The sequence below is a fragment of the Chrysemys picta genome, chromosome 16 (assembly GCF_011386835.1).
Source record: "Chrysemys picta bellii isolate R12L10 chromosome 16, ASM1138683v2, whole genome shotgun sequence".
NCBI lineage: Eukaryota > Metazoa > Chordata > Testudines > Emydidae > Chrysemys > Chrysemys picta.
The window spans coordinates 14,914,490-15,020,342 of record NC_088806.1 but is presented as its reverse complement, the minus strand read 5'-3'; the positions used below and the strand labels follow the sequence as shown (position 1 = coordinate 15,020,342).

Genomic DNA, 105,853 nt, shown 5'->3' with positions numbered 1-105,853 from the left:
GGAACTCAGACAGGCCAGTGCTGCAGAACTGACATGCCCAGCAGTGGCAGAAGATCTTCCCGATGCAGAAGGCTACTTTCCTGGAGATCTGTGCAGCGCTCACGCCAGAGCGGCAGTGACAGAACACCGACATGAGAGTCCCCCTCAGTATAGGGATGCCATATTTCCAGTTCCCAAATAGAGGACACTGCTGGGGAATGGAGAGTTGGAGGAGTGGGGTACCGTTTCTACTGTACAGTTTCTTTCTATTTTGAATGTCTAACATTTATAAATAACAAGCGTAATGGCCTCAAAAATAAATGTACATCAAATTTCAATGTACATGCAGTCAGTCCTTTCCTACTGCGCTCCTTCCTCTTGTGCCCATGCATATTTCTCTGTAGAGCGTGTCTTTCTCAGCAACGGCTGATGGCTCATCAAATAGCCATGAAAGCTTTTGCAAGATGTGTGCCTGAAGTTGTATTGTACAAGAAGGATCCCTTTCAGCAACTCAACAGTCACGTTGTTCCTTTCCTTTGTCCACAGACTTTGCAACAGCGAAAAAACTCACTGTACATTTGCATCGTGAGAGGAAACAGCAAAGAACTGTGCAATCTTTAACAGTGCTGAGTAACATTCAATGTTTTTGGACTTCGAAATATTTGGTCCATTTTTGGGGTGCCAGCAAATTATTGAACTCTCCATCCCTTTTGCAACCTCCCATCGATTTCCTGAGATTGCTGAACTGATCAAAGCACTTAACATCATCAGTTTCCACCCTCTTCTCTGTCGGGTATTTGACACAAGATTCCACGTCATTCCAGTTTGGTGTCTCATTCAGGGCAATCCGCATGGAACAAGAGAAGTCTTCCAGAGATGCCATCCACACCTCCCAATATTCTATGTCTGTGCTGAACAGACATCCGACTTTAGACGTTACACTCTTCATCAGGTCCCTCCTTGCGTTTTTGTGCCAGTTGTCCCTTAACTGTCAGCAACATGAAGTTCTGGGTTTTGCGTTCAAGAAGGACGGTGTGCACTGAGTTCAAGCTTTTCATCGCTTGCACGATGGAGTTGTTTTCCCTTTCTTTTGCCTGAATATGTGACTGGAATTCACTCGTGAGTGAGTGCATGCGCCACAGGTAAATCTCCCTGAATTCATCTTTGAAAAATTTCCTAATCACAGTACGTGGTTTGTCCTGTGACAGGAAGAAAGACTTCAAGGCCGGAAACATCTGAAGCAGCCTTGTAATACCTGGAAATAAGGACAGCCATTGTGTCTTGCTGTGATAAAGCAACTTTCTGTATTCAATGTCAACAAACTCACAGTATTCCTTCAGAAGCTCAGCTTGGACAGCGTTGAGGTGAAAATAATTTTAAAGTTTTAAAATAATGCTCTCAATGTCAACATCAAGTGTGTCTGACCTATGATGGGCACAACTGTTCAAAATGTGTGCTGGGCAACCCATTCTGATTAAAGTCCCCTTCTGCAACGGCTTCTTTAAATTTGCACACAGCAAACATGTTCTTGCTTTCTTCATCTCGCTGGAGCACTCACAAATGCAACACACACCTCACACAAACCTTTCTTTCTCAGTTTCCTTGAAGTATTGTGCAATTGTACCTGCAGTCTCATTAGGTGTGCTTTGACTGCAACCCACCGTTCTTCTGAATTATTACTGGAAATATTTTCACAGCACCCTCTGTAGCAACTCCACAGTAAGGTATGTTGTGGTCCTCAAGCACTTTCAGAGCAGTGTCAACAGAATGCGGTGCAAGCACGGAATTAACAATTGCTTCTGTCTTGGTTCGAGCAGTTGAATATTTTCCGGCTATCTCAGAATCAGCGAATGTCTTTTTCAGCAGACAGATGAGCAATCCATGGACTTGAAACTATTATGATGCGCGACAGTGTGAAACACTAGAACACGTTCTACTGCAGTAACAGCATCCTCCGATTTGCTGCCCGGGTTTAACAAAATAAGCAGTGAATTTTGCTGATGAGCTCTTTGAATGAACTTCTTGTATTTCTCAGAATCCACAAGCGCCTGTAAATCAAGAGCCCCTTTATTTGCAACAGAGATATACGTACCAGCTCTGCATATCACGCACTCTGCTACCCATTCCACTCAACCGCTATGAAAACATGGACATTTTGTCTTCACAGGGCCGGCTCTAGGCACCAGCGCTCCAAGCATGTGCTTGGGGCGGCACTTTCCAAGGGGTGGGACTCCGGCTCCTTTTTTTTTTTTTTTTGCTTGGGGCGCAAAACGCCTGGAGCCGGCCCTGAGCGGAGGTGAGCTGCGGCGGTGGGGGGTGCGGGGAGGGCCTCAGGAAGTAACCCTGGGGGGGGGAGCAGAGGAACCTCCCCCCACTGCCGCAGCTCACCTCCGCTCTGCCTGCTCCCCTGAGCGCGCTGCCGCCGCTCCGCTTCTCCCCCCTCCCTCCCAGGCTTGCTGCGCGAATCAGCTGTTTTGCGGCAAGCCTGGGAGGGAGGAGGGAGAAGCGGAGCGGCGGCGTGCTCAGGGGAGCAGGCAGAGCGGAGGTGAGCTGCAGTGGTGGGGGGTGCGGGGAGGGTCGCAGGAAGTAACCATGGGGGGGAGGGACAGAGGAACCGCTCCCCCGCCCAGCTCACCTCTGCCTCCTCCCCCGAGCATGCCGCCACTCCGCTTCTCCCCCCTCTGAACACAAGTCTGGGAGGGAGGAGTAGAAGGGGAAATGTGGCACACCCAGGGTAGGAGGCATGGCTGGGGATTTGGGGAAGGGGTTGCAATGGGGCGGGGAAGGGGCGGAGTTGGGGCGGGGCCGGGGGGCGCAGGAAAATTTTTTTGCTTGGGGCGGCAAAAAACTTGGAGCCGGCCCTGTGTCTTCAGTTCTTTACATTTCGTTTTGGCATTATGTTCAGTGGTGGGTCACTTCATCCAACTCAAAGTACAACAAATCAAGTTCAACAAAATAAATCAAGCTCAAGAGGAATTAGATGTGTAACACACACAGAAATGACTCATAGACTTTAAGGTCAGAAGGGACCATTATGATCTTCTAGTCTGACCTCCTGCACAATGCAGACCACAGAATCTCACCCACCCACTCCTGTAATAAACCCCTGACCCTATGTCTGAGCTACTGAAGTCCTCAACTTGTGGTTTAAAGAGCTCTAAGAATCATTAAAATACAACATAAAGCCAGCAGCTCCCCCCAAACCAACCCGCCAGGCAATGAGCCCCAAGCACATCATGCCCCCAAAACCAGCCTCACCCTCAGACCTTCCCCACAAGCCTGGCTGACCACCTGGGCCCTGCAGCAGGCCGTGTGTAGCCCTGCCCAGGCTCCTTCTCTATGGAACCTGCGTGGGGAGGACATGAGTTCTTCCCTCCAGTGGGATGGCAGAGGGGCAGGCTGGGCAGTGTTTTCTGAGGAGCCATTGCAAGGACTTCACACCACGGCTGGGCTGCACACTAAGCACTTGTTCCACTCCACGTTTCCTGCCTGGCCGACGCCAGCCAGAGCAGCATAAATCGTCACACGCACTTTTTGGAAATGTCTCCCAGTGGCTGGCCGGTTCGGTGAATGGCAAAGATCCGCCAGTCCCGCCCCAGACAGCTGCTTACCCCCAGGCATGTTCCCATACACGGCCGCCAGGTCCCCAGCACTTGGTTTGAATGACACAGGCAGAGAGTGAAGCCCAAAGCTCGGCGCCAGCCTATACCCTGGGAACAGGAACAGCAGATGCTCCGGCCGCCCAGCTCTGAAGGCAGCGCGGAAGTAAGGGTGTGGGAGCGGGGGATGTTGCAAGGGGTTCCTGTCTTCTGGTCATGGTTCACTAGGGCGGCTGTCACGCCTAGTAGTGATAATCCAAGGTGGCAACAGTCCTGCCTAATGTCTGTCACCTGGACAGGAGCAGGGGAACCTGGGCCCTCCCTACGTCACTGGGTTCTGACCCAGGGCCCTGTGAAGCTGACTCGGCTGCTCACCTGACTTCATGTGGTTTTCAACTTCCCATCAGCTTTCCTGGGTCGCTTCCTGCTCCAATCCGGCTCCCATCTGGCCGCTGCAGGACTCTGGGGAATGTTGCCTTCAGGCTTCTGTCTCCTGTCTCTTCCGCTGGGTGCTGCAGCTCCCTTCACTCACCTGCTTGATACTGGCTCCATTCCAGTCCTTCTGGGGAGCTCCCAGGGTGCATGATCTGATGCTGGCTGAGTGGCTTTTAAACCTGTCCTCCAGTCTGAGCATGCCCAGCAAGTGTGTGGGGCCTCTTTAGCCCATAAGTGTTCCTTAACCCTACGGTTGGGGGTTGTTTCAGGGGGCTCCTGCCTAGTAAGGGGTTCATACACCCCGTCACAAGGTGGTAATGCCATACCATGCCACCCTTACTTCTGCGCTGCTGGTGGCGGTGGTGCTGCCTTCAGAACTGGGCGCCCGGCCAGGAGCTGCTGCTCTCCAGCCGCCCAGCTCAAAATCACAGACATGTTCAGATTTCAAAAATCCATCTGGACGGAGATTGGAGGGTCATAAAAGAGGTCATGTGTGGGAAAACCTGGACATGTGGGAGCCCTACTTCAGCATGGAGAAGCATGTGGCCATGGCCATCTGGACGCTCGTCACCCCCAACTGCTGCCCATGAGTAGCTAAAAGGTTTGGTGTGGGTAGATCAAGTATCATGGAGGTGTGTTCTGCTATGGAGCGGGTGTTGCAGTGCCAGGCCATAAAGATGGGTAGTACCCAGGAGGTTACTAACGGACTTGTACATTGGGGTTCCTGAATTGTATAGGGGCCATTGATGGGCCCCATGTACCTGACCTTTGCCCCTCGAAACAGGCCTTGGCATTCATCAACAGGAAGGGGTGTTTCCCCCTAGTGCCGCAAGGGCTGGCTGATCCGTGCTGCAGGTTCACCAACACTGATGTGGGTTGGGCTCCATCCTACCATGATCTTTAGAAACTCAGCCCTGTTTTATGCAAGGAAAAGTGGAACTTTTACTTCCCAGGCCACTATGGACATTAATGGTGAAGTGATTCCTCCTGTCAGAAGGGGGCCCCAGTTTCCCCTCTGCTTCTCTGCCTTATCAAACCATTTACTAGTCACTTGGACAGGAGAAAAGAGCTGTCTGGCTGTCCCCCATGTGGCTGCAGACAGAAGGGAAGGTGGAGGTTTCTCATGGCAAGGCTGGAGGGTTCTGAGCAGTCTCTGTCTCCTTGGATAGTTGTGTGCAGTGCTTTGCACAACAGCTGTGAGACCAAGAGAGCCAGTCTCCCCCAAGGGCTGGGAGCCGGAGAGCTGGGCTTGCAGGGAGGCTGCCTCGCGGCTGGTCAGGGGAGCAGGGTCGGGGAAGCGTTGTGCTGTACTCAGGCCAGGGTGGGGTGCGGAGAACCAAGGAAATGAACAGAATAGATCTGCTTTGTACAGCGATGCTATTGGGAATGGCCAGTGCTCAGGGGAGCTGAGTCTCAGTGCCGTTTCCCAGCAGAGCGGTAAATACTGCTGATTGCCCCGAGAATGCAGGGCACAGTGAAAGCCGATGGAACTGGCCAGGCCTGCCCGGAGTCTGAGCCACTCATTGTTGGGTGGGGGGCAGGTGCTAGAGGGCAGAGGCAAACACGTCGTTATTATCCCAGTCCCAGGCTCCAGGCCAGCAGTGGTAAGCATTGTTTTGTTCTCCGTTTTGGAATTCCTTCCCCTTCTGCTCTCCCAGGCTGCGGTGCCTTGGAGATGGTCAGAGGTTTTGTCTTATTTCTCCCTTACACAGGCCCCCTGTACCAGTACTGGGCAGCTGGGCTTGGGAGGGAGGGGGCCACCCAGGGGCAGTTAGTAATTGCATGTGCACCTCTGCAGGCCAGGGGGTGTCACAGAAGCCCCGTTTTCCCCCAAGGGGTCGGCACCAGCTCCAGCCCCTGACCGAGCTCACACGCTAAGGGTAGAAGTGGAGCTGTGGAGGCGGGAAGGGACTCGTGGCCTCAGTACAATCCCATCCAAGGCCAGAGCTATGTACGGAGGCAGCTAGACCCCACCCCAGCACTCCCACCCCCATGGCACCACTGCTATTTCCCATTTGGACAGACATACCCACGCTAACTCGATCAGCGCTAGCCCGGGTGTGTCTGCGTGAGCTGGCAATGGCAGCTCCCGCTCCAGTACAGCTGGACCCTCAGGAGGTCACTCTCTAGCGCCAGCCAAGGCAGAGCTGCAGGCCCGGCATCGGAGCAGAGCTCCGCAGGGGAAGTCCGGGAGCCATTTGTCCATTATCTGCAAGGATGCGACTGTTGCCAGGGCAGACACTGCTAGCTGCCATCCCAGGGTCACGGTGGCTAACTGGTGAATTATTCACTGTTAAATCCCACAGGATTTTCCTACTGGGGACCCCTGCACAGAGCTGACAACCAGCTTCGACAATAGCAAGTAAACCCTGCGAGGCCCATGGAAAGCGCAGCCATGCACCGAACCTCGCCAGCCCCTCGCATCGCTCCCATCCCCTCTGGCTCCCCATGGATCCACCTCTCTCTGGGGCAGGGACCACGTCCCCTCCTGTCCTGTCTGTAAAGCACCTTGCACTGGTATAGCAGAGCCCTCTCTCAGAGGCTTCTCTGGGGATTTTCTGTAGGTGCATCTGAATTTAAGCATTGCCAGTGGAGGAGAACCCACCACGACTTTTGGTTAATCCCAGCCGCTGAGGAGCAGACCTCTCAGCCGTAGCTCCATTCCCAGCCATGCAGTAACTTTCCCAGTGCTTTGCCCTGCGTAGCTTTCAGTGATTCAGGATACGAGCTTCCTACCGCTCCCCGGACCAGCAGATCTCCCCTTCCTGGAGCCTGCAGCCACTTTTGCAGCATCCTGTTCTCCTTGTGACTCTCCCGTGCAGGGAGAAGAGAGGTGCCCAGGTTACAGCTGCTGCCAGCCAGCGCATGGAGCGTCAGGGTGCGGCTCTCAGATCTGCTCTGCCTTTGGTCACCTCCTTCTCCGCTGCTGCATCCCTGGACAGGCCAAGCTGAGCAAACAGACCTCCCCTGCCAGCTCCCAGCCCCCTGATACCAACAAATGCTTCCCAGCCAGCCATAATGTGTGGGGCTCTTCTTGCGCTGTGAGATGGGCCAGCCCTAGGGCAAGAGCTGGTCACAGCCTCGACCCTGAGACACAAGCCCAGGCCTGCTGCTTTTGAATCCCCAAAGAATGACGTGTGAAAAAGTTCTTCTGCACAACCAGCCAGAGCAGGCCGTTTCTCCACAGGCCCTACCTGGCAGCGTGCTGGTCCTGGGCGTCTGAGGGGGGCCTGCCGGAATGCTCCTGCCACTTGTGCCCTCGGTGTGACCCCCACCCTGTTGCAGCCCTTCCTGTTGTTGGGGTGTGCGACAGCGCCCCCTGCTGTTAACACTGGAGAGTGTAAACATTTTATTCAGTAACAAAAGTCCCCCACACACGTTGCTGCTGTAAGGTCAGCGTGGTGCTGCGCTGGGTGCATGCAGCACGGCTGCAGTGCTGGGACATAGGAGGGCTCTCTCTGCACGAGCTAGGGGCGAATACTGTCCTGCCGTTGCACCATGGGGCTTGTCCCCTGTTTGTTCTGACTCCTCCCCCTTCCCCTGGCATTCCGGGAGGCGTGGGCTGTGGGGGGCTGGCTGGGCCCACTCGGCCACACTAGGTGCTTGTTCCAGCCAACACCGGCATTCTCAGAAATGCCCACTTAAAAAACATCAGTTTCAGCCATTCTGTAGGAAACACGAAACAGGCATTTGGAGAGAGGGCAGTGCCAACACCCCCGGGACAAGCCCCACACCTGCCACATCCACCCGCGCTGTGCCTGGCCCAGGGGCCCCAGGACGGGAGAGAGGAGACGCCCATTGCCCTCCTTTTCCATCAGGCCCCTGCATGGTGGGAACCCCATCCAGAGGACTCTAGGGGCAGTGGGGAAGCCCCGCTCCTTGGGGGGGGGGGCGGGCTGCCAGCACTGCTTTCTGCTTTTCCACTCCTCTGGGGATATTCCCTGCCCAACAGCCCAACACTGGGCCTCGTCCTGCACTGCTGGGATCGACAGGGGCTGGGGCCAGTCCATGACCTTTCAGCTCCACATGGCTGCTTACCAGAGTGCATGCGCTTCTTCCAGACCCACATGGCCCTGCCCCACATGGCATGCTCTCCTGACCCGCCCCCTCGGCTATCACAGCTAGCCCTGTCTAAGGAGGCCCTGTCGACTTTGCTCTGGTCCAGGGAGCTATCGATAGGAGTCTCAGAGAGGTTCCGATAAGAACCTCCATCGGGGTCTAATAACCCAGTGCTTCCCAAATGTCCCAACCCACCCAGGGTCCAAATTCATGGGGAGGAGCCCAAAATCATAGGCCAGCATCCTTCTCTTCTGTCGCCACCTCCTTGCCCATCGAGAGGGCACCAATCCCCCGCACCAGCACCCACTGCCTGGCACCACAGCCCTAATTCCCTCTTGTCCATGTCCGCTCTAAGGTGATGATCCCGGTCGTTTCCACCTCTCTCTCCAGGAGAGCTTTTCCAGGGCCTTGATCTTTGCCCTCACCCTCCTCTAAACCCCATCTAAAGAAAACGACAGCTTGGTAGCAAAACTGCTCATCCGAGACCAACTAGACAAAAGCAAAGGCTGGCAGACATGCGTCCTGTGCATTTCCTTTAGGCTTTTTAATTGCTGGGTCTCCCTTTACAATATATTGTACGCTTTCTACATCAAGTACAGCTGGGAACAGAAACTAGGAAACACAGAAAGGGGCCTGTTTCCCCGCTATAGCGAAGTTGGTCTCATAATGAGGAAAGTGCAAGGAGGAGCGACACGTACATTGCCATGGAGAGCGGAGCTGACGACATGGGGAGAGGCAGGCAGGTCCATCCCTCAGTCCAATGTGGCAGGCCACAATCCAGCTGAAAGAGACGTGTGATTGTACAGCACCCTCTCCAGCAGGAATCCCCTCTGCTCCTCCCGTGGCCCAAAGGAGGACTAGCGTGACTTTTACTTCTCCTCTATGATGGGAGAAGTCGGCCTCAGACTTTTACTGCAAACCCAGTTTTTTCTGTCTGATTTACCCTAGGAATCTGCATCTGCCTTCAGCATTTCCGCAGTGACTGTGTGCTCAGTATCTGAGTGCTGGTTAGGATCTGGAGAGGGCCATTCCAGGAGCTGCACCCGTCCAGCGGAGTGGAGCCTCAAACAGTCCAATTGCCCTAACGATTCTAACCGCATACTGAGCCCAAAGCGATTCCACTTTGCAGCCATCTCTATGACTGGGAAAGGGCCAGAAAGGGCCCACCAACCAGCAAACAAGCGTTTGCGCCACAGCTCACCTATGGCTGGATCCAACCACCCCCTGCATGCTCAACACCAGTGACGGGAGTGACAGGGTGTGCACCAGGCCCTGGCTAGTACAGACGCCAGGCGCTGTTCCTGAAGAAGGGCCATGGCTCTCCTTCTGGCAGGGTTCGTGCCTCTTTCTCTTCAGTGTGTCTATAAACAGCTTCCCCAAATTCTGGATCAGCTCATCCTTCAAGCACCAGCCCTGGGGGTCATGAGCTGGCCAGTCCTGTGGGGCAGGCAAGGAAGCACAGAGACTTGGTTCATGCCACACCCAGTTACAGCAAAGACCACGTTCTCTGTGTGCTGTAAGGTGCATTCCGTCCCAAGGCGCGCTCTACAGTGGCACAGGCTCTCAGATGAGCGATCCCCATTGCTTGCTCACGTGGCACTGGGGCTATTGTTTGGCTTCGGCATGACAAAGCTGGCGGAGGACTGTTCTGCCTGGAGCCAGCCTTACGGTACGTCTACACTACCCGCCGGATCGGCGGGTAGCGATCGATCTATCGGGGATCGATTTATTGAGTGTAGTGTAGACGCGATAAATCGATCCCCGATCGCTCTCCCGTCGACTGCTGGCGGAAGCGGAGTCGACGGGGGAGCGGCGGCCGTCGATCCCGTGCCGCGAGGACGCGAAGTAAGTGATTCTAAGTCGATCTAAGATATGTCAACTCAGCTACGCTATTCTCAAAACTGAAGTTGCGTATCTTAGATTGATCCCCCGCCCCTCTACCCGAGTATAGACTTAGAATTAACCATCAGAGCTGGGCGAAATCTTTCGGCCGAGGCTTTTTTTCACTAAAAACACAGATTTGGGTTGGTGGAAACATTTCACAAATCTGGGTTGAATTTGCCTAATAAACAAAACAAAAAAAACCCCCCGAAAACCCAAAATAAAAATTCTGGAAAAAAACCACAACTTTCTGTTGTGATATGTGACTATGTTTGAAAAAGATTAAAAACCTTAGCACCGAAGCGCTTTGTTTCAGGCTGAGCAAAATGTTTCATTCAACCAGAAATTCGATTTTTTTCAACTAGTTCAGTCCACTGAAAAAAATTTCATTTCGAGCCAACCTGAAACAAATCCCCCCCCCGCCCCAAATGTTTCACTCTGCCCAGCAAACTGGAAGCCCAGTTTTGTGCACAGCTCCAGCCACGTCAGGCCTGGCCTGGCTCCCTGGTGTCTCAGAGGCTGCTACTGGGAGGAGAGGGGTGCTGGAGCTCTGGCACAGGGTTCCTTTAACTGAAGCATTAATGAGTTATTGGCGTTAAACGCCGGGTACCAGCAAATGGGCCCCAGGGGTTTCGTGGCCTGGTGACCGTCCCCCACCAATGCTGCTGCTTGTGCTCACTTCCCTCCTGCAGTGTCGGGTCTCTGCTCCCCTCACAGTTTCCAGCCTAGCCAGGCCCTGGGTTTCTAAAGTAAAAAATGAAGGGTCTCCTGGATGCCCTCTTCTGTCAGAAAGGAATGCAGCGGGCACAAGGCTTGGTGGCCCGCTGCGGGCCCCGCTGCTACAGCACATACATACAGGCAGCTCGGTGCTGCTGGCTGCATAGCTGGGTTTGTGGGGCTCAAGGGAGAGGGGGCAGAGCCACTGGGAGGCCTGGGGGGTGGCAGAGCCATCACATGACCCCAGCCCAGGGGTTGGGACTAAATGGGATTTTTGGGGGGGTTCTGCTGTTACTTGGTCTCGGCCCAGCTCCCACAGATGTCCGCACTCCTCTGCCCCCTGGGTATCACTTGCTCCCTTGGCAACAGCCTGCCAAGGTGATGGGGCCCCAGGGGCTCAGACACTGACCACGGGCCCCTTAGATCTGCCCTAAGGCCTGTGGGGTGGAGTCGACCTGGCGGTGTTCAGGCTCTGCTGCCCTGTGCTTTGGGCTGGGGTATGGCACACAGGATGGACTTTGCCCCCTCCTTCCCCTCACACTCTTTAATTGCAGGGGGGGCTCAATGTCCCCCCCCCCCCCCGGGGTTGCCACCTGACCAGGTTTTCCCTGGATCACCCCTCTTTGGAGGGAGTTGTCCCAGGAAATCTGCCCGGGGCTCAGCACTCCTGGCTAATTGTCCAGTTCTGTGGGCTCAGGATCCGCCCGGATGTCCTAGGCTCAGAGGTGACAGCTCCTCCTGCAGGGTCTGTCTTCACTGCAGTTAGCCTGACTCTCCCCGAGCTCCACCCCATTCCCTCCCTGAGTGTGGTGGTGCTTTGAGCCCAGGGCAGCTAGCCTGGCTGGGAGGTGGGCTGGAGTCTGGCACCGTTCTCCCTAGGGCTGGTGACCTGCCCGCGTTGCAGAGAGGATGCAGGTTAAATCACTCCAGTGCTGATAGTCCTCCAGTGCAGATGGCAGATGAATGGAGCAAAGCAGCCAGGCTGGAGGGTAGTAGGTTTAGTTTATTAGTCAACAGTGTCTGCTCTTACAAGGAGGCAGTACAAGCTCGTGGGTGTGAAGAGGACGTGGGGCCCTGACCCCTCCTGGCTAGATGGCAGCTTCTCTCCTCACACATTGCTGGGGGTTGGGCCGCACTTCTCCTAGCTACCGTCCCCAGAGATGTCAAACATGAATATGCACCAGTGTCACGTCTGAACGTCCGTGTAAAGAACAGGCAATTTTACAGAAAATAAAGACATGGCAGAGCTGGCGGGGAAAGGGAAGACAGCAGTCGGGCTAACTAGACACCTGTCAGGCAAATCCCAAGGCCCAGCGTGCTAGAAGCAAGCAGACTGTGAGGAAACATGCAGCTCTATGTCAGAGACGGGACATAAAGCTATTTCACAGCAAGAGAACATACCCCAAGCTGTGCTAGTGACCTGGAGTTCCAGTCCGGGACCTCGAAAGGCCCCCATCCGCCCGCCCCCCGCCTGGGGGCTGCCCTATAGGAAGTCAGTGGAGCTGACCCTGCAGGCAGCAGGGTGTCACACGCCAGCCTGCACCTGTAGCTTCACCAAGGGGCAGTGCCGTGGAGGGCAGCTCCTTCTGGGATGGCAAAGCTGACTGGCTCTGCTGGCCCAAGCAAAGAGGGGATGAGGCTGGGGGCCTGGTGGGGCCAGGACTCACATCTGCGCTCGCTGAAGCAGTGACTTCATGCAGCTGTTTTGGGCCCTCTGCGCTGTCTGGTGGGGCAAAGGGCTGGAAAGCTGCAGGAGTCCCCTTGGCATAGGTGCGGGGAGGGGTCCCAACTGGAACAGCCAGCTCCTACGCCGGCCCTTGTGCAGCCCTGGTCATACTGCACTCGCTATTCTCAGCTAGTGTGTGCCCCCTTGGGGCCACAGCCAGCCAGCAAATTTAGATCTGAGGCTGCTTTAAAGTACGCTGCGGCTGGGGTCCCCTGTAATGATCAGGGACCCACAGTGAGCTTCTTTGTGGCTGTCAGCTCCACCCAGTGGCCTTTCGTTCTGCCTGCTGTAGGCTGCTGCCACATGGAAGGACGGAGCATGCTTAATTCTGGGACGGCTCTTGTCAGCGGCCTGTGCGTGTGCACACGCAGCCTGCTGGAGGGGCACACTCACACACCAGAGGAGTCTCTGGAGTCCTGCTCATTTGGGGCATGTTTAAATCCAGCTTGCTGTGACTCGGATGCAGAAAAGCAGATAAGGGGGAGCGCAGACGTCACTGACCGGCTTCTTGGACGGGGGTCGTGTCCTTTTCTGGATTAAGCCCCTGTGCAAAGGCCTGGTCTGGAATGTGATCTACCCTAACGTCCACATCCTGTGTTTGCCTTGAGGGGAAAGTGGCACAGCCCAACCCCTGGCATTCGGTGACCGGGTGGCTCCATTGAAAACAGCCATCAAGCCAAACTCCGGCACAAGCATGGACTAGCTTCAGCAACATGCTGACTCTACCGGGCCTTCCAGCCCCGCAGCAAGCTCTGTAAATGAGCAACGACTCACCAAGCAGCGTCCTGACAGTCCTAGGCCTCCGTTCCCTTCCCACAGCTCTGAAACCAGCACCGCAATGCTTTGTGAATGTCTGCGAGCCCCGGCCAATGATTAGCACATGCAGACAACCCCCTCCACACACACACAGAGACATGGCCACACGTGTGTGCCCACAGACACGCTCCACGCCGACATCAGCCCACAGGGGCGTGTGTGCAAGCTCACGTGCAAATGTACTTGCCCACAGGCTCACATAATGTCACACCGAGAGGCACATTCAGGCAGACAGTCACACTCGGAAGCAGGCCTGCTCACACACGCCTACTCATGCTAAGCTGCACACACACACGCACAGGTTCTCACGCACACGCATACACAGGTAGAGCTGCGTAGGGACAGATCTCAAGTGTGAGGGAATTAGTTTGACACCCCAGAAAGCCAAACCTTAGTGAGCTGCCTGGGATTGCTCTAGAGTGTTAAATAGCAAATTAGTGTCTTTAAACTCGCTGAAGCTTAAACATTGAGGTTACAGTAAATTTTAAACTGGGCTCATCCAGCCAGCGGAGCAACGCGATTCCCCTTTATCTACAGGCAGTACCTGGGCCCCATTCACCACCCGGAACACGCGGCCATACACACGCCTGAAACCAACGCACTGCCACCTGCTAGAGACACATTCCTAGGCAGCGGGAGCTTCCTGTTCACATGAGCTGGAGGCCCTCAGGCTTTGATTTCGACAGAGTTGGCCTCCTCCTGCTCCCGGATGATATGAACGCCAGCAGTCCGCAGCATGCGTGTAGCGCTCCGGGAGCGCACCGGAGAGCCTGGGGACCTGGGTGGGGATTTGTGTGTTCTGGAGGAGGCTGGAGATCGGGCTGGGGAGCGGTGATATCTGCGAGCCGATCGAACAGGGGGACCTGGGGATCTGCCAGGAGGAGAGCTGGAGTAGCTGGGCGGTCCTTGCTCGGCTGCGGTTCTGGCATCCGGAGGGGAATCCTCGTCCGCCTCCGGAGAATCCTTCAGGAATACAAGAAGAAGCAACAGGCAGCGTTCAGGATGAGCTGGGCAAAGGCAGTAGTGACATTGCACTTAGGGCAGGCCTTAAAAGCCAGCAAGAGGCAGATCCTGCAGGAGTGCCATAGCTGGGTTCTCCATCCAGCGCTTTTCCATTCCCAAAGACACACAGTGTTAATGCTTGTGTGAGCCCCAAGTCACAGCACTAGGAGTCATGGGCAGCCTTTGACAGCATGGCTTACTATAGCTTTCAATCTGCTCCATCCTCCTCTGAGCACAGACAGGCCTCAGGCCGCTGCAGAGTGGGGACAGATCATGCCAGAGGGCATTTGTAAACAGCATCAATCGTGTTTGCTCCCAGGGCAGGACCCCCGGACTTTTGACGGGGTTTCCCAGGAGATGCATGCCCTAAAGCGCTGCTCAGATGGCGCTTTCTGATCTCCCGAGCTGCGGATTATCGCACACACCGGCTCCCCTCCCTGGAGACGGTTCAGCCAGCAGAGGATCAGAATGACACGTTTTGCTGCCCACGCCTGCAGTGCTTCCCTGTGCTCATGGAGGCTTCTCCACAGCACCCTGCTCTCTGCACGTCTACCAGCCGGTGTCGCCCTTGAGTCACAAGATGCTTGAATGAGACAAGCCAGGATGAGCCGGCAGAGAAGGATGGGGGGCATTGTTGAACCTGAACTTGTCTCCCTTGCTTGTTCTTTTTAATAACAGCGCAGGGGAGAAATGAAGAAGCCACAGTCCATGGTTAAGGATGTGAGTCAGCTGCCATTAAAAGGCTGATTTTTATATCCCTCCCAGGTTGCATTCTGAAAAAAGCCCCTTGCTGTTTGAAATTCCTTGTGTATTCAGTTCAGCCAGGGGAGAATGATTTGGAAAAGTTTGGGCTTACCAAGCTAGGTTCGGGACTTAGCAAACTGGGGGGGTGGGTAGGGTGGGGAGTGGGGGAGGGAGAGGGGAGTTCAACTTCTGAAGAATCTTGTCATTTCTCTTTTCTGTTCTGTCTCTGTTAGGCCGGGGGCTGGCTACCCGCTATGTGTTTGATAATTGGTTCTATGAGATGCTTTCGTGCGGGATCACTGTCGCGCTGAGTGAAGCAGGAAGGCCTGTGAGATGCCCATCCTGCCACACCAGTGCTCTGCTGCTGGACATACTTAATACCAGGGCCGGCTCTAGGTTTTTTGCCGTCCCAAGCAAAAAAATTTTTGGCTGCCCCCCCACTCCAGCCCTGGGCTCTCCCCCCACCCGCACCTCCTGCCGTCCCAACCCTGGGCTCTCCACCCCACCCCACACGCACCACCGTCACCCCAACTCTGGGCTCTCCCTCCCACCCCACCCTACCTGCACCGCCTGCCGCCCCAGTGCTGGGCTTCCCCCCACCAGCGCTGACTCCGCCTGCTCCCCCCTCACCTCCAGCCGGTCCAGCGCTGGCAGAGTCGGGGTAAGCACCAGGGCTCCCGGGCTGTGCCTCAGCCCAGGGTCCCTCCAGCCAGGGACCACCCCGGCAGGGAGCTGAGAAGCCGGGGCAGGGCAGAGGGAGCGGAGCCCCGGAGAGCAGGACGCGGGCCCCGCACGGCAGCGCCCCGCCCTCTATGGCCCCGCTCCTGCTACTGCTCCTGGCCGCCCTGCCGCAGTCCCTGGGTGGCTCGGGCTGCTTTGCCCAGCCCCGGCTCTGTGTGCCCCGAGGGGTGGCCCCCAGCCCGAGTGTCCCGCGCTCAGAGCCTGCCTGGCCATAAGGTGCGGGCGCTGCTCCCCGACGTGAACCGCTGTGGCCCCAGGGTGCCCCCGGTGCAGGACGTGCTGCTGCTGCCAGGGCCGGCTCTAAGCTTTTGCTGCCCAAGCGCCAAAAAAAAAAAAAAAAAGAGGCTGTCTGGAATACCGCCCCTGAAAATGTGCCGCCCCAAGCACCTGCTCGGTTTGCTGGTGCCTGGAGCCGGCCCTGCTTAATACACTCCCAGGGTGCTGAAAGAGTTCCCAGCCCTGGGACTACTGGAGCAGAAGAGTGCAGCCGACACTGTCAAAGGAGCCCACATTCTGGGCCCATGGGAAAAACTCAGCCTGTTTCTTGCAATCGTCAGCTGTGCAGAGGCCTGGCTACAGGGAGGGGTTCTACTGGAGCTGGGTGGGAGTGAAAGCTGGGGGCATGCTATTTTTGTACACTTGGTGGGCCGAGCTCTTCCATACCCAGTCTGATATCCTGGGTTGAATGTTCCCCTGCAGCCAGCTACTTGGGACCTGCCAAACTCACCGGGGCCACAAATCCCATTGCTACCTGCAAATGCGCCCTTGCCTGCGCGGATCCAGCTTCTTCTCATGCATGGCCAGTTTGTTAGAGCCAGATGAATCTCAGAAGTTTGCTTTGGAGGAGCTCGACTGGCCATTTCCAGGGTGGGTCCCTCTGGGGTTCACGGCCCACAAGTTTTGCTTTGAGTTTCGGGTTCAAACAAACTTCAAACCTCAGAGGAATTCAATCAGAACGTCTGGGTCTCCCCCTATTTCACCTGAAACCACAAGTCCTGCGCAATTTCCATGCACGGCTCTAAACTGATCCAAATTTGTCCAAGACAAACAGCTTCCCCCAAGCAGTGCAGGAGACTCAGCCAAGCGAGTCTATGACTCGCACTGGTAACAAAAGTTGCTAGGGTCTCACTGGAAGTGTTTCACACAGCTCCAGGATTGCGAGCCCATTTACAGGATCTGTGCCTGTGCCTCCATGTGAACGTGTCCCCTTTGGCCTTGCCTAGAACAATGCTGTCTCACCCTCTTATGTGGAAAGAAATTGCCCTGCGCCATCCCAGGGGAAAGCTGTGAAATTACTGGCCTACAGACCCTATGGGTTACAAAGCACAACACTTACTTTGTCCTTTAAGATGTAGAGAGCGACTGGATTCCTGCGTTCATGTTCTCCGCTGCGGGGGACAATCTCAACTGTACAGAAACAGCAACAAACTTCGGTGACATTTCTGATTAATAACTGGAGAAGGACTCTACACACAGCGTGTGTGTGTGTCTGTGTGTATGTATGTGTGTGTGTATGTATGTGTGTCCATCTGTCCATCCCAGGCCAGACCCGGTGTGTGTGTGTTAGAATCTTCCTGGTTTTGCTTAGATTCCAGGAGCAGGACAAAGACTCAAAGTGCAAGTTCACCCAATCTTCCAGTCTCCATTAAGTCAGACTTACTGAGCTAGAAATCCTGCCTGTTGTTTGTGTGACTGGATTACACTAGCAGTGCAGGCACAGGCCACCAAGCACAGAATCACACACAAGCGGGGTAAAAACATGCCCACGCGGGATTGTGCTGCACAAAAAATAGATCAGGAGTGGGCAGAGCTGGCAGGTCCCTCCCGAGCAGGGCCGGCTCCAGGCACCAGCCTGGCAAGCAGGTGCTTGGGGCGGCCGCTCTGGAGAGGGGCAGCACATCCAGGTATTCGGCGGCAATTCGGTGGACGGTCCCTCACTCCGCTGGGAGCGAAGGACCTCCCGCCGAATTGCTGCCGCAGATCGCGATCGCGGCTTTTTTTTTTTTTTTTTTTTTTTGGCTGCTTGGGGTGGCCAAAACCCTGGAGCCGGCCCTGCTCCCGAGTGTAATATTTAGACAAACTCTGTGGGCAGCCCCCCCAAAGGCTGCATCATAGCAGGAACCTGAGATCACAGCCATCAGCTACTAAAGTTTAGGGAGCAAGAGTTGGCGGCTCTAGGGGTGGCTTACGGCACATAGGACCCCTCCTCTCCTGGGCTCCGTATGAGAGATTGGCTCAGATACAGGAAAGGGAAACAGGACTTTTTTGCTCAGATTCATGGTCTGTGAAAAATCAAACAGGAGCCAGGGGGTTATGGAGGAGAGGCCCATCAATGGCTATTAGCCAGGAGGGGCAGGGATGGTGTCCCTAACCTCTGTTTGCCAGAAGCTGGGAATGGGCGACAGGGGATGGATCATTTGATGAGGTTCATTCCCTCTGGGGCACCTGGCATTGGCGACTGTCGGTAGACAGGATACTGGGCTTGATGGACCTTTGGTCTGATCCAATATGGCCGTTCTTATGTTCTTAAACAAGCCCCTTTATACCCTCCCCCACCCCAAACAGGCCGAGTGACACAACACTTGCTTTAGGATCCCATCTGGCCTCTGGTTTCATGCGTGCATACAGAGCCCCACTGAAGGAACAGGGTCTTAAGCAGAAGCCAGAATAAATGAAGGGACTCAGGAGCTAGAAAGCAGAGAAATCTAAAAACAGTTTTTTTGCACGAGCACGGGCGCTCTAAAGCCTTCCGTGCATCAGTCACAGACACAGATTTCCCTCCTCCGTGCGAAGCAGGGCTTCCATTGAACAGATGCCACAGAGGAGTGGTTACATGCCTGAACCGCCCCATGCCGGGAGCTCAGGATTACTAGCTGAAAGAATGCCCAACATCACAAGGGAAATTGTGTATGCACATGTGGGCAGGAGCCACCAGCGCTGTATTTGTTACCGCTTGTCTCTTCCTGCGGGTTTGTCTCAAGCGTGGGCTCGGTTAGGCCTGTAGCCCGTTAATCCTGGCTCTGGGATGGTGCACTGCACCCTGAGCACGGGCAGGGACATTTCACCCACACATTGATTATTCAGGATAACGACGTGATTAAACATCTTCAGACTCAATTTCTGGCTAATGCATCCCTGGGAAATAATTGCTCAGGACAGAGCCCGGTGCTCTTTGTTATACAGGAAGCCAGGACAAAATCTAGCCCGTTGTTATTTATTGTACATGACTTTGACCCAGCTAGCGTTTACGAGTGGCTCTTGTGCTACCCAGCCTGCGGAGTCCCACGGTGACAACTGCGCCTAATGGCAAGGGTTTGCAGGTCATAAGAGTCATTGCATAAGAAGAGGGTCACTAAGGAGCCCTGACAACAAGCTGTTACCAGCTGTTTTCCGAGCTTCCCCGTGTGTGTAAACAGGAAAACTCCTCTTTGACTGTTTTCTTTGCCTGCAGAGGTGCTGTGTTAAGTGGTTGCAAATAGCCACAGAAGTTGGCCGGATTGGCCAACAAGCCCCGTGAGGCTCCAGCCACCTGTGCCCTGCAGAAAGTTCAGAGTAGACAGAATCTCCGGACAATTGTTTACCTTCGTGCTTTAAATGCTCTTCATTCTGATCCATGTATTCGAAGGAGCTTTGCTTGTCCAGCTTCTGTTTGTCTCTGTGAAATGGACAAGGTGGTTTGTAAAGAACAAGCCGGAAGACTTGTGCTCAGACGCCCTTTGCTAACGATGTTCTCGTCCCAGGGGAAGGCCCTTTGTGTGCTGTTTGTCCTGCAATGCTCACTGCTTTTCTGCACCAAGGCAGCACTGAGGCACCGCTGCTGGGGAGGTTTCCCCAGCTTTATATACAGCCCGAGGCCGTTCCTGAGGAATGTGTTCAGTGGCAAAAGGGAACAAAAATCCCAGGACTGCAAAACGAAAGGAGGGTGGTGGCAGCTGAGTCTTGGAGATGCTGCGGCTGGACCCTGCCTGCTCCAGGACCTGTCATCTCAGCTACTGCAATACTGGCCAGCAAATTTCTGGGACAGCAGGATGGCTTGAAACGCACAGAGGCTGACGTGGGGCAATGTGGGGAAACAGCCAGGGAGTGAATGAGCGTGAGAGAGATTGAGGGGATTCGGGAATTGGATTGGGATGAGATCCCAGATCTGGGGGGACAGAAGGGAACAGCATTGCAGCAGTGACTCAAGGGAAAAGGCAGGTGAGGAGTAGGGGTTAAGTATACATGAGAATGGCGCCGCATGACTCAGGTCAGAATCCACTGCCTGGAGCAAACAAGGAACTGACTTGTAGCCTGGGTTCTATGGCAGCACTAGTGGGGGAGGGGGGGGGGGGAGGGCTGGGTCAGGCTCCTCCACTGGGAATAGCTTGTCTTTTATCAGGGGTTTATGTCTGGGAATAGCTCAGGGCGGGTGAGAAGCAGTTAGCCCCGTCTGCCCTATTGTCGAGGTGGATATAAGCTGGTATTTAGCCTTCTCCAACTTTAAACATGTCTGGCTTTTAAAACACCAACCCACCACTTTGTAAGAAACGATTTGAAAATGAACTACAGCGGGGGTGGTGGTGAGGGGGAGCGCCAGCTGGCTGTGTAGCAGCGTTACACTCATGCACATTATTTCCAGAAACGTGAGGAACTCATCAGAACTGCAGGACACAAGCAAGCCAGGCTGTTTGTAGTCCTGGGGGAATCAGTGATGGGCCAAGAGAAACCGACAGGAGCCAGATTTTAATATTTCAATGACATCTCTGGGGACAGGGAATCCTCCCACTCTCCCTAAGTGCTGATGTTGCCTCACGCGACAGAATGGATTTGTTCTGAAGCCCGACCCTTTGCATGGAAGCTGTCCCCTCCCTTGTATCATGTACAATCATAGACTATCAGGGTTACAAGGGACCTCAGGAGGTCATCGAGTCCAACCCCCTGCTCAAAGCAGGACCAATCCCCAGACAGATTTTTACCCCAGTTCCCTAAATGGCCCCTCAAGGATTAAACTCACAACCCTGGGTTTAGCAGGCCAATGCTCAAATCACTGAGCTATCCCTCCCCCCGCTACTCTCCCTCTATGGAGTGGACTCCGTCTGCCAGAGAGATTTTGCTCCCCATGAACCCTGCAGTGCAAATAGGCAGAGACACTCCCATTCCCAGCCCGAGTGTAACGCAGGGAGGGTGCTAGTGCTAAGTCAAGGCCTTTCTTCATGGGCTTTTGGGAAGGGGGTGGACAGAGCAGGACCCAGGGCTGGACTCTTGGTCCTTATGAGGCAGTGCAGCGAGGGCAGAGATCGCCTGTCACCTGGCATGGGGACCCTCCACGGGACTAGAGCCAGCAGAGCTCACTCCCACGCCTCCCTCACCACAGCCCCAAGTGACGGGAGAGGGATGGGGGAGGAGAGGGCTCGGGGCACCTCGGCAATCTCCACTGGGCTTGAGGTCCCTTCGGTAGGGCAGACCCCAGGCTGTTCTGTTCTGCAGCCAGGGCAGATAATCATGTGCCATGCCCAGCGCTGTGACAGCCCCTCCTGTCTGGGGTGCGTGGGGTTATTGGGGTTATTCATTAATTCCAGGGGGGGAGGGAGACAGTTCATTGTGGGTTTGATTGATTGCGGAGTTTGTCGAGTTTAAGTGCCCAGGGCTCTGGGGAGCCCCTTCTTGGAGAGAATAAAGACACCAAGGACATGTTACTGGGGTTCTGTTCCCTGCGGCAGACAAAAGGCCCCCGGGCCTGACTCTCACCTGGGCTCCACAGACAGCCCAGCAAACCACATGGAGCCATTTTCTGGGAGATGGTCCCCAGAGAGCTCCCAGCTTCTCAGCCAGCCCCACCCCACTAGGGTGACCAGATGTCCCGATTTTATAGGGACAGTCCTGATTTTGGGGTCTTTTTCTTATATAGGCACCTATTACCCCCCACCACCTGTCCCGATTTTTCACACTTGCTGTCTGGTCACCCTACGCCCCACTCCCCCCATTGGGGCTGGCATGGGTGAGAATATGCAGCGTGAGAGGACAGATTGAAAAGAGAACAGGCCACAAGGAAACAAATACAAATAAATACTGGTGTGTCGAAGTGAGACAGGCCTGACAGAGCGGGGGGAGCAGCCAGAGGGCACTGTGTCCCTTTGCGATCCCCGGGATGGGGATGGGAGTCGGGACCCTGGTGCAGGGGAGCAGCCAGGGGGCGCTGTGTCCCTGTGCGATCCCCGGGATGGGGCTGGGAGCTGGGACCCTGGTGCAGGGATCCATCGGGGGAGCTGTGTCCCTCTGCAATCCCCGGGATGGGGCCGGGACCCTGGTGCAGGGATCCATCGGGGGAGCTGTGTCCCTCTGCAATCCCCGGGATGGGGCTGGGAGCTTGGTGTGGGGGATCAGAGTAACAGCTATTTTATTCAAGTTATATGAAAATGCTCACTTTTTGGAGGGTTTCCAGCAGGCACAGACCGTCACCAAGGTGACGAGGAGGAAAATGCCCCCAGTGGAGAGGATTATGTAGAGGGAGCTCCTTCCTAGGAGAGAGAAGGGAGAGGAATTACCGCTCACACCCACAGCGGCTGCCGTGTCACTGCCTCAGCCCTTACAAAGCCCATTCTGCTCTCTGCAGATAATACAAGGAGCAACCCAGCGTCAGTCTGCCCTCAGCAATGCTCAGCTCGGGGTCACACTGACACCCTGCCAGGGATCCCACTGATGGAGGAGAACCCAAACAGCTCAGGAGATGAGCACAATCCTCTGTTTCTTTCAGTTCCAACACACACAGCTGGGGAGAGCTGGAGGAGATCTGGACCAGCCTCTCTGGGCCCCTAGCATAAGGCAAATGAAGCAGAAAGAGACAATTTGCCCCTCTTCCAAACCTCCAGCCTGACCCCCAGGACCCAGTTAAGTGCCCTGCTTTATCACTTCCCAGGTGTTTGTCAAACACCATACCCGGCAGGGATGCTGCAGAGGCAGTGAATGTCAGCGACTAGCAGAGAATGTTTGCTGGCCCTGGGTCTTGGACACACTGGAACTTCAGTGCCTGGGTTGGGTGGGGTCTGTGTCAGTGAGACTCAGACCTCAGGGGTTCAGGAGCCAAATTAGTGTCAACATTACCCAAAAGAGCCACAGTTGACAGTGAATTCATTGGTCATTTACTATAGTACTATTCGTATTAAACAGTATGACGGGAAAATTTAGTTTATATTGTGACGGGGCAAGGCCACATGGCTATAGTAAAGTAGTGGGAGGCAGATATATTAGCCACAGGCTAAACAAATCCCTGTTACCAGGATAAACAAATGGCAGCTTCTCCAGGTCAGTTAAGACACCTGCAGCCAATTAAGAACTTTCCAGAAGGCAGGGAGGACAGCTAGGTTGATTGGGACACCTGAAACCAATCAGGGGCTGGCTGAAACTAGTTAAAAACCTTCCACTTAGTCAGGTGGGGTTGTGTGTCAGGAGCTGCAGGAGGAAGCCGCGCTGTTGGAGAGAATGAGCAGTATAAACCATATCAGGCACAAGGAAGGAGGCCATGAGGTAAGGGTGAAGTGGATATTGAGGAATTTGGGGGCTACTGTGGGGAAGTGCCCTAGGGAATTATATGCGTCCTGTTTCTAAAAACTCAGCTATCATAGCTGATACTATTAGGGTCCCTGGGCTGGAGCCTGGAGTACAGGGTGGGCCCGGGCTCTCCCCTTTGCCCCCTGCGATTAATCACTGAGACTGGGAGACAACAGAGACTGTGCAAGGGAGGGTTGCTTCTCCTCACCTCCCTTGCTGGCTTATGATGAAAATGGCTCAGTAGGCTGTGACCCTTGCCTCTAGAGAGAGAAGGGCTATGTGGAGGGTCACAGTGAGCCTCTGAGGCTAGCGAAATCCATCAGGAAACGCAGGACCCACGGAGATAGGGACAGAGCTTTGTCACTATATATATATAAAAAATAAAAATATATATAAAAAATAGGGCTGTCAAGTGATTAAAAAAATTAATCGCAATTAATCGTGTGATTAATCAAGCTATTAAACAATAATAGAATACCATTTATTTTAATATTTTTGGATGTTTTCTACATTTTCAAATATATTGATTTCAATTACAATACAGAATACAAAGTGTACAGTGCTTACTTCATATTCATTTTTATTACAAATATTTGCACTGTAAAAAGAAAATAAATAGTATTTTTCAATTCACCTAATACAAGTACTGTAGTGCAATCTCTTTATCATGAAAGTTGAACTTACAAATGTAGAATTATGTACAAAAAATAACTGCACTCAAAAATAAAACAATGTAAAGCATTAGAGCCTACAAATCCACTCAGTCCTACTTCTTGTTCAGCCAATCGCTCAGACAAACAAGTTTGTTTACATTTGCAGGAGATAATGCTTAGAGTTGCCAGGAGTCCAGTTTTCAATCGGAACGCCCAGCTGAAAAGGGACCCTGGCGACTCTGGTCAGCACAGCTGACTAAGCCGCTAAAAGCCCTGGCTCTTCCTCCACAGCCTTCCTCCGGGGCGCTGACACCGGGGCCCAACCAGGGACTGCACCTGGGGTCTCTGCATAGAAGATCCCCGTGTAAGCAGGATCCATCATCCCCTAGTTCTCTCAGTTCTCCACTCTTCGGGCAATAGTTTCACAGTCCTTGCCCAGCCCCTTGTATCAGGGGAGGACCGCATGTACCCACATTCTCCACCACCGTTGTAACGATTCACCGGTGCAGCAAATCCTGCTGGTTTCCTGGGAATTAGCTCTTTTTCCAGCTCCGGAGCGCCCTTTGCAGGCCAGTGTCCCGCTTGCCACTGGCCCCCGTGTCCCTCCCACACCCCGGTGCCCTTTACCCAGGGGTTCTGCCCACTGCAGCAACCCCCAATCTGGGTTTCCCCACTCGGGGAACTCCCAACCCCTTATCCCAGCTCACCTCAGTATCAGGCTACTGCCAGTCACCGTCTAGCCCCTGTTCACTGGGGCAGACTGCAGTGTACAAGCTACTCATCACAGGCAAGGGGGGTTTGGACCTGCTGCCTTGGCCTACCCCTGGGCTGCCCTTTGCAGCCCCAGTACCCTTCTGGGCCTTTAACAAGGCCTGCAGCCTGGGGGGTTTCCAGGTCGGAGCTCCTCTGGCCTTCCCTCTGCTCTGCTCTAGGTACCCTGTGAGCTCCTATGCAGCCAGGCCCTTCCCTCTCTAGAGGCGAAGAGAGACTGACTGCTCCTGGCCCACTGCCCTCTTATAAGGGCCAGCTGGGCCCTGATTGGGGCGTGGCCCCAGCTGAGGCTGCTTCCCCAGTCAGTTTTGGAGCTGCTTGCCCCAGCCACAGCCCTCTCCCGGGCTGTTGTTAACCCCTCTGGGCAGGAGCGGGGTGACTACCCCGGTACAATGCCCCTTCATGCTTTGGCCACCATGCCAGAGGACATGCTTCCATGCTGATGACGCTCATTAAAAAATAATGTGTTAACTAAATTTATAAGAGGGCAGTGGCCCAGGAGCAGTCAGTCTCTCTCCGCCTCTAGAGAGGGAAGGGCCTGGCTGCATAGGAGCTCACAGGGTACCTAGAGTGGAGCATGGCTGGGGGAAGGCCAGAGGAGCTGGGGAGCTCCGGCCTGGAAACCCCCCAGGCTGCAGGCCTTGTTAAAGGCCCAGAAGGGTACTGGGGCTGCAAAGGGCAGCCCAGGGGTAGGCCAAGGCAGCAGGTCCAAACCCCCCTTTCCTGTGATGAGTGGCTTGTACACTGCAGTCTGCTCCAGTGAACAGGGGCTAGATGGTTACTGGCAGTAGCCTGATACTGAGGTGAGGTGGGGGTTGGGGGTTCCCCTGAGTGGGGAAACCCAGATTGGGGGTTGCTGCAGTGGGCAGAACCCCTGGGTAAAGGGCACCGGGGTCCTGGAGGGACACGGGGGGCAGCGGCAAGTGGGACACCGGCCTGCAGAGGGCGCTGGAAAAAGAGCTAATTCCCAGGAAACCAGCAGGAGGCGCCACAGAGGTGAGTCTCTCTCTGCTACAGGCATATGAATGTTTAGTATATCTGGCACAAAAATATCTTGCAATGCCAGCTAAAAAAGTGCCATGTGAATGCCTGTTCTCACATTGTAAATAAGAAGTGGGCAGCATTATCTCCTGTAAATGTAAACAAACTTGTTTATCTTAGTGACTGGCTGAACAAGGAGTAGGACTGAGTGGACTTGTTGGCTCTGAAGTTTTACATTGTTTTGTTTTTGAGTGCAGTTATATAACAAAAAATCTACATTTGTAAGTTGCACTTTCACGATAAAGAGATTGCACTACAGTACTTGTATGAGGAGAATTGAAAAATACGGTTATCTTTTTTACAGTGAAATATTTGTAATAAAAAATTATAATATAAAGTGAGCACTGTGCACTTTGTATTCTGTGTTGTAATTGAAATGTATTTGAAAATGTAGAAAAACATCCAAAATATTTAATAAATGTCAATTGGTATTCTATTGTTTAACAGTGCGATTAAAACTGCGATTAATCGTGATTAATTTTTTTAAGTTAATCATGTGAGTTAACTGCAATCAATCAACAGCCCTAGAAATAATATATGTATATATTATTCTCACAGCAAAATGACTGACCAAGTATTATTATTTTATCAACTACAATTGGCTAATCACATAGTAAAAGCATCCTGACTGGTTAATAGTTTGGACTGGTTAATAATTAAATCACACAGTGTTTTAATAACGTGTGCTGCAAAGAGCCGCAGGAGACATGGTAAAGAGCCCCTACCGGCTTCCGAGCCACAGTCTGAGTATCACTGGCCCATGTGCTCTAGCCCCAACGCCTTTGACTCAGAAATAGGCTCTGTGCAGAATTGCCCATGCTGCACTGTCGCTCCTGCTCCTGGCAGAGCTAATCTGCTGGGTGGCAGAATATGGCCCATGTTCATGCTGTTTCCAGTGGTGCTGGGTGCTCCTGGTTTGGTGGGTGCCCAGCTGAGCTCTGGGCCAGATGGTGGCCCCAGGACATGGTGATTTTGTTTTGCTCTGTAGAAGCCGTGTTGCTAACAGATTACAAGGCCTTCTGGCCAATGCTCTGTGCATATGGACACTCACTATAACACATGGCTACAGTCTGGGACCGGTGTCCAACTGAAGCCCCTGGGTTCACCCAGCACCTCAAGCCAGGCCTCTCCCTCCACCCCCACCAACCAGCTTGTGCCTCGCTCTCAGGAAGGGAGTGCAGAACAACTGGCCTTGCAGTGTGACCAGGGCCCCTTGCTGAGAACCACCTGCCTCCAGCCCCCTCTGGGTTACAGCAGGGGCTGAGAGTTTGAGCTGCTTATTGTGCAGGAACATCACTGAATGGCTCAGACTCAGCACTGAGGAGAGGGAGGTAAGATCAGTGGAGCAGCTCCCAGCCATCTGAATTCAGGCCAGGCTGCGTGGAGGCAGTTCCTACTCAGGGTGGCTCATCTGTTCCATGGCTGCTCTGAGAGCTCCAGCCAGTTGATGGGTTCCCTCTTTTTCTGCTTCTGTGACGAAACATCCCATCCTGTACTCAGCCCCACGTGAGCTCACCTCCAGGCCATGGGGCAGGGACTGAAAGGTGAGGGATATGCAGACTTCGCTCTGAGCAATGCATGCTGGGAGTTAGCTTTTGCAGAGTTATAAACTGTTGTGAAAACAGCTTGCTCATAAAAATGTTCCCAGAGTTAGTTACCGTGTTTGCAATGTTCCAGGTTCTCGGAGGGCAGAGTAGGACAGTAACCCTAGCCATCATGTTGAGACAGGCTGAGAGGACAAGACTACAGAGCTCAGCTGGGCAAACTTTTTAAAAAAAAAATAGTTTATTCACTGAAAAACGCAGTTTTCGTAAACCCAAATCTGATGTGAATTCACTGACTCATTCTGGCCAAAAATCTTTTTTGGGGGGGCTAGAGCAGGGGAGGGCAAACTATGGCCCACGGGCTGGATCCAGCCCATCAGGGCTTTCAATCCAGCCAATGGGATTGCCAGCCCCATAGCCCCGCTGCGCTAAGGCAGGCTCCCTGTCTGCCCTGGCCCCATGCCACTCCTAGAAGCGGCAGGCACCATGGCCCTGTGGCCCCTGGAGGAAGGGAGCAGAGGGCTCCGTGCACTGTCCTCGCCTGTAGGTGCAGCTCCCATTGGCCGGGAACAGGGAACCGCAGCCAATGGGAGCTTTGGGGGTAGTACCCGCAGGTGAGGGCAGCATGCGGCAGAGCTGCCTGCCCCACCCTACTCTCAGGAGCCACTGCCGGAAACGCTGGCCACTTCCGGGAGTGGCGCGGGGCCAGGGCAGGCAGGGAGCCTGCCTTAGCCCAACTGTGCGCCGCTGCCACCCTAGAGCCGCTCGAGGTAAGTGGCACCGGGCCAGAGCCCATATCCCAAACCCCTTCTGCACTCCGCACCCTAACCCCCGCCCTGATCCCCCTGCTGCACCCTGTACCCCTCCTGCACCCCAACCCCTTGCCCTGAGCCCCTTCCTGCACACCACACCCCTACCCACACCCCACTCTCCCTCCTGCACCCCAACCCCCTGCCCCAGCCCCACATTCATGGCCCTGCATACAATTTTCCCACCCAGATGTGGCCCTCGGGCCAAAAAGTTTGCCCACTCCTGGGCTAGAGTCACAAGGGGACTTTGGGGCTGTTCACAACGTAGTAGTGGAGGAGACTCCCACTTGACAACTTTTAGCCCCATGGCTAGTGCACTCATCTAGCATGTGGGAAACCCAGGTCCAAGTCCCCCCTTTACCTGCTGTGGAGCAGGGAGCTGAATGTGGGTCCAGCCCTCCCAGGAGAGCACTCTAACGGCTGGCCTCTGGGGCTCTCACATGGGCCTGTTGAAGCTGTTCCACTTTGTATAAATAACTAAACAGCCAATCGAGCATCTCACCTCCCAGGTGAGTGCCCTAAACACCAGACCATAAAGTCATTTATTCTCTCACTCTTTCTAGCCCAGTGACTAGTTCAAATGAAAAGTTTCTTTGGCTCCAAAGCAGACTTTGCCAATTCATCAAAAACTTCAGAAGTTTTTGGATTTGGTTCGGGTTGAACCACTTTTTAAAAAAAAAAAATTTTTTGGAACTGCCAGTGAACCGAAAAATCAATTATTTGCCCAGCTCTGCTACAGAGGATCTGCTCATCTGCCTATCTCAGTGATCACTTACTGGGTGTCCACTTGGAGGCACCAAAGGCCTGATTTCCATTAGTACCTACAGCAAATATCGATTTCAGCTGAGGATGGACTGCTCAGCTCCTCTGCACGTGTTATAAAATTTGGGCATCAAGTTTCGGCACAAGTGTTACCACGAATGTAACAGAGGATGAACTTCCCTCCTAGCCCCTTCTCTCCCCCCCCGCCCACAAGGGGGGACTTTCAACTGTTGCCAACTCTCACAATTTTATCTTGATAATTGATGATCATTTATTGTGATCATTGGTGCACGTCTTTGCAATAACCACAGTCTTGTAGCAGATAAGCCTGATACCAATTGGAATGAAAAACAATATCCGCGAAGGAGTAATTCAATTTGGTGTTGCTGATTTGCAGCTAATTCTTCATTGAGCAAAGGCTAGGGGAGAAAACCCTGAACTAAATCCACTGCAGAGAAAGTGGCAGGTGGTTGGCACTGCAATTCAACTTTGCCCGCTGGCGTTTCCTGCAGCTGTGCTGGTTTCCAAACATCTTGGTCTTCCAAGCCCCTGGGCGCAGTCAGTGCTGCCAAGAGGAGGACTTTGATCCTAAGGCACACCTCTGTCTGCCGAGGCATCCACACTGAATGTTCAGGTAGAATGGTCACCCTCTTCAGACTTGCTTGTTGGAATGTGAGGACCCTGTGCTCTGCTATGCTAAATGATCTAGAGGAGGCCAATGACCCTAGGAAGTCTGCCATCGCTGTAGACCATCTCTTAAACCAGACTAACTGACAGGCTCTCTGCACCAGAGGCATTACACTTTCTTCTGGCACAGAAAAAGCAAACACCACCACCATAAACATGGGGTGGGTTTTGCAGAAAGAAACTCAGTAATATCCATGGTTGAATGTCCCATTGCAACATCAGAATGAATTGTACCACTCAGAATATCTACCACAGGAGGCTTTGCCAACATCATTAGTATATCTGCTCCAACACTCTCCAGCTCTGAAGAGGACTTGTTCTATCAGCAACTCGACAGTACCATCAGCAAGCTACCACCGGGCAAGCAACTCTATCTAATGGGAGACTTCAACACCAGAGTCAGCTCAGGTCACAAGATGTGGCTGCTATGCACTGGCCACCATGGAGTGGGAAAAATGAACAACAATGGGCAAAGGCTGGAGCTCTGCACCCCCAAGGACTGAGCATGACCAACACCTACTTCCAAGGCAGTCTCTTGCTGGACAGTCTTGTGGAGACACCCCAGATATGGATGCTGGCACTGACTGAATTTAATTGTCACCTGCAGAAAACCTCTACAGGATGTTCTCCATACTCGCAGTTTTCACAGTGTGTGGCAAAATATGGCTTTCACTACAGAAATTCCATCATACCCAACAAAACTGTTGCCCGTGTATTAACATCAACAACACAAAAGATCAAGGAAGATGTCTCCAATTCACTACAAATCTCCTGGAAGCTATGTCATCAGTTGCACTTCTCCTGAATGCTGATGCAGTATGAATACACGCCGAACGAATATACATATAGCTGCAACCTTCGCTTTTGGGAAAAAGACTGTACAAGATAAAGACTGCTTTGCAGCATATTCTGAAGAAATGCTTCAGTTACACTGCTCTAAAGCCAAAATGCTTCTGAAATAAATGTAGTCAAACTTTACTAATTCTGGGTCACTGAGAATGAAAATGATGCTTGAAATTGTTGATTGGCTCTAGTTTTCAAGATATGCTATTGGGTCAGTATATACGACCCTTGACTTGGGAATGGCGGAGGATAAGTGAGTTATAAAGGGAAGGGATCTCAATTTAAACCAGAAATGACTAAAATACATCTTTGACTGGATCTATGAATAAATCTATGACTGGGTTTGGACAGTACTTGCTTTTTAGGCAAAACAATGAACGATGCAATCTGAAGCTGGTATTGCTTCATACATGATATGAATTGCATCATGTTATTCCTAGAAGTCATGGATGATGCAATCATAACGAAGCTTACATCACTCTGCTGAACAAATTGCCCTATATCAGCTCTAGAAATCATACAGTGTCGTGCTCTCTTATTTGTCAGTGTTTGATTTTGCAAAGGGATACATTTCTGTTTAGCCAAAGTGAGCAGAGATGCCTCGTACTTGTGTGAACAGTGCAGATAACTTCTGCTATGTTTGTGGTGAAGTGACTTTTGCATCACAAAAGTGCAGTATAACCACTATGGTTAGGAAAGCCTATCACCTTTATTTTGGCTGCAAAATTGGAGATCGGGACAAGAGGTGGGCCCCACACATATGCTGCAGCACTTGTGCAACAAATCTTCACCAGTGGTTGACCAGGGAAAGGAAAGCTATGCCTCTTGCAGTGCCAATGATTTGGAGAGAGCCAACAGATCATACCAGCAATTGTTACTTCTGCATGGTGCCTCCAGTTGGGAAAGGTGTGTCAAAGAAGAAAGAGTGGACTGTGCATTATCCAAACATTCCATCAGCTATACACCCAGTACCCCACGGAGAAGGACTGCCGGTTCCTGATGCACCAGAATCATTCTCACTTGAGTCAGACAAGGAAGAGGATGAAACTTCTGGTCCTGAACCATCAATGTCACAGGACCCACATTTTCTCCCATCCTCCTCCTCTGAACCACACCTCATAACACAAGGTGAACTGAATGACCTTGTCAGGGATTTGGAACTACCCAAGAGTAAGGCAGAGCTGTTGGGCTCCAGACTACAGCAGTGGAATCTCCTGGCAGGTGATGTTAGGGTTTCCATGTTCCGTGACGGTAAAAAGGATCTTGTCACATTCTTCTTCATGGAAGGTGATCTTGTAACCTGCAACAACATCGATGGTGTGATGGCAGCCCTCAACATCGTTCACGATCCAGATGAGCGGAGACTGTTCATTGATTCATCGAAGACGAGTCTTAAAGCTGTTTTACTGCATAATGGCAATGTTTTGCCATCAATTCCAGTTGGTCATGCAGTCCATATGAAGAAAACCTATGACAACATGAAACAACTTTTGAGGTGCATAAACTATGACCAACATCAGTGACAGCTTTGTGGCGATTTGAAGGTTGTTGCTCTCTTGCTTGGTCTGCAGACTGGATACACAAAGTACTGCTGTTTTCTCTGCGAATGGGATAGTCATGCAAGAGATTCCCACTACATCAAGAAAGATTGGCCACTCCGACAGTCATTGGAGCCTGGGAGGAAAAGTGTTCAGCATCCACCACTTGTTGAATTAAGGAAGGTTTTGTTACCACCCTTACACATCAAGCTGGGTCTGATGAAGAACTTTGTCAAGGCCATTGACAAAACACAAGCAGCTTTCAAGTACCTCCGTGGAAAATTTCCAAGGTTAAGTGAAGCTAAGATAAAGGAAGGTGTCTTTGTTGGTCCTCAGATTCGTGAACTTCTTCGAGATGATGCATTTGACCATGCACTGCGTGGCAAGGAAAAGACGGCATGGAAAGCCTTCCAGTTAGTGGCAATAAATTTTCTCGGAAACAACAAGGCAGACAACTACAGGTTGTTGGTGGAAAACCTCCTCAAGGCATACAAAAGCCTTGGTTGCAACATGTCACTAAAGATAAATTTTTTGCACTCTCATCTAGATTTTTTTCCACTGAACTGCGGAGCAGTGAGTGACTAGCACGGTGAGCGATTTCACCAGGACATTGCAATAATGGAGAAACGCTATCAGGGCAAATGGAGCCCATCAATGCTTGCAGACTATTGCTGGACAGTGACAAGAGATGCTCCATTTAATGAATACAAGAGACAAGCCAAGAAGCGTCATGTAGACGCTGAATAGGACTAAACTATGTACATAATAGTTTTTTGCCTTTTGTTTCAAAATAAATTTTATTTATATAACCCTTTTGCTGATTTTTAAAGTGTTACATAAACAGGACAGGTGAAATATTATCATGTAAAGCAACCCTAAACACATGAAAAGACCTAGGTTTACAATTTATGATTAAAACTCTATCTACACAATATACATAGACATAAAATGTAAAAACTTAAATATCTTAGAAACAGTAGCCAATCAGTTGTTTTAACTGTCATATTTGAATTCAGCACATCAAAATACATAATAAATAGCACATTTTATCTCTGAAGCAGACGACTTCTCAAAAATTGTAGACCAGTGTTATTGAATCAAAGCGCACAGCATATCTGCACCACAACATGAACTCCTCTCCTGAGACATGGGCTAACTGCAGAGTGGCCAAAGCACAATGCAATGAACAGCAAGGCAATGTGCTAAATCATACTGGCTCGATCTGTGTGAGAAGACACCTCTTAGATCTCCAATCTCAATGGATGCTTGTATGTATGATGCAATCAAGAAAGCATAGGTCCGTCAGCCAAAAAAGACTGCCTCGTTCAAATCTCTTAATGGAGACATCATCATTGACGGAAGCAAACAGATGCAGTGATGGGTTGAACGCTATCACGAAATCGATTCATGTGAAACCACAGTTTCTGAAGCAGCACTAAATGCAATCCTCAAGCTTCAGACCATCCAACAACTTGATACAGAACCATTTAAAATGAGCTAGTACATGTAATCAGCTTCCTAGCAGCAGGAAAGGCTGCAGAAAGAGATGGAATTCCAGCTGAAGTACTGAAACAAGGGCAGGTTGTGTTGAAACATCCACACAATGTCTTACTTGGCTACTGGAGGCAAGGAGGGGCACCACAAGACACAAAGGATGCCAACATCATAACACTGTATAAAACCAAAGGAGATTGCAGTGATTGCCACCACTACCGAGGAATTTCTCTCCTCACTGTTGCTGGCAAGGCATTTGCATAGGTCATTCTCAAAACGTAAGTTCTGGCTGAACATACATATCCACAGTAGGTGCAGCTTCCATGCTGGTAGATCTACTATCAACATGGTCTTCACACTAAGGCAGCTGCAAGAAAAGCGTCAGGAACAAGGAAAACCTCTCTAAGTTGCCTTCCTAGATCTTACCTGGTTAGCAGAATAGGCCTTTTTCAACTGCTAGAGAACTGGTTGCCCCCCTGTCCTTCTCAGTCAGATTCAATTCTTCCATGAAGGCTATAGTCTAGTATTATGGTGATCAATCTGACAGATCGGAACCATGCTGCGGTTTCACACAGGTATGTGTTTTGGCACAACACTCTTCGGTCTATTCTGTCTGCTACTTCGTCATGCTTTCTCCTCTCCATACAAGCTCAAATGGAAAAAACTCTTCAATATTGCACATCTAAGAGCAAACAACAAAGTCCAACACCTGCTGATAAGAGAATTTCTTTTTGCCAACAATGCAGGACTCATCACACACAGTGAAGCGGTGCTGCTGCAACTCCAACAGCTTTTCGCTAGCTTGTCATACATCTGTCTAAAGAAGACAATGAATATGGCACAAGGTGTGTTGATTGCACCAGAAGTTTCAATAGCTAACACTACGCTAAAAGTTGTGCACAAGTTCTGCTATCTAGGATCAACTGTGTCAGATAACTTATCTCAAGATGAAGAGTTTAAATCTCACATCAGAAAGGCAGGTCCTATATTTGGCCAACTGACTAAGTGTGTGTGTGTTAACAGGAAACTAACACTGAACACCAAGGTATGAGTTTACCAGATGTGTGTTTCGAGCATGCTGCTGTATGGTGGCAAGACCTGGACCTCCTACAATGGGCATAAAGAAGACTAAACACCTTCCACATCTATTGTCCATACTGTGCTCTAAATATCAAATGTGAAAGCAGAGTTCCTGACACCAAAGTAAAGCAAAATTGCCAAGTCTAATCACTAATCTCAAATACAGACATCTCTGTTGCCTTGGTCTTCTACATCAGATGGAGGATGGACCCATTCCAAAGCATCTCCTGTATGGAGAACTTGTGGATGCTGCAAGGCTACTGGGCCGACCTAGCTTGATGTTCAAGGACATTTGCAAGAGGGACTTGAAAACTTTCAAGATCTACACTGCAAGCTGGGAAGATACAGCTAACAGGCCGCCCTGCAGCACTAAGCTATGCCAGGGAGACAAATAGCCTGAAGAGAGGTGTTTGAGAAAGGAAAGTGAAGAGAGCAAAGAGGAAAGCATAGCAGGTCTCAAGGAGAACGGTTGTCACTGTTTTGATGTTCTTCTTAAAACCCTAGCTCCTGGAGTCATGTGATGACATGAAAATCTCAGCTCTCATTTTTAAATGAGTACATTTCTGGCTCACTCAAGCTTACTTTCTAGCTTACAGAAGGCCAAGGAAAAGAACCCAATACATATTTTTTTTTAAATCTCATGATTGTTTGAGCCCAGCTCATGATTTTTGAATGTTTGAGGTTGGCAATGCTGCATTTTTAACATCATGAGTGGAAGAGATTCCTCACCTGGTAGGTGAGATGCCAGATGAGCAGCACAGGGGTCGGTGCAAGGTTATTGTTGTTGTGTATTTGGTTGTCACGGTAACAGAACCTTGTGTTGCTATGGCAACCGAGTTAGATTATTAGGGGATAGCCCAGCCAGCTTTGGCTGGCTGTTGGTTAGCTCTGAGTGTGGAAATAAATGGCTGCTACAAGGTTTACAGCTCTCTGTGTCTCCAGTGATTTCTTCCTAAAACTATTGCCCCCAAGGATATAACAACGTGGTGACGAGGATGGGATGTCTGTGCTGCCCCAGCAACAGAAGGAAGTAGAAGTTAAGGTACAAAAAAACCCCAAACAAACCTTGTTTGCTGCTGGAAGGGGGTGAGAACTGGCTTGTTTGTACTGACTGTGCAAACTGGAACTAAAATCATGGCTACACTTACAGGGACTCTGGAACCTTTTGAGGAGACTATAGTGCAATGGCGTGTATATACTGAGTGTTTTGTGCTTTTTGTTATTGCAAACAGGGCCGGCTTTAGGCCGATTCAGCCGAATTGGGCCCTGCGCTAAGAAGGCCCCAAGCCACAGCTCTCCACCCTGCCCCCAGCTCACTTTCCCCTCCTCCCCTCCCCTGCACGCTCCGCCCCCTGCTCCTCCCCCGCCCCTGCTTCCCGCGAATCAGAGGTTCGCGGGAAGTCTGAAAAGAAGCAGGGGCGGGCAGGCAGCACCTGGTAAGCTGAGTCAGGGGTGTGGGAGGGGGACGTGAGAAGCGCTCCGGGGAGGCGCGGCCCAGTCCGGCCCCAGCCGAGCACCTCCGGCCCCAGCAGCTCCGGCCCTGGGGCGCCGGCCCCGGTTCTGGCCAAGCGCGCCGGCCCGGCTCCCGCGGCTCGGCTCAGGTCCGGTCCAGGCCCCGCAGCTCGGCTCCAGCCTGGCTCCCTCAGCTTGGGCCCGGCCTGGCTCGGGCCCGGCCCCCGCGGCTCGGCTCGGGCCCGGCCCCCCGGTTCGGCCCCCAGCCCGGCTCGGGTCCAGCCCATGTCCGGCCCCCCAGCCTGGCTCGGGTCCGGCCTGGCTCGGGTTCGGCTCGGGCCCAGCCCCCCGGCTCAGCTCCAGCCCTGCCCCGGCTGAGCGGCTCCGGGCCAGACCCAAGCCCCACGACCCCGGCTGGAGCTCCGGCCGGAGTGCAGCCTGATTCCTGGGGGCGGGGCTTGCGGCAAGCCACGCCCCCAGGAATCGGGCCCCGCTCTTGCTAAAGCCGGCCCTGATTGCAAATGACATTACAGAAGAGAAGAAGGTGCCAATATTCTTAAGTGTTGTAGGGGCTAAGACCTACTCCCTGCTACGCAGCTTACTACACCCTGTTAAACCAGAGACTAAATCTTACAGTGACATTGTGGAAATCCTGGGGTCCCATTTTTCTCCAAAACCACTGGTAATTGCTGAACGATCTAGGTTCCACAAAAGAGACCAGAAAGATGACGAAACAGATGTACAATTTGTAGCAACTTTGAGGAAGCTTGCAGAACACTGTGAATTTAAGGAGATGTTAAATTATGCCCTATGTGACAGGTTAGTGTGTGGCCTCCACAGTGAAGCTATATGGAAGCGCCTATTGACAGAGGCTCAGTTTACTTTACAGAAGGCCATTGATATTGCTGTCTTCATGGAACTGGCTACAAAGGAGGCACAATCCATCAGTGCATCCCCTAGGGTGCATAAGGTGTCACAAGAACCTACCCACAAAACTGTGGGGAGTCAGGAATGTTACCGCTGTGGTAAGCGTCAGAATGCTGGTGTAAGGACTTGGTGTGTTGACACTGTGGCAAAAAGGGATCTGGGAAGTATGAAGGGAATCACTGTGACATTGAACATTAAACCTGACAGTCAACCAAAATATCTGAAAGCCGGAACTGTGCCATATCGCATCAGGCCAAAGGTTGAAGCGGACCTGGAGCGCCTGGTCACAAATGGAGTCCTAATACCAGTTATCCATAGCCCATGGGCAACTCCTATTGTTCCAATAGTGAAGAAACATGGCTCCCTCCGGATTTGCGGTGATTTTAAGGTCACTGTCAACCCTGTGTTGTGTGCAAAGCAATACCCGCTTCCCTGCATCGATGACCTCTTCACAGGCCTGGCTGGGGGACAAAAGTTCAGTAAGATTGATCTGAGTCAAGCGTATTTACAGATGCATGTTGATGAAAAGTCCCAAGAGCTGTTGACTATTGTGATGCATAAGGGGCTTTATCGATACTGCTGCCTACCCTTCGGAATAACATCTGCTCCCGCCCTGTTCCAGAGGGCTATGAAGCAGATCTTGTGTAGCTTGCCAGGAGTCCAGTGCTATCTGGATGGCATCCTGATCACTGGAAGGAATGAGGAGGATCACCTAAAGAATTTAGAGGCTACCCTACAAAGACTGGAAGAGTACGGACTGCGAGTCCGCAAAGACAAGTGTGAATTCTTCCAGCCCTCTGTTGAATATTTGGGACACATCATTGATGCTACAGGTCTTCGTAAGGCTCCTGCCAAAGTTAAGGCTATTGTCGAGGCTCCCCCTCCTCGGAATGTTAGCCAGCTTCGCTCGTTTCTAGGACTATTGAACTATTATAGAAAGTTCATCTCACAGTTAGCCACACTGCTAAAACCACTTCACGAACTCCTTGGGCAGAACAAGGCCTGGAAGTGGACTGAAGCCTGTGATGTTGCCTTTAACAAAGCTAAGGATGCACTGCTAAATTCTGAAGTTCTGACGCACTTCGATCCATCCTTACCCCTACAGTTGGCCTGCGATGCATCACCTTATGGAGTGGGAGCAGTCGTGTCACACATTATGCCTTCAGGAGAAGAGAGACCTATTGCTTTTGCTTCACGTACTCTAAGGCTTGGTCTACACTACCCCCCCTAATTCGAACTAAGGTACGCAACTTCAGCTACGTGAATAACGTAGCTGAAGTTCGAAGTACCTTATTTCGAATTAGTTGAAACTTACCTTGGTCCACACTCGGCAGGCAGGCTCCCCCGTCGACTCCGCGGTACTCCTCTCGGCGAGCTGGAGTACCGCAGTCGACGGCGAGCACTTCCGGGTTCGACTTATCGCGTCCAGACTAGACGCGATAAGTCGAACCCAGAAGTTCGATTTCCAGCCGTCGAACTTGCCGGTAAGTGTAGCCAAGGCCTAAGCAAAGCAGAAACTATGCCCAAATCAAACGTGAGGCATTGGGAATTGTTTTCGGAATTCGGAAGTTTCATCAGTATCTGTTCGGACAGAAGTTTACTCTTTTCACAGACCATCGACCCCTGACTTCAATTTTTGGACCCTACACCGGCATTCCTCCATTAGCCACTAGTCGTTTGCAACGGTGGGCACTGTTGCTTTCCGCGCACACACATGAAATCAAATATCGGAAATCCACTGTGCATGGCAATGTGGATGGTCTCTCAAGGCTGCCTTTGCCAGTCAACCATCAAAATAGTGCCCATAAGGAAATCTTTTACTTTGAACAGGTAGAGAATACACCCATCACCGCTACTCAGGTAAAGAAGGCAACTCAAGTTAACCCAGTATTGTCCCAAGTTATGGACCTGGTGATGCATGGAACATCTCGACAAACCTCTCTGGTCTCACCCGACCTTGTTACCTACATATCCAGGAGAATGGAGTTATCAATCCAATCTGGTTGTTTGTTGTGGGGGAGACGTGTCATTATCCCACACCGCTGAGATCACAGACGTTAGAACAGCTCCATTAGTGCGCATGAAGGAAATTGCACAAAGCTATTTTTGGTGGCCTGGATTGGACAGTGCTATTGAAGAGAAGGCAAGAGCTTGTATGTCATGTCAGGGTGTGAGGAATGCACCCCAGTGGGCACCCCTACATCCATGGGACTGGCCTGAAAACCCATGGCAACGTATTCACGTTGACTTCGCTGGCCCCCTTGAAGGAAGCATGTTCTTGGTGGTGGTAGATGCCCATTCTAAATGGCCAGAAGTCTCTGTAGTGCAGTCCACTACTGCAGAGAGTACTATCCAAAAACTACGAGGACTCTTTAGTCGTTTCGGTCTGCCAGAACAACTTGTGAGTGACAACGGACCACAGTTCGTCTCTCAGGAGTTTCAAAAGTTTATGAAGGCAAATGGGATACACCACATCACTTCAGCACCATATCATACATCCACCAGTTGATTAGCTGAAAGATTTGTGCAGACAATGAAACAAGCTTTGAAATCGGCAAGGGGACAATCATCCATTCAAAAGCGTCTGGGAACCTTCTTACTATCCTACAGAAACACACCTCATGCTACGACCAAGGCATCCCCGGCCTTTCTAATGATGGGGCGACAGCTGCGCACTTGCTTTGATCTGCTGAAACCTTCTGAACCCCGACAAATTGTGCAACGTCAGCAGCAAGATCAAGTCATCAGGCGTGCACCCAGAGCAAAAGACTGAACCTTTAGCCCGGGACAACCGGTTTTGGCTCGGAATTATACTTCTGGAGCTAAATGGGTCCCTGCCACTGTCATGGCTCAAATGGGACCTGTTTCCTACACAGTCCGGACTGCAGAGGATCTCACCTGGCGGCGACATGTAGATCGGTTGCTGCCAGGTCAGACCAGTCCTCAGGACACATCTTCAGTTGAGTTGCCTGACTCCACCACCTCCGGGTGAGACACTGAATCGAGAGTCACCTGTTCCTGACTTTTCCTCTCCATTACTGCCAGTGGCAGAGATACCCCTCTGCCCAGCACAAGCTGATACCCCATCCTCACCCATTTGCCCTACGAACCCTGAGCCCAGGGTCAGGCCTGCGCCCAAGACACTTTCGGGTGCAACAACACCAGAAGTCCGCTGTAATCCACCTAGAGACAGAAGGCCTCCTCGTCGACTGGATCTTTAGCTAGGGCAAACCCACAGTTACGGGGCAAAATAATTCCCGGGGTTTAGCCAGGAATGGAGGCAGTCTACCCTCCTTCTCTAGTTTAGTGTTTGTTTTATTTAGGGGACATTCTTATTAAGGGGGGAGGGATATGTTGTGTATTTGGTTGTCATGGTAACAGAACCTTGTGTTGCTATGGCAACTGAGTTAGATTATTAGGGGATAGCCCAGCTAGCTTTGGCTGGCTGTTGGTTAGTTCAGAGTGTGGCAATAAATGGCTGCTCCAAGGTTTACAGCTCTCTGTGTCTCCAGTGATTTCTTCCTAAAACTGTTACCCCCAAGGATATAACAGTTATCGCATCAACTGACAGGCTCATCTGACCAGTGACGATCAGCATCCTCAACTAGACTTGAATGTGAATTGTGACCAGGCTAAAAATGGACTGTGAGTGGGCTTAGTGGATGGGGACTCAGGAGAGCTGGGTTCTGTTCAGGGCTCTGCCATTGATCTGCTGGGTGACCTTGGGCAAGTCGCTTTCCCTTCCCAATGCCCCACTCTTTGCTTCGTCTATTCAGACTGCAAGATCTTAGGGGCAGGGACTGGCTCTCAGTCTGTTTCTGGGCAGTGCCTGGCCCCGTGGGGGCCTGATCTTGATCAAGGCCTCTAGGTGCTAGTGTGATACAAATATTTACTAAGGAAAACCAGCATTGAGCAGGAAGACATTGAACTCATTCTCCTGACAAATGCAATCAATGACTGTAAGGACTGAGAAGGGTTTGCTGGGGGAGGTGAAGAGAACAAATTCTAGCCATGCATTAAATGAACATTGTGTGTGTGTGTGTGTGTGTGTTAGAATGTTATAAACAACTAGAACAAAGTCTGTTGACAGTTTAATTTTTAATTACCCTGACCCCGATTGGAATCGAGTAACATTCCTGGCCTGAAAGCCCTGATGACTATGGAAGATGTTCCAGGTGCCACAGGAGACTGGCCCCCTAAGGAACAGATAAGGGAAGCCAGACCCAAACCACCCTCTCTTCTGAGATTGCCCCTGGCAGCTGGCCCCAAGAATCTACCTGAGCATCCTGATTTCTTCAAAAGTAAGAGGTCCCCATCCCACTCACTGCTATAAAGTTGGCAAGGTTTCCTCAAGCCCTGGCTGTGAAGAGCAGCATTTCAGTGACTAGGATACTTCTGCATGAGCATCGGACCCAGAAAATCCTGGCACCCTCACATCCACCTGCAAACATTCTGCATTGGTCCGGTATTAAACCCAATTTGTAACTGGACCCTGTGATTACAAAGCTGGGTTAGGTTCTGGCCCCACCCCCAGGCTAACACAAGGCTGGGCAGGACAGAACTGTGGCACTTTGTTAGGGGCGGGTCCAGACAGCATGACACAGACAAGGGTGTCAGGGGAATGGAACTGTGTAGGCCCCTCCCCCACAGAGAGGACCAGGCAGGAGCCTCCCTCTTTGAACGCTACGTTTCCCTGGCACAGGTACAATCGGGCTTTGTATCCCAGCTACAGGGACAGAAAAGAAAGGAGTTGTGACAAGCAAAGAAAGGCATCTAATGTAGTTCTATTTACCCTGCAGCTCCGAGGACAAGTTCAGCACATCAGTGACTCTTCCTCACTTCAGAGAAGAGTTGAAAGGCTAAAGAGGACACAGTTTCCTGCCTTCTCACCCTCAGTCATTTCCAGCATGGAACCAACATTTAACTTTTTGGGACCAGCTGGGTTGTTAACAGGGCCGCCGAGAGCGGGTTCAGGCCCCGGTGAATATTTTTTTTCAGGCCCCCCAGCAAGGGCGGACCAGCTAAACAGGGCCGATGAGAGGGGGGAAAGTAATTTGTACCGGCTCCGCCCCCCGTTGGCCCTGGTTGTTAACATGCCAGGAGAGACCTTAGCAGCCTGGCTGATGTTTGGGTTTTGCGTCATGGACTGCGGTGGGAATTGCATGCATTTTAATGCTCTGTTAACTTAGGGAGACGTTTGAGTTCAGTAGCAGTACAGTGAGGGTTGTGCCCAACAATGCAGCCTAGCCCTTGGTTGTGCCCCATCAGGGATACAACATTCCCCAGAAGACAGAGCCTGCAGGACGCCTGATAGACAGTGCAAACAAAGCCCCCGATGTGTGTGAGGCTCAGATACCGCAGTGATGGGCGCCGCGGAGACACCCACGGACACGGACCCGCCTCGTCAATGCCAGGTTTGGATGGTGGCGGCAGGCGAGGCAGGGCCACACACTGAATGTCTCTGTCCCTTTCCATGAGTCCCCAGCCTGGCCTTGTCCTATGCATTCAGCCTTCCCTGCAGCCCCTCCTCCCCCATGCAGCTGGGCATCGCAGGGAAGCAGCAAGCACAGGACAGAGAGTCTCCCTGCTCTCAAGTCCTGTGACTGGTGCCACACTGATCCCCACTGACCTGGAGGAGCAATTGCAGGAAGAGCCCTGCTCAGCCTTGCAGCCGTGGGCTGGAGCTCGCTCCCTGTGATGGAGTCTTCTGAGATTTCACTACTTGTCTTAACAGATGCCTGGTGAACATGTGCAAACAGTGATTTTCAGATGCCAAATCTGGGTAGATGTATATGGGGGCAGCAAATGCCATTTCCCTGACCCCAAGGCTGCTGCCCTGCCAAATTTCAAGTCCCTGCTCCAAAGCACGGTGACACTAGGGCTTCTCAAAGAAATCGCGTGTAGGAATTTTTTGACATGGACTAAACAACCAGTGTTAACTACTGGGGAGTTTATAGGCTAACTTCAGCTGCAGAATATATTATCCCAAGAGAAGATCACAGAACGTATTTGTGAGCGTTAGTACGGAGACAATATCTTTCACTTCTCATGCACTGGGAGAGGGTAAGGATCTCTACAACACTTGTGCCTTGCATTGGGGTTGCACAGAGGGAAGGGTGAAGTGGCCATTCAGTGGTACCTTGGCACCTTCTTTCTGCCACAGGAAGGTGCTGTGTGGAGGGCAGTGGCGAGGGTGGTCTGTGCTAGGACTAAGGAATGTACCACAGGATCTCTCTAGGCAGGCAATGTGCAGGGGCTAGACTAGCCAAGTGGCCTCAGAAGACTGCACTGCTCTAGCTGCAGATGGCAGGTGGATTTCACCTGCACTTCACTCACACAGAATGGGAGAGTGGCTATTTCCGATACAGTAAGAAAGCAAAAGCCTTCTAAAAGATCGGCCACCCCAGAGTGGGAACCTGGCCCCACAAACTGTGGGCTCTGCACATGCAGATAATTACTGCTTTTATGCAACCCTGAGAAAACACAAGTAGTTATGTATCAGAGGGGTAGCCGTGTTAGTCTGGCTCTGTAAAAAGCAACAAAGAGTCCTGTGGCACCTTATAGACTAACAGACGTATTGGAACATAAGCTTTCATGGGTGAATACCCACAGTCATGCATCTGACGAAGTGGGTATTCACCCACGAACGCTTATGCTCCAATACGTCTGTTAGTCTATAAGGTGCCACAGGACAATTTGTTGCTTTTCACAAGTAGTTATATCATTTGGTATTAGGGTGACCAGATAGCAAATGGGAAAAATCAGGACGGGGGTGGGGGAGAATAGGTGCCTATATAAGAAAAAGCTCCAAATATCGGGACTGTCCCTATAAAATCGCAAAAACAACAAGGAGTCTGGTGGCACCTTAAAGACTAACCGATTTATTTGGGCATAAGCTTTCGTGGGTAAAAACCTCACTTCTTCAGATGCATCTGAAGAAGTGAGGTTTTTACCCACGAAAGCTTATGCCCAAATAAATCTGTTAGTCTTTAAGGTGCCACCAGATTCCTTGTTGTTTTTGTAGATACAGACTAACACGGCTACCCCCTGATACCTATAAAATCGGGACATCTGGTCACCCTATTTGGTATCAGCAAATACCAATTACTCAGTCACTTCCTGTAACAAATAACTAATCGTAGTAATACAGAGCAATCACCAGTAAAGGGCAAGGAATTCGTTTATTTGTTTTCAGTCATTAACAAATTACTATGTAAGTGTTGCTTTCAGGTTTTAGATGAGGAGGCACAGAACCCCTAGCACCTCACTGGGGCATTTGGGTCACTGCCGACACGAAGACCAGCACACCTCTAATGAGTGACTTACCTCCCTCTCTGTAGCACTGGGCTCTCTATCAGCTCGGTGTGGGCCTTGAAGTCAATACTGACCCAAGAAGCGAAGAACCTCCCACTGAGCCACTGGCACCCTTCCTGCAGTGCAGAACTCCCTAGTGCGCCGCTGAAGGGCTGGCTCCATATCGGTGCTGAGTGAAGAGGGGCCCCTTTTACACCTATCAGCAGATTTCCACCACACGTCACAATTGTGCACTGCTTTCCACGGGCATTTCACTGGATTTAAACATGTCCTGCCTGAACCCACCATCTCGTGTTCCCCGTGTGTGCCAGGCTGGAGAGTTTCTACAGCATGTGGAATGGACAATGTCACCACACAAACTGTATGCCTTCCCCCACATGTCCACGCCGTCGGAATACTTACTATACACCGTCAGCTTTATCGGGACGCTGCGCCCGCTACTAATGGGGTTTTCTACCAGACAGCTGTAAATGTCATCATCAGACATGAGGACTCTTGTGATGGTGAGCACCTTCTGATCGTGGGAGAGAAGCAGCCGTGAGTCGTTGCTGAGGGGCTTGCCGTCCTTCATCCAGGTGTAGGTGGGCTTTGTGCCGTTCTCGTGGGAGCAGTTCAGGGTGAAATACTCACTTAGCTCCAGCACGGTGGATGACGCAAGGACAACGTGAGGCTTTGAAATAGGAACTAGAAGAAAAAGAAAATAAAAACACTTCTAATTAACACTACGAAAGGGACGGCATCTCCCCGCAGTTTTACAGCCCCGCCCCTGCTCCAATATCTTTCCCCATCCCCGGCCTGAGGAGAAACTGGCGTAGCCAGTAGCAGAGTCCTGCTCACTCGTTGCACTTGGCCATTTTGGGGTTCTTTGGGGTTTTCTTTCAGATTCAGTGAGTGAACGCTCTGACTTTGCTGTGGGCAGGGGTTTGTCACAGTGCCAGATGCTAGGGAGGCAGAATGTGGCAGCGCTGACCATAAAACCAACCCCCCGACAATCAACTGGACTGCAACAAAGCCATGAAAGAGTCAGGGGATCTGACCATGGAGGAGCACTGAAGAAGAGGGATTCCCCATGTCCTCTAGGCTCAAATCACTGGTACTCAGCAAACTCTGACTGCAAAGCACTGCTGAGTTTTCCAGCAGTCCTCACATGTCATTATTTGTTTGCACCCAGAGACCACAAAGGAGATTGGGGCCATATTGTGCTGGGTGGTGCACAGACACATACTGGAAGAGACAGCTCCTGCACCAAAGAGTTTACCTTCTAAATAGACAAAGGGAGGGTCATTCTCTCCCCATTGTGCAGACGGGACCTGAACCCAGAGAGATTAAGGGACTTGCCCAAGGTCATACCGGGAGTCTATGACAGAGCTGGGACTGACCACAGAGCTCCGGGGTCCCAGCCCAGCACCTAAACTACAAGGATGTCTTTCCTCTCCATAGGGGTTAGCAGGCATGCTTGTGAGTCTCTCTCATTTTTTGTTTTCTAAATCCTCTTCTCCATCGGATTCCGCCCTGAAGCTTACTGTTTGGCCACGGCCTGTGTCCCCAGCTGCTGCCAGGATTCCATTCACTATGCACCAGTGACAGCACAAGCCCCTTGACATGTTAATCAGCCGTCTGAAATCCCAGCTCCTCCTACTCAGGGAGAGGTTTTCCCTCCCACACTTGGTGCTGGGAGGCAGTGCAGGAGCGCCGCCAGCTTTTCTGCTGCCCTAGGCAGCGGAAGGTCCCGCCCTGAAATGCCGCCCCCCCACAGAGGCGGCGGAAGGTCCCGCCGCCGAAATACCCCCGCGGTCGCTCCCCCCCAAATTGTAGCGCCTAATGGGTTGCGCCAGCCCTTAGGCAGTGACATTTTGACATTAACCAAACACTGGTCTGTGGCAGTCACTGGCCACATAGGCCCCATGCCACGGCCCACCCTCCTGCAATCGCGCTGTCTGACAGGAGTTAAGGAAGCTCTCACTAGAGGAGGGCGCTGCCACTCCAGAGAGAGAGGGCTGTCCTACCCAAGTGGCTGCAGGTCACCTGGCTGTCTCTGTGCCAACTGGCTGGCCCGGGGTAGGAGGCGGCACCGGCTTAGGGGAGAGCACACCTGAGCAATAGGCCCAAATACAGCCTGAAGCCAGGGCAGGGAGTTGACTCAGGGAGCAAGCCGGGCACATGGCCGCAGCCAGGCTGGGAGAGGGGCCCCGCGGGGGAGGCCTGCCCAGCACAGCCATGACGGGGCCAGACGCTTGGCAATGCAGAAGGGACCACGATTCACACTGCAAGGCCCTGTAGCAGGAGTTGCCTGGCTTGGGGCTAACAGACCAGAGCTGGGATTGTTTGACTTCTAAATCAGGTTTGAGAGTGTCCCTCCGTAGCACAGATTTTTACATTTAAAAATGACTACTAACCTGTGTGCAGGCAGTAATACAGGCAAGGACTGTGTCTTCCATTGTGTTTGTACAGCCCCTAGCACAGTGGGGTCTGGGCCCTGATTGGGACCTATGGGCAGTACCACAATGCACAGATTAAATAACAATAGAGCTCCGCAAACTGAGTAATTGCACAGTTTCTCATTATTAAGTGCACATCACTTGTTCTTAAATGTAGATCAACTCATATAGATTCATAGATTCATAGATTCTAGGACTGGAAGGGACCTCGAGAGGTCATCGAGTCCAGTCCCCTGCCCGCATGGCAAATACTGTCTAGACCATCCCTGATAGACATTTATCTAACCTACTCTTAAATATCTCCAGAGATGGAGATTCCACAACCTCCCTAGGCAATTTATTCCAGTGTTTAACCACCCTGACAGTTAGGAACTTTTTCCTAATGTCCAACCTAGACCTCCCTTGCTGCAGTTTAAACCCATTGCTTCTGGTTCTATCCTTAGAGGCTAAGGTGAACAAGTTTTCTCCCTCCTCCTTATGACACCCTTTTAGATACCTGAAAACTGCTATCATGTCCCCTCTCAGTCTTCTCTTTTCCAAACTAAACAAACCCAATTCTTTCAGCCTTCCTTCATAGGTCATGTTCTCTAGACCTTTAATCATTCTATTTGCTCTTCTCTGGACCCTTTCCAATTTCTCCACATCTTTTTTTAAAATGCGGCGCCCAGAACTGGACACAATACTCCAGCTGAGGCCTAACCAGAGCAGAGTAGAGCGGAAGAATGACTTCTCGTGTCTTGCTCACAACACACCTGTTAATACATCCCAGGAGCATGTTTGCTTTTTTTGTGACAGCATCACACTGTTGACTCATATTTAGCTTGTGGTCCACTATAACCCCTAGATCCCTTTCTGCCGTACTCCTTCCTAGACAGTCTCTTCCCATTCTGTATGTGTGAAACTGATTGTTCCTTCCTAAGTGGAGCACTTTGCATTTGTCTTTGTTAAACTTCATCCTGTTTAACTCAGACCATTTCTCCAATTTGTCCAGATCATTTTGAATTATGACCCTGTCCTCCAAAGCAGTTGCAATCCCTCCCAGTTTGGTATCATCCGCAAACTTAATAAGCATACTTTCTATGCCAATATCTAAGTCGTTGATGAAGATATTGAACAGAGCCGGTCCCAAAACAGACCCCTGCGGTACCCCACTCGTTACGCCTTTCCAGTAGGATTGGGAACCATTAATAACATGGGGATCTTGCTAGCAGCTAGAGCTGATCAAAACGAATTTCCATTCTGTAGGAAACTCTGACATTTCAAAATTTGTTTTCATTCCAAATTGGACTGAAAAATGTTTTCAAAATTTCCGGCAAAACAGAATTTCTGCACATTTTCAGTTTCAGAAAAATTTAATTTCAGAATTGTGAAATTTTGTTTAGAATGTTATGTTTTGTTCATGTTTATATTTTTATTATTTTTACATTATTTCATACCAGGTCAGTGGTAGTAGCGCATAATGATTTGTGTCAAAGTGGCAAACTAGTCCATTCATTACAACACAAACAGGAAACGCTTCAGTCGAGAAAAAAGATAAGATGTTTCAATCTGTGCTAAGTGGCAGCTGCCTATAAGAATCTTAAATGTAGATAAAATAAAAATAATCGGCTATTTCAACTGTGAAGCCATATTATGGCCTGTGAGGAGTAGTAGGAGTTCATATTATGCACGGCTGCTATGGAAATGAGAAAAACCCATAAAATAAAATTGAAAACAAAAGTTTGAAATTCCCTCAAATTAAAAGTTTTCAAAATGGGGGTGGGGGGAGAGAAGACGTTTTCTGTGGGTTTTTTTCAAAATTGATACATTTGACACGAAAAAATATTTGACAAACCAGCACTACTAGCAACATGCCTATTAATTGTCACAGGTCAGAGCAACTGCACCTATATTTCCTCCTCTAGGGTCCACCAAGCGCACCCACCCTCAGGCTTCCAGCTCCCCAGCCATCACGTCTCTTGGGCAGAGTCCTGTGTCTCTCTTCCTCCTGAGCGGCATATTTCCAGAGTGCACAGTCCCCTGCCTATATTGTGAGTTCCCCAACAAGTCATGCTATCTAAGTAGGCCGGCTTTGCCTTCTCCTCAAACAGTGTAATTGCCACGGTTACGGTAACACATGGCTCTTTCTAAGCAAGCATAGTTATTCTTAAAGTGAAAGCATTATAGAGAAAACATGTACAAGAACCTACACATGTGCTAATAAACTTACCAGAGATCACCCCACAAGGGCTCAGGCAGGTAAACAGTCCTTCAAACCCCACACCGAGGTTTTTGTGTGGCTACAAACTCATAACTCCTTTTTCTTAGAACAAGAACACTCATGCAAAGCTTAGTGCCTCCTTTATACAGTCTGGGATTCGATATGGGAAGAGCTAATTCCTAGACAATGGGTTTCTCCTCAGGGTGTAGTTTCCAAAGGATGGTGTTTTGCAGAACCAGAGGAGTTACATTTGCGTATGCCTCCCCCTAGAGATTTCTTGGGGAACCCACTGAATTTTAAAAGTTTGCCTTGTTTCTAATAGTTCTTTGAAGCTCCTAACACTTTTCAGCATTTTCATTAGTCAGGTCTCCTCCCTGGAGATGTCACACACAATCCCACAATAATATGTGAACATTTGGCATTTTCCATACAATGAACTCCTAAGATACTTCAATTTAAGTCAGTTAGGTTTGTCCAGGATATTGCAGGACATTGCTGTCATGCTAATTACTAGACTTCTCTTGGACTGGATATAGGAAACTAAACCTTCCTAGAGGCTCCTGTAAACACTAAACTGGGAGGAGTGGTAGATACGCTGGAGGGTAGGGATAGGCTACAGAGGGACCTAGACAAATTAGAGGATTGGGCCAAAAGAAATCTGATGAGGTTCAACAAGGACAAGTGCAGAGTCCTGCACTTAGGACAGAAGAATCCCATGCACTGCTACAGACTAGGGACCGAATAGCTAGGCAGCAGTTCTGCAGAAAAGGACCTAGGGGTTGGGTCAAGTAATCCCAAACACAGGTGTTCAGTTGAAGGCAACGACTTGGGAAGCGGTACTGGTGCAAGATGCTTGGGGTGACAGCAAACAGCAAACAAGAAGTGACATTTCAAAGGGACTTGGCAGTGTTTGGCCGGGCATCAAGTCACAGGGCAATGGTTCCTCTGGGGTAACTGCCCTTGGAGTACTGCATTCAGTTCTGGCCACCTTGGTACCAGAAAGACATTGACAAGCTAGAGGGAATCCAGGGATGATCAATACTGATGATCAGACAGGCCTGGCAGGTGCGAGTGAAAGATCTAAATGGGCCAAACTCATGGTTGGCGTAACTCCAGTGAAATCAGGGATAGATTTGGCTTGATGTGCATAGCTTACCTAAACAATGAATAAAAGTAGGGAGACGGGGACATAATGTGTAACACGTATTTAGGGTGATGTGTGAGAGCAAACTAGGAATAATGGGACTGAGCAAAAAATGTAGCATGAATAGCACATAACAATTCCTGGGCAGGAGATGTATCAGGGTGCGGAATGACCTCCTGGGGAAAAGGTAGAAGCTCCATTGCTTGGGTCTCTTCAAACTAGACAAGACAGAATAATAGAAACTCTAGGGGACAACACTGCACACTCTGGAGAATTGGTTTGCACAGCACCTAACACAATGGGCCCCATGGCTGGCTGGCCCTTAGGCATTACCGTAATAAACATGATTGACACTAATAATAATTGGATGAATTTTTCTATCCCTCACTCCTCTGACTCTCTGACATGGTGCCTGGCATGACACCTGCATTGCTTATAACACCCTCAGCCCCAGCCATTCAAGTACATAGGCAAGTGTGTCACTTGATAACTATGGTGACCTTAAATGTAGAGTCCTGCAAATCCGCAGATATCTGCAGATATCCACATCCGCAGAAGCAAACATCCATGGACCATTTTTGTGGATTGCAGATCGGACGCGGATACAAATTTTGTATCTGAGCAGGGCTCTACTTAAAAGAACTGGGTAGGAAGGAGAACAGTGAGGTGATAAAATTTACCAATGACCAAGTTATTTAGCTTAGGCCCTTGTCTACACTACACATTTAACTGGGCTTGTAAGCAACCAGGGGCATTGCTGGCTCTACACATCGGTTCTGTCCATACACAAAGAGGTTAATACTCAGAGAATGGCCAAGTTTCATCCCTCCCATCCCCCTGCCAGAGGCTTCTGCTGTCCCCTGGATGCCTTCCTGTGGTCACTGTGTAAGGTTGTTATGGAACTTCCTAACCAGGGGGAGATGGTTTCACCTCACAATCTGCAGTGACCTCAGAGAGGGAGATTCCAAAGACACGGAGAGCAGTCAGGTACCATCTCCCACTGTAAGTCTATGGGATATGTGGGACTATCCCCTATTTATGTTATTGAACCTCTCCCCCAAAGACGATAGCTGACTAGTGTGAATGATACCCTACATGAAAGCCTTGTCTGTGGTCTGCGCAGTCAACGCCCATTGTCTGTGCTTGGGCTCCAATAGCAGAAGGCTGCAAGAATCCATGTCTGTGGCAATTTCTGCCAGGAAATCCCAGGTGCCAGTCGCATCTGCAAAATTGCACAAGAAAACAAGGTAGTTTCAAGAAAATTCAGGTACTTGGGAGTGTTCCCATTGTGACAAGCCAGGTCCCTCCAGCACAGTGCGGTGGTGATAACACAGAGTGACATCTGTGTAGTAAAAAGAAACCTGCAGACCATGACTATAGGCACAAGAATGTGACCGTGGGGAAATAAAAAAAGCACATGAGACATGGCAAAAAAAAAGGGTTATATTCCATGCATCGAATACCTCTGAACTACTGCTGATGTCTTACTCCTTGTCTGGCTACAGTACTGAGTCTTCTTCATATCTTCTATAGCCAGAAGAAATCTGGACATGGACTATGCAACATGTATCCATGGTGTGATGGGGCAAGGCCAGATGGCTACAGTAAAGTAGTGAGGAACAGGTATGTTAACCCCAGGCTAAACAAATCCCTGGTACCATGTTAACCAAATGGCAGTTGCTCCAGGTTAATCAAGACACCTGGGGCCAATTAAGATCCTTCTAGAAGGCAGTGAAGATAGCTAGATTGATTGGGACACCTGAAGCCAATCAAGGACTGGCTGGAACTAGTTAAAAGCCTCTCAGTTAGTCAGTGTGGTGTAGGTTTCAAGAGCTATAGGAGGGAGGTGTGCTGTTGGAGGAACGAAGTAGTATGAATCCATATCAGGTGCAAGGAAGGAGGCCCTGAGGTAATTGTGAAAAAGATACTGAGTGGGGGCTGCTGTGGGAAAGTAGCCCAGGGAATTGTACACGTCCTATTTCCAAAAAGTCAGCTTCCATAGCTGCTAATTTTAGGGTCCCTGGGCTGGAGCCTGGACTAGAGGGCGGGCCTGGGCTCCCCCTGCCTCTCCCTGATTAATCACTGATACTGGGAGACAACAGAGACTGTGCGAGGGAGGGTTGTTTCTCCTTACCTCCCTTGCTGGCTTATGATGAAAATGGCTCAGTAGACTGTGACCCTTGCCCCTAGAGAGAGAAGGGCTATGTGGAGGGTCACAGTGAGCCTCTGAGGCTAGCAAAATCCATCAGGAAACGCAGGACCCACGGAGATAAGGACAGAACTTTGTCACAATGGCCACGGCTTGAGAATCAATAGCACCACATCCATGTGGGTTTTTCTGGTCCTTTCAAAGGAAACTGGTTCTTGGTGGTCACAAATGCTACATCAGAGACCTGTGTGACGACCTCAGCGCTTACTGGCTATACAGTACTATCACACAGAAGTAACGTGAAATGTTAAGCCTTCGTGGTTGGCCTGAACTGGGAGTAAGTGATCATAGCTCTCCATTTGTATCTCATGAGATTGAAGCTTTGATGAAGATGAATGGTGTGAGCCGTAACAGCTCCTCGCTATGCCAGTCAGTTAGCAGTGGCGTAGCAGAGCGATTACTCCAAGCAATAAATCAAGCCTTGCCAGGAAGATCATCTGTGTGTCAGTGGCTGGCTCGTCTAATTTTATCTTACAGAAGCACTGTGCGCACTGCTGCAATGGTCTCTAACTTGCCCAGTGGTTCGGAGACACCTTCATAGCTGCAACAGCTACAAGCTCAGGTAGATTGATAGGAGACATGAGTTTTTAAACCAGAGCGAGCAGTTTTACCTCAGTACTGTGCTGCTGCTGGCCTCACCACGACAGAGCCCGTCCAACATGCGCTACACACAGAGACCGTGTAGCATGGCCAAGATACCCTTTTAACAGACAGACGAGACTCGTGCTGGGAGTCGGGTTGCTGATTTTGGTTGGATGTATTCCTGGAGGTTTCATCACAGGACATAATCTTTAATTCCTGGAGACTCAGGACAATCCTGGAGGGTTGGCAACCGTAGCTGGGAGTGATTCGCTGGCAGGCCCTGTGGTGGTGGAGACCGTAATTGAATACTAAACTGCAGGATACCGTTCAGCCAATAGGTAGTGATGGGTGGACCTTATTTACGCTCACAACTGTGATTCCTGGCAGAGCTTTAAAGAATCTCGTAGAAGACACGTCTCTGGTGTATCTACCAGAGAAGGAAGCTCTATGGCCCATCCGTATCTGGTACAGAAACTTGACCTACTAGTAGTAGTCTGCAACCTCCCATGTACCTGAAATACATGACACAGTGTAAGGAGTAAAGTAGCACCAGAAAAGAACAGAAACAGAAAGACAACAGCATCAAAGGTTGCTTACAGAAGGAACAAAGCAACACCGGTTGCAGGATCTCATCAACCTGCCACTCTTCAATGCCCTAGCGAACTTCAGCTTGGACAAACCTTCTGAGACCAGGGTCCTAGTGGGGAGCCAGCTGTGGTCACTCAGTTAGGGTGAACTGCAAAGAATGGGGCAGCCAATCCCCATAAAGCTGGTGGATATTCCAATACTTAGATTCACCAAGCCAGCATAAAGAAGCTGTTTTATTACCTTACTGGTTATTCAGAAGTTCAAACAATACAGTTCTCTTAAAGTGATCCAGCCTCAGGCCTCCATCCAGGTACCCACGTCAAATATGATGAAGATTTCGGTAAATCTTATTTCATCATATAAAAGAAAAGGTTCTGCCAATCCCAAAGGATTACCACATTACCTCTCAGGTTAATGAATGTTTCCGATTGTACCCAAATACACACTACAGCCAATTCCTATTAACTAAACTAATATTTATTAAAAAACAAAAGAGCGAGAGTATGGTTAGAAGATCAATGTACTGTGACAAAGTTCCTCCTCTATCTTGGTGGGTCCTGCGCTTATTGGCAGATTTTCTTGCCTCAGAGATTCACCAGGTGGGTTGGGGAACAGCCCAGAGACCTTCCCCTCTGGAAGAACCCACAGTCCAGGTCAATTGGGAGGTTTGGGGGGGAACCCAGGCCCACACTCTACTCCGGGTTCCAGCCCAGGGCCCTGTGGACTGCAGCTGTCTATAATGCCTCCTATAACAGCTGCATGACAGCTACAACTCCCTGGGCTACTTCCCCATGGCCTCCTCCAAACACCTTCCTTATTCTCACCACAGGACCTTCCTCCTGGTGTCTGATAACACTTGTGCTCCTCAGTCCTCCAGCAGCACACCCTCTCAGCTCCTTGTGCCTCTTGCTCCCAGCTCCTCACACTCGCACCACAAACTGAAGTGAGCTCCTTTTAAAACCCAGGTGCCCTGATTAGCCTGCCTTAATTGATTCTAGCAGCTTCTTCTTAATTGGCTCCAGGTGTCCTAATTAGCCTGCCTGCCTTAACTGGTTCTAGCAAGTTCCTGATTACTTTAGTGCAGCCCCTGCTCTGGTCACTCAGGGAACAGAAAACTACTCATCCAGTGACCAGTATATTTGCCCTCTACCAGACTCCTGTACCCCACTGGTCTGGGTCTGTCACAGTACATACAGACATGAGTTCAATTCATTTAGGTGCAGATTCATAGCAGAGACAACGAGGAGTCCGGTGGCAGTTTAAAGACTAACAGATTTATTTGGGCATAAGCTTTCATGGGTAAAAAAACCACTTCTTCAGATGCATGGAGTGAGAATTACAGATGCAGGCATAAATATACTGACACATGAAGATAAAGGAGTTACCTTACAAGTGGAGAACCAGTGTTAACAAGGCCAATTCAGTCAGGGTGGACATGGTCCACTCCCAATAATTGATAGGGAGGTGTCAATACCAAGAGAGGGAAAATTGCTTTCAGAGTGAGCCAGCCACTCCCAGTCCCTATTCAAGCCCAAATTAATGGTGTTAAATTTGCAAGTGAATTATAGCTCTACAGATTCTCTTTGAAGTCTGTTTTGAAGTTTTTTTTGTTGAAGGATGGCTACTTTTAAATCTGTTATTGAATGTCCAGGGAGATTAAAGTGTTCTCCTACTGGCTTTTGTATGTTACCATTCCTGATGTCTGATTTGTGTCCATTTATTCTTTTACGTAGAGACTGACCGGTTTGGTCAATGGACATGGCAGAGGGGCATTGCTGACACATTATGGCATATATCACATTGGTAGATGCGCAGGTGAATGAGCCCCTGATGGTGTGGCTCATGTGGTTGGGTGCTCTGATGGTGTCGCTAGAGTAGACATGGGGACAGAGTAGACAACAGGGTTTGTTACAGGGATTGGACATAAAAGTGGTGGATATTCCAATACTTAGATTCACCAAGCCAGCATAAAACAGCTTCTTTATTACCATACTGGTTACTCAGAAGTCCAAACACAGTTCCCTTGTTGTTTTTGTGGATACAGACTAACACGGCTCCCCTCTGATACACAGCAGAGATGGTGAGCCTCGTAGTTGCAAAGAGCTCTTTCAGAAATAGTTCATAGGTTGTAGTCCAGTGTCCAAATGTCACATTCAGGCCGTACCAGCATAAATGGGACCTCAGTCTTGCGATTCAAACTTCCCCTGATGATGAAGCCTAAGCAGATCTGAGATGACAGAATCAGGACCCAAGGATCTTTTTGTACAATTTCATGTCTTTTGACAAGTTGGGAGTTCAAAAGATATTTAGGATGACTTTGAAGGAGGTCCATCACCAGTAGTTATCTATACGAATTAACATAAGGCCATTTGTTTGTTCCTCCACCATTCACAGTACATTTCAAAGAGAGATGAATACCGAGATATCCCATGTTTACACTTAATTTAAACGATAGGATGTTCTTTTGACCTCTGAATTATCAGAATTCAGCATAGACAGAGATTATTGATTACATCATTGACCCTACTCATACAGATGTAAATACACAAACATTATCCCTCCAATGTCTTTTGAGGGTTATTTTGCAGGATGGTTAACCCTTTCTAGCCATGCATCACACCTTCACAGTGGATAGACTGGAAGAGTATTTCACCAGATTTCAATTTGCTACAAAACTCTACTAGGAAACTGAAGATATACAGGTATGCTCTTTAACTTATGGTATGGGGAAGTAGACGGAGTATATCTTTAAAATTTTCACTTTACTGAAGACAGTCACAAAGATGAATATGAAAAGGTTTTGGCTATGTTTGATGTATACTTTATACAGCATGTTTTCACCAGAGAATTCAAAGACCAGGAGAAAACGTTGAATGTTTTATAAAGAGCTCCATATGCATTGGCTGAAAACTGGGATTTTGGAACTGCAAATATGAAAATATCAGAGACAGGCTGGATATTTTTAATGGATAAAAATATTTCACAGCAGCTACAATTAAAAACAGACTGCTTTGCTATTTGAATAGCTGTGTGTAGGTTTAAGTCTGAGCTGGTGAGATAGCAAAACCAAGAGCAACTTGCCAAACTTGAAAAACAAGTAACTTGCTTAGAAGCTGACAACAGAACCAGCAAGAGCGCTAAAAGTCATTACCATAAGACCCCTCCCTGGGGCAAGGAGAAATAATTCCCAGGCTGAGAGGGATGAATTCCAGTCAGACATCAAAGCCTTGAAGCCTAAATGCACAATATGTTGAAAAAAATCCCAAGAGATGATGCACATCCACCCAAAGGCACAAGATGTGATAAATGCACAAAGTATGGACATTTTGCAGTTGTTTGCTGAACCAAAGCAATCAGGGAATTGACTTACTTATATTACAGACAATCAAGAGCCATTGTTTCTGGGATCTATCACATGTGATGAGACAGTCTGCCTGGAGGGTGAAACTGAATATTCATGGAAAGACTATTGACTTTAAAATAGACCCAGGAGCAGACCTCATAGAAGGGACTTAACATAACCTTCAACACCTCCAGAGCTGAAGTCACCTGACACAGCTCTGACTAACCCTGGAGTTATTCTGAATCACACGGGCCAGTTCACCACAGAAGCAATTTAAAAGAACAAAAGCTTTGCATTCAGAGTGCATGTGATCAAAAGATCAAAGACCAACAACCTTCTCAGATGCAGCGTGGCAGCTGCGATGGGTCTAATGAGAAAGGTGGAAGAACTCAGAGAATTTGGTGAAATTGGACTTTTGAAAGGAGATTCAGAACAAATAAACTTAAGAACAATGCTGAACTATACAATGTACAAACAACTCTACCAGACAGAGACTAGCTGCAAATTTATACAAATCCAGAGGCCATAATTTCCTGTTTTTCCAGGTATGTAGAAATAATGTACTCAAAAGACAGAACACGTCACAGTGTTATCAAGAAACTGAAGTGCACTTTTGGTAATTTCAGTATTCCAGAACATTTAGTAACGGACAACGGACCATAATTCATTGCAGCAGAATTTAAGTCATTCAGAAGGAAATATTATTTTGATTGTATTACTAGCAGCCCACATTACTCAAAAGCAAATGGAGACGCTGACAGAAGTGTACAAAAAGCCAAGAAAATCCTACAGCAGGAAGACCCATTTCTTGCTCTTTTGAGTTACAGATTCACACCAATAGCGGCTACTGGATATAGTCCAGCACATCGGAAGACAACTCAGAAATACTGTTCCAACTCTGGAAAAGAATCTGTTTCCAAAATGGCCAGACATGAAGAGTAGCCAAATTGGATGAAAAGCAAAAAGAGCTTACAAACACTTTTGCAACAGAGGATAGTCAGAGAACTGTTGGGTCTAGAACCTGGTGAACTGGATGGAGAAAAAGGATGGACAACTTCTGCTGTCATGAAGAAAAATAATTCAGTGTCCAGATCATATGTGAGCAAGACCAACAGTAGAGAGTTGGAGAGTTCAGCAAAAACCATCGACATCTACAGTTTGTTCCTTAGAAAGAGCAATCAACAGAGCAAATTCTACAGATGGTGGATGCAGAACAAGGAAAAGACTCAAGGATTCCAAACCAACCACAGCCAGTCATTAACTAGTAGACCACCAGACGACCAAGTTGTTATGCATTCAGGGCATATAATTAGAAAACCAGTACAGTTCAGCAACACTTAGACTGATCTGTACTGAACTTCAAAGATAGCTTGATAGTATAAATATTGTAAATTGTAGGAATGTAGAACTTAAGGGGGAGATGCAATAGAAACTACGTTTGCACCACAGCTCAAAGAGCCAAACTGTATCAGAGAAACAAGGTGGGTGAGATAATATCTTTTATTGGACCAACTTCTATTGGTGAAAGAGAAACTTTTGAGCTTATACAGAGCTCTTCTTCAGGTCCGGGAAAGGTATTCAGAGGGTCACAGCTAAATGCAAGGTGGAACAGATTGTTTAGCATAAGGAGTTAACAGGTTGTAAGAAACTGTTGAAGGTGAAGTGGGCAGTTAACACCTCTGCAGTCGAAGGACAAAGGAGAGTTAGTGAGTTCAGTAAGGGAAGGGCCTGGCTTTTTGTTATGTGTGTATAAACCCAAGCATAATGGGGCCCAGACCCCTTGATGGAGCCCTAAGGTGTTAATGCAAAGCATATAATAAATAACAACAGTCCAGGATGGTGAGGGATGGACCTTTACAGGGTTCCCCTACCAGCTCTTTTAATTTGTCTCAAATTTGAGGTGCAACAACCCTTGCTAATCCAACTCTGTGCTCCATACACAGCTCTGCCAGTGACCCTGTTATCCAGTCCCTGGGGCCCCACTGCACAGCTCTTACCAACGTATCCACACACCTCATTGTTCTAATGAAGGGTCCTCCCCCCCCAGCCTACAGGATTAGAGAGCTGGCTTTCTAAAATGTTCTAGTTTGCGGAAGTTTGGGAAATTACCCCCAGTGCCGGGATGGATGACAAACACTTGGAATGATGTGCAGGCGGTTTTCTGAAATTGTGTCTCACATTTTCCTGCCCTCCTCCTTCCCTGTGACTGAAGATTTTCTGGTACCTAAGGCCCGCTCCTTCATTTGGACTGAGTCTGCATGGTCAATTGGGAAAGTGGATCATCCATATTCTATTTGGAAACCACAGGCCTGAGGATAAACTCTGAATTCCCAAGACTGATGCAAAAACCAAGCAGGAAATGTTTGGGCCCCTCCACTAACCCTAACTACAGCTTTTCATTGAGAAGGTCGGAGCCCCTACAAATGTCCTTAATAGTTAACCAATCTAGCAAGAGAAATGCAGATTAGATGGGCTTGTGCTGTAAAATGGATACTTGGAAAGTGACCCTGCTTAGAAAAGTCTAAGGACTCGGAACTGCTGTGGTTCTAAGAACTTTTACTGAGGTTCCTTCTGCATTTAGCGTGGAGCAAAATCCCCCTGGCAGCACTCTGCTGGGTTACAGAGAGCTGGCCTGGATCCGTCCTTTAACATCTCTGTAATAAAGAGAACAAAGGGACTCCAGGGAGGATTTTACTGAAGAAAGGAGCTGTACTCATTTTCTTGGGAAGTTCTGTACACTTACTGTCCACGGTAAGGTTAATGTTCTTCTCCCCGGTAAAGGTGTCATCTGTGATGGAGATCTCCACCTCATAGGTGCCCTCGTCTGACAGCTGCAGGTGACTGATCAGCAGGGAGCCATTCTCAAGTATTTTAATCCGGTCCTTGTAATCAGGGCGCAGGTTGCCAATGATCTCGGTGCCGATGGACTGCACCACTGTGGTAGGCTTGTCTCGCTTCAGCTGCCATTTGACCACAGGTTTATCGCTGCTGGTGCTGGTGTACCTCACCGAGAGCAGGGCAGGTTTGCCAACTGTGCCATGGATGAGGAGAACTGGGCTGGTGATATTGACGCCTTCCAGTAGACCTAGAGGGAAGAGACAGCAGGGTGGTTAAGGCAAGGCTAAGACTCGTGTTATCGCTGTGGGAGTGACAGTCTAATTCCTGTGTTCAGCTTCTGAAGCTGCCCAGATGTTTCCAGAAGCCTTGTCAGGCTCAGTCTTAGCTGGCTGCTGATGCAGTTAATGAAAGTACTGGGCCTTCTCTCCTGAGAGAGTTTATTACACATTAGGCAGGAGCCAACGGCAACCCCATTGATGTCAGCGGGGCTGCGCCGGCTAAGTGAGAACAGAACTGAGCCCTTCTCAAGCAATACCTATTTCCAGGCCCGCTGCTGCTGATCCTTGCAGCTCAGGCTGCGTGGCCCTTACCGCCTTACTGTGGTTTTAAATGGTGAGACAGCAAGACTGAGCATTTACACAGCACCTCCCCCCCCCGCCCCCCAATCAACTTTTAGGCATTTTACAAGGAAGAGGAAATCTCGTTCTCTCCATTTGACAGGATATTGAAAAGCAGAGAGGTGAAGTTCTTGCCTCAGACACAACAAAACAGTGAGGCACTCCTGACTCCAGTTCCCTTCTCTAGCCACTAGTGCACACTGCCTCCAGTGGACTGTGGACAGAAAACTGAGCCACACGAAGCGGGACAGACTTCCCCAAGGAGCAAGTCTGAATTAATTTTTTTAATCAAGGTGTTCTCTGTCAGGGCTACATAAAATATGTACTGCTAAGAACCCAGGCCTAGACATCCAGGAACTGTCAGAGAACCTGCTGCCAGTGATCATGGATACAAAGGCTGGGATACACTACATGGAGGTAGGGCAGTAGAGGGCCTACCCCAATGGGTATAGCTAGCAAGTGGAACATTCTACACACACTAACGAAGCCATTATCCCCACCATTCACGGTGCTCTACCATTTCAGACACTGCGCACACACAGCAGCTCCAGCGAGACAGAGAGACCTGGCAGTGTGCTAATAAAAGGCCTGATGGAGATCAAACCTTCATCTTGCCCACCGCCTTTACTAGCATGGGGCAGGTGCGTGCTTTGACACATATAACTGGACCTCTCTTCTGATCCTACAATGCTGTGCAATCTCTTGGTGCACTGGTGACCAGTCACAGCCATAGTCCACCCCAGAGGTGTCTGCCTTTCAATGGTGGGGAGTGAAATGATTTGTTATAGCTGTCATGGTGGCAGCATCCTCTACAGTTAAGACTGCAAAAGGGTGTGCATTAACATAAATTACAAGCATTATGTACATGGCTAGGCCCCTTAGCAGACATTTGCACAGACCTCACAGTGATGAGTGCAATCTCAATGCCTTTCATACAAATAAAGAAGGAGCTAAGATAGAACTGGGCCCAACCTTTTTTACCTTGAACAAACCAAGGAAATTAAATTAAAAAATGAAGACACTGTTAAGATTAAACACAGTTAAGCTCGAGGTAAATGAAAGTTAGGGCTGAACACGTAACCGTAAGTCCTGGGGTCAGGGAGGTGCCTATTGCTGTCCTCATGAAAACCCACCTAGATTGGGCTAAATTATAAGCATCTAGAAAATGCTGCGTGAACATGCTTAGTAGAGCCCGGTTAGAGGCTTGCTGATAAACTCTCTGAACAGTCCATCTGCACTAAGCATGCTCCAACCCCACAGAGCTTCCTGTGCATCAACTGCTATAAGCGTGCTCAAGTTCCATAGAGTTTCCTACAAGCCAATGGTACTGAGCATGCTCCTCGCCTTCGCTCAGGGTATGTCTACACTTCAGTCATTGGGCCAAAATCTGCACTCCAAGCATGCAGACACCTGCTTCCGACGGCACTTACAGCTGCGTGTGTGTGGAGCGAGAGGGAATCTGACCTGCAGAGGCTGGAGGTGGAAACGCTCTGCTAAGTACTCCAGTCCATCTATCTCATGGTCAGTGCAGGCTTGTTCCCTACAGAGCGCGAGCTAGCACTGTGCTCGCTCCACCCAGAGTCCATCGTGAACATGCAGCATGTGGCACTAAAACATCGACAACTGCCACGTGGCAATAGTTGACTTTATTGCAGAATTCCCTACCCTGCAACTAGGAAATACCACCTTAAGCTGATCTACTAAAGATTAAAGATTGTGAAGTACTTTGAGATCTACTGATGAAAAGCATTAGATAAGTGCTAGGCATTATTATTTTATTACTACTGCAGCCAAGCAGTAAATGCAGATTATTCTTTTAAATGGTGCCCACTTTGTTCAGAAAATATTTTCCTTATTGTTTTAAAATGCTCATTTCTACTAATGGGTTACCAGATTAAATAGCCAGCCACAAACCCCCACAACAGCTAGGACAAAATCCACTGCCAAATGAGAACAAATGAGCCAAACATGAATTAGCCGAGTAAGAAAAGCGAGATCGGACCTAAAGAACACAGTTCAAACAGAAACACCTCAGCCTTGGCTGATCCACTGTTACCCACCAAAACATTGGAAACTGGGTGTATAATTCTTGCACTGCTGCACATTTCGAACGCTGTCTCTGAGCATCACACCCTCGATTGACATGTTTGAGGCAGGGCTGATGGGTGAGGTCAGCCTCACAGACACTTATGGGGAATTCTCCAAATCATCTTCCCCACCTTTGGCAAAGCAAACCAGCCCCAGGCTTTGGCAGGAGGCACAGCCTGCCTGACCTTTCAGTCCCTCAGCACCATGTCAGCAACGTGAAGGGCTGCTACAGTACTAAGTTAATTACCTACAGCTGTGTATCTGGAGTGGGGTGATGTATGAGTTCAGCACCATCAGGGCCGGCTCTAGGCACCAGCGCTCCAAGCATGTGCTTGGGGCGGCACTTTCCAAGGGGCGGTCCTCCGGCTCCTTTCCTTTTTTTTCCCTTGGGGTGCAAAAAGCCAGGAGCCAGCCCTGAGCGGAGGTGAACTGCAGGGCCGCCCAGAGGGGGGGCAAGTGGGGCAATTTGCCCCAGGCCCCGGGCCCCACAGGGGCCCCCACGAGAATATAGTATTCTATAGTATTGCAACTTTTTTTTAATGGAAGGGGTCCCCGAAATTGCTTTGCCCCAGGCCCCCTGAATCCTCTGGGCGGCCCTGGTGAGCTGCGGCAGTGGAGGGCGTGGGGAGGGCCACAGGAAGTAGCCCTGGGGAGGGGGGCAGAGGAACCGCTCCCCCCCAGCTCACATCCGCTCCACTGCCGCCTGCTCCCCCGAGTGTGCCGCCACTCTGCTTCTCCCCCCTCCCTCCCAGGCTTGCCGCGTGAATCAGCTGTTTTGCTGCAAGCCTGGGAGGGAGGGGGGAGAAGCGGCGGCACGCTCAGGGGAGCAGGCGGAGCGGAGGTGAGCTGCGGCAGTGGGGGGCGCAGGGAGTAGGGTGACCAGACAGCAAGTGTGAAAAATCAGGACCGGGGTGGGGGGTAATAGGAGCCTATATAAGAAAAAGACCCAAAAATCGGGACTGTCCCTATAAAATCGGGACATCTGGTCACCCTAGTGGGGTGGGGCTGGCTGAGAAGCTGGGAGCCTCCCCCCACTGCCGCAGCCAGGCCCTGCCCTCTCTACAGGCAGAGAGAGAATGTCTGGGCTCCTGGCTCGCAGCCTCTTATAGGGGCCAGCTGGGCCTGATTGGGGCATGGCCCCAGCTGTTACTGCCTTCCCCAATTAGCCCAAGCTTTGTTTTGCCGCTTCAGCCCTATCCCAGGGCTGGCTTTGACCCTTCCAGGGCCGAAACGGGTGACCACCCTGCTACAGGCTCCTTTAAGACGTGTTGTCTAGGCTCACAGCGCAGTGATTGCAAGAAAATCCAACTCCAGCCATCTCCGCCGAAACCAGGCAACGGAACAAAGAAGCAGAGAGAAATTTCCCTTGGTGACCTTGCACTTACAGGATTACCAGGAATCTACGCAGGGAGGTGCATATTGTTATAGGGTGCCAGTCAGAAGAAAACACGGCTGCTGTCCCCATGGAAATCTGCAGGGCCAGTCACACCCATTAGTCAGGAGGCCACGGATCTGAAAACCCAAAGCACCTCTGAATGTGTACAGCTCACGGGGCCTCGAGGGGGGTATGGAGCAGCCAATGGACAAATGTTGCCAGAGGCCTGGCTGTTGAACCCCAGCTAGAGCCATTCCTAGCCCCTCTCAACCCCCTGCCACTTTGCACGTGGCTCTGAGAAGCCTCCGCGGTGTTTGTGCCGAGGGCCGACTTTCCCGCGTGCTCCATGCTCCCTGCTAGTGTCAGAGCAGCACAGCAGTCAGAGCCTGGCTCTGGGGCTCTCTTGTCTCACTCTAGGGATTGTTTTGGCAGGACTTGGATCAGGCAAAACAAAATGTCTCTCCGTCCTTTTTTAAAGGGCTTTCATCACACGTGAAAGAAACCCTACAATCCTGGCACTGGCTGGAGACAAACAGCTCCTACGCCAGTGGAGACGCGGGTCCGAGGGCGCCGCCGCCTATGTCGGCTGCAGCCTGCCCGAGGCCTTGCCAGAGACCACTTGTGTCTGCGGATAGTGGGGAGTTGCGTACTGAGGGGGACAGAATGAGGGCAGCTGGCTTCAGCAGTGTTACCGAGCATGCTCCGTCCATGTGAGCGTGCTCAGTACAAGCCAAGCAGCAAATCTGGGGGAGCGCATGACCCCGCATCCCCCCTCCCGCATGCGTCTCCTCTGAGCCTCACTAATATCAGGCAGCTGTGCCTCTGAGCCACAGCGCCAGTCTGTGTGAGTCAGATCAGCTTCCTCCACAGGCGGTGGGCTCCCAGGCTAGACCCCTACCCACAGACAGCCTGTGCCTGCCGCCGGGCGGGCACACCCCCCCAGAACAGCTCGAGTCATGCCAACCCCCCCCGCAGCCCCACCCTCCCAGAAAGCAGCAGCCCAAGGGAGTGGGCCCAGCCATATCATGTGACCAAGCAATCTAGGGGGGCCATGTGACCACCACATTCCCCCCCCCCCATATGTCGCCTTTGCTCCCACCTGCACCGATGGTGTAAGTTACACCTCCCTGCACTGACTTGTCCCAGAAGTGGCCTTGCCCTGGACAGGACAGGCAGTGCCACTGCTGCTGCTGTCTTTCCAGAGGGTCACCCCAGTGGGGAGTGGGTCCCTCAGGGTCCTGCCCTGCAGGCTGGGCAGAGGAGAGGGTGACCTTTACACAGTCACTCTTGTTTATGCAAGAAAATAACATCCCCTGGCTGCTCTGTCTCTCCCTGTCCTGGCCAGGCTTGTGCTGTTTTCTACTGCCAAAGTCTCCTCCTGGATGGACTTTCTGCCAGGGCGCAGGCTGCTGCAGGGTGCCATGCAGCTAGCAGGACCTGGGCCAGAGCTGTTACTCTACAGCCACCAATTAGTCGCTGTGCTGGGAATGGCAGGGGGAAATATTTCCCTGTTTCACTGATTTTCAAAACCCATTGGGGTCCATCCAGCAGCAGGTTAAAGCTCCTGCCTCCCAGAACTAGTGGGGAAACTAGTCATTCATTCAATCCACGGTTGTAACAGTCACAGGTGGAGTAAGCCACATGGACTTGGATAACGTGGAGCAAGAACGTGGGCCAGGGAGTGAAATGTGTGCAGACTGCCCCCTACTGCCTCACGGCACTAGAAGAGCGCTGAGTGCTGCAGGTCCTGGCGCCAGGGCGGGTGCTGATGGGCTGAGTCAGGGGGCCAGACTTCCAAGCTCTCTGTATCTGCAGTTGGGGCCAGATTTTCAAAAATGCCCAGCACCCAACATGAAGACACTTTGGTGCCTAACTGGGAGCTGAGCTCTCTGGAACATCTGGCCCCGGGAGCCTACCATATGTACCTGCAGGAGATCCTAGAACTTTGTCTTTTTGCAATGAATCGGTCCTGGAGGAAATCTGGAAATAGAGAAGCAAGGGGCAAAAGTCTGCTCCGGGTCACACTGGTGTAAACCTGAAGTAACCCTCTAAAATCCATGTGGGGTTAATGGAGAGCAGCAGTTGGCCCCCTGTCATCCAGAAAGAAAAATAATTGAAACCAATTACAATTATTTTAATGAGATGGAGCCAGATAAGATCCCTGTGGCATCCATCTCCTACAGAGAGCACAAACTTTCTCTCATTTTAACTGCTCCTCTAGATGAGGCTGAAGTGAGGAGCCTTCCTCTGACTCCAGGGTATTAAATGCCTAATTCTATCAGGTCAAGCGCAGGTAAATCCCTCTTTGCTGTTGCAGGGACAGGGGTGACCACCTCTTCCCCCAGAGGCCTGGCCCCACGGTCAAGCCGGAAGCCATAGTCAGGCAGGGGAACCCAGGTCCCTCCATCTGCCTGGGGTGGGGGAGCCTGAGAGCAACCCCCGACCTGTGTCCCCACCTCCCTGGACCCCCTGCCCAGGGCAGGTGGAGGATCCACGTCTCCCCACAGCTGCCTGGGCACCCCAGGCCACTTACCCTCGCTGGGGTAAGAGCTTCTGTCCTGGCTGGGGAGTGGGGCCTTGGGGGGAAGAGGAGGGGCAGGGAGCTGGGCCCATGCTGAAAAGTGGGAGGGCCATCGCCCCTTGCCCCCTCTCTCCCCCTCCCCCCCGTTCTGGTGCCCCTGTGCAGGGGGGTACAGAAACCACAGCACAGAACTGTCTTATGTTAATATAATGCTCAAGTGGACAATCTGCTGCTGGGGACAGCTGTTTCTGGCCCCTTAAGTATTCAGAGGGGAGCAGGGTGGGAATGCTGCATTCAGACACCTGTGGTCAGAGAGTGTGGCGGAAGGATCTCTGTATCTTAAGGTGGTATTTTTACATGATAAGGCCAGAAGGGACAGCTGTGATCATCTAGTCTGACCTCCATTATAACACAGGCCATAGAACTTCCCTGAATTAATTCCTGACTGAACTACACACCTGAGTGCCTTCCATGTAAAAATCAGTGTCAATAACTGACCTGCTCACCAGCCAGGAAAGGAAGGTCAGGCTCTAAAGACTAAGAAAGCAAGCAAGCAAGAAAGAAATGAATTAAATTCAGTGTAGGAAAGGCAGAGAGAAGCAGCAGAAAAGCCTTTTCGTGGCTGATGGGAAGCACGCCAGAGCGATGCTGGACAATCTGTTCCCAGCTAAGGCTCTTTCTCTTGCTGCTATAGAAAGGAGCTCTTCCTTGTGCCAGGTGTCATGGCAACAAAGTACTGGAACTGGGAAAGGGAGAGAGGGGCAGAGAGTGCTATAGAGACAGGAGAACCAAGTGAGAGAGCGAGGGAAGCTGGATTGAGAGAGAATAAAGAGTGAGTGAAAATGTTTCATGGAAAGAGGGAGAAAAGAGAAATGATTGCGAGAGCTGGGGAGAGGGCAATGGGAGAAAAGGGAAATCGGCAGACGTGTGTGGAGGAGAGGGATAAAGAACAGAAACGTAAAGAGGTGAAAGTGGAGAATGGAGCCCACATTTCTATGGAGAAATACAGTCTTGGCGGAACTACCATTAAGTGGATACATAATTGGTTAAACAACTTCAAACAAAGAGTAACTATTAATGGAATGATTGTCAGATAAATATAAATAAGAAGAAAACAAAGAAAGAAGTGGGACCGCTAAACACTGAGGATGGAGAGGAGGTTAAGGATAATCTAGGCATGGCCCAATAACTAAACAAATACTTTGCCTCAGTATTTAATGAGGCTAATGAGGAGCTTAGGGATAATGGTAGGATGACAAATAGGAATGAGGATATGGAGATAAATATTACATCCGAGGGAGAAGCCAAACTCGAACAGCTTAATGGGATGAAATCAGGGGGCCCAGATAATCTTCATCCAAGAATATTAAAGGAACTGGCACATGAAATTACAAGCCCATTAGCAAGAATTTTTAATGAATCTGTAAACTCAGGGGTTGTACCGTATGACTGGAGAATTGCTAACATAGTTCCTATCTTTAAGAAAGGAAGAAAAAGTGATCCGGGCAACTACAGGTCTGTCAGTTTGACATCTGTAGTATGCAAGGTCTTGGAAAAAATTCTGAAGGAAAAAGTAGTCAAGGACATTGAGGTCAATGGTAATTGGGACAAAATACAACATGGTTTTACAAAAGGTAGATCGTGCCAAACCAACCTGATCTCCTTCTTTGAGAAGGTAACAGATTTTTTAGACAAAGGAAATGCAGTGGATCTAATTTACCTCGATTTCAGTAAGGCATTTGACACGGTTCCACATGAGGAATTATTAGCTACATTGGAAAAGACGGGGATCAATATGAAAATTGAAAGGTGGATAAGGAACTGGTTAAAGGGGAGACTACAACGGGTCGTACTGAAAGGTGAATTGTCAGGCTGGAGGGAGGTTATTAGTGGAGTTCCTCAGGGATCGGTTTTGGGACCAATCTTATTTAATCTTTTTATTACTGACCTTGGGACAAAAAGTGGGAATGTGCTAATAAAGTTTGCGGATGACACAAAGCTGGGAGGTATTGCCAATACAGAAAAGGAACGGGATATCATACAGGAAGATCTGGATGACTTTGTAACATGGATTAATAACAAGAGCTATTGTTATAAGCTGGAGATTCATCAGTTGGAAGTAACAGAGGAGAAGGACCTCAGAGTATTGGTTGATCACAGGATGACTATGAGCTGCCAATGTGATATGGCTGTGAAAAAAGCTAATGCAATCTTGGGATGCATCAGGCGAGGTATTTCCAGTAGAGATAAGGAGGTGTTAGTCATGTGGCCCTCCTGGTCATTTGAGTTTGAGACCCCTGTTCTAACCCAAAGAGCTCTCAACCATGCTTGTAGCTGTTTCCATCTCTTGACAGTGACTCAACAGTTGTTCTAGGCTTCAGAGTGATGTTTTGGGTTATTATGTGTGCAGGTTGTGTTGCGTGGTTGTGTTGGTTAGTGTGTGGGTTGTGTTGTGCTGGGAGACTGGTGTTGATTTGTGCAGGTGGGGAAGAAGGGGTGTGCGCTGAGGTGAGGGGCTGTGTATCTTTGGATTATTGTGTGTTCCGGTTGTGTTGTTCTGTTGATTTGTGTCTGAGGGGGTTGTGCTAGGATATTAGTGCAGATGATGAATGATGGGTGTGTGCTGCCATGAGGGGCTATTTGTGTTTGGCATGGGTGGTGCATGAATGACAATCCTGGATTCTTATCATATAGATTTGTTCTCTATATAGGTACTTGCAGACTATGATCAGGTCACCTCTTCACCTTCTCTTTCGTAAACTAAATCAACTCGGCTCCTGGAATCTGTCACTATCAGGCAGGTTTTCCAATCCTTTAATCATTCTTGTGGTTCTTCTCTGACACCTTCCAATTTATCAACATCCTTCTTGAATTGTGAAGACCAGAACTTGACACATAATTCCAGTAGCAATTGCACAGGTACCAAATACAGGGGTAATATAACCTCTCTATTCATACTTCAGAATCCCCTGATTATAAATCCAAGGATTGTATTAATCCTTTTCGCCACAGCCTCATACTGGGAGCACATGTTCAGCTGATTATTCACCGTAACCTCCAAGACTTTTTCCAAACACCTGCTTCCTAGCATAGAGTGCCTGATCTTGTAAATATGGCCTATATTGTTTGTTCCTAGAGGTAACTATTTACATTTGGCTTATTAAAACAGATTATTTGCTCGTGCCCAATTTATCAAGCAATCCAAATCGCTCTGACCTAGTGACCTTCCTCTTCGTTATTTATCATTGCCCCAATTTTTGTATCACCTGCCAACTTTATCAGTGACGATTTTATGTTTTCTTCCTCATCACTGATAAAAATGTTAAATAGCATAGGGCCAAAAACACATCCCTGCAGGACTCCACTCAGGACACATCTGCTCAGTGCTGATTCCCCAGTTACAATTATATTTTGAGACCTATCAAGTTAGCAATATTTTAATCCATTTAATGTGTGCCATCTAGATTTTTGTATTGTTCTAGATTCTTAAACAAAATATTGTGTTGTACCAAATCAAATGCCTCACAGAGGTCTAAGTATATTACATCAACACTATTATCTTTAAGAACATAAGCACAGCCATACTGGGACAGACCAATGGTCATCTAGTCCAGTAACCTGTCTCTGACAGTGGCCAGAGCCAGATGCTTCTGACCGTTGGAGGTTTAGGGACACCCAGAGCATGCATCCCTGACCATCTTGACTAATATCCATTGATGGACCTATCCGGCATGAGTTCCACAGGTTGATTAGGCATTGTGTGAGGAAGTACTTCCTTTTGTTTGTTTTAAACCTGATGCCTAGTAATTTCATCAGGTGACCCCTGTATATTGTGTTATGTGAGGGGGTAAACTACACTTTCCTATTCACTTTCTCCACACCATTCCTGTTTTTATAGACCGCTGTCATATCTCCTCTTAGTCGTCTCTTTTCTAGGCTGACCAGTCCCAGTCTTTTTAGACTCTCCTAGTATGGAAGCTGTTCCATACCCTTAATATTTTCATGGCCCTTCTCTGCACTTTTTCCAAATCTAATATTGCTTTTTTGATATGTGATGATCAGGACTGCATGCAATATTCAAGGTATGGGCGTACCATGGATTTATATCGCAGCATTATGATATTTTCTGTTTTATTATCTATCCCTTTCTTAATGATTCCCAACATTCTGTTTGCTTTTTTGACTGCCACTGCCCATTGAGTGGATGTTTTCAGAGAACTATCCACAGTAACTCCAAGATCTCTTTCTTGAGTGGTAACAGCTAATTTAAGCCCCAACATTTTGTATGTATAGTTGAGATTATGTTTTCCAACGTGGATCACTTTGCATTTATCAACATTGAATTTCATGTGCCATTTTGTTGCCCAATCACCCAGTTTTGTGAGATCCCTTTGTAACTCTTCCCAGTCTGTTTTGTACTTAACTATCTTGAGTATTTTGTATCATCTTCAAATTTTGCCACCTCACTGTTCACCCTCTTTTCCACATCATTTATGAATATGTTGAACAGCTCTCGTCCCAGTACAGATCCCTGGGGGACTCCTCTATTGACCTCTCTCCTTTGTGAAAGCTGACCATTTATTCCTACCCTTTGTTTCCTATCCTTTAACCAGTTACTGAGGCATGAAAAGATCTTCCCTTTTATCCCATTACTCCTTACTTTGCTTAAGAACCTTTGCTTGTCAAAGGCTTTCTGAAAATCCAAGTACACTATATCCACTGGATTACTCTTGTCCACATGCTTTTTGACCTCCTCAAAGAATTCTAATAGATTAGTGAGGTGTGATTTCCCTTTACAAAAAGCTGTGTTGACTCTTCCCCAAAATATCGTGTTTATCTAAATGTTTGATAATTTTGTTCTTTACTGTAGTTTCAACCAATTGCCTGGTCCTGTGGTTAGGCTTACCGGCCTGTAATTGCCAGGATGACCTCTGGAGCCTTTTTTAAAAATAGGTGTTACATTAGCTACCCTCCAGTCATCTCGTACAGAAGCTGATTTAAACGATAGGTTGCATACAAGGGTTGCCAAGCCTCCGGGATTGTCCTGGATCTCCATGAATTAAAGATTATGTCATGTGATGAAACATCCAAGAATACGTCCAATCAAAATTGGCAACCCTATTACATACCACTGTTTGTAGTTCTGCAATTTCAGATTTGAGTTCCTGCAGAATTCTTGGGTAAATGCCATTTGGTCCTGATGAGTTATTAATATTTAATTTATCAAGTTGTTCCAAAACCTCCTCTATTGACACCGCAATCTGGGACAGCTCCTCAGATTTGTCACCTAAAAGGAATGTCTCAGGTGTGGGAATCTCCCTCACATCCTCTGCAGTACAGACTAATGTAAAGAATTCATTTAGTTTCGCCACAATGACCTTGTCTTCCTTGAGTGCTCCTTTAGCACTTCTATCATCCAGTGGCCCCCATGGACTGTTTATCAGGCTTCCTTCTTCTGATGTGCTTAACTTTTTTTAGTGTTAATTTTTGTGTCTTTTGCTGGTTGCTCTTCAGTTTCTTTCCTGGCCTACTTAATTATAGTTTTACACTTGACTTGCCAGAATTTATGCGCCTTTTTATTTTCCTCACTAGGATTTGACTTCCAATTTTTAAAGACTGCCTTTTTGTCTCTAGCTGCCTCTTTTATTCTCTTGTTTATCCATGGTGGCATTTTTTTGCATCTCTTACTGTTTTTTTATTTGGGATTTACATTTAATTTGAGCCTCTATAATGGTGTTTTAAAATTGTCCCCATGCAGTTTGCAGGCATTTCACCCTTGTGACTGTTCCTTTTAATTTCCATTTAAATAGACTCCTCATTTTTGTGTCGTTCCCATTTTTGAAGTTAAATGCTACTATGGTGGGTTTCTTTGGTATTTGCCCCCCTACAAGGATGTTAAATTTAATTACATTAGGGTCGCTATTACCGAGTGGTTCAGCTCTATTCACATCTTGAAACAGATCCTGTGCCCCACTTAGGACTAAATGAAGAATTGCGTCTCCCCTGTGGATTCCAGGACTAGCTGCCCCAAGAAGCAGTCATTTATGGTGTTGTAGCGGGGTGGTCACCCACTCCTGGCCTGAAAGGGTTAAAAGCCAGCCCTTGGAGAGGGCTGGGGCTGGGCGCCTTAGGCTGGGTTGATTGGGGAGGCAGCCTCAGCTGTGGCCATACCCCAAACAGACCCAGCTGGCCCTATAAAAGCCAGGGAAGCCAGGAGCAGACACAATCTCTCTCTGGCTGTAGAGAGAGATGGGCCTGGCTGCTTGGGTGCTAGAGAAGGTACCTGGAGTGGAGCAGGTCTGGGGGAAGGCCAAGGGAGCTGGAGAGCCCCGGCCTGGAAACCCCCCATGCTGCAGCCTAGTGGAAGGCCAAATAGGTACTGGGGGTTGCAGGGAGCAGCCCAAGGCTAGGCAGAGCCAGCAGGTCCAAATCCCCCTTGCCTATGATGAGTGGCTTTTACACTGCAGTCTGCCCCAGTGAGCGGGGGCTAGATGGTGACTGGCAGTAGCCCACGACTGAGGCAAGGTGGGGATAGAGGGTTGGGGGTTCCCCTGGGTGGGGAGTCTCTGAGACTGTGGGGATATTGCCAGGGGGCAGCACCTCAGAGACAAGGGGCATCAGGTACTGGGAGGGACACGTGGGCAGGCGGCAGCGGGACACCGGCCTGCAGAGGGCGCTCCGGAGGCTGGAAATGCTAATTCCCTGAGACGACCAGTAGGAGGCGCTGCAGGGGTGAGTCCCGTGTTGCTACAGGTGTCTAGAAATTTTTATCTCTGCATCCTATCCTGATGTGCCTAGTCAATATAAGGATATTTGAAATCCATCATTATTATTGTGTTTTCTGCCTTTGTAGCCTCTCTAATCTCCCTGAGCATTTCACAATCACCATCCTGGTCAGGTGGTCAGCAGTATATTCCTACTGCTATATTCTTATTATTCAGCCATGGAATTTCTATCCATAGAGATTCTATGGGAGTGTTTGACTCATTTAAGATTTTTTACACTATTTGACTCTATGCTTTCTTGCATCTATAGTGCCACTTTATCAACCAAGCTTGTAATCTCCTCAAAAAAAGCTATCAAGTTAGTTTGACAGGATCTCTTTTCCACAAACCCATGTTGGCATTAATGACACTACTCTCTTTTAATTCTTTACTAATCAAGTTCCATATCCTATGTCCCATTCGTTTGCCCAGGATTAATGTCAGGACCCAGGCAGAATCATTGCTCTCGCACTGGACCAAAGTGTTATATTTCTGGAGCCAGCAGAGAAGGAACTAGAGAAACAGAGGCAGAGGGAGTTGATGGGGACACAGCTCTCTGCTGCAGTGGCTTTATTGTTCTAGCTGCAAAGCTGAAGCTAATATGAAAGTGAGCTTTTGCACCGGGGAGGGGGTAGTGCCCATTTAAAGAGACAGGACATTTGTCACCAGCTTGGTGAAATCTAATTATAAACCACACCACCAGGTTGGGGCTGCCTGCCCCATTTTTGGCAATCTGCCCTAAGGTTGGCACTTGCGGTTGTGAGCCACTCCAGACCCTGTGACAATTGGCATAGTCATGGCAGGATACACATGCCCAGGGCCGGCTCTAGGATTTTTGTCGCCCCAAGCAAAAACAATTTTGCCTGCCCGCCCCCCGTTTTTTTCTTACCCCACCCCCGGCCCCGCCTCAACTCCACCCCTGCCCCAAATTCCCAGCCCTGCCTCCTCCCCCCAGGCTCTCAAGCCTAGGAGGGAGGGGGGGAGAGGGAGAAGCAGCGCGTGCGCCGTGGCCACTCGGGGTCTTCCCCTCCCTCCCAGGCTCTCAAACCTGGGAGGGAGGGGGAGATCCTGAGCGGCCGTGGCACACGAAACAGCTGATTCGCGCGCCACTGCTCGCCCTCCCTCCCAGGCTCTCAAACCCGGGAGGGAGGGGGAGATCCCGAGTGGCCACGGTGCGCAAATCAGCTGTTTTGCGCACCGCGGCCGCTCGGGATCTCCCCCTCCCTTCTGGGTTTGAGAGCCTGGGAGGGAGGGCGAGCAGTGGCGCGCGAGCGGCAGCAGCGGAGGTGAGTTAGGGTGGCCGGGGCACATTTTTAGGGGCGGCATGGCCCGCGCCAGAATGCCGCCCCTAAAAATGTGCCATCCCAAGCACCAGCTTGTTTTGCTGGTGCCAAGAGCCGGCCCTGCATATGCCACAGGTTAACTGGGCTTAAAGTTCAGACATAACCCAATGCGGTGAGAAGTTTAAATTTGATACTGAGAATTTATATGGGTTAAAGATTAGTCACAACGAGCAAATCACAGTCACAGGAAGGTCTTGACACAACAGACCTTGGAAAATTATGCAGAAGTAGAGGGATATCCCATAAAAAGCAAGCTCAGATCAGGAACGGGAGCGCTGCTGCTCATAGACTTTGACCAAGGAGCAGGGTCTGAGCATCCCAGTACCTCAGATGTCACAGAGACTGCTGCAGTGGAACTGTTCTGGCTGAAGCTCATGGAAGCCCAGAAAGAGTGTGAGCACCAGATACTGATGGTGGAACTTTGGATCCAGGAGAAGAGCGAAACCACTGACACCGAGAAGGAAGCTCACCAAAGATGCATAGAACAACTAGCAGCTGAGGAGAGAACTCATGCACTGCCGCTCAAAGTACTGGAGCTGCAAACACAGCAGCCTCAACCTGTGAGTACACCCCCTATCAAGAGCAGGGAGTGGCCCAGTTTATCAAGAGACTGACTGCATTGCGGAGTTCCTGTTCACCATTGAGAGACTGTGTGGGATCCATAATATTCCAGAGGATAAATGGATGCCTATGCTCTTACCCAGGTTGATTGGGAAAGCCAGATAAGTTCCAAATGATACAGAGGAAGAGGATGCTAAAGTGTATATGAAATTTAATGAAAATGTATTGAAAAGGTTTAAGTATCAGAGGGGTAGCCGTGTTAGTCTGTATCCACAAAAACAAACACCTACAAGATCTTTATAGAGACAAACACCTATAAGATCTTTATCATAAAACTACAATACCCACCTGGAGAAGTGAAGAAACAGACTGACAGAGCAAGATGGGTACCCAGAAGTCACCTACTACAGGACAGGCCCAACAAGGAAAATAACAGAACACCACTGGCCATCATGTACAGCCCCCAGCTAAAACCTCTCCGGCACATCAACAATCTACAACCTATCTGGGAAAACGATCCCTCACGCTCACAGACCTTGGGAGGCAGGCCAATCCTCGCTTACAGACAGTCCCCCAACCTGAAGCAAATATTCACCAGCAACTACACACCACACCACAGAAACACTAACCCAGGAACCAATCCCTGTTACAAACCTTGTTGTCTACTCTGTCCCCATATCTACTCTAGCAACACCATCAGAGCACCCAACCACATGAGCCACACCATCAGGGGCTCATTCACCTGCGCATCTACCAATGTGATATATGCCATAATGTGTCAGCAATGCCCCTCTGCCATGTCCATTGGCCAAACCGGACAGTCTCTATGTAAAAGAATAAATGGACACAAATCAGACATCAGGAATGGTAACATACAAAAGCCAGTAGGAGAACACTTCAATCTCCCTGGACATTCTAGAACAGATTTAAAAGTCGCTCTACTTCAACAAAAAAACTTCAAAAACAGACTTCAAAGAGAAACTGCAGAGCTACAATTCATTTGCAAATTTAACACCATTAATTTGGGCTTGAATAGGGACTGGGAGTGGCTGGCTCACTACAAAAGCAATTTTCCCTCTCTTGGTATTGACACCTCCTCATCAATTATGGGGAGTGGACCACATCCACCCTGATTGAATTGGCCTTGTCAATCTTGGTTCTCCACTTGTAAGGTAACTCCCTTCTCTTCGTGTGTCAGTATATTTATGCCTGCATCTGTAATTCTCACTCCATGCATCTGAAGAAGTGGGGGGTTTTACCTATGAAAGCTTATGCCCAAATAAATCTATTAGGCGCCACCGGACTCCTTGTTGAAAAGGTTTAAGATTACCCAAGTCCTATCGATTGAAGTCTAGAAATCTTAAAATGCTTGGCAATGTCACTCATTTGGAATAAGATGTGTAATTATATGAAACAGTGAGTGGTAGGGGCAGGAGGCTGAAGGTAGCTGTGACAAACTAAAGAGACGGGACCCCTAGCAATGCCTAGGAGATCACAACTGGCTCTAAATGGCCCCTTTGTTGGCCACAGCAGCAAAACGGCCCAGGGCTGCCTGGGCCATAACGAATGCTTTGGGCTGTGCCCGCTGCCATCCCCAGCAGTGACCCTGTAGGTGAGCATTGAAGCCAACGCAGCGACAGGGTGTGGAGGACACATACTCTACTGCCACCAGCACCGAGCCTGTTCTGTGAATAGAGGTCACTTCCTTGGCTATGGCTGCGTTACCCAACCTCTTCACGTGCCCTGAATACAGACTGTGCTGCAGACTTGTGTGAAGAGGCGGACCAGGGCCACTCCAGAAGGCGTGGGGCCTGAGCAGAACTCCTAGGCAAAGGAAGATGCAACAGGAAGAGACAGTGTCTGTTTGATGAAGGCCTTTTTTGCTCAGAGAGTGGGCTATTGTTCTGAGCTGTCTGATAGGAATGTCTCCTATCCTATAGAGACAAAGGGCCAAGTTAATCTTGCTGTCAGTCCTCGGTGTGTGTGCATGGCAGTGGGGTTCATTGTTTGAGCTACAGCCCTGGGATAGAGGGGCTGCCGCTCTGCTCGCCTGCCCCCTGCTAGTCCTGCAGAGGCAGGGCTGCTATTTACTCTCAGTGCTTTGGAGTCTGGAAGAGAGAGCTGTGTAAACACTGCCTGGCTAACGGACAGCACAGGGCACATTTCTTCAGCCGTGATGTGGAGAGGGAGGAAATATTCCATATCTGATGGGCCGCCTCCAACAGGACATCGGCCTGCAGCCTGGATGCCGTAATCCAACAGCAAACAAAACCCGTATTGAAATGCAGCAGAGGGAAAATGACTCATCTGGACGACAATTCAGTATTCGATGAGGAGCTGTGTGCAGGAGCATAAGAAAAGGCTTAAACAAGTCCGAAAGTCATGAGACCTATTAGTATGCAGAGCATCTCCTCCTTCCCGCTCCATGCAACCAGCAGCAAAAGCTGTTTCTGCTAAGGAGTGATCTAAAGACAAGGGCTGATGACAAAACAAGTTTCTGATTCAGATATCCCCTTTCCTGGGGAGAAGGATGTGTGGGGCAGGAGTAGGGTGACCATATTTCCCAAAGGGAAAATGGGACATCACGAGGGGCTTGCCTGAGCCCCACCTGGCCACTCGCCGAAGCCCTCCTCCTCACATGGGGGGTGGGCGGAAGGCAGGGCTCGGGCGAGCAGCGATGCACACACTACACAGAGTGACCATATTTCCCAAAGGCTGGGGCTAGTGTTGGTGCTCACCCAAGCCATGCCAGAGCCCTGCCTCCCACCCGCGTGGGGATGCCATCACTGCTCTCCTTTCTCCCCCCGCACACACATTCCTCTGCACCCCACTTTTTTGACGCAAGTGGGCATTTGTCCCGTTTGCTCCTGCCAACTGATCAAGTGTCAAAAAAGCCGGGATGGCCGGGTCAGGGCTCAAAAAAGGGTCTGTCCCAGCCAAAATGGGACGTACGGTCACCCTAGATAGAAGGGGTAAGAACTAGGAGCACCCACTCCATGACTAGACTGTCCACGCTGCTAACTGTCACTGGGCAAGTTCAATGGGCCGAGCCCCCTCCCATCCTTTTTCAAATCTCCCCTTAAACTCACTGCATGCTTAGCCAGGCGCCTCTGATCCCCCGGCTGGCCCTCTCTACTCTGGCTGGTCCTTTATCACTTGTGCTGGACCTGCCCAGCTAATGATCTGTGCTCCCTGGGGCAGGGAACTTGGGTCAGATTTGCAGTTAAACCTACAGAGAGGTGCCTAGTGGAATGTACTAAAGACCTAACAGATCCAGCGCCTAACTCCTATTGAAAATCAATGAGAGTGAGGCACCTAACTCACATAGGCACCTTTGTAAATCCGGTCCCTTGTCTTCCTCTGTGTTTGTGCCATTCGCAGCTCTAACAGCGTCTAGCTAACATCCAAGCAAGGCCGTGACCTCCCTCTGAGAGCGCTTACCAAGCAAACGTTTCCACGGCTATTTGTTCATCAAGCCTTGGGCCAGTCCTGACGTCAGCAGGATCTCTGGCTCCATGTAAGATGAAGGGGGAGAGGCAGATGTTAACCAAAGGCCCTGGGCATGGGGAGATTGTAGGAGCATGTGCCAGACTTTTCCTGCCAAGTAACCAATGGGGTTTAGTCACCTGCCAAGAGCTGCTTTCTCCTGTTTCTGGAGGATGGGGAGTAACACAATGAACATGCAGAGTCATGGAACTCCAGCAAGCCACACACCACTGCCTGTTCAACCATCACAGCACCTTGTAGCTGCTTTGGCCATCATCTGCCCCAGGGTCCAGCCACCTCGTCCACAAATAATACGGCAAGGTGGTAGATACAGGTGAAACGTCCTCTTAACGATGGGCATCTACGGGGGAGGGCGGAGTGGGGCAGCCTCTGTGCATCCCCACCCTATAGCTTCTCATAGGAACTCAGGCCCCAGTGCTGGGGCTGGAGGGAGGGATCTCGGGAGACACCCTGGGGCGCTATGGGGTTTCAGCACAAACCTGTACAGAGATGGAGCCGTCACGGGGGGGAGGGGGTCACTGGCCCCAGCATGGCCGGTGGGGAGCCAAAGGAGGGTGAGGATAGATGGAAGAAGTGGGAGAGAGGGGAGACCATGAGGGAAAGGACAAAAGCACAGGGGAGTGGGCTTTCCTCTTCCCCTACCCCCAGCTGCCAAACCTCATCAGCACCCACCTCTCTTCTCAGGGCAAGTACCCCACGCTTCCCCTAGAGAAGGGGGGAGCAGGAGGAAACCATCTCCCCTTCTTCAGGGCAGTTCACGCAGGGCGAGTGCCCACAGGGCTGGGTCACTCCATTTATAAGCAGGAAGGTATCTGATCTGTCAGCCGCTTGCCCTGTTACAAAATGTCCCCATTGTAAACCACACCGGAAAGGAGGGGGATAAATGGCTGGCCTTGGTGCTAACTGTCAGGAACAGGGGGCTGCGCTTCCAGGAGCTAGCTCCAGTTGTGGGGCAGAATGGGGTTGCCAGAAGCAGAGGGAAAAGTCTTTGGTGTTGGGCCTATCTCTCCCCAGCTCCGCATTTCAGCAGCGACTAAGGAAATGTATTTGGGGCCCCATATCCTTTCTATTGTCCAGAAGTCTTAGCTGAATAAAGAGTCTCTCGACCCACATGGATTTAAGTAGCCCGGTGATCCGCAGAGATTGCCTTCCACAGTGATTGAGACTCAGGGAAGGGGCAGAGCGGGGCTAGGCCTGGCCTGAAAAGGGATGTGCTTCCACGCTCCAGCCCGGAGACAGCAGCTGGAAAGCTTGCCACATGGCAGGGGCTGGGCACTGGCTTGCTCTGCTGGCAGCATTTCCCCAGAGTTGCTCTGTGAGCCACAGAGAGCCCGTTATCACACTGCATAACACTGAATTATAATTAACCCTCATGTTGGTTACGTTCAGGTGTCTGGAGGCTAGGAGGGATGAGGGACAGCATGGGGCGCTACCATGCTGTTTGGGGAGTAGTGTTGCCCTGTGGTTTCAGCCATAGGCGTAGCTGTAAGGCTGTCAATTAATCACAGTTAACTCACACAAGTAACTCAAAAAAATTAATCACTATTAATCACACTGTTAAACGACAATAGAATACCAACTGAAATGTATGAAATATTTTTGGATGTTTTCTACATTTTCAAATATATTGATTTCAATTACAACACTGAATACAAGTGTACAGTGCTCACTTTATATTATTATTTTTTATTCCAAATATTTGCACTGTGAAAATGATAAACAAAAGAAATCACCATATTTTTCAATTCACCTCATACAAGTACTGTAGTGCGATCTCTTTATTGTGAAAGTGCAATTTACAAATGTAGATTTTTTTTGTTACAGAACTGCACTCAAAAGCAAAACAATGTAAAACTTTAGAGCCTACAAGTCCACTCAGTCCTACTTCTCATTCAGCCAATCACTAAGACAAACACGTTTGTTTACATTGACGGGAGATATTGCTGCCTGCTTCTTATTTATAATATCACCTGAAAGTGAGAGCAGGCGTTTGCATGGCACTTTTGTAGCCGGCATTGCAAGATATTTACGTGCCAGATTTGCTAAACATTCGTATGCCCCTTCATGCTTTGGCCTCCATTCCAGAGGACATGCTTTTACTCTCATTAAAAAAAATAATGCGTTAATTAAATTTGTGACTGAACTCCTTGGGGGAGAATTGTATGTCTCCTATTCTGTTTTTCCTGCATTCTGCCATATATTTCATGTTATAGTAGTCTCGGATGATGACTATGCACATGTTGTTTGTATCAAGAACACGATCACTGCAGATTTGACAAAACGCAAAGAAGGTACCAATGTGAGATTTCTAAAGATAGCTACAGCACTCGACCCAAGGTTTAAGAATCTGAAGTGCCTTCCAAAATCTGAGAGGGACGAGGCGTGGAGCATGCTTTCAGAAGTCTTAAAAGAGCAACACCCTGATGTGGAAACTAGAGAACCCGACCCACCACCACCACCAAAAACAAAAAAACAACCTTTTGCTGGTGGCATCAGACTCAGATGATGAAAATGAACATGCGTTGGTCCACACTGCTTTGGATCATTATCGAGCAGAACCCATCATCAGCATGGACGCATGTCCTCTGGAATGGATGGTTGAAGCATGAAGGGACATATGAATCTTTAGCGAATCTGGAACGTAAATATCTGAGATGCCGGCTACAACAGTGCCATGAAAATGCCTGTTCTCACTTTCAGGTGACATTGTAAACAAGAAGCGGGCAGCATTATCTCCCATAAATGTAAACGTCTTTGTCTCAGCGATTAGCTGAACATGAAGTAGGACTGAGTAGACTTGTAGGCTCTAAAGTTTTACATTGTTTAATTTTTGAGTGCAGTTATTTTTTGTACATAATTCTACATTTGAAAGTTCAACTTTCATGATAATGAGATTGCACTACAGTGCTTGTATTAGGTGAATTGAAAAATACTATTTCTAGGGCTGTCGATTAATTGCAGTTAACTCACATGATTAACTCAAAAAAATGAATCGCGATTAAAAAAATTACTCGCGATTAATCTCAGTTTTAATCGCACTGTTAAACAATAAAATACCAATTGACATTTATTAAACATTTTGGATGTTTTTCTACATTTTCATACATATTGTATTCTGTGTTGTAATTGAAATCAAAGTGTATATGATTTTTTATTACAAATATTTGCACGGTAAAAATGATAAAAGAAATAGTATTTTTCAATTCAGCTTTGCGATGTTACATTGTCTAGTGCCTTTGCTCCCTAGCATTGGGGTAGGTAACTGCCTAACCATGGTCAACAGCAAAACCAGCAAGTCAGTAACTGGAGTTGCTGAGCAAGGGCACAAGTTGGGCTGTGGGAGCAGAAGGGAAAGAAAGGCCATGGGCAGATGGTGGTAGGGACAGGATGGGGTGGGGAGCGAGGGAGGGAAGTGACCAGGAACTGTGGGGGAAGGAGGGAGGGTGGATAAAGACCTGGGCAAGCAGAGGGCCTGAGCCTGAGGGGAGGCCAGAGCCAGTGCTTTGGGAAGAAAAGGGGCAGGCTCCACCTACAGGTGTAGGAAACCCCAGGAGTGTGTGGGCTGGAAGTGTGGTGGGTAAGGACGAAGCCACGGCTTTGATGGACAAGGGGCAGGAGGAAGAAGGACTCTAAAGGCCGAGAAAGAAGAGGTGGGCAGAGGATCGAGTGGAGAAGGGAATAGGGAGGCAGGGGAGAGGTTGGAAGGCTGTCTGAGGAAAGAGGGCTGGAGCATGGGGACATGATGGAGAAGGTCAGCTGGGAGGTGGGACAGTGAATGAAGTCGACGTACAGCAGAGAGGGGAGACTGGCCACCATGGCCGTCTGCAGAGAGGAAGAGGAGGGAGATTCTATTCTACAAGCAGCTGAATGGCCATTGCATCATGGATGCAAACGGTGAGTCCAGAAGCTGCCATGCAGAAAATAGCCACTTGCTAGGGGACATGGGGGCTCTTGTTCCTCCCTCTCCTCTCCCTGTCTGTGTGCCATCTGTATTGATTTTTGTTTAGAAATTTTCCTGTGAAAAATAAAAAAAAATGTGAATGAAAATTTTTCATGGGACGAACCTGTTTTTTCCACCACCTCTAGTCACTATCATGATCCCCAGTTCACCGCTGAGCAAACAGATGCGGAGATTTGCCCCACGTCATAGACCAAGTCAGTGTTACCGAGAACCTAGGTTAGAATCCAGGTCTCTTGTCGCCTAGGCCAATGTCTAAGCCACTAGACAACAGTGTGTCACAGGAATTGTCACTCTTCCACTGATATTGGCCATTATTAAGGCAAATCTGCAGCAGAGATGGGAATAAAACTTGAGACTTCCCTTGAAGCAAGCTCTGCATAATGCCCTGGAAAATGGGTGTCATAGAAGCACCGCGGCTCGTTTCTGCAGCAGGTTTTCAAATGTCAAGTGAGTTCTCCTGTGAAAGTGGCTCAGTCAGGTATAGTATGAGGAAAGAATGTGAAAAAATGAGGCCTAATCTGTGGTTTAGCACTGCTAGCGCGGATACGTTTTTTATTCTTGCAGTAAAGGAGGGGGGGGGGTCCCAAACATTTTTGACTAATAAGGGCGACCAGCCTGGAAAGGCTGAGAAACCTTGGCCTAGGGCTGAACTCAGCTCTGCAGCATCATACCTGCACTTCCAGCACTCACAGAGGCAACAAGCTGCAGGTAGATTCTCCTAGGTAGTTCCCTACATCAGCAATACTGTCTGGGACAGAACATGTGCATCCTGGATTTGGTGGGGAGGGGACCTGAGTCTGCAAAGAGCCTGAAGCACTAGGGTGCATCTCAATGGGATCCTATCTTCAAGACCCACTGCTCTGGGCGGGGGGCCGACAACCCCCCACCATCAGGGGGCCTTTATGTCAGGCCCTGCCCCCAACCCAGCCAAGCAGACACAATTCAGCTGACAGGTAAGTGTTGTGGGCCCTCCCTGTTGCCCGCTCTTCCTGTCTGGGCAGAAGATGGGATCCCTGCTGCTCCTTACAGGTGGGTGGGCCCTGCTGGATAGGCACTGCTGCCTCTCCAGGGGCAGAAGGGGGCCCTATGCCACTGCCCTTGCCTCTTTGGAGGAAAGGTGGTTACCCTGCCACCACCACTCAAAACATGGGACCAGCGCCAGTAGGGGGCCCATGTTGTGTTGTGCCTAGTGTCCTGGATGGCCTTAATCCAACCCTGGCCAAGGCAGAGATTACAAAGAAACTGTGCCATGGGGAAGGATGTGGGGCCCAGCTGAGAATGGTTCCCCTCTGCAGGAAGTGGGGGAAGCTGTGTGAGACTGGAAAGTGCATGAGGAGCTCTGGAGATGGACTGCCCCAGGGCCAGGCATGCCCAGCGACAGGGGCATGCTGGAAGATGTTGGCTGCAGACTGACTCTGTCTGAGTGGTGATTGGGAGGAGCCATTCATTCTGAGCGGGACTTTGGTCACAGGAGCCTCAGGCAGGACTGCCAAGCATCGTGCAACTCGTGTGACACCCCTGTGTTCGGCAGCCCCATCACGCCTGCCCACTGGCTCAGCTGGCTTCTCATGCCATGGGCTGAGCTGAGAGAAGGCGGCTGGGCAGTTCCCTATGGCCCTGCCCCACCAGCTCTGCTCTGTGCTCACCAGTAGGTAGTGGCCTACAACCAGAGAAGGGAGTGCTCGGCCCAGCAACACTCCTAGCCTGGAACTGGCCTCCTTCATCTCCCAGCCAGGCTCAAGAGTGCGGGGATGTGCCCTCACTCCCTCCATCACCTGAAAGCTGGGGGAGATGTCTGCCTCCAGCCATTCATAATTACACTACGAGGGGCCAGTGAACAGCCTGTTACCGCAGGCCCTGCCCTGACACAGACCAGACGCTCTTCTTTTAGTGACAAATGTAACCATGGGCTATTGGCTGTGTGTCAGGGGCCGCAGGCCTGGAACGCTGGGCCACAGGGCTCTCGGGTGCTACTCAGCTCCAACCTGCCACCCACTGACCTGCGAATTGCTGCCAGAGTAGGACCCGAACCCTGGCAGAGGACTCCAGTGCAGGGATCTGATTGGTGGAACCCTGGGTGCCCTGCCTGGTTCCCAGCTCTGATTTAACCCAAGCCCAGGGACAGGACGTTGTCCATAGAGCTGGGTTCTCCCTGCTTAGGGCTGCAATAGCTGCTTCTGTTCACCTGACCCTGCCTGCCTCCTGTCACCTGACTCTCAGTTTTGCCCTTTGACTTGACTCGGACTGTAGCCTCCTGGTATCTGACCCGGCCTGACTACTGACTCCTGCTCTGACCCTAGGTCATACCATCCATGCCCCGGTTGTGACACTGTGCCATTTACATGCCTGACATCAGTAAGTAAAAGAGCTCTCTGTCCTGGAGAGCATTCAAAACCTGTCAGCCCAGACATGACCCATCATCCGACCCATCACCCCCCGTGACCCTGGGGCCTGGTTATCCCGTTACCCTGGCCCCGTCATCCCACTACCGACCCTGGGGCCTGGTTATCCCGTTACCCCATCATCCCCCCGTGACCCTGGGGCCTGGTTATCCCGTTACCTCATCAACCCATCTGTGACCTTGAGGCCTGGTTGTCCCGTTACCCCATCATCCCACCTGTGACCCTGAGGCCTGGTTGTCCCGTTACCCCATCATCCCACCTGTGACCCTGAGGCCTGGTTATCCCGTTACCCCGACCCCATCATGCCAGCTGTGACCCTGGGCCTGGTTTTGGGGCACCTGGCATTGGCCACTGTCAGAAGACAGGATACTGGGCTAGATGGACCTTTGGTCTGACCCAGTATGGCCGTTCTTATGTTATGTTCTTATCCCATTACCCTGACCCATCATCCCACCTGTGACCCTAGGGCCTGGTTATCCTATTAACCCAACCCCATCATCCCACCTATGACCCTGGGGCCTGGTTATCCTGTTACCCCGACCCATCATCCTGGCAGTGACCTCGGGCCTGGCTATCCCATTCTTGCACCAGGTTTAATTATATGAGTGAGTCTCTTAGCAGTAAACCCCAATCTCTGCTACATCTCTCCATCAGGCAGGGAGGAGAGGTGGAGATTGGCATCCTGGCTGGGTATAGAGAGGGTGTCTGCTCTGACAAACTGGGCCATCAGCAGCTAAAACCTTGTGCCGGATCCCACACAGAAGGTTCCTGGGTTTGACCTTCCATGGTCATCTTAGTCAACTGAGCCAAATCCGAACCAACCATGGTAGATGCGGATATCGAATGTACAAATGGAAAATCCAGGACTTCCCGGTGTGCGTGTGTGGTTCCCCATGATAGGCCATCAAACATCTCACCACCTACTGCCCAATGTATAAATATGAAGGAGGCATCACTGCAATAAATTCTGCTACTCCTGATGTAGCCATTTGGCTCGATCAACTTCAGGTGAAATTGTAGTTGCTGCTGTACACCAGCCATGCAAAAGCAGCAGCAGCTGAAAGGGAGGAAAGGGCTGAGCTACGTTAGTCCAAGCACATGTTGCTGTCCTATTTCATTGCATTTTAATGGGGAAGGAACAAAGTGTTTCACATCAAAAATGATATTTGTAAGTGATCAATCGGGGCTCAGAGCCACATTTTGCAGATCGGTTCCTTCTCAAAATGTGTTTATTTTTAAGAGTCCAAAGTAAATATTCCTCGAGCCCTTACAGGGTGCAGACACCTGACCATCCCAAAAGCATGTGTTCACTGCCCGCCACCCCCTCCCTGAATGATCCTACTGAAGGGGAAGGCACTTTGCTGAGTATGTCTTACTGCTGGGATCTATGGCTGTTCACACTGATTGGCACCCCATCACTGACAGCAGCACCCATTCATGACTATGCAGAAAGAACCGAGTGTTGCCTTGGTGACAGTCGGAGCCAGATGGAGTAGGACACTCCTGTGTGAGGTGGGCAGAGGAGGCATGTATACCGAGTAGATGAAAGCAGCCGGTTGGTTGGCAGTACCTTACCCTGCATGTGGTGCTCGGTCCTGCTCTCAGTCACTATGAATGGGACTAGCACAGAGCCAGAGCAGAGAGAGGCAGGATCAGAGCTGTGCAAGGCATAGGGTGGGGATGCTGGAGGGCAGGGGCTGGCTCACGAAAGTAATAACAAAAGGGGATGGTAAAAAGGATGGGGGAAGGTACAAGCACAAAATCAAGATGCTCCGAACAAAATTAATCAAGGAACCAAAGGACACAAAGAGAAGAAATTATTGAATTGCCCGTATACCACTGCTAGGAGTCTGGGTAACAAACAAGAGGATTTGGAATTGCTCATTGATGTGCATAATTCAATCTAGTTGTTTTAATGAAACCTGGTGGGATGATGTGCACAATTAGAATGTTAAAATCAATGGTTATACTCTATTCAGGAAGGATCAAGTGGACAAAAGGGGAGGGGAAATGGGACTCTGTCAAAAATGGTATTACTTGTGTCTGAATCACCGATAACTCAGAAGAAAATTATCTTGAATGTTTATGGATCAATGTCCTAACAGAGCACAAGTGGGTGTCTGCTACAGACCACATAGAATAGATGACTGCTTCTTTACACACCTGTTTCCAATGTGTAAGGAAAAAAGCTGTGTGATCATGAGGGACTTCAATTAGAGTGACTTATGGTGGAGGGCTCATGCAGACAGTGCTAAAACATCCTTGGATTTCCTAAATACTATACATGACAATTTCCTGGGGGAATTCTTTATTAGACTTTATCCTCACAGATAAAGAGGAGTTTATCACAGAACTAAAAATTAATGGTATCTTAGGTGCAAGTAAGCTTGACTTGATCACATTTATAATGTATAAACAATAAAGCCCAGACCAGTAGTATATATACTTGGTGCTTTAGAATGTTTAAAACAAGTAACAGCTAATCAGTTGGGAGGAAGAATTTAATCAGAACAGTATAAATGATCATTATAAATTGTCTAAGAACACCTTTCCAGAAAGGCACAATCCCACAACTGAGGAAGAAGGCCATGCTAGTTAAAAAAATACCTGGTGTAGAGGGGAATTGAAGGCAGCGATAAAAATAATAATAATAATTAATAATGTAATATATAACAAATGAAAAATAGGGAAAGTTGATAGTAATTAACAAAAACTGAAACAACAAAGTATACAAAATTGATAAGGGAAGCAAAGGGACACAAGGAGAAATCTATGGCCAGCAGAGACAAGGATAATGAGTTTATTATGTATATTAATATCTAAAATAATCCTAACAATGGTACCAGTCCATTACGAGATGGAACTGGTAGAATTATCAATAATAATGGAGAAAAGGAAGAAGTGTTCAATAAACATTTCTGTTCTGTAGTTGGGAAAATCAGATGATGTAGTCATATTATATGATGATGATAACACATTTTCCATTCCACTTGTATCTCAGGGACATATTAAATGGCAGCTACAAAAGTTAGACATTTTAAAATTTAACTTGCATCTAAGAGTTTTAAAAGAGCTGGCTGGACCATTAATGTTGATTTCCAGTATGTCTTGGAACACTGGGGGAAGTTCCAGAAGACTGGAATAATGGTGATGTTGTACCACTATTTAAAAAGGGTAAATGGATGACCTAGATAATTATAGGGCTGTCAGTCTGATATCAGTCCCGGACAAGATCATAGAGTGGCTGATATGGGACTCAATTAATAAAGAACTACAGGAGGGTAATGTAACTGATGCCAATCAATGTGGGTTTATGGAAAATAGATCCTGTCAAACTAACTTGATATTTTTTTTGATAGGATTACAAATTTGGCTGATAAAGGTAATAGTGTTAAAATAATACACTTAGACTTCTGTAAGGCATTTGACATGGTACCACATGACATTTTGAATAAAAAACTAGAACAATATAATATTAACGTGGCACACATTAAATGGATTAAAATCTGGTTTACTGATAGGTCTGAAAATGCAGCTGTAAATGGGGAATCATCATCGAGCTGGTGTGTTTCCAGTGGGGTCCCGCAGGGCTCGGTTCTTGGCCCTACTCAATTTCACATTTTTACCAATTACTTGGAAGAAAACATAAAATCATCCTTGATCAAGTTTGCAGATGACATAAAAATTGGGAAGTGGTAAACAATGAAGAGGACAGGTCACTGATACTGAGCCAACCGGATTGCTGGTAATCTTTTTCAGAACCACTGCTTCCCAGGAGAGAGTCCCCCAGCCTGTAAGCATGGCCTACATTCTTTCTTCCTAGATGTATACATTTACTCGTATTAAAACACATATTGTTTGCTTGCACGCAGTTTACCAAGCAATCCAGATAGCTCTGTATCACTGACCTGTCCTCTTCATTATTTATCACCCCCCCAATTTGTGTGTCAACTGCACACTTTGTCAGTGACCATTTTATGTTTTCTTCCACGTCACTGATAAAAATGTTAAATAGCGTAGGGCCAGTAGCTGATCCCTGAGGGACCTCACTGGAAACACACCTGCTTAATAAAGATGCTAATCCAGTGTCAGTGCTTTAGCCAAAGATATGACCTGTAGCGGCTGCAGCACATTGGACACCTTTCTGTGCCCTTTCTGCCCCCGCCCTTTCAGATGTAACCCAGCTCTGAGAGTCTTGCTTCTCCATGGAAAGAGAAGATCTAACAGCCCTAGTGTTTACCTCACATTCCCATGCATGTCTCCTTCCTGGAGGCCTCTCAGCTTTAGCGCCTGATCAGTCGGCATCACCGTGGAGTGTTGGGTTTGGAGCTATTTGAACATACAAGCCACAAAAAATAGCACAGACTGTCCTAGAGAGAAACATCTTCATTCAGCTGCTGAAAGGACTGGGACAAACTGTTCCAAATGTGCTCACTGCACAACCAGAACAGCTGAGTGGGACACTGGGGCACTCACAACTAACCAGCTACTGGGCAGAGTCTGTAGCTGGCTGGAGTGGTCTAGCATGAGCACAGCATGGTACCAAGGGAGACTTTTCAAAGGTAAATTAAAGTAGAAATTTCCTCTCTCAGAAAAGCCCATTCCAGAGAGTGTCTGGGCTGCCACAAGAAACAGTGACATGGGAGACAGTTCTTCCCTATAGCAGCTGGTTAGATCAAACTGGATCCAGGCTCACACGCAGCACCCATTCAATTCCACAGCTCTTGGGAGCTGGGAAGTCAGTACGAACATAGATGAGTTTGTGTGGGAGCAAGGTTTTTAAATAAACTACTTTTACGGTATTTCTACAGTAATATCAGGAGCCAGTTACTTTCCAAATGTGATCCGGTCTCTTTTACACTTTGACTAGGGTGTGAGTCAAAACGTACGGCCAGCATGAGTGGCAGTAACAACATAACATTTTGTTTGAACTTTCCAGCATCTCCAGACCTTGGCTTAGCATTAAACACAGCTGAATGATGGGTCTCAACCGATTTCAATTGTCCTTCCAGAAGAGGATGTTAGATTAACTCACAACATCAAACTGTCCTGCTTCTACAAGCTCATTCGAACAGAACAAACACTCCCCAGGCGCGATTCGCAGTGTCTGATTACAGAAGCACAGACCGACAATGTGTTCTAGAAGAAACCGCTCGTTAATTCTTTCTCGTTACATTGAATGCAGCTGGGACAATCCTTTCCCAAAGCCAGAGAGCCGCTGTGTGAGGGGAAAGAAAAGGTATTCAGGGCTGTTGCTTGAATGAACATCCCCTGCTCGCGTAGGGGCTAACCAGGCTCATGAACACCAGCATTCATCTCCAAAGCCTCACCTCACCCCCCTCTTCCCGCCACACAACGACATCTGCACACCCTCTCCCACTTCCCAGATTCTTAAAGAGATTAGTTTTCCTACCTGGGTGGATTAGAAGAAGGCACACTAAGTGCACGAAACCTGGAGCACTAGGGACTCTGGACAAGGCTTCCCTTTCTCTCTTCATTTTGGGTTTAGCTTTAGGTCCCTCTCGCAGACAATTGGCATGATTTGTCCACTCCAGGCACGTCCCTCAGTACCGCTTGGAGTTGTTCTGCCACCGCTCAGCCCTGCCAACTCCTCTGTGAATAGACAGAGCTCTGTGTGTTGTTGAGTTTGTCTTTTTTTTTTGGTCAGACCTGACATTTTCTGGTTTCATGAACCCTACATCCTCAGCGTCAGGAGATTAGCTGCCAGGACTGAGAAATAATGAACAATATCCCCAAATCTTCAAACACAAAGTAACAGCGAAGGCCTGACTTAAACCTCTGAAAACAAGGAGCTTCTGAATCCCAGCTGACACTGCCTTTCGCTCGCTCCTCGAGAGTGCAGCGCACACTGCATTGCATGTGCCATTCTCCCTGAAACGCACCAGCAGGGCAGTTATGCCGGGCATTTGCATTTCCTGGCCTCTCGGGCTCAAGCCAGACACTTAGCATTGTTTTAAAGGGGTTGCATTCTTTGTGGTAACTGTGCAGTGGAGTTTGCCAAGCTTCACTGGCTCACAAATAACTCTGATGTCTCAGATGGTCAAATCTCTTGGGGTTCATTAAACAGGGCTTTCTTTATAGGAAGTGGCATGAGGAGGGGGGGACTGCTGCCTCCTAGAGGAACCCCCGCTCCTATAAAAAGGGTTTATACACCTTAACCAATACTTTCCCTTCTATCCCGAGTCAGGATGCTATCTGCTGCCCATTCTTAGAGCAGTTTAGGCAGAGGATATTTGTTGGGATTCCCTCCAAGACCTTTTCCACTTGGCTTATCCAGCCCTACAACATTGCCATGAGCGGATGTTCCATACTGTACCCTTCTGCTAGGCAGTGCCAGGAGCAATAAGGGCTGAGTTCACTATCTAGGGGTTCCTCTTAATGTTACAAACCCAAACCAGCTCAAGCCTCCCCTCTCCCCCCCCCCAAATCTGGGGAAACTAAACACCCACACAGGGTGCCTCTAAGGGGCAATGCTTCCTCACTCGCAAACACCGAGTCTGGGGATAACAAGAGAAAACAGTTATTAAAAGGGAGTGGCAACTCAGCATTACTTTGGGAAAACACCATGATTCAAAAGTGTGCAAACCTTAAGTAAAGGCCTGCCTCACAATACGGGGGCAGTGTCTTTGCCTCAGTTTCCCCCCTTGCAGTGTGAAAATCCAATGGACAAATGTCCCTTTAACACGCCACTTCCCTTCCCCTCTGCTGCACCCGCAAAGCCCTAGAATTCAGGGCTGCGCTCACATGGGTTCGCCTCCCATCCCTGCAAGGGAAGCCTCTGCTGCTGCCACTGCTCAAACCCACCGCTAATGTCTCTGCCACTGCTTGCCCTGCACCACTGCCTTTGCCTCCAGCTGTAGTGACATGTTCCAAGATTCCCCCACTGAGCCCAATTCTCGGGGATTTCAGCAGAGCGTGGGGAACCTCGCTGCTGCTGCTGCGCCCTTTGTGCGAGCTTTCACTACAATGCTCTCCCCAAATCAGATGAAAGGCTCAGTCCCCTAGACCTGCTGATCAGCGATTTCAGCTCTAGTGAGCCCTGAGCAGAACCACGGGCTCTAAGTGGAGTCTGACCAGCTCTCTCTTTAAGCCCTGGAGGTGGGGGGTTAAATCGGACTCTTTAAACAGAGCCCATTCCACCAGGTAGAAACACTTGTCCACTCCCTCAAATTTCCCTTGGATTTGACATTACCCCCTGCTTAGCAAGTGAGGCGTAGGACATGGCAAGTACAGGTTTGTTGCCTTTTAGGCAACCTCAATAGGCAAACCACACGTCAATGAGGATAATTACATTTCATTACCCCTGCAGTCAAGACTAAAGTGAATTTTAATCTAAAACAGCCAAAACAGGTCTGGCTGCTGAGCACTAGGTCAGGGGTAGGCAACCTATGGCACGAGCTGATTTTCAGTGGCACTCGCACTGCCCGGGTCCTGGCCACCGGTCCGGGGGGCTCTGCATTTTAATTTAATTTTAAATGAAGCTTCTTAAACATTTTAAAAACCTTATTTACTTTACATACAACAATAGTTTAGTTATATATTATAGACTTAGAGAAAGAGACCTTCAGTCTGTTTGTTTGTTTTGGTTGTTTGAAGGACCGTGTGCTGTGGCTGGCAGTTGGAAGGTTTGAAAGCTAGAAGCCTCTGGTAAGTGGCTGAGCCTTCATCAGTGGGCGGGGCATTCATACAGGCCAGGGCTTTATAAAGCAGCGCACAAGCGACCAGGGGCTGCTAACAGGGAGTTTCACAAGGGAGTTTGGAAGGGGAGCAGGAAGGGGGCGAGGGTCCCTTGCTGGTTCCATCTGTTTTCTCTTGATTCCCCTTAATACCTATAAAGCAACTACATTCATAACTTTTTGCTTAAACAACCCTTTCAGCTGACAGGGGGCTGCAGACGGGAGTTTGACAGAGGGAGGCTTACGATGGTTAGGAAGACCCGCAACACCTGTGCCAGCACTGCTACTGTCTCCTCCACCTGTGCCTGTAGCCAGACAGAGTGCCTAAGCATGGATGCCTCTACCCAGATCCTGGTGTGGTTTTGCAAAGACTGTAACTTGCAATTTCCACTTACTGATATCCAGGCTGGGGGGACCATCCAATGTGAGAGGTGCCTGCTGGTGGAATCTCTCAGGCAGCAGGTGGGAGAGCTACAGGAGGAGGTGGCTAGGTTGAGGAGCATCCGTATCCACGAGCAATTCCTTGACAGTGTCCATGTGGAGACAGCTGAGGTAGCTGTCCCAGTACACAGGACTGCTGATACACCACTGGTGGAGGAGGAGATGGCTCAGGGTGGACACTGGCAGCTGGTTACTTCTGGCAGCAGGCAGCGCTCCACCCTTGCTCCGAACCCTCCTGCCGTGGTTATAGGTAACCGTTATGCTCTTCTTGATACAGGAAAGAAGGAATCACTCCCTACAGTAAAGGAGGAGAAGCCTCGTACCCCTAAGGCTGGAAAGTCTGCTGCCACCACTGCGAATAGGAAACGTAGGGTAGTGGTGGTCGGAGACTCTCTGCTGAGGGGGACGGAGGCGCCCATCTGTCGCCCTGACATTTCATCTCGGGAGGTATGCTGCCTGCCGGGGGCCCGTATCAGAGACGTTACGGAGGCATTGTCGAGGATTATCCAGCCCTCTGACTACTACCCCATGCTACTCATCCATGTGGGCACAAATGATACTGCGCGGTGTGACACTGAGCGGATCAAGAGTGACTACAGGGCTCTGGGAGTACGGGTGAAGGAGTTTGGAGCGCAGGTGGTATTCTCTTCAATTCTTCCTGTCAAAGGTAGGGGCCCGGGCAGAGACAGATGCATCATGGAGGTGAATGCCTGGCTGCGAAGATGGTGTCGCCAGGAGGGCTTTGGCTTCCTAGACCACGGGATGCTATTTGAGGAAGGACTGCTAGGCAGAGATGGCGTTCACCTTTCGAGGAGAGGAAAGACCCTATTCGGCCACAGACTGGCTAACCTAGTGAGGAGGGCTTTAAACTAGGTTTGACGGGGACAGGTGAGCAAAGCCCACAGGTAAGTGGGGAATATGGAGACCGGGGAGATGGGTCGGAAACAAGAGGGAGTGTGGGCTATATTGGCAGAGAGAAAGGAGAGTCAGGACAAAACTGGGAGGAAAGATCAAACCAGTATCTTAGATGCCTATATACAAATGCGAGAAGTATGGGGAATAAGCAGGAAGAACTGGAAGTGCTAATAAATAAATACAACTATGACATTGTTGGCATCACTGAAACTTGGTGGGATAATACACATGATTGGAATGTTGGTGTGGATGGGTACAGCTTGCTCAGGAAGGATAGACAGGGGAAAAAGGGAGGAGGTGTTGCCTTATATATTAAAAATGTACACACTTGGACTGAGGTAGAGATGGACATAGGAGACGGAAGTGTTGAGAGTCTCTGGGTTAGGCTTAAAGGGGCAAAAAACAAGGGAGATGTCATGCTAGGAGTCTACTACAGGCCACCTAACCAGGGGGAAGAGGTGGATGAGGCTTTTTTCAAGCAACTAACAAAATCATCCAAAGCCCAAGATTTGGTGGTGATGGGGGACTTCAACTATCCGGATATATGTTGGGAAAATAACACAGCGGGGCACAGACTATCCAACAAATTCTTGGACTGCATTGGAGACAACTTTTTATTTCAGAAGGTTGAAAAAGCTACTGGGGGGAAGCTGTTCTAGACTTGATTTTAACAAATAGGGAGGAACTCGTTGAGAATGTGAAAGTAGAAGGCAGCCTGGGTGAAAGTGATCATGAAATCATAGAGTTTGCAATTCTAACGAAGGGTAGAAGGGAGAACAGCAAAATAGAGACAATGGATTTCAGGAAGGCAGATTTTGGGAAGCTCAGAGAGCTGATAGGTAAGGTCCCATGGGAATCAAGACTGAGGGGAAAAACAACTGAGGAGAGTTGGCAGTTTTTCAAAGGGACGCTATTAAGGGCCCAAAAGCAAGCTATTCCGCTGGTTAGGAAAGATAGAAAATGTGGCAAAAGACCACCTTGGCTTAACCATGAGATCTTGCACGATCTAAAAAATAAAAAGGAGTCATATAAAAAATGGAAACTAGGACAGATTACAAAGGAGGAATATAGGCAAACAACACAGGAATGCAGGGGCAAGATTAGAAAGGCAAAGGCCCAAAATGAGCTCAAACTAGCTACAGGAATAAAAGGAAACAAGAAGACTTTTTATCAATACATTAGAAGCAAGAGGAAGACCAAAGACAGGGTAGGCCCACTGCTTAGTGAAGAGGGAGAAACAGTAACAGGAAACTTGGAAATGGCAGAGATGCTTAATGACTTCTTTGTTTCGGTCTTCACCGAGAAGTCTGAAGCAATGCCTAACATAGTGAATGCTAATGGGAAGGGGGTAGGTTTAGCGGATAAGATAAAAAAAGAACAAGTTAAAAATCACTTAGAAAAGTTAGATGCCTGCAAGTCACCCGGGCCTGATGAAATGCATCCTAGAATACTCAAGGAGCTAATAGAGGAGGTATCTGAGCCTCTAGCTATTATCTTTGGAAAGTCATGGGAGACGGGAGAGATTCCAGAAGACTGGAAAAGGGCAAATATAGTGCCCATCTATAAAAAGGGAAATAAAAACAACCCAGGTAACTACAGACCAGTTAGTTTAACTTCTGTGCCAGGGAAGATAATGGAGCAAGTAATTAAGGAAATCATCTGCAAACACTTGGAAGGTGGTAAGGTGATAGGGAACAGCCAGCATGGATTTGTGAAGAACAAATCATGTCAAACCAATCTGATAGCTTTCTTTGATAGAATAACGAGCCTTGTGGATAAGGGTGAAGCGGTGGATGTGGTATACCTAGACTTTAGTAAGGCATTTGATACGGTCTCGCATGATATTCTTATCGATAAACTAGGCAAATACAAATTAGATGGGGCTACTATAAGGTGGGTGCATAACTGGCTGGATAACCGTACTCAGAGAGTTGTTATTAATGGTTCCCAATCCTGCTGGAAAGGCGTAACGAGTGGGGTTCCGCAGGGGTCTGTTTTGGGACCGGCTCTGTTCAATATCTTCATCAACGACTTAGATATTGGCATAGAAAGTACGCTTATTAAGTTTGCGGATGATACCAAACTGGGAGGGATTGCAACTACTTTGGAGGACAGGGTCATAATTCAAAATGATCTGGACAAATTGGAGAAATGGTCTGAGTTAAACAGGATGAAGTTTAACAAAGACAAATGCAAAGTGCTCCACTTAGGAAGGAAAAATCAATTTCACACATACAGAATGGGAAAAGACTGTCTAGGAAGGAGTACGGCAGAAAGGGATCTAGGGGTTATAGTGGACCACAAGCTAAATATGAGTCAACAATATGAGTCAACAGTGTGATGCTGTTGCAAAAAAAGCAAACATGATTCTGGGATGCATTAACAGGTGTGTTGTGAGCAAGACACGAGAAGTCATTCTTCCGCTCTACTCTGCTCTGGTTAGGCCTCAGCTGGAGTATTGTGTCCAGTTCTGGGTGCCGCATTTTAAAAAAGATGTGGAGAAATTGGAAAGGGTCCAAAGAAGAGCAACAAGAATGATTAAAGGTCTAGAGAACATGACCTATGAAGGAAGGCTGAAAGAACTGGGTTTGTTTAGTTTGGAGAAGAGAAGACTGAGAGGGGACATGATAGCAGTTTACAGGTATCTAAAAGGGTGTCATGAGGAGGAGGGAGAGAACTTGTTCACCTTAGCCTCTAAGGATAGAACCAGAAACAATGGGTTTAAACTGCAGCAAGGGAGGTCTAGGTTGGACATTAGGAAAAAGTTCCTAACTGTCAGGGTGGTTAAACACTGGAATAAATTGCCTAGGGAGGTTGTGGAATCTCCGTCTCTGGAGATATTTAAGAGTAGGTTAGATAAATGTCTATCAGGGATGGTCTAGACAGTATTTGGTCCTGCCATGCGGGCAGGGGACTGGACTCGATGACCTCTCGAGGTCCCTTCCAGTCCTATAATCTATGATATGATTCTATGATTCTAAAAACGTTAAACTGTATGACTGGCACGTGAAACCTCAAATCAGAGTGAATAAATGAAGACTCGGCACACCACTTCTGAAAGGTTGCCGACCCCTGACCTAGGTAGAGTAGGAATCTATGCAAGTATGGTCTGCTCCTGAGGTCTTTTCCACCAGTTCGTCAATAGATGGCAGGAGAGAGTTGACTCAGATCCTGGCTACACTGCATACAGGCGAGTCTCATACGCGGGGGTTCAGTTCTGCGGTTAGCGCGTAAAGCGAAAACCGCATCTAGTCAAAATTACATTGAGTTGAATGGTGGGCAGAATCGCCCGCACTACAAGTACAGTATTAAAATTGTTATTTTTCTGTCCCCCCCCCCGAGCACGTAAAGCTGAAATCGCGCATGTTAAATGCGCGTAAGATGCGACAGATCTATATTGTTCTGCCGGGAGGTAGCATGACATGTGGACTTGCCTGCTGAAGCCTGCATTCTGCAGTAACACCGAATTCCATCCCTACAGATTTGTGGGGGCCCTGGGTAAGCACCTAAGGAGCCACATATTGATCTCCCACTCAGGACGCTTGAATTAGCAATAGACAATTGGTGGGTCAGAGACAGAGGTGTACCTAGCACAGCAGGTGACAATAGGTTATTTACAATGCCCAGTGGTTAGTGTGAGGGGCATGGAGCTAATTCGGTGTGTGTCAATCATCCCTCTGATTACTGCGCCCGTTCCGCCTCATGTCACCTGTGTTTGTCTTTTTCCAGAGTACGTTTTTTGTGGCAGAGGCAGCACGTACATGTGTCTATAGAGCACCCAGCATAATGGGTTCCCGAACATGACTGTGCTCTTGGCTAGTACAGCATTATAAACAAAGAACTGGGAAGGTTGCAAGGAGCTGTGTACATGTGTGCTGCTGGTAGGTGGATGACGCTCATCCGTACATCTCTTCTACTAATAAGGCATCGGCCACCATCTTTATAACCTCAGTCCCCAAGACGTCCCAGTGCCTGGAAGATGTGCAGCTGGCTGAAAAGCAGTTGGCACACAGTCAGTGCAGGAAAGCCAGAAGTGGTGTTAGGAAGGACAGACACTAGCAGAACATACAACCCTACTAACACTGGAAGGACCAGGGCCGGCTCTAGGATTTTTGCCGCCCAAAGCAAAAACAATTTTGGCCGCCCCCCCCCCCCCCTTATTTAATTACCCCACCCCCGGTCCCACCTCAACTCTGCCCCTTCCCCAAATCCCCAGCCCTGCCTCCTCCCCCAAGGCTCTCAAGCCTAGGAGGGAGGGAGGGAGGGGGAGAAGTGGTGCCACGCTGCAGCCACTCGGAATCTCCCCCTCCCTCCCAGGTTTGAGAGCCTGGGAGGGAGGGGGCAACTCCGAGTGGCTGCAGCGCAGGCGCCGCTTCTCCCCCTCCCTCCCAGGCGCCCAAGCCTGGGAGGGAGGGGGAGCAGCGGCGCGCGAAACGGCCGCTCGGGATCTCCCCCTCCCTCCCAGGTTTGAGAGCCTGGGAGGGAGGGCGAGTAGCGGCGCGCGAATCAGCTGTTTCGCGCACCGTGGCAGCAGCAGCGGAGGTGAGCTAGGGCGGCCGGGGCACATTTTTAGGGGCGGCATTCTGGCGCCGGCCATGCTGCCCCTAAAAATGTGCCGTCCCAAGCACCAGCTTGTTTTGCTGTTGCCTAGAGCCGGCCCTGGGAAGGACGGAGGTACAGACCGTGCAGGCACAGTGAAGCCTCGGGGTTATGCTGGCCCCTGCACTGCATCTGCACTGACACGGGGGGAGCCATGCCTTCCTGTACCTTCCGCTCAGCAGGCTGCTGCAGCCGGTCCTCTCAGACAAGGAGCTGGCCCAGGGATGGACTCATTAGATGTTGCACCCACAACTGTTGCTGTCCTAGGGGTCTTTTTAACAGTTTCACTCTTAAATTCTGAATAACCACACAAACTGGGACCCCTTCTGCTTCATCAACTAGCGTGTGCAGAACAACTGCAAGTTACAATACCAGCATGGTTTCTTAACCCTTTTCTTGAATGATGGGAAATTACAACCTGAACATTCTCGGCTACTTAAACAATGGGTTTTGTCTTCAAGCACAGACAGAAGAGGAGACAAGGGATGGAAGAGAACTCCTTTCTGTGCTGGTGGTAGATAGATGCTGGCAGCTTCGGACTAACATTTTGGCTTTTTCCTCTAGTAAGCAGAGTTTCTGGTCCATCTGGGGTCAGGTTGGAAGTGCTAGATTGGAGATGCAGTCCCACTGTCTGGATAAAGTTTCCCCCTTGGAGATAGCATCATCTGAGAACCGATAAATCCAGACCTAGGCCTGGCCTATTGGTGGTGCCTATTGACTCTCACTGCTGCCCTGCCCTGAGAGTCAATAGGCACCATAGCTTGGAGCAGAAAGGAAAGGAAAGGACAGACCCAAACCAGACAAAGACCCTTTGGGGTTACCCTGAGTTTTATACTGACAGCTCATGGAAGGTTCCTAGATCTTCACAGTCAATGTTCCATGAGCTTTCCGGTACTGTCTAACCCCAACAAACTTAACCCAAAAACAAAGAAACCTGGAGCAATTTCACACCATTGCCTGCCTAACCCATCCTCAAACATAGAGGTGCAACCCACACTCATGCTGCCCTCTGGCCCTTGTAGTAGTTAGTCTATGGATACTCACGAAGCGGCTAAGGCTCTGCCTCGTGCTCCTAGATGCGGTGCTCCCAGGTTGAATCCCCACAGATGATGCAATCATTATGCAGGGTGGCCCCTAGTCGTCAGCTCATGCCATTTGGCCTATCTTCCCCCAAACAGATCAACTGTTCATCCAATACAAGCAATAAATGACTCCATATCTTTTAATGATTTGTTTCTGGTTTTGTCAAGGGCATGTGTTTTTGCAGCCAAAATGAAAAAATGCTTCTTTTGCCTCTGCAGGCACAAAACTTCTAACCAGATGTCTGTCTGTCTTTAACTTCAGACATATCAGGATGTTCCTAGCACTGGCCCATGGGAACTTGGGGGGTATGGGCCCTGAAATAACTTGCGTCAATTTTCTAATCTCAGATCAGTAGTTATACTGGATTTAAAATCCCAAAAGGAAATACTTGTGTTATCAAAGTATATGTTTTTATATTCATTGTAACCCCTTATAATTATGAATGGAGAAAACACTTATAATATAGCTACAACTCAAATTATTAAAATTAAAATCAATGCAAACAGGAACATTTCTATAATTTAAAATTCTTATAGGTGTAGAGAAAGTTCAAAAATTCAATAAAGTGCGACACTCTGTAACTCTGAGTAGCACCCTGGAACCATATTCACCACTGTAATATAATTATGATATGTTTTGTACACAGCATGCCTTGTGAGGTATCATTTTAAAAGTCTTGATCTGTTGAACATTAATATCCTGTTGGATTGTATGTGCTATCATTGTATGTGAAGTTATGAAGTATTGCTATACAGTAACTCCTCATTTAACGTTGTCCCACTTAACCTTGTTTCAATGTTACATCCCTACTCAATTAGGGAACATGCTCGTTTAAAGTTGTGCAATGCTCCCGTATAACATCGTTTGGCTGCCTGCTTGTAAGATTCTGTGGAAGAGCAGCGACTTTACAAGGGAGCATTGCACAAGTTCTGCTTCTCTGCCTCCTCCCCCTCCCTCCCAGCACTTCCCCCACCTTTGGCGGTGCTTAGGACTTTCTGTGCGGGAGGAGCAGGAGCGGGGAAGCCCTGCGTCTCTGCTCCTCCCCCACCCTCCCAGAAAGTCCTAAGCGCCGCTAAACAGCTGTTTGCCGGTGCTTAGGATTTTCTGGGAGAGAGGGGGAGGAGTGGAGATGTGGGGCTTCCCTGTTCCTGCCCCTCCCTCCCAGCACTTCGCACTTTGGACTTTCTGGGATGGAGGGGCAGGAGCGGGGAAGTGCTGCGTCTCCACTCCTCCCCCTCCCTCCCAGAAAATCCTAACCGCCGCTAAACAACTGTTTGGCAGCGCTTAGGACTTTGGGGGGGGGGGGGGAAGATGTGGCATGCTCTGGAGAGGAGGTGGAGTGGGGGTGGGAAGAGGTGGGCCTGGAGCATTCCCGGCAAAATCTGAGCCTGTTCTCCGGGGAAGCTGCTGCTGTTGCTGCAAAGGTGCTTCCTAGCGTCCTTGCCTGCAGTGGGCTGTGCCTGTGTGGGGTAAGCCAGGGGCACTTCCCAGGACAGTACTGTACAGTATACAGTAGAATGCCTTTTGTCTGCCCCCAAAAAATTTCCTTGAAACCTAACCCCCTGCATTTACATTAAATCTTATGGGACAACTGGATTCATTTAACATTGTTTCACTTAAAGTTGCATTTTTCAGGCACATAACTACAACGTTAAGCAAGGAGTTACTGTATATGTTACTGAAATATGTTGTGAGATTGGAAACACCCAAAACCAGCCTTTCTGGTACAACAATGGAGTAGCCAGACGTGCTGATAGCCCATTAAAGGGAATCCACTCTCCCAACAGCCATCCCAGAAGACTTTTCAGAGAGAACATGTAGACAATGGAGACCGCTTGACTAATGGGGACTGCCTGATCCTCACATCACAGCAGTGACATCATCACTTGGCCTCTTCCCTTCCCCTCACCAACTCAACATCCGGAGGAACGTCTGGAGAACAAAGACTTTGAACTGGGAAGAGGGTCCCAGGCTGGAAAAGAGTCCCAGCCTGTGTACTGAAGAACTATACCATCTGTCAGAGGGAGACACTGCTTGATTCAAATTCTGTTTAGTTTATAGAACTTAGACTGCAAATTTATTTTTATTTCTTAGGTAACCAACTTTGATCTCTATGCTTGCTACTTATAATCACTTAAAATCTATCTTTCTGTAGTTAATAAATCTGTTTTATTTTTTACCTAAAACAATGTGTTTTGGTTGAAGTGCTTGAGAAATCTCAGCTCAGTTTACAAAGGCTGGTGTGTGCCCTCTCCACATAGAGGGAGTGGTAAACTGGATAATGACCTTACACTGGCCAGGCTTCTGATCAGGATAGGATGGTACAGTTCTGGGGTGTAAGGCTGGGGATCTGGGGGGAATTGGCTGGAGTCTCTCTATTATTAGTCCATGAGTGGCTGGGAGAGCATTCATGTAACTCAGTTGGGTGTGTGCCTGCCTGTGGATGGCTGTGTTAGTGCAGTACCTGCCAGAAGTTTGTGGCTTGACAACAGCATCACAGTGTGAGAGGGATACCCCAGGTCGGTGGGACAGAAGGCTCAGCGAGCCCACAGTCCAGGTTGCACTTTGGGGACCCTGTCACACAAAGTACTTCACTCAGGAAGGAAAAATCAATTGCAAAATGGGGAATAACTGGCGAGGTGGTGGTACTGCTGAAAAGGATCTGGGGGTCACAGTGGATCACAAATTGAATATAAGTCAACAATGTGATGCAGCTGCAGAAAGGCTAATATTCTGGGGAGTATTAACAAGAGTGTCGGATGAAAGACACGGGAGGTGATTGCCCCCCTCTTAGTTCTAAGAAAAGAAGACTGAGAGGGAGCCTGATAACAGTCTTCACATCTATTATGGGCTGTTGGACAGTGATCAATTGTTCTCCATGTCCATTGAGGGTAGGGCAAGAAGTAAAGGGCTTTATCTGCAGCAAGGAGATTTAGGTTAGATATTAGGAAAAACTTCCCCCTATAAGGGTAGATAAACTCTGCAATAGTCTTCCAAGGGAGGGTGTGGAATCCCCATCATTGGAGGTTTTTCAGAACAGGTTGGACAAACCCCTGTCAGGGATTGTCTAGGTTTACCTGGCCCTGCCTCAGCGGAGGGGGCAACTTCATGAGGTCCCTTCCAGCCTGACGTTTAGCAGCCTAAAACCTCCCGGATTGGCTTCAGTAGTCTCTGGGAGATCAAGTTGGAAAATAGCACAAATGGATTGTGTTTACAGCCATGGAGGGTTTAGACTCAGGGGCATTTCCGCTGTATTTATACTTGAGGAATCAGAAAGACAACACAATGAATGGACAGTTTACAAATGTGTGTGCATACTGCTCCCTTCAGGAAACATCAGAGGCGTTTCTTCTGATGAACACGGCAACAAGGAAGCATTTGGTGCCTGTGCCATTGATCTTGGTCTCAGAGGTCAGTCATTGTACTGTGCTGTGTTCTATGTATCAGGGACTCTCCTACTGCTCCCCAAGTTGATGTGGTCAGTAACATGGCTGCAGAGCAGGGAGGCCCCGCCCACCATTCTGCCATGATCTGTTAGGGATTTTAAGAGAGAGCGTTAAGGGTAGGAGATTAGACTGAAGACAAGCCCCTTTTCAGGGAGATATGTGGATAGACTAGCTCTTTGGGATCTACAGGAGATACACCCACACACAATGCCTACAGATTTTCTTTATACAGACTATGTTGTTGTCTAGAAAGAATCATGTCCTTTGATATGCACATGGGCAGTTCTGACCCCTTTTAGTCAGGGGCAGTGCAGCACAACACACACACAAACACTAGATAGTGGAATCCACACAGAGTATCTAGATTCACTGTCCAACCTTGATGCGGCAATACTGCACACTAGGTGTTACACTACAGAGGAGCTGTTAAACTGAGCTCCTCTGGGCTAGGGGGGGAAGTCAGAGAGATTTAAAGATCTCTTGGCCCTTGGTTTGTCACTGTGGTGTTGGGACAAATTTCCCCTTCTGGGTGAAACAGACTGCAATGCCTGAGCCTGTGTGGGAGCTACCGCTGAGCATGGAAAGGCTGCTGTGTTTGCTGTACTGACCCTCAGTGATGGAGTCACTCATTGTACCAAAGTGCTCGGACCCATTCGTCAAAAGCAGCCCTTCTTCTAGCTGCAGATCTGGATCTCACATCACCAAAGGACACAGCCACACGCCACCAGATGGTGCCCTTATGTTTGCAGAAGACATAGCCATCAGTGAGAGTATCATCACAGACAGAGCCTACACCACTGCCAGAGACAGAACCACAGTCTCAGAGCATGGTCTCTGGAGGCTCAGCCACTACTCAGCAAGGCAGCGCCAGCCACTGGATCCCAAATACAGTAACTCCTCGCTTAATGTTGTAGTTATGTTCCTGAAAAATGCGACTTTAAGCGAAATGATGTTAAGTGAATCCAATTGCCCCATAAGAATTAATGTAAATGGGGGGGGGGGTTAGATTCCAGGGAAATTTTTTTCACCAGACAAAAAACTATATATTATATAGATATACACACAGTATACGTTCTAAACAAACTATTTAATACTGTTCACAGCAATGATGATTGTGAAGCTTGGTTGAGGTGGTGAAGTTAGAGGGTGGAAGAGGGTGGGATATTTCCCAGGGAATGCCTTGCTGCTAAATGATGAACTAGCACTCGGCTGAGCCCTCAAGGGTTAACACGTTGTTGTTAATGTAGCCTCTCACACAAGGCAGCACGAACACGAGGGGAGACAGCATAGCAGACAGAGACAGACACACACCTTGTGTGTGGGAGAGAGAGAGATGCACACTGCCCCTTTAGTAAGCTGACCCACTCTTAAGTGCAGTGTCTTTTTAAGTGGATCAGGAAGTTGAGACAGCAGCTGCTGCCCCAAGCTCTCTCTGTCTCTCTCCGTCAGTGTCCCTACCCTGCTCTATATAGAGAAGGAGTAAGCGGGGTGCAGAAGCAGGGAGGAGGGGGACACCCTGACATTAGCCCCCCCTCCCCTCCTGCACAGCAAGCAGGAGTCTCTGGGAGCAGCTCCAAGGCAGAGGGCAGGAGCAGCACATGGCAGTGGGGGGAGGGAAAAGCTGAACTGCCGATTGATAGCCTGCTGGGGAGCTGCTGGTCCACCCTGGTTCCAAGCCCCCACCAGCTAGCTGCAACGGGCTGCTCTTCCTGCAAGCAGTGGACAAAGCAGGCGGCTGCCAAACGACATTAGAAGGGAGCATTGCGCAACTTTAAACGAGCATGTTCCCTAATTGATCAGCAACATAAAAACGAAACAACGTTAACCGGGACGACTTTAAGTGAGGAGTTACTGTAGTCTGGTGTGTAGCCATTTGCCTCTTGGCAGCACATAAATAGGGCCCTACCAAATTCACCATCCATTTTGGTCAATTTCATGGTCATAGGATTGTTAAAATTGTAAATGTCATGATTTCAGCTATTTAAATCTGAAATTTCACAGAGTTGTAATTGTAGGGGTCCTTACCCAAAAAGGAGGTTTTATTGGTGGGGGGGGGAGGTTACAAGGCTATTGGGGGGGGGTTGCAGTCAATTTTCCCTCTAATTTTTTATATCTATGTGTGGAATGAATGTTGTGCACCAATATGGAGGTGATGTGTGGCGGGGGTGGGGCTGAGGGGCTCAGAGTGTGGGGGGTGAGGGCTCAGGGATGGGGCAGAGGGTTGGGGTGCTGGGGTGAGGGCTCCAGAGTGGCGCCGGTGATGAGGGGTTCAGGGTATGGGAGTGGGCTCAAGGGCTGGGGCAGAGCATTGTGGTGCGGGGGGTGAGGGCTCCAGCTGGGTGTGCGGGCTCTGGGGTGGGGCCAGGGATGAGGACTTTGGGGTGCAGGCTGCCCAGGGGCTGGGGCCAGAGGACTCTCCGCAGTTTGATCAGCCCTGATTGGCTGCTCTTTGCAGTCCTTCTCTAATTGGCTGCCTCCTGCACAGCCTCCCTATTAACCCCTTTATAGGCCAGTGTGGGTTGGATGCTCCATCACAGACTCCCTCAGAGTGACAGCCATTTGTTTTATTGTCTCTGTCTTGTGTGTTTTGTCTCTTTTCTGCACAGGCTGCATGGATGCTGAGATCAACCAAACACAGATCCTATTGCCCAAAGCCATGTTTTGGTCCCAGGGAGATCCAGGGCAGGGACAGCAGCTGCTCTGCTATTGAGAACCCAGATAGGAAGCCAAAAAATGGGGTCCACATTTTGAAAAGAAAGAAGGAAAAACCAGAGAGAGTGCAGAAAAGAGCCACAGAAATGTTACAAGGGCTGAAAAATGCCTTACAATGAAAACTTAAGGGAGCTCAATCTTTTAGCTTACCAATAAGAAGATGAAGAGTTGATTTGCTTACGGTGTATAGATACCTTGATAAGTAGAAAATCCCAGGTTCTAAAGCGATCTGTAATCTAGCAGAGAAAGGCAGAACAAGAACCAGTGGCTGGAAGATAAAGGCAGAGAAATTCGGACTATAGATGAGACAGGTTTTTTAGCACAAGGCTGATTAACCA

General features: G+C 49.4%; 1 protein-coding gene across 1 annotated transcript; it reads right to left on the bottom strand.

The window, feature by feature from the left end:
* Positions 1-11,653: 11,653 nt before the first annotated feature.
* On the bottom strand, positions 11,654-90,527 carry HEPACAM (hepatic and glial cell adhesion molecule). Its single transcript, XM_005294712.4, has 7 exons — positions 90,036-90,527; positions 59,389-59,730; positions 44,544-44,825; positions 22,103-22,196; positions 19,281-19,354; positions 17,036-17,106; positions 11,654-14,175 (listed from the first exon to the last, which is right to left on the bottom strand). The coding sequence occupies exons 1-7, from the start codon at positions 90,118-90,120 to the stop codon at positions 13,879-13,881; spliced, it is 1,245 nt and encodes a 414-aa protein (XP_005294769.1). The 5' UTR covers positions 90,121-90,527; the 3' UTR covers positions 11,654-13,878.
* Positions 90,528-105,853: the final 15,326 nt, after the last annotated feature.

Coding starts and splice junctions, on each gene's coding strand:
- HEPACAM (XM_005294712.4), bottom strand. CDS start 90,120: ATGAAGAGAGAAAGGGAAGCCTTGTCCAGAGTCCCTAGTGCTCCAGGT. Junction 44,826..59,388: donor CATTAACCTTACCGTGGACA/GTAAGTGTACAG, acceptor TTTTTCTTCTAG/TTCCTATTTCAAAGCCTCAC. Junction 19,355..22,102: donor TGCTGGAAACCCTCCAAAAA/GTGAGCATTTTC, acceptor TCCATTTCACAG/AGACAAACAGAAGCTGGACA.